General features: G+C 48.0%; 2 protein-coding genes across 2 annotated transcripts; one reads left to right on the top strand and one right to left on the bottom strand.

Moving 5' to 3' along the window:
* The first annotated feature begins 3102 nt into the window (after positions 1-3102).
* LOC142282746 (uncharacterized) lies at positions 3103-70430 on the top strand. The gene is given in 13 exon segments (XM_075333023.1): positions 3103-3301; positions 3431-3610; positions 3692-3815; positions 3899-4012; positions 8807-9803; positions 9805-9874; positions 9876-9896; positions 29792-31041; positions 31176-31371; positions 31532-31600; positions 32063-32819; positions 33955-34139; positions 68796-70430. Coding segments are annotated over 13 exon segments (5394 nt in total). The 5' UTR covers positions 3103-3223; the 3' UTR covers positions 70149-70430.
* Positions 70431-87241: 16811 nt separating this feature from the next.
* On the bottom strand, positions 87242-114635 carry LOC142282747 (uncharacterized). Its single transcript, XM_075333024.1, has 5 exons — positions 114618-114635; positions 111954-112238; positions 111311-111779; positions 89566-89572; positions 87242-87704 (listed from the first exon to the last, which is right to left on the bottom strand). Exons 1-5 carry the CDS (start codon positions 114633-114635, stop codon positions 87242-87244), a joined length of 1242 nt encoding a protein of 413 aa, XP_075189139.1.
* Between the last annotated feature and the right edge of the window lie 29544 nt (positions 114636-144179).

Genomic DNA, 144179 nt, shown 5'->3' on the forward strand with positions numbered 1-144179 from the left:
ACATGACAATGTGTGCCTGGTGAGAGATGTGATTGAGGACTGTAAGAATAGGAAGAAAAGTATAATTGTGTGTGCATTGGATTTTGAGAAAGCATTCGATCGAGTGGCCCATTTGTTTTTGTTTAGTGTGTTGATTACAATGGGTTTTCCTGAGCGTTTGGTTGGATTGATTGCGTGTTTGTATGAAGGTGCTCAGAGTGTGGTGCAGGTGAATGGTTTTTTCACGGAACCTTTTAGGATTTTGTCTGGTGTTAGACAAGGTTGTCCACTTTCTCCTATTTTATTTATTTGTGTGTTAGAACCTCTGTTACAATTGATTAGGCAAGATAAGGTTGTGAAAGGGTTTTTAGTTCCAGGTAGTGATGGTAAGGTCGTGAAGGCTGTGGGCTACATGGATGATGTGTGTGTGTTGTGTGACTCTGAGTGTGATTTGCAAAGGGTGAAATTGTTGGTGAAATTATTTTGTATTGCGTCTGGTTTCAAAATTAATTGGGGGAAAAGTAAAATTAAGGTTTTTTTTTAGTCCTCAGGAGGTGAGGGATGTGGATATGGAATGTGTGACTGAGGGTATTGAGGTGCTGGGTGTCAGTTTGGATGAGGAGTTGAAAGGTGAGAAGAGTTGGGATGTAATGAGTGGTAAGATAGCGAGGAAATTGGATTTTTGGAGGCTGCGTGAATTATCCTTCACAGGGAAAATATTGGTCATTAAAAGTGTAATATTGCCTATGATTATGTATTTGGCGTTGGTGTTTCCTCCGCCGTGTGTCTTTTTTAGGCGTATAAATAGATTATTGTTTATATTTCTATGGGGTAGTAACATAGAGAAAGCTAACAGAGAGATTCTTTTGAAAAATAGAAGGAATGGGGGTTTGGGTTTCCCTAACCTGGAGGTTTATATTGGGTTAAATTGCATTAGGTTTTTAATAACTTTATTTGCTAAGGAAACTAAAGCTGCTAGTATGGCCAGATATTTGGCCGGCACTATGGCCAACTGACTACAATGGTCTTTTCAGGACAATAGTAGGCCAATTGCTTTTCTGTGTCCGCTGTGGTATTTGAGGGTGGAAGCCTTTATCAAAAAATTTCATCTGGAGAAAATGTCTATGTTGAGCTTTCTTAACAAGAAGGTTTTGACTAAGAGAATGTGTATGAATGATATGATGTGCGTGATTGCAGGGTTGAAGTCTGCAGAAGCGGAAGATGTCTGGCAAAAATTGGAGCGTTGTGACTTGTCTAATAAACAGAAGGATTTTGTGTGGATGTCTTTGCATGGGGTGCTGCCGGTGAGGAGCGTGCAGAAAAGAAAGGGGTTGGCTGTGTCTGAACGGTGTCCAAGAGAGCGGTGTGGAAGTGATGAGGAGGTGAGTCATGTGTTGTGGTCATGTAACTTTGCTAAGGATGTCTGGAATAAGATGAGTTGGCTATGTATGGAATTGACTGGGATACAGTGTCTGACTTATAAGATTATTATGTTTGGGTTATGTAAATTAAATAGGACGGAGGATAGATTGTTGTGGATATTTTTGGCTTGTGTGAAGGAAGTGCTCTGGAATTGTAGAAATCTGTATGTGTATAAGGAGGAGGTGATTGAGGTGACTGATTGCGTCAGTATGATCTTAGAGAAATTGCATTTCTATTATAAGTATGATTTGGAGAGAGGACTGGATGCAGAGGGGATGTGGAAGTTTTTGAAGTGGAAACAGATATTTGTGTGATTTGTATATTTGGATTTCATGGTTATAAGTTTGTAACAGTTATGGTTTTTCTTTTGTGATGACACTGAATTAAAGGAAAACCTTATATGATGATTAAGACATGACCATATGCTGTCTTCCTATGGGAGCACAGGGCTATGGTGGACACTCTATCTTAACCTGAAAGGTTTTATAAAAAAAAAAAAAAATTAACCCCTTCAGCTCTGAGACTTTCTTGGTGTTTTTCGCTCGCTGATTTCTATGAATCGTGAGGTTTTTGTTCCTTTTCCTCTGATAGATACAGACGCCCCAACTATGAGAGGCAGGAAGTGAGGAAACCCGTCTGCCCTCGGTTCTCGGCCCCTTTCTGCCCTCAGTCCTAGGCCCCTTTCTGCCCTCGGTCCCCGGCCCCTTTCTGCCCTCAGTCCTAGGCCCCTTTCTGCCCTCGGTCCCCGGCCGCTTTCTGCCCTCAGTCCTAGGCCCCTTTCTGCCCTCGGTCCCCGGCCCCTTTCTGCCCTCGGTCCCCGGCCCCTTTCTGCCCTCAGTCCTAGGCCCCTTTCTGCCCTCGGTTCCCGGCACCTTTCTGCCCTCGGCCCCTTTCTGCCCTCGGTCCTCGGCCCCTTTCTACCCTCAGTCCTCGGCCCCTTTCTACCCTCAGTCCTCGGCCCCTTTCTACCCTCAGTCTTCGGCCCCTTTCTACCCTCAGTCTTCGGCCCCTTTCTCCCCTCAGTCCTCGGCCCCTTTCTGCCCTCAGTCCTCAGCCGCTTTCTGCCCTTGGTCCTCGGCCCCTTTCTGCCCTCGGTCCTCGGCCCCTTTCTGCCCTCGGTCCTCGGCCCCTTTCTGCCCTCGGTCCTCGGCCCCTTTCTGCCCTCGGTCCTCGGCCCCTTTCTGCTCTCGGTCCTTGGCCCCTTTCTGCTCTCAGTCCTTGGCCTCTTCCTGCTGTCAATCCGCGGCCCCTTTCTGCCCTCATTTCTCGGCCCTGTTTCTGCCCTCAGTTTTCGGCCCCTTTCTGCCCTCAGTCCTCGGCCCCTTTCTGCCCTCAGTCCTTGGCCCCTTTCTGCCCTCAGTCCTTGGCCCCTTTCTGCCCTCAGTCCTTGGCCCCTTTCTGCCCTCAGTCCTCGACCCCTTTCTGCCCTCGGTCCCCGGCCCCTTTCTGCTCTCGGTCCCCGGCCCCTTTCTGCCCTCGGTCCCCGGCCCCTTTCTGCCCTCGGTCCCCGGCCCCTTTCTGCCCTCGGTCCCCGGCCCCTTTCTGCTCTCGATCCGCGGCCCCTTTCTGCTCTCGATCCGCGGCCCCTTTCTGCCCTCAGTCCTTGGCCCCTTTCTGCCCTCAGTCCTCGGCCCCTTATTGCCCTCGGTCCTCGGCCCCTTACTGCCCTTGGTCCTCGGCCCTTTTCTCCCCACACAGTATTATGTTCCCCCAGAATGTTCTCATTCTATGTTTCCCCTTATTATCTCAGGTCCCTACAATATCGGATCCTCTCAGTGGAGATCTTCTATAGAAGAGAAATCTCCTGATTGCCCCGTGAAGGATGGATATGGACAGGGACAAGATGGCGGAGAGGATATTACACCTCACCCTAGAGATCCTCTTCCGGCTTACTGGAGAGGTGAGAGATTCTGATGACGTCACATTACATCATTCTTATCTATGGGAATAACAGATGGACAGAACTGGAGAGGTGAGGACTCTGGAAATGTCTGGAGTGAGATTTATTACTGTGTCTCTCCATAACCAGGATTACACAGTAGTGAAGAAGACCTCTAGTGAGCGCTGTCAGGCCCCTGTGTCTGAGGGATGGGGAAGACCCCTGAGCCCAATCACGGGGCCTCCACCTCACCCCCCGATACATGAGGACATCAATGACCAGAAGATCCTAGAACTCACCTACAAGATGATTGAGCTGCTGACTGGAGAGGTGACACTGCTGGGAATGCTGGGACATTATACAGTAACGCTATGGAGGGATCGGGGGTGACGGTATCATTCTATGTGCCAGGTTCCTATAAGGTGTCAGGACGTCACCGTCTATTTCTCCATGGAGGAGTGGGAGTATTTAGAAGGACACAAAGATCTGTACAAGGACGTCATGATGGCGGATCCCCAGCCCCTCACATCACCAGGTAATAGACAGGACTAAATACACACGGCCTATAATTATCTGTATGTAAGGAATGAATTCAGTCCCTGTATGTGTCTCCTCTAGTTCTATCCAGTAAGAGGACAACACCAGAGAGATGTCCCCGTCCTCTTCTCCCACAGGACTGTAAACAAGAAGATCCCGGTGTTCCTCAGGATGTGTTTCCTCCAGCTCTATCCAGTAAGAGATATCTACTCATGTACTTTCTGCACTAATTTTGTGTTTACATTTTTAGACTTTCTGCTCTGGTTTTTTTCAGCTGTATTTTCTTTGCTTCTGCTTCTTCTGCTGTTTGTTTCTAGTACTTTCTCTATGTCATTATGAAGGCAACTCAAAGACCTGCAGAGGGTTCATGAATACCCTGTTTCCTCAAAAAGACAACCTACACCAAAAATAAGATCTAGCATGATTTTATGGGATTTTTGGCGAATGCTTGAAATATAAGCCCTAGTCCAAAAATAGTTATTGTCAGGGCCAAGGTTGGGAAGAGTCAAACTGCGCAATTTCTCAGAAACCTCACTCTCTTTGGGTCCCCATCAGTTGTATTCTGAAGTTGATTGTTTAAGGACCTTTGATGACTTCAGAGTCATGTGACATGAGGTAACCAAAGGTCTCTTAATTGCAGGAGTCTAAATTAATTGAATAGAACACAGGCTGGCATGCAGGACTGGCATTAGGGGAAATGGAGAGCAAACTGGGCAATTTCACAGGCCCCCATTCTCTTTCCAGCCCCAGTGTTTATATATCGATTATAGGACTGCTTAAGGACCTTTTTGACATCACGTCATGTAAGCAAAGGTCTCTTAATTAATAAAGTCTAAAGCTGAAGAGGAGACAGGCCTGTGTGTGTGTGTGTTCATGTGTGTTCATGTTCATGCCAATTTTAACCAGCTTTGCCAAAATGGGCAGAGTTACAGCCGCACACTGAAATGCAAACGTTTTCAACTACTAAAGAAGATGTAATAAAATTATTGCTTTAGGCTCTGTGCGCACTGGGAAATTAAATTTCCTTGCGTAAATTCCGCATGCTCTCAAAGATTACCGCACCTGCGGTAAAAAACCGCGGGAAACCGCACCCGAAAACTGCATGCGGTTTGCCGCGGTTTTACCGCGGTATTATTCGCGGTATTGCCGCGGTTTTGCCGCGTGCGGGTTGGGATGTGCTTTATTGCATTCAATACAATAAAGCACATTGAAGAAAAAAAAAAGAAAAAAAAAAATACATTTAATTCTGATAGTAGATAGACAGAAGAATAGATAGAGGGATAGATAGATAGACAGAGGGATAGATAGATGACAGATCGCTGCATTTCCCACGGTCGGCAGTGAGTTCACATTACCGGCCGTGGGAAATGACCGGTAATTACCTCTGCTGTCTGCTGCTTTCATTCAGCGCTGTGTCTGTGATAGTCGCGGCTGGATGGAAGCAGCGTAGGACGTCGGACCTGTGGATTACGCCGGAGCTTTGTTTGGGGGGGGTTAATAAAATGGTGAACGAGGCTTATTGGTTTTATTTAAAATAAAGGATTTTTTGGTGTCTGTGTTTTTTTCACTTTACTTACGGGTTGATCATGTCAGCTGTCACATAGACGCTGCCATGATCAAGCCTGGGGTTAATGGCGGTGGTCCCCCACCACCATTAACCCCTTGTATTACCTTGCCACCACTGCTACACGGTGGCAAGAAGAGCCGAGGACACTCCGGTAGTGCCGCATAATGTATGCGACAGTGCCAGGGCAGCTGCGGCTGATATTCTCGGCTGCCGGAGGGGGAGTGAGGCGGGGGACATTACCCCTGCCCCTCTCCCTCCCCAGCCTGAGAATACCGGGCCGCCGCTGTGTGCTTACCTCGGCTGGAAGGTAAATATGCAGCGGAGCCCACGTTCTTTTTTTTCTATATTTCCGTTTTCTTTCTATGTGTGTTCTATGTGTCTGTGTCTATGTGTTCTATGTCTGTGATGTGTGTGTGTTTACTCTCTGCACGGCTTCCTCTTCCTGTAATGACATCACTTCCCTGCAAAACCGCAGTCAAGCGATGCACATTACCGGAGGTAAACCGCGAAATACCGCAGGGAATAACGCAGGAAAACGCAGTGAACCGCACAGAATTTGCTGCCTGCGTTATTCCCTGCGGGATTTCATGATTAACATTGAGTCAATGGAGTGAAATCCCGCAGCGATGTGCGGAAAAGAAGTGACATGCACTTGTTTTTGCTGCGGGATTCCCGCAGCAAAACATGCAGCTGTCAAATTCCGCCCAGTGCGCACAGGATTTTTTTTCTCCATAGGATTTGCTGGTGATTCACTGTAGAGATGTTATGAACATTTTCTGCAGCGAAACATGCAGCAAATCCGCGGAAAATCCGCGGCAAAATCCGGTAAGTGCGCACATAGCCTTAGAGAATGTGAACTTCTGGCAAACTACCCTGGAAGGAATAGAGACACCTACAGAAGGAGATTTGACACCCAGACCCTGATTCATCAAAGCAATTATGTCAGAATTCTGGCATAAATCACTTCAAAAGTTCTCAAAAATGTTTGTGCAACACAGAGTTGTGAAAAAAATTGTGCGACTTTTGGAGGTTTCACGCCAATTTTAACCAGATTTGTCATAATGGGCAGAGCTTGGCCAGAAGAAGGGTGTGATGCCACCGCTTCTCTGATTCATAACAAACTGCGGCGTTCCCTATGCCAGAAATCTCACTCCTGTCCCTGACGTCATTTTTCAGTGTACATCGTCGGTCTTGATGAATTGGAGCCCTAATGTTTTTCTGCACAGACTGCAAGACCCTGCTACCTGCTTTGTTTACAAAGCCTTAAGGTGACTTTACACGCTACGAGATCGCTAAAGCTAAAGCGATCTCGTTTGGGTCACAATATTTGTGACGCACATCCGGCAGCTTTAGCGATGTCGTTGCGTATGACACCTATTAGCGATTTTGAATCGTTGCAAAAACGTTCAAAATCCCTTATCGGTGACATGCCCCCCTCTTCCTAATTATCGTTGCTGCTGCAGTAACGATGTTGTTCCTCGTTTCTGCGGCAGCACACATTGCTACGTGTGACACCGCAGGAACGAGGAACCTCTCCTTACCTGCATCCTGCCAGCAATGAGGAAGGAAGGAGGTGGGCGGGATGTTCGTCCCACTCATCTCCGCCCCTCTGCTTTGATTGGGTGGCCACTTAGTGACGTCGCTGTGACGCTGAACGAACCGCCCCCTTAGAAAGGAGGCAGTTCACCGATCACAGCGACGTCGCAGAGCAGGAATGTGCGTGTGCCGCTGCCGTAGCGATAATGTTCGCTACAGCAGCGATCACCACATATCGACCGTACGATGGGGGCGGGTGCTATCACGCTCAACGTCGCTAGCATCAGATAGCGATGTTGCAGCGTGTAAAGCGGCCTTTAGGATGGGCCATCAATGTTACAGCCCCATTAAATATCCGGCATCTGTCTGTAACTATTTTATGTTCGTCTTCGAACGAAAATCTCTTTTTAAAGGTCTATGTTGTGCATCAATGTTACAAGGAGATTTTTGCAAGGTTTTGCCAACTGTCATGGCGGCGTCAGGATCTGTGGAAATTATAGATTATGGTACTCTGCATGTTAACTTCTCTGATGTGTGTGAGCAGTGCAGGAAGATGCAGGCATCGAACCACAGGCTTGGGCAGGCTAGCAAGAGTTATTCTCTCCTGGGCTGCTTGTTAATGTCTTTGATCACATGCTGTAGAGGAGAAAGTATCGTTCGCTCCCCTTCTGCATATGCTGGCTGGACTATTTCATTAATGCCAGCTATAGTTTACCTATACAGGTCTGGTGAGGTGTTGTAATCCAGACTTAACGGTGGTTGTTGTGCATTATTACTGTGAGCTGTTGTGGTGCTAACCCTTGTTGTCTTTTTGTTGCTGCATTTCTGCTCTTGCTTTTCTCCTTAGTCTCTCACTGTTTATTTCTGTGAGTTTGCAATGTGTCCCATTTGTCTTAGTCTGTGTTTCCATCAATCATACTCCTGCCCCTTCCTTTCCCGGGGGGGGGGGGGGGGGGGAATAAGAGATTAAATCTGGTAAGGAGAATAGTAAGGTACAGGACTCTGGCATCTCCACCTTCAGGGGCAATCCAGAGGATAGGAATAGCTTAGGGTCCCCTAGCGTGAGGGACAGTATAGGATCCCCTGTCCCTCATTATCCTGCAGTCACATTGTGAAAATCTATCAGATTATTTGTAATAGCACATTCGAGAGAACTGTTGCTAGTAATGCGAGATCCGAATTAATGAAGATGTAACTCTAAAGGGGGCTTTAAATGCAGCGACATCACTAGCGATGTTGCTCGTGAAAGCACCCGCCCCCGTCGTTTGTGCATCACGGGCAAATCGCTGGTTGCCACGATATCACTAGGCCACGTCACACGGACTTACCTGCCTAACGACGTCGCTGTGGCCGGCGAACTGCCTCTTTTCTAAGGGGGCGGTTCGTTCGGTGTCACAGCGACGTCACACGGCAGCCGTCCAATTGAAGCGGAGGGGCAGAGACTAGCCGCAGGAAAGTGACGCCCACCTCGTTGCCGGAGGACGCAGGTAAGCTGTTGTTCGTCGTTCCTGGGGTGTCAAACGGAGCGATGTGTGCTGCCTCAGGAACGACAAACAATCTACGTCCACAACGACCAACGAGATTTTGAAAATTAACGACATGTCAACGATCAACGATAAGGTGAGTATTTTTGATCGTTAACACTCGCTCGGAGCTGTTACACGCAACGACGTCACTAACGACGCTGGATGTGCATCACGAATTCCGTGACCCCGACGACATATCGTTAGATATGTCATTGCGTGTAACGGGGCCTTTAGATGTTAAAATTGGAAAACAGATTCAGAACAGATTTTATCCTGATTTAATTTCTGATGTTATGATTTAAAAAATAAATGTACTTTCATGATATCATTAAAAAATAATAACATGCTGTTTATTTTTAGCAGATGACTGTATCGGGAGTTCAGATGGAAATAAAATATGTTCAGAATTTGTAACAGATGATGAAAGTATCACACATGATACATATGAAGAGCATGCTGCTGTCCCAGATATACCTCCAGTCCTTCCTCGGAAAGATCTATCATCTGATCTTTTCAAACAAGTCCAAAATTCTGATTTATCACAGAATTGTGAGCAAAATAAAAGTTACAGAAAGGATGTGGAACATGAAACGGCTCCTACAAGGGAGAAACTATTTTCGTGTTCAAAATGTGGGAAATGTTTTACCAGGAAATCACATCTTAATATCCATCAAATAATTCACACAGGGGAGAAGCCATTTTCATGTTCAGAGTGTGGGAAATGTTTTATTCAGAAATCACACCTTGTTAGACATCAGAAAAATCACACAGGGGAGAAGCCATTTTCATGTTCAGAGTGTGGGAAATGTTTTATTCAGAAAGCAGACCTTGTTAGACATCAGAAAAATCACACAGGGGAGAAGCCATTTTCATGTTCAGAGTGTGGGAAATGTTTTATTCAGAAATCACACCTTGTTAGACATCAGAAAAATCACACAGGGGAGAAGCCATTTTCATGTTCAGAGTGTGGGAAATGTTTTATTCAGAAAGCAGACCTTGTTAGACATCAGAAAAATCACACAGGGGAGAAGCCATTTTCATGTTCAGAGTGTGGGAAATGTTTTATTCAGAAATCAGACATTGTTAGACATTAGAAAAATCACACAGGGGAGAAGCCATTTTCATGTTCAGAGTGTGGGAAATGTTTTATTCAGAAAGCAGACCTTGTTGTTCATCAAAGATCTCACACAGGTGAGAAACCATTTTCATGTTCAGAGTGTGGGAAATGTTTTATTCAGAAAGCAGACCTTGTTGTTCATCAAAGATCTCACACAATGGAGAAGCCATTTTCATGCCCAGAATGTGGTAAATGTTTTACTAGTAAATCAGGTCTTGTTTACCATCAAAAACATCACACAAAATAAACCATTTTTATGTTCTGAATGTGGAAAATGTATTTCTTAGAAATCAGATCTTGTTAAACATGTGAAGAAGCCGCACAGGGAAGGAACCTTTTTCATGCTGTGAATAATTGAAATGTTTAACTGGTAAATCAAGTCTTGCCGACCATCAAAAAACCAACAGAGCGGAGCAGCCATTCTTGTTTTCAGAATTTGGCAAAATTTTTTTTATCATTAATCAGGTTCTGTTGTCAGATGATTCAAAGGGTTTTATTTAAAAATTGGCTACAATTCCTCAAGTAAGAATTGGTGAGAGAGAGAACTATTTTCTCTCTTTTTAAACTTATCGTATTTTTCAAACCATAAGAATGTGGTCATGACGCACTGTTAGGCCGGCTTCACACTTGCGATTAACTCGCATGAGTGCAACGCGAGAAATTCTCGCACTGCACTCGGACCAATGTTAATCAATGAGGCAGCTCCCATCTGCTATTTTTTTCTCAGTCCAAATCGGACTGAGAAAGAAATCGCAGCATGCTGCGTTTTGGTGAGTTTCTCGTGCGAGTCTCTCCAATGCAACTCTATGGGAGCGGGTAAATAAGCGGATGTCACAGGGACGGCACACACACCATCCTAGTGACATCCGTTTTTCTAAATACATTTATCGCATGTTTCAGAAAACACTGGTAAATGAGTGAGGTCTGACAATGTCGGTCAATCTATCTCTGTCAGTCGGTGTCTCCTTCTCGGTCTCTATTATACTCTCTGTCCATGTCGGTCTCTCCCTCCCACCCCCTCTCTCATACTCACCGATCCACGATCACCAGCGTGGCGCTGCACGGCGTTCACACTGGCGGCTTCTCTTTTGAAAAAGCCGGCCGCTCATTATTCAATCTCGTATTCCCTGCTTTCCCTGCCCACCTGCGCCTATGATTGGTTGCAGTCAGACACGCCCCCACGATGAGTGACAGCTGTCTCACTGCAACCAATCACAGCTGCCAGTGGGCGGGTCTATGTCATGAAGTAAAATAAATAAATAATTAAAAAAAATGGCGTGCGGTCCCCCCAATTTTGATACCAGCCAGGGTAAAGCCACACGGCTGAAGGCTGGTATTCTCAGGATGGGGAGCTCCACGTTATGGGGAGCCCAGCACCCTAAAAATATCAGCCTGCAGCCGCCCGGAATTGCCGCATCCATTAGATGCGACAGTCCCGGGACTATACCCGGCTCATCCCGAATTGCCCTGGTGCAGTGGCAATCGAGGTAATAAGGAGTTAATGGCAGCAGCCCATAGCTGCCACTTAGGCGGGCTTTGCACACTACGACATCGCAGGTGCGATGTCGGTGGGGTCAAATTGAAAGTGACGCACATCCGGCATCGCATGCGACATCGTAGTGTGTAAAGCCTAGATGATACGATTAACGAGCGCAAAATCGTCGTAATCGTATCATCGGTGCAGCGTCTGCGTAATCCATAATTACGCTGACGCGACGGTCCGATGTTGTTCCTCGCTCCTGCGGCAGCACACATCGCTGTGTGTGAAGCCGCAGGAGCGAGGAACATCTCCTACCGGCTTCCGTAGGATATGCGGAAGGAAGGAGGTGGGCAGGATGTTTACATCCCGCTCATCTCCGCCCCTCCGCACCTATTGGCCGCCTGCCGTGTGACGTCGCTATGACGCCACACGACCCGCCCCCTTAGGAAGGAGGCGGGTCGCCGGCCAGAGCGACGGTCGCAGGGCAGGCGAGTGCATGTGAAGCTGGCGTAGCGATAATTTTCGCTACGCCAGCTATCACACGATATCGTACCTGCGATGGGGGTGGGGACTATCGCGTGCGACATCGCAGCATCGGCTTGCGAAGTCGCAACGTGCAAATCCTAAGACACAAAATTATTGAACAAGGGCACATCTCGCATCCAAATCTACGCCACTCCATAAAGCACAAAGAAAAACAAAAACTGGAGCATTCAAAGGGCTGATTATAAAACATCAGATTCTTTATTGAATATAAATATTAAAAATAGGTTTCAAATTATTGCAAATATATAATGGTGCTAATAAGAGGCAAAGGTGAAAGACCACATAATGATGGGGAGCAGAGGTAAAAACCACCATAATAGAGAGAAATAATCTGGACGGGGACCAAGTAAAATGAAGGAATAATCATAAGCGGCTAGCAGGTGAGGCGCCTCTATCCTGGTGTGGTATATAGAGAAACGTACAAGTCAAATCAGCATCCCACAATCAGAACAGGGCAGAGGCACTAAAAACCGCTAGTCACATGATACAGAGTAAATACAAGTCCCAGAACTTACACATAATAATGAAGGTGGTCACCAGAGCATCCCACACCAGTAAAAAACGCCCTCCTACGCGCGTTTCGCAACACAGGTTGTTTATAGCTTCATCAGGGAAGGTGTGGAATAATGCCGTTCAAGGACCTTAAATAGGGAGTCACATGACCCCATTGGACCTGCAAGGACCTAGGAAATGCGTTCCAGCCAATCGGATCCCTGCTCGGACGCATGCGCACCGCACGATAAGCATCACACGCCCCCCGGCCGCCCAATGAGAAGGGAAGCCCAGAGCCCAGAATGATCTGGACGCCAGGCCACCCCCACCCATCAGAAGGACGGCCAGGGGGCGGCGCGCACGGGTCACAGGGATCAGAGGGCGGAACACAGCTCCACAGCTCCAGGCTGCAAAGCCTGCCTAAGTCCTAGGTTAATCATGGCAGATGTCTCCCCAAGATAACTTCCATGATTAACCTGTTCGTTAAAGAAAATAAACACACACATCCAAAAATCCTTTATTTGTAATAAATGACAAAAAACAACAACCTCTTTCACCATTTTATTAAAGTCCCCAAATAACCCTCCATGTCCAACGTAATCCACAGAAGTCCCACGACGCTTTCAGTTCTGCTACATCGGAAGCTGACAGCGGTCACAGACCACGACCGCTCTCTGTGAGCTCCCCGCAGCGACTGAAGTGAGTCGCGCTATCAGCGATGACGTCACTCAGGTTACCCGCGGCCACAGATCTCAGCGGGAGGACTTCTGCTGTGGCCGCGGGTAACCTCAGTGATGGCACCGCTGATAGCGGAGATCACTGCAGCCACTCACCGGTGACCGAAAATCTGGCCATGACACACAGACAGAGCCGTGGGATGACAGTGAAGTCGGGTGAAGTTCATCCGACTTCATTCTGATTGCTCGGCTCTGTCTGTGTCTGCTGTCAGCGGCCATTCAGCTCTGCTACATGGCTCTGTCTGTGTCTGCTGTCAGTGGCCATGTAGCAGAGCTGAATGGCAGATGACAGCTGCTGAGAATACAAAAAGGAACACATACGCATCAAACACGGATTGCACACGGACTACAATCAAATTAAAAATCACAATCGCATTGCAGTTGCATTGCACACTGATCATAATGTGAACAGAGCTCATGCTACTTTCTAGCATGAGACTCGGACCGATTTTACACACATAAGTGTGATTCCAGCCTTATAGGGGGATCTGCTGCTGACTCTGTTACAAGGGTAATATCCCCCAGTTTCTAGTGCAATGTGTTAGATGACTTTCCCTCTAAATAGTGCTTATAATAAATCTGTGGCTGCCTTTATTATTTACTAAAACAGTGAAAAGTCGCAGATTAGTGAATTTTTTAAATATAATCCAGTACCAAAACTTTTTGAAGTGTCCCTAATGTCCCCCAAAAGGAACTTCTAGGTTGTGAGATCCCACAACCCTCAGTGATCACCCTCACAGTGGAATAGTGAGCTCTACGACCCCAGCTCTGCGGCATCCTTCTTAAGTACTTCAGTAAAACCTTAAAAAAAAGTTTGTGACAGCCCTGGATTAGTTGACAGAGCTACTTCTTGTGCTTAGAGCAGCCGCAGAGATTTGTGGGATCCCGCTCTACATACTAAGATCCCACAAAGTGGAAATTCAAGCTCCACTTTGCTAGTAAGTTGGGTATTTTGAGAGCCTTTATTAACATTTGTGAAAGGTTTTGATACTGGATTATATTTAGATAATTCACTAATCTCAGGTTGCCCACTGATTCATTTACTACAAAACGCAGCCCCAGATTGGAGATAGGAACTCTGAAGTATATCATATTGTATCTAATTGCATTTCAAAACTTGACTTTGTTAATAAATGCTTGTAAATGTATATTCTTCATGCCTGTCTTTCTCTATTGTTTAGATGTGATGATTTTGCCTGTGAACCTCTGGAGTTGAGTCAGAGCTGTAGGCATTTAGCACAAAAATAGTGACGGGATGTCACAGAGTTGTCACGGCCGGCAGAGAATCCAATGGCAGAAGTGTTGGAAAATCCCAAAAATTTGCAGAACGTGTTGTTAACTGACAGTTCTCTGTTTCTGCAGCAGCGGACTCTATGACTCTGGAAAACTGTCATTTTTTTTCTCTCTCAGTTGTGAGCCTCTGACTTCCTTTATAAACCTCACCCTTGGGTGCTTTGGGTGAGGTTTATAGTTGATCCTGTCTGTGATTTGCAGCAGTTGTCTCCTCTTTTTGTTCTACAGACTTCTGTGGTAACTACTCCTAAGATAAGTGTTTGAATTTTGCTATGTACCTGGGCTCAGGTGGTAGCATTTGTGTCTCCCCTGTATTGTTTCCTTTTGTCTCCCTTAGCGTCAGTTTGATGAAGAGCTCATACCTGCCATTCTTACTTAGGCCCAGATCAGGGTTTGCCTAGGGTGAGGTATTCCTGCTCGGCGATAGGTGCAGAACCTGTATAGGGTTGGTGAGGGCAGTGAGGGTGAGCTGTATTGTCAGGGGTCACCACTTCACTCTTTCCCTAGTGATAGGGCATTATTTTCCCCTTCCCTTTGTATTGTAATATACAGCTGGTATAGCTTCTGTCCCCAGCCGTGACAGCGCAGAAGTGAATCGCACTATGCATCCTAGATATGTGAAAGTTGTTAAGACACTCTGGTCCCAGTTTATCAAAGCTTGTATGCCAAAAAAAGTTACAGAAGCTGAGAAAAGTCCCAAAAATTTGGATCAATTCATAGTTCTCAAATTTTGGCAGATTTTGCCATTTCACTCCAAAATTGGCAGAGTTTGGGTGGGACGGGGGCGTGACACCACAGCTCCTTAAAGAAGTTGTCCAGTTACCAAAACTGCTTTTTTTTTTTTCTGATAAATCTTGCTAATATGTGCCCCTCAACACATCTATTATGTTTTTTCAGCAAAATTACCTTTTATTGTGCACCAGCAGCACATGCTCATTGCTGGCTCCAGCTCTGATGGGGTTAATCTCTCCTCTGACTTCCTGTGTTCAGTTCCTACAAGTCCCAGAATTCTTTGTGGCTCTAGGGCGGTGTCTAGCTTATCTAACACACCCATTGTGTCTAATACACCCACTCTGCTCCCACCCAAACCCTCCTCCCTGCCTCTTCCCAGTGGATGTGCACTGAGAGCAATCACACAGAGACAGCAGCAGCTCTACACAGCCAGGGGAAGAAAGTGTGTGTGCGCGTATATACAGTGTATGTGTATGTGAGTGTGCGCGTATATACAGTGTGTGTGTATATACAGTGTGTGAGTGTGTATGTGTGTGTGTGTATGTCATACTCACCTGTCTGCAGGGTCCCGGTGCCATGCCTGCTTCCAGCCCCTGTCTCGGTCCCGCCGCTTCGGCTGTGTGCAGTCTCCCCGGGGCACGTACGAAGCTTGCAGGACCTGGCGGTGGATCACCTGATGCAGTCACCTGACGCATCAGCTGATCGTAGTCTCGCCGGCTTTTTCGCGCCCGGCCGGCTATCAGCTGATCCTGCCGTCAGGGGACTTCATCAGCTGATTACCGGCAGCTCCTGCAGTGATGGGCAAGGATCAGACTCCGCTGCAGGAGCTGCCGGTAATCAGCACATAAGTGAGTATATATTTATTATTTTTTTTTCTACTGATGCATCAGCTGATTGTATAATCGGCTTTTATACAATCAGCTGATGTGTGATGTGATTCACGTAGTTTAACCTGACACATCATCTGATCGCTTTGCCTTCCAGCAAACCGATCAGATGATATTGGATCCGGATTGGACGGCGCGGGACCCTAACCCAGGATTACTGCGGAGGGGGGTTTATTTCAATAAAGATGGAGTCACTAATTGTGTTGTGTTTTATTTCTAATAAAAATATTTTTCTGGGTGTTGTGTTTTTTTTTTATCATTACTAGAAATTCATGGTGGCCATGTCTAATATTGGCGTGACACCATGAATTTCGGGCTTAGGGCTAGCTGATAATATACAGCTAGCCCTAACTCCATTATTACCCAGCTAGCCACCCGGCATCAGGGCAGCTGGAAGAGTTGGATACAGCGCCAGAAGATGGCGCTTCTATGAAAGCACCATTTTCTGGGGTGGCTGCGGACTGCAATTCGCAGTGGGGGTGCCAAGAAAGCTTGGGCACCCTTCACTGTGAATTCCAATCCCCAGCTGCCTAGTTGTACCCGGCTGGACACCAAAATTAGGCGAAGCTTACGTCATTTTTTTTTTTTAATTATTTCATGAAATTCATGAAATAATTAAAAAAAAAAAGGGTTTCTCTATATTTTTGGTTCCCAGCCGGGTACAAATAGGCAGCTGGGGGTTGGGGGCAGCCCGTACCTGCCTGCTGTACCCGGCTAGCATACAAAAATATGACAAAGCCCATGTCATTTTTTTTTCTTTTTGGGTAAAAAACTGCATACAGTCCTGGATGGAGGATGCTGAGCCTTGTAGTTCTGCAGCTTCTGTCTGCTCTCCTGCATACACTAGTGAATGGAGGATGCTGAGCCTTGTAGTCCTGCAGCTGCTGTCTGCTCTCCTGCATACACTAGTGAATGGAGGATGCTGAGCCTTGTAGTTCTGCAGCTGCTGTCTGCTCTCCTGCATACACTCCTGAGGAAGTCATCACGAAATACGTATTGGGACTGCTCCCCCTGTGCGTCTGCATGTGAGTTTTACATTTGGTGGATTCCTTGCCGGGCTATGTGTTTGGGTAAATGTGCCTATGATTCTTTACTTAGTACTGCTCTGTCTTTCACATTGAATCTGTTTGCTGTGAAGGCACTTACACTGGCCCTGCTGGGAATATACCCTTGTGTTTACCCTGCTAGATCCATGCAGCCTCACATGGGGATTTCTTGTTCGCTCTCATGTGTCTTTTTACCTCCTTACCTGTTATAATGTTTTATATCCCATGTAAAATTATATGCTTGACCCAATCAATTAAAAATTTTTCTATGTGCAATTTGCATTGTTGTTGGTGGTTTTTGGGCCATGGGATATAATGGTATATGAGGCAAATCCAAAGACTTCTCTTTTTTGTCGTTTTTATACACTAGTGAATGGAGGATGCTGAGCCTTGTAGTCCTGCAGCTGCTGTCTGCTCTCCTGCATACACTAGTGAATGGAGGATGCTGAGCCTTGTAGTTCTGCAGCTGCTGTCTGCTCTCCTGCATACACTAGTGAATGGAGGATGCTGAGCCTTGTAGTTCTGCAGCTGCTGTCTGCTCTCCTGCATACACTAGTGAATGGAGGATGCTGAGCCTTGTAGTTTTGCAGCTGCTGTCTGCTCTCCTGCATACACTAGTGAATGGAGGATGCTGGGCCTTGTAGTTCTGCAGCTTCTGTCTGCTCTCCTGCATACACTAGTGAATGGAGGATGCTGAGCCTTGTAGTCCTGCAGCTGCTGTCTGCTCTCCTGCATACACTAGTGAATGGAGGATGCTGAGCCTTGTAGTTCTGCAGCTGCTGTCTGCTCTCCTGCATACACTAGTGAATGGAGGATGCTGAGCCTTGTAGTTTTGCAGCTGCTGTCTGCTCTCCTGCATACACTAGTGAATGGAGGATGCTGAGCCTTGTAGTCCTGCAGCTGCTGTCTGTTCTCCTGCATACACTAGTGAATGGAGGATGCTGAGCCTTGTAGTTCTGCAGCTGCTGTCTGCTCTCCTGCATACACTAGTGAATGGAGGATGCTGAGCCTTGTAGTTCTGCAGCTGCTGTCTGCTCTCCTGCATACACTAGTGAATGGAGGATGCTGAGCCTTGTAGTTCTGCAGCTGCTGTCTGCTCTCCTGCATACACTAGTGAATGGAGGATGCTGAGCCTTGTAGTTCTGCAGCTGCTGTCTGCTCTCCTGCATACACTAGTGAATGGAGGATGCTGAGCCTTGTAGTTCTGCAGCTGCTGTCTGCTCTCCTGCATGCAATGAACATTTTGAATAAGGAAATGACATCAGACCTTTTTTTTTTTTTCATCAACAATCTTTAATGGCATTGTGCACTGATTAAAAACGCAGTGAGCAAAAACGCAGCAAAAAACGCACCAAATCGCGGCAAAAACGTGACATGCAGCACCGCAGATGACAGAGCAGAGCAAGTTGGTGACATGCTCTGCTCTAACTTATAGTGTGCTGCATATCACTGTATCCACTCTGGGACTTGTTGTGCAGGTGACCGGATGATACATGTCACTAACTTGCTCCACTGTGACTTCTGCTGCATTGTTCCAACTGTATACACTCTCACATGAACAAGTCTCAGAGTGGGGCAGTTAGTGACATGTATCATCCGGTCACCTGCACAACAAGTCCCAGAGTGGAGACAGTTAGTGAAATGCAGCATCCGGTCACCTGCACAACAAGTACCAGAGTGGTGAAAGATAGTGACATGCAGCACACTATGTGTCAGAGCAGAGCATGTCACTGTCTCCACTCTGGGACTTGTTGTGCAGGTGACCGGATGATACATGTCACTAACTGCCCCACTCTGTGATTTCTGCTGCATAGTACCAACTGTATACACTCTCACCTGAACAACAAGTCCCATAGTGGAGACAGTTAGTGACATGTAGCATCCGGTCACCTGCACAACAAGTACCAGAGTGGAGAAAGATAGTGACATGCAGCACACTATGTGTCAGAGCAGAGCATGTCACTGTCTCCACTCCGCTGACCTCACAGCCCGTACACGCTGCGATGGATGCAGGGGGACACAGAACAAGTAATCGGCCGACACTGGAGTCATCTGATTACTTGGGATGAATGAGAAGTAAAATGCTCTGGTGCTCGATGGGCGAAGCCCATGCCGATTTTTTTTAAAAAAAATTCATTAAAAATAAAAAAACAAAAAAATCACATTGTTTGTGGGCTCCCGCTGCATTTTCTATTGCTAAGGGTAACCAAAGCAGCTACTGGCTGCTAGCCCCCGCTGCTTGGTGTTACTTTCACTGGCAATAGAAATGCAGGGAAGCATTTTTTTTTTATAAAGGTTTTTCCCTGAAAACTTTTTTAAGAAAATAACGTGGGCTTCGCCATATTTTTGTATGCTAGCCAGGTACAGCAGGCAGCTACGGGCTGCCCCCAACCCCCAGCTGCCTAGTTGTACCCGGCTGAGAACCAAAAATATAGAGAAGCCCTTTTTTTCATGAATTTCATGAAATAATTAAAAAAAAATAAAATGATGTGGGCTTCGCCAAATTTTTGAGTCCAGCCAGGTACAACTAGACAGCTGGGGATTGGAATCCACAGTGCAGGGTGCCCAAACTTTCTGGGCCCCCCGCTGCGAATTGCAGTCCACAGCTGCCCCAGAAAATGGCGCTTTCATAGAAGCGCCATCTTCAGGCGCTGTATCCAACTCTTCCAGTGGCCCTGGTGGCAGGTGGCACGCTGGGTAATAAGGGGTTAATACCAGCTATGTTTTACCAGCTGGTATAAAGCCCGAGATTCTTAATGTCAGGCCAAGTTTAACCTGGCCATTAAGAATCTCCAACAAAGGGTTTAAAAAAAAAAAAAAAAAAAAAGACATCACACAGAGAAAAATACTTTATTAGAAATAAATACACAGACAGAGTAGGGACTCCATGTTTATTACTCCCTCTCACCCCTCCACGATGGAGAGATTTCTGTACTGACCATGCCAGGAGAGGGGGAGGAAAAGAGAGCGAGCTGGGGGGAGGAAAAGAGAGAGGGGGGGGAAGAAGAGAGAGGGGGGGAGAAGAGAGAGGGGGGGGAGAAGAGAGAGGGAGGGGGAGAAGAGAGAGGGGGGGGAGAAGAGAGAGGGGGGGAGAAGAGAGGGGGGGGAGAAGAGAGAGAGGGGGAGAAGAGAGAGAGGGGGGAGAAGAGAGAGGGGGGGAGAAGATTGAGGGGGGGGGAAAGAGAGAGGGGGGGGAGAAGAGAGAGGGGGGGAGAAGAGAGAGGGGGGAGAAGAGAGAGGGGGGGGGGAGAGAGAGGGGGGGGAAGAGAGAGGGGGGGGAGAAGAGAGGGGGGGGGAGAAGAGAGAGAGGGGGGGAGAAGAGAGAGAGGGGGGGAGAAGAGAGAGAGGGGGGGGAGAAGAGAGAGAGGGGGGGAGAAGAGAGAGGGGGGAGAAGAGAGAGGGGGGGAGAAGAGAGAGGGGGGGAGAAGAGAGAGGGGGGGAGAAGAGAGAGAGGGGGGGAGAAGAGAGAGAGGGGGGGAAGAGAGAGAGGGGGGGAGAAGAGAGAGGGGGGGAGAAGAGAGAGGGTGAGGGAGAAGAGAGAGGGTGGGGGAGAAGAGAGAGAAGGGGGGAGAAGAGAGAGGGGGGGGAGAAGAGAGAGGGGGAGAAGAGAGAGGGGGGGGAGAAGAGAGAGGGGGGGAGAAGAGAGGGGGGGGGAGAAGAGAGGGGGGGGGAGAAGAGAGAGGGGGGGAGAAGAGAGAGGGGGGAGAAGAGAGAGGGGGGGGAAGAGAGAGAAGGGGGGAGAGGAGAGAGAAGGGGGGAGAAGAGAGAGGGGGGGAGAAGAGAGAGGGGGGGAGAAGAGAGAGGGGGGGAGAAGAGAGAGGGGGGGAGAAGAGAGAGAGGGGGGGAGAAGAGAGAGAGGGGGGGAGAAGAGAGAGAGAGGGGGGGAGAGAAGAGAGAGAGGGGGGGGGAGGAGAGAGAGGGGAGAGGAGAGAGAGAGGGGAGGGGGGGGGAGAGAGAGGGGAGTGGGGGGAGAGAGAGGGGGGGAGAAGAGAGGGTGGAGAGAGAGGGGGAGAAGAGAGAGAGGGGGGAGAAGAGAGGGGGGACAGAAGAGAGAGAGGGGGGGAGAAGAGAGAGGGGGGGAGAAGAGAGAGAGGGGGGGAGAAGAGAGAGAGGGGGGGAGAAGAGAGGGGGGGGGAGAAGAGAGAGGGGGGGAGAAGAGAGAGGGGGGGAGAAGAGAGAGAGGGGGGAAAAGAGAGAGAGGGGGGAAAAGAGAGAGAGGGGGGGGAAAGAGAGAGAGGGGGGGAAAGAGAGAGAGGGGGGGGAAAGAGAGAGAGGGGGGGGAAAGAGAGAGAGGGGGGGGAAAGAGAGAGAGGGCGGGGGAAGAGAGAGAGGGGGGGAGAAGAGAGAGAGGGGGGGAGAAGAGAGAGAGAGGGGGAGAAGAGAGAGAGGGGGGGAGGGAGAGGGGGGGAGAGAGAGGGGGGGAGAGGAGAGAGAGAGGGGAGGGGGGGAGAGAGGGGAGGGGGGGAGAGAGAGGGGAGGGGGGGAGAGAGAGGGGAGGGGGGGAGAGAGAGGGGGGGAGAAGAGTGGGGGGAGAGAGGGGGGGAGAAGAGAGAGAGGGGGGGAGAAGAGAGGGGGGGGAGAAGAGAGAGAGGGGGAGAGAAGAGAGAGAGGGGGGAGAAGAGAGAGAGGGGGGGAGAAGAGAGTGGGGAAAGAAGAGGGGGGGGCAGAGGTGCTCTGTCACCAACTGTCTCCACTCTGTGACTTGTGGTGCAGACAGTTGGTCCCATGCAGTAGGACAGATGGCAGAGCACAGCGGTGACATGCCTGTCAGTGTCTTGCTGCTGGGAGGAGCAGATGGTCACACTGCCCGACACCGGCCGCTCTCCTGACATCGCAGCAGAGCGGGCGGGTGGAGAGTGTGAGCACATACTTACGTGCAGGGGGGGATTCAGCTGAAGAACCCCCCCCCCTGTACTGCATACTGGCGCCCTGTGCCTCACCATCTGCAGGACGCCGGCTCCACACTGACGTCCTCCGGATCTTCCCCTCGATGCTGGGCTGTGACGTGCGGTAGTCACCGCCCACAGCCCTGTCACTCAATCTGAGTGGTGCCAGCCTCCTCTGACGTACCAGTCTTGTTTGAGAGCCCGGAAATGCCGGTACGTCAGAGGATGCTGGCGGCCACAGCTCCAGGGGGTCATGTGACAGGCACTGAGCATGCAGCATAGCGCCGCTCAGTGCCAGAAATGGAAACACAAGCCAATGGAGAAAATACCTAGAATTGTAAGTAGAACTCCTACAGAAAATAAAAAAAATGGGTGAACCACCCCTTTAAATTCATGATGAGCTGTGGTGTTCCCTATGCCAGAAATCTCACTCCAGTGTCTGATGGGAGTAATATTTCTAGTATAGCACAAGAAGGCACATGCTACTCGTCAAACGCTCCAGATTCATGAAAAGGCACTTCATCCATCAAGAGTGGTCCCCGCATAAACTGGGCTCTTTATGTTATAAAAACAATCCCTTTTGCAAAAGATAATTGTTGTAATAAAAAAAAATGGAAGGATTGTATATGTCTAATATCCAAAGGGATTGTTTTTTTTGTGGGTCTACCCACAAATAGAGATGAGCGGACCCGTTGAAGTTCGGGTTCGGCTTTTTCAGTCGGACTTTAAATAAAGTTTAGTTCGGAAACCGGAATTGACCTGAACCCCGTTGGAAGCCACTGATTGGACAGTTCGGGTCTCCGCCCACATGTAACCGGCCATTAACAGAGTATTTATTACAGGGGGAGGGATGACGGAGTTTTTTCCTTGTGCACAATACACCTATAACAATGTTTTTACCTCCCCGTGAAAGCCATTCACACACTGCAAGCGGCTCGCACTGGGCCGAGCACTGAGTGTACCCGAGCACACCGATGCTAGATCGAGTGGTTAGGATACATAAAGCACCCGAACTCCGAACTCTAACACTGATTTTTTTTACAAAGTCTGTGTTTGGTACAAACACCGAACTTTACTATTCAGGTTCACTCATCTCTGCCCACAAACCTTTATTACAGTTTAGATTATGGGTGTAGAAGAGACCAGAGCTAAAAGGGGCCTAGCTCTGTGTGAAAAGCAAGTAACATTTATGATACCTATGCTGGGGTTTTGTGAATTTAATGGGATTCGGTCACTAACTGTTTACTACTTAATTAAAAATCAGAATACTGTAAAAATAGTGTCACGCTAGGTACGGGGAAGTACCAAATGAACAGCGAAAGGGAAGCCTAGGGAAGGGGGAGATTGTGACCCCTGACTTAATCCCGCTTTACACGCTGCAATCTCGCTTGCGAGATCGATAGCGTGCATGCTTGCCCCCATCGTTTGTGCGATACGGGCATATCGCTGCCCGTCGCGCACAAAATCGCGTACCCCGTCACACATACCTGCGTAGCGACGTCGCTGTGACCGGCGTAACGCCTCCTTTCTAAGGGGGGCGGTTCGTTCGGCGTCACAGCGTCGTCACTAAGCGTCCGCCCAATCAAAGCGGAGGGGCGGAGATGAGCGGGACGTAACATCCCGCCCACCTCCTTCCTTCCTCATTGCTGCCATGACGCAGGTGAGGTGAGGTTCCTCGTTCCTGCGGTGTCACACATAGCGATGTGTACTGCCGAAGGAATGAGGAACTACATCGTCCAAGCAGCAGCAACAATAATTGGGAATAGGGGGGCATGTCACCGATGGGCGATTTTGAATGTTTTTGCGATGATTCAAAATCGCACACAACGAGATTGCTACAGCGGCCGGATGTGCGCCACAAATTCCTTGACCCCAACGAGATTGCTGTAGCGAAATCGTAGCGTGTAAAGCCACCTTTAGTCTACCCTGGGATCTGAGTTCCCTCACCACCCTAGATAGATTCCACACCTATGCGCCGAGCCGGATACCTGACTCTAGCCTGACCCTGATCTGAGCCCTAAATAGGGAACGGATGGGATGAGCTCTTCGTCAACCCCACTAAGCACTAAAGGACACACAGAGATAACAAACAAGGGAGAACAACAAACAACTTATCTCTAGACAACTCAGTAAAAAGTTCAGTAAAGTGCAACAATGAACCTTCTGATGCGTGCAAGCCACCTGCTTGCATCCAGAACTTGTGAATGAACTGAATATCACCAGCACAAGTCCAGGGAACATGAGAGTATTTAAACCCAAGGGAAAATACAGATTATTAGCAACTGAAGGGAAGAAGAGTTCCCTTAGGTCCTAACGGGGAAAAGGATGAAAACCCAACAGAGGAGATACCTAGTACAATGAATTCAGACAGCAGTAAAAATAGAAAGTCAGGGAGCATTTTACGCAGCCAAACGCTGTGACAGAGAGGGACTCTGAAGTGTCATTTACTGGGCTGCTTTCTGTAGTTTTAATAAATCACTGTATTATCACTAGAGAAATAGTAAGCTTCTACCATGTATCGTCGATCTCCATTAGCTCTGTATACCCCTGCCCCACCCATGATTGGCAGCTTTCTGTCTATGCTCATTGTACACAGCTGCCAATCAGTGGTGTGGGTGGGTTATACACAGAGGAGCATTTAGAGAACTGGTAGATCTTAAGCAGATAAAACTGATGAAACGTCAGCAAGCAGCCAAGGAAGTGACACATCGCTAGAATCAGGGTCTCTGCCCCTACATCATGCTGTTCTGAGATGGGATAGCAAAACCCAGTGACAAATTCCATTTAATGACTGCCAGATAAACATCTATTTAGCTAATCTAAGGAAAAAATGTATGTCAACTAAATGACAATAATAAGCATGCTAATTTTCTATTTAATTTTCCGATTACGTTTCGGAAATGTAGTCTATTGTGCTGTCTAAAATACTCTTGATTTGTCCCACAAATACCATAGATAAATACTCCTTATTCATGGACCTTCACACAATCATATGTAAATTAGCCCTTAAATTTTACAATGGATAAGGATAGTCCCCCAAACACAAAAGCGTTTGATACAAGATGTCACAAAACAGCACGCTGCTGCCCCCAATTGTCAGGATAATTATGCAATTGACTGACGCTTAATGGAAGAGGCCATGACTGTTTCCATTACTAGGCCGATTATTGGGGAGCTCACAGTGAGGGTATAGGATATATACAACCTTTTCTATCTCTGGAATATATCTACATCTTGATACAGTCACTGCCAACTCCACAATAACAAAAGGAACTACTGCTAGCTGCCACCACCAATCGCTTATACAGGCCAATTGGACACACGTTACAGGTAGTGTATGGCTTCGGGATGCAATATATAGAGTAAGAGGAATGAAGCTATTACATTTTAGATAATTAATCGGAAAAGTAAGCAGTGTTCATAAAATATACAAAAGATATTACAAAGGGGAACAAAACAATACAGTATATACAATTACATAAAATAAAAGTGAATAACGAAAGAAAATTATTGAACCTGGGTCACAAAAATTGGCTTCAGATTTCTGGAGGGAAAGACTCCAATGGAACGTGGAGCAATCCCACATGGCAATATTCCTTTCATTGAACGAGGATCATAATTGGCATTAGCTTTTTATTAACACAAGTTACACTCACATACTGGTGACTCATAACAGGGCTGGACTTCAGATAATTAGAGGATGTATCTAAGTCTTAAAAAATTATGAGGGTCCCAACATTCTGATATCTTTGCCCCTGGAGGTCCCAGGCGGGAGATATTACTATCATCTTTCCTATCACGATTCTATCTGTTCATAGATAGATAAAAATATCTATGCAATGTCTCCTATCTGGCCGATATCCAATTGGCGGGACCCCGGCCATCACCCATAGATGCAGAACGATGCTTTGTGTTCTCCACTATATCACAAATGTCAAAATATCACTTTCCTATCTATTATATTGCTGCAGTTCATAAAGCTTCAATTCTTATTTTCTATAGGGAGAAACAAAGGATTTGAATTTCTCTGCTATTTTTCTGTTCAACTGCTGCTCTTATCTCTACCGGTCATACATCCGTCCTTTTCTACATTCTTGTGCATTCAAGATGAGATTGGCCTTACATCTGCTAGAGGATTCTTTTTAGTTACCTGTTTCCAAAGGAGGGGGTCAGCTGCATATGGGTCTTGTTGAGTCTTTATTGATTTTAAAATTTATATATGACACTTTACTACATATTGATGTTTTTCCAAAATCAAGCTTTTACCCCTTGAAAGCCAAGGTCATTTTTTGGACACTTTCCTCGACTTGGTGCTTGAAGAGTTCAATAAAATCAGAAAAATTACTATCATGATTCACATATGACTCTGCTTGTGGAAAGCAATTATGTGTGTTTGTTTTCCTGCTGTCTTTATTCTCCGGGGTTTGGTCTGATGGGAGGAGCCTATTCTGTTGTGCCTCATTACGGGGGTCATTCTTCCTTATCTTGGAACTGTTTTCCTTGGTACGCTTACAGTGATAGTTCCTGCTCTGCAGTGTGCGCTTTTGGTTCCTGTGAGTCTGTTCTGATCCTGCCCACTACCTAGTACTCCTTTCCCTGACATTTGTCCTTCCCGTCTTGTCTTACCTACATGTCTCCCTAACCCGCTCTCTGCTTTGTTATCCCATCTCTACTCCCTCTATACTAACTTGTCCTCTCGGTTTACGACTTCCACTTGTTACACGCCTGTCCCGTGTCTGGGATCTGCTCCCTTCCCCCGCTCTGCTAAACTTTCTTGTGCTCCACGTTGGGCTTTGCAAGTAGCCGGACACGCTCCATGTGCTGAGCTTAACTGGCCTATATAAGGCTACCAAGATACACCCCTGTGTCCTGGGATTAGGACTATTAGTCTGTGTGTGCACAGCGACCTGTCTGCAGTCTCCAGAACATCTCCAGACTATCTGTGGCCTCCAGCACCTCAGCTACCAATCTGCCTGTGGCTTCCAGTATGTCTGCACCTGTCTGAGGTCTCCAGGACGTCTGCGGCTTCCAATACCTCAGCTACCAATCTGCCTGTGGCTTCCAGTATGTCTGCACCTGTCTGAGGTCTCCAGGGCGTCTGCAGCTTCCAATACCTCAGTTACCTGTCTGCCTGTGGCTTCCAGTATGTCTGCCCCTGTCTGAGGTCTCCAGGACGTCTGCGGCTTCCAATAGCTCAGTTACCTGTCTGCCTGTGGGTGTCAGTACCTCTGCAGCCTGTCTGCAGTCTTCAGGACTTCTGCTGTGTGTACACACACGGCTCTGCTCCGTACACCTCGTACACACACGGCTCTGCTCCGTACACCTCGTACACACGCGGCTCCGCTCCGTACACCTCGTACACACGGCTCCGCTCCGTACACCTCGTACACACGTGGCTCCGCTCCGTACACCTCGTACACACGCGGCTCCCCTCCGTACACCTCGTACACACGCGGCTCCCCTCCGTACACCTCGTACACACGCGGCTCCGCACCGTACACCTCGTACACACACGGCTCCGCTCCGTACACCTCGTACACACACGGCTCCGCTCCGTACACCTCGTACACACACGGCTCCGCTCCGTACACCTCGTACACACACGGCTCCGCTCCGTACACCTCGTACACACACGGCTCCGCTCCGTACACCTCGTACACACACGGCTCCGCTCCGTACACCTCGTACACACTCGGCTCCGCTCCGTACACCTCGTACACACACGGCTCCGCTCCGTACACCTCGTACACACTCGGCTCGCTCCGTACACCTCGTACACACACGGCTCCGCTCCGTACACCTCGTACACACTCGGCTCGCTCCGTACACCTCGTACACACACGGCTCCGCTCCGTACACCTCGTACACACACGGCTCCGCTCCGTACACCTCGTACACACTCGGCTCGCTCCGTACACCTCGTACACACACGGCTCCGCTCCGTACACCTCGTACACACTCGGCTCGCTCCGTACACCTCGTACACACTCGGCTCGCTCCGTACACCTCGTACACACTCGGCTCGCTCCGTACACCTCGTACACACTCGGCTCGCTCCGTACACCTCGTACACACTCGGCTCGCTCCGTACACCTCGTACACACTCGGCTCGCTCCGTACACCTCGTACACACTCGGCTCGCTCCGTACACCTCGTACACACTCGGCTCGCTCCGTACACCTCGTACACACTCGGCTCGCTCCGTACACCTCGTACACACTCGGCTCGCTCCGTACACCTCGTACACACTCGGCTCGCTCCGTACACCTCGTACACACGCGGCTCCGCTCCGTACACCTCGTACACACGCGGCTCCGCTCCGTACACCTCGTACACACGCGGCTCCGCTCCGTACACCTCGTACACACGCGGCTCCGCTCCGTACACCTCGTACACACACGGCTCCGCTCCGCACACCTCGTACACACACGGCTCCGCTCCGTACACCTCGTACACACACGGCTCCGCTCCGTACACCTCGTACACACACGGCTCCGCTCCGTACACCTCGTACACACACGGCTCCGCTCCGTACACCTCGTACACACACGCCTCAGCTCCGCTCCGTACACTTCGTACACACACGGCTCTGCTCCGTACACCTCGTACACACGTGGCTCTGCTCCGTACACCTCGTACACACGTGGCTCTGCTCCGTACACCTCGTACACACGTGGCTCTGCTCCGTACACCTCGTACACACGCGGCTCTGCTCCGTACACCTCGTACACACGCGGCTCCGCTCCATACACCTCGTACACACACGGCTCTGCTCCGTACACCTCGTACACACGCGGCTCTGCTCCGTACACCTCGTACACACGCGGCTCCGCTCCGTACACCTCGTACACACTCGGCTCCGCTCCGTACACCTCATACACACACGGCTCTGCTCCGTACACCTCGTACACACACACGGCTCCGCTCTGTACACCTCGTACACACACGGCTCCGCTCCGTACACCTCTTACACACACGGCTCTGCTACATCCACACTGTAAACCCCTCCTGACCCCACACATAAACTTCCCCTCATCCAGCACCATGACACCCAGCACAGCAGAGCCCTGCATACACTGAGGAGCTGACCATGTGACCCCTGACTCCTCCCCTCCATGTGACATCATCACAGGTCCTGGAAGCACAGAGCAGCCATATATCTAGTGTGCGGCTCTGCAGGTGGAGGTAGGTGCAGGGTATTATATATCTAGTGTGCGGCTCTGCAGGTGGAGGTAGGCGCAGGGTATTATATATCTAGTGTGCGGCTCTGCAGGTGGAGGTAGGTGCAGGGTATTATATATCTGTGTGCGGCTCTGCAGGTGGAGGTAGGTGCAGGGTATTATATATCTAGTGTGCGGCTCTGCAGGTGGAGGTAGGCGCAGGGTATTATATATCTAGTGTGCGGCTCTGCAGGTGGAGGTAGATGCAGGGTATTATATATCTAGTGTGCGGCTCTGCAGGTGGAGGTAGGTGCAGGGTATTATATATCTAGTGTGCGGCTCTGCAGGTGGAGGTAGGTGCAGGGTATTATATATCTAGTGTGCGGCTCTGCAGGAGGAGGTAGGTGCAGGGTATTATATATCTAGTGTGCGGCTCTGCAGGTGGAGGTAGGTGCAGGGTATTATATATCTAGTGTGCGGCTCTGCAGGTGGAGGTAGGTGCAGGGTATTATATATCTGTGTGCGGCTCTGCAGGTGGAGGTAGGTGCAGGGTATTATATATCTAGTGTGCGGCTCTGCAGGTGGAGGTGTGTGGAGATTCCCCATTACTGGGCTCAGGCTCTCTGGGGGAATTAGCTCCATTGTCCTGGTGTGTGTGGCGTCTGCTGCACATGCTGGGACCTGGGCTGGGCCAGGGGGTTCTTGCCCAGTAGGGTTCCGGGTTGAGGAGGAGTGATCCCGTGCCTTGGGCACTTTAGAAATGGCAGCTATTAAGAATACTGTGCGGTTGGAGGTGGTGGAGGATGACAGGACGGATATTGGGCTGGAGTGCATTGTCAGGAATGTGGTGATGGGGCTGGCCGGAGTACATTGTCAGGAATGTGGTGATGGGGCTGGCCGGAGTACATTGTCAGGAATGTGGTGATGGGGCTGGCCGGAGTGGACCTAGACAAGGTGTTTTGCATCCAGGAATTTGCGAAGGCCGGTAAATTTGACATCTCCTTTTACACGGAGGAGGACTGCCTGAACTTTTACCAGCTGCTGAGAGAGAACCAGGCGCACGAGTTTCTGCAGTTTATCCTGGTTAAACCGCTTTTTTCTAATGTGGAGAGGCCCATCACCGTCCATATGTACAACCCTTTTGTAGAAATAGCCATGATTAGAGCGTTTTTGGCTAGATATTGCTCATCTGTTAAAGGAGGCATTAAGCAGAAGAATATGTTTAAGGTGTTTAATGGGAACATAAAATTCTGGGTGCGTTTTAAACAAGATCCAGAGAACATTGGTGGAATAATGCACCCTCCCGGGAATTTTTCCATTGGGGGAGATAGGGGCTATCTTTTCTACCCTGGGCAGCCTTCTTTTTGCAGGAAATGCTTCAAATATGGACATGTGGCTGATAACTGCGAGGCAGGTGTAGCCTGCAGGAATTGCAAACAAGTGGGGCATGAAGCCTCGGAGTGTCCCTTTTCCACTATGTGTGATATCTGTGGTGCAGGAGATCACACTTGTAGGTCTTGCCCTGGCTTGCATCGCCAGTCATTTTTGGAGAGATCTCAGTTTGGGAGGCGCAGAGACAGGGATAAGGCTGTGAAGCAAACACCAGCTCTGGAGAAGGTGGATGTTAACCCCCAAGTGTCTGAGGTGCCAGCTGTGTCTGTAATGGGCGCTGTGGTAGTTGATCTTCCCAAGATTGAGAAGCAAGCCATGTTGGTGGACATTGACCTTCCCAAGGTGGACGCCCTATTGGGGGTGGCAGAGCCCTCTGTGTGTGCAGAGCCATTGGGTGTGGTGCCAGAAACTCCTAGTGTGCCACTGCCTGCTTCTTCTGTGGATCTCACGCCTGCAGAGCTGATTGAGGAGTTTCTGAGCCCTGAGCCGGTTTCTCCCTTGAGCCCTAGTATGTATACATTTTCTGTGTCTCCAGAGGAGAAGGAGGAAGCTAGGATACCCAGGGCAGAGAGCAGTGCTATTTTCAAGAAGGTGCTGGACAAAAATAAAATGTCTCATAAATCTGTGAAGAGGTTAAGGATTAATCCATTGGCAAGGGTTCATGCGCCTCCAATAGAAACACATAATCCTTATGCTATATTGTCTCCTGACTTGGGGGACGAGTTACAATCTGAGGCGCTTTCTGCAGTTAATCCTATATCTCCCAGTGTGGGTTTTTTGGAGGACGGCAAGGTGGCTCTCCTGGAGGATGTGCTTGAAGATCCGTCGTAATGTGAATGCTCTGCACCTGCTTGAATGCGGTTTCTATTTCCCCTCTTTGGTTCCCATAAACCTATACCTCTATGGTGTTACAACTAAGGATCCTATCACAAAATGTGCGTATGTTTACCTCTTTGCCTAGGCGCGCAGTGGTATTGGATTTTTTGGCCTCAAAGGGCAGTGATATTGTCTGTGTACAAGAGTGTGGATTAAAGAAACTTCCCAAGAAAAGTGAGTGGAAATATGGAGACTCTATCTGGTCTTTTTCTGCTTTGAATAGGAATGATGGCATTGGGGTGTTGATACAAAATAAGGACATTTCTGTCAAGGAATACACCGTGATTGAAGAAGGAAGATGTGTGCTGGTTTCTTTGTGTTACCATGGATGGGACTTCAGGCTCATATGCATTTACGCAAATGTGGACAAACGTGACCGTCTTTTGTTATTTCAGAAGTTAATTTCATTTTTACACGGTAAAGTTCCTGTTTTTGTGGTAGGAGATTTTAATTGTGTATTTTCCAAATCAGCAAGAGCAAGTGCCTGTGAAAACAAGGTGGATGCAACAGGTATTTTGTGGAATAAGATAATGAAAGATTTTTCCTTGAATGATGCAGTGGCTACTAAACCGGGACCATTTACTTATCATGCCGCGGATGGTCGCACGGACTCCCGGCTGGATTATTTTTTCCTTTCAGATGAAATTTACTGTACTAATTATGTCCAAGAGAGAGTGTGTTTTTCTGATCATGAATGTTTGATGGGAGTGTTTGAGGTGGATGAATTTTCTTATGGAAGGGGTAGGTGGAGAATAAATGTGAGTGTGCTAGGGGATGAAAGGGTTACAAGAATGTTTGCTATGAGGTTTGCTGGATGGGTGAGGCAGAAAAATGATTTTGGTGATATTTTGCAATGGTGGGAATGGGTTAAATGTAGGATACGCAGTTTCTTTCGGAAAGTTGGTTGCACCAGGGCTAAACAGAGAAGATTGGCCTTTACCCGCTAATAGACGGATTGCTTTTCTGCGTAAGTGTAAATCGTTTGGTATGTGTGTGGAGAAAGAGTTGCAGGGAGCGCAGAAAGAGGTGAATGACTGGATAACTGAGAAAGGTCGAGAGATTGTGTTCCGCTCTCGAGTGAAAATCAAAGAGCAGAATGAAAAATGTACTCGATTTTTCTTTAAGAAAATGTGTGGAGGGAAGAAAGATATGAGAATTTTGCTGAATGAGGAAGGTGAAGAAGTGCGTGGAGAAGGTGTGATAAAAGAAGTGGCAAGATTTTATGGAGAATTGTATGATGTGAAGGAATGTGAGATGGGCAGGGAGAATGAGTTTCTGCAGGTGGTGAAGAACTTTGTGGATGAGGATGAAGGGCTTAGGTTGCTGGATGATATTACTATGGGGGAACTCCATGATGTGATAAGCAAATCACCTAAGAACAAGTCCCCAGGGCATGACGGGATACCATGTGACTTTTATGTCAAGTTCTGGGACATTGTGGGTAAAGACTTCTTGGAGGTGGTGAAATTCTTATTCACAGGGAAGGAGATGCCGGACTCTATGAAGAGAGGATTGGTGGTTTTACTTTATAAAAAGGGGGATAAGAGGAGTTTGGTGAATTGGAGACCTATAACTTTATTGAATGCAGATTATAAAATCTATGCAAAAATTCTGGCAAGTAGAATGAAGGAGGTGATTGCTTCCGTGATAGGTGAGGAACAGGTCTGTGCGGTGCCTAAGCGTAGGATACATGACAATGTGTGCCTGGTGAGAGATGTGATTGAGGACTGTAAGAATAGGAAGAAAAGTATAATTGTGTGTGCATTGGATTTTGAGAAAGCGTTCGATCGAGTGGCCCATTTGTTTTTGTTTGGTGTGTTGATTAGAATGGGTTTTCCTGAGCGTTTGGTTGGATTGATTGCATGTTTGTATGAAGGTGCTCAGAGTGTGGTGCAGGTGAATGGTTTTTTCACGGAACCTTTTAGGATTTTGTCTGGTGTTAGACAAGGTTGTCCACTTTCTCCTATTTTATTTATTTGTGTGTTAGAACCTCTGTTACAATTGATTAGGCAAGATAAGGTTGTGAAAGGGTTTTTAGTTCCAGGTAGTGATGGTAAGGTCGTGAAGGCTGTGGGCTACATGGATGATGTGTGTGTGTTGTGTGACTCTGAGTGTGATTTGCAAAGGGTGAAATTGTTGGTGAAATTATTTTGTATTGCGTCTGGTTTCAAAATTAATTGGGGGAAAAGTAAAATTAAGGTTTTTTTTTAGTCCTCAGGAGGTGAGGGATGTGGATATGGAATGTGTGACTGAGGGTATTGAGGTGCTGGGTGTCAGTTTGGATGAGGAGTTGAAAGGTGAGAAGAGTTGGGATGTAATGAGTGGTAAGATAGCGAGGAAATTGGATTTTTGGAGGCTGCGTGAATTATCCTTCACAGGGAAAATATTGGTCATTAAAAGTGTAATATTGCCTATGATTATGTATTTGGCGTTGGTGTTTCCTCCGCCGTGTGTCTTTTTTAGGCGTATAAATAGATTATTGTTTATATTTCTATGGGGTAGTAACATAGAGAAAGCTAAAAGAGAGATTCTCTTGAAAAGTAGAAGGAATGGGGGTTTGGGTTTCCCTAACCTGGAGGTTTATATTGGGTTAAATTGCATTAGGTTTTTAATAACCTTATTTGCTAAGGAAACTAAAGCTGCTAGTATGGCCAGATATTTGGCCGGCACTATGGCCAATCGACTACAATGGTCTTTTCAGGACAATAGTAAGCCAATTGCTTTTCTGTGTCCGCTGTGGTATTTGAGGGTGGAAGCCTTTATCAAAAAATTTCATCTGGAGAAAATGTCTATGTTGAGCTTTCTTAACAAGAAGGTTTTGACTAAGAGAATGTGTATGAATGATATGCTGTGCATGATTGTAGGGTTGAAGTCCGCAGAAGCGGAAGATGTCTGGCAAAAATTGGAGCGTTGTGACTTGTCTAATAAACAGAAGGATTTTGTGTGGATGTCTTTGCATGGGGTGCTGCCGGTGAGGAGCGTGCAGAAAAGAAAGGGGTTGGCTGTGTCTGAACGGTGTCCAAGAGAGCGGTGTGGAAGTGATGAGGAGGTGAGTCATGTGCTGTGGTCATGTAACTTTGCTAAGGATGTCTGGAATAAGATGAGTGGGTTATGTATGGAATTGACTGGGATACAGTGTCTGACTTATAAGATTATTATGTTTGGGTTATGTAAATTAAATAGGACGGAGGATAGATTGTTGTGGATATTTTTGGCTTGTGTCAAGGAAGTGCTCTGGAATTGTAGAAATCTGTATGTGTATAAGGAGGAGGTGATTGAGGTGACTGATTGCGTCAGTATGATCTTAGAGAAATTGCATTTCTATTATAAGTATGATTTGGAGAGAGGACTGGATGCAGAGGGGATGTGGAAGTTTTTGAAGTGGAAACAGATATTTGTGTGATTTGTATATTTGGATTTCATGGTTATAAGTTTGTAACAGTTATGGTTTTTCTTTTGTGATGACACTGAATTACAGGAAAACCTTATATGATGATTAAGACATGACCATATGCTGTCTTCCTATGGGAGCACAGGGCTATGGTGGACACTCTATCTTAACCTGAAAGGTTTTATAAAAAAAAAAAAAAATTAACCCCTTCAGCTCTGAGACTTTCTTGGAGTTTTTCTCTCTCTGATTTCTATGAATCGTGAGGTTTTTATTCTTTTTCCTCTGATAGATACAAACGCCCCAACTATGAGAGGCCGGAAGTGAGGAAACCCGTCTGCCCTCGGTTCTCGGCCCCTTTCTGCCCTCAGTCCTCGGCCCCTTTCTGCCCTCAGTCCTCGGCCCCTTTCTCCCCTCGGTCCTCGGCCCCTTTCTGCCCTCAGTCCTCGGCCCCTTTCTCCCCTCGGTCCTCGGCCCCTTTCTGCCCTCAGTCCTCGGCTCCTTTCTGCCCTCGGCCCCTTCCCGTCCTCAGTCCTCGGCCCCTTTCTGTCCCCGGTCCTCGGCCCCTTTCTGCCCTCAGTCCTCGGCCCCTTTCTGCCCTCGGCCCCTTTCCGCCCTCAGTCCTCGGCCCCTTTCTGTCCCCGGTCCTCGGCCCCTTTCTGCCCTCACACAGTATAATGTTCCCCAGAATGTTCTCATTATATGTTTCCCCTTATTCTCTCCAGTAATTGTATTATTACAGCGGATTCTCTATGATGTTACATCGTCATCTTCTCCCCATTCAGGTCCCTACAATATCGGATCCTCTCAGTGGAGATCTTCTATAGAAGAGAATTCTCCTGATTGCCCCGTGAAGGATGGATATGGACAGGGACAAGATGGCGGAGAGGATATTACACCTCACCCTAGAGATCCTCTTCCGGCTTACTGGAGAGGTGAGAGATTCTGATGACGTCACATTACATCATTCTTATCTATGGGAATAACAGATGGACAGAACTGGAGAGGTGAGGACTCTGGAAATGTCTGGAGTGAGATTTATTACTGTGTCTCTCCATAACCAGGATTACACAGTAGTGAAGAAGACCTCTAGTGAGCGCTGTCAGGCCCCTGTGTCTGAGGGATGGGGAAGACCCCTGAGCCCAATCACGGGGCCTCCACCTCACCCCCTGATACATGAGGACATCAATGACCAGAAGATCCTAGAACTCACCTACAAGATGATTGAGCTGCTGACTGGAGAGGTGACACTGCTGGGAATGCTGGGACATTATACAGTAACGCTATGAAGGGATCGGGGGTGACGGTATCATTGTATGTGTCAGGTTCCTATAAGGTGTCAGGACGTCACCGTCTATTTCTCCATGGAGGAGTGGGAGTATTTAGAAGAACACAAAGATCTGTACAAGGACGTCATGATGGAGGTTCCCCAGCCCCTCACATCACCAGGTAATAGACAGGACTAAATACACACGGCCTATAATTATCTGTATGTAAGGAATGAATTCAGTCCCTGTATGTGTCTCCTCCAGCTCTATCCAGTAAGAGGACAACACCAGAGAGATGTCCCCGTCCTCTTCTCCCACAGGACTGTAAACAAGAAGACCCCAATGTTCCTCAGGATCATCAGGTAGATGGGGAGAAGGTGCCATGAAATCCCCCTATGATGTGTAGACGGCTGTGAAGGTCTTGTGCTCAGTCTTGTTTTATCCTCCAGTATTATATGTGTTATACTTGTGTAATGAGAGCCAGGGTGGGTCTGGCCCACCAGGGTAGCGGGGAATCGCTGTACAGGGCCGCGGGGCCGCCTGTGTCTCAGAGCCGGCGTTTATTGGTGGGCAGACTCAGCAGCTCATCCAGGGCCCCCACGCTCTAAGGGGCCCCCAGCCTTTCAATCATTAACTTCAGTGATCGTACACATTCTGTACGATCACTAACGTTACTGCAGTTGCATGACTTTTAGTGACATCACATGTGTCATGTGACTCACCAAAGGTCCTAGCGGTGCACTGCGGGAGTCCCCAGGCCTGCACCGATGAGGTGTGCAGGCCTGGAGACTGCGCCGGTATTTAAATGTATGCGCGTCTTTCAGGCGCGCGTACATTTGTACAGTGCGGCCAGTGACAGGAGGCAGAGCAGCGCTGCACAGCCCGCACCGCAACGGGACGTCATCACCAGAGGAGGAGGATGCGACAGGACTGAGGCAGAGGAGCGCGCTTCAGTCCTGCACCGACATCATCATCACCGGGCCGCAGCTGCAGGGATGAAGAGGAGGACGTGCAGGCACAGGTAAGCGCTCCAGAGGAGCCGAAGATGTACAATAATTTTACATGAGGCGCTGCAGGTGGGGGAGGGACAGTGTTATTTTACAAGGGGCATAAAGAAGCGGTTGGGGACTTTATGGATCATATTATGGGGCAGTGGGGGACATTATAGGGCAGTGGGGGACATTATAGGGCAGTGGGATACAGTATAAGGCAGTGTGGAACATTATAGGGCAGTGAGGGACATTATAGGGTAATGGAGGACATTATGAAGCAAATTGGCGCATTATAGGTCAGTGGGGGATTGTGAGGTAAATCCGGAGATATGACGATAAATCATGATATTCAAGTTATGTCAGGAAGCCCTCTCCTGGTGTCACCCCCCCTTTCCTTCACACAACTTGTTTAGCAACCCATCCCATGGCCATCTCCTGTGATATGGAAATTAGGTGATGTGGGAACAAAGGACACAGGATGACTCCCTGCCGTCACCCTGTAACAAGAGTTGTATCTCATTATAAGGCTCTGGAACTAGCCAGACAGAACGACTCCAGTAAAAAATGGTTCATATCTCGCAAGCCATATTTCCGATAAATACGGCAACCATAAAAATGGTGTTTTCGCATGCGGACGATGCTGGCACACCTTTTTTATGGGAGCGGGAGCTTGGGAAATACCCCAGGCGTGATATCAGCCAATGTGGAACTAGTAGACAAGTCATGAAACCTCTCATTCTGTAGCTAAATTCATAACTGTCACAATGAGAGCATTGGCGTCCGCCTACGACGCTCCCAGGCCAAGTTATGGCCATATTCCATGTTGTGGATTTTGTCCATAACTCCAGCCAGGGGTGGAGCAGTGCTCCCTCTGAGGTCACGAAGGTAGGAGGGGACCTGGATTTGCCCAGGTTGATAACCCTACTTCGGCCATTTTCCAGTGTTCTTTCGCTGGGGGTCACGTGCAGGAAACATCTGTGGGAGTTCCTAGAAACCTGGTCTACAGCGCCCCCCTGTGGCCAGACGCACAAGGTAACTGATTGAATTGCATACCTGTTTGTAAACCATGCTTTATCTGTAACTGTACTCTGACATAACTGTATATTCTGTAGATTCCCTATTGTATATATTGTAGTTCTAGTGTGCTTTAGGCTGATTAAATTATATAATTAATCTTGGGCTGCTCTGTTATCTCGATCTTGAATCCCACGTCTGTGTGTTCGGCTAATAGTTACCGTAAATCGGTTGGTGGCAGCGAGTTTGTGCCAAGGATTATTGTGGGGAGGCCAGTGAGATTCGGGGAGGTTTTATATATTCCGCCCGCGGAGGTCGGGGGAATATATACCCTACTCTCACCGGGGACCCTTCAATAATCGGCATAAGTAGTATAGCGGCCTCCTTGCTTATCGTCGGGCAATTCCATAATTGGCCTGACTATAAGAGGGGCGCTAGAGAGCGCATCACGTGCTCTGTCTGTCGGTCGGGAGGTATAAAGGAGGGGTGACCCCCCACTTGTTACACCCCGATTGTGACGTACTGGTAGCCAGCGCGGGGGATTTCTGAGTGACCCCCCCGGTGGTTCGTGACAGGGATGTTATGAAAGAAATTGGGACATTATAGGGCAATGGGGGACATAATAGGGCAGTGGGGGACATAATAGGGCAGTGGGGGACATTATAGGGCAGTGTGGGACATTATAGGGCAGTGTGGGACATTATAGGGCAGTGTGGGACATTATAGGGCAGTGTGGGACATTATAGGGCAGTGTGGGACATTATAGGGCAGTGTGGGACATTATAGGGTAATGGAGGACATTATGAAGCAAATTGGGACATTATAGGGCAATGGGGGACATTATAGGGCAGTGGGGGACATTATAGGGCAGTGGGGGACATAATAGGGCAGTTTGGAACATTATAGGGCAGTGGGGGACATTATAGGGTAATGGAGGACATTATGAAGCAAATTGGGACATTATAGGGCAATGGGGGACATTATAGGGCAGTGGGGGACATTATAGGGCAGTGGGGGACATAATAGGGCAGTTTGGAACATTATAGGGCAGTGGGGGACATTATAGGGTAATGGAGGACATTATGAAGCAAATTGGGACATTATAGGGCAATGGGGGACATTATGAGGCATCAAGGATTGTGGAAGGCAGCGTAGTATAATGAGGAGTGAGGGGGGGGATTTATACAGGGATTTAGTATGGGGGAGATATTATAGAAAGAGCTAATTTTTGGGGGACATTTTGGAAAGGGGCTCTTTGTGAAGCTATTTTGGAGAGGAGCAGTGTGTGGGGGATATCTTGTGCAGGAAGCAATTAACATCCCCTTCTGATTCCACTTGTTTCCCCAGACATTAAATAAAAGGGGCCAGAATGAGAAACATACATTATTAGTTTATGGTGGCACGTGGGGCATAATTACTGTAGGGGCAAATAAGGGGACATTATTACTGGTGAAATATAGGTTAATTTTGAGGATATTGTCTTCCATGGGGGGAACAAGAGTCTGATGTAGTGTAGAAATTGGGGAAATAGTGTAGAATGTGCTCTGGGAGTGATCGGCTATAGGTGACTGTTATTTTCTGCAGAGTCGCGTCATGGCAGGAAGAAGTGATGGCGGTCAGCTCCGGATGAAGAGAAAATGTGAAGATGAATAAAGTCAGCTAGTGACGTCAGTGGTAAGTCAGTGTGTTACATGAACACACACACACACACACACACACACACACACAGTATACTTAACACTATTTACAGAGCTCCTGTGTATAATGTCACTGGTGAGCACTGTATTACCTATACACTATATACAGAGCTCCTGTGCATTATGGCACTGATGATAATATTAGTGTTATTAGTGTTGTAGTTTTTATTCCTGATCATTATTGTAGTATTATATGTCTTTGTGTGGTAGTAATATGTTCTGTGGTCATGTTGTACTGATATTTGTCTCATGTGCGGTATTATTTGGTCAGTATGTGGTGTGGTTAAAGTGTTCCGGTATTTCTCCCTTGTATGTGGTAATATTCGGTTACTATGTAGTCTAATTATGGTGTAGTAGTATTACTCTCTGGTATGTGGTTGCTTTTGATCACTATGTGTTGGTAGTATGTTATCTGGTCATAGTGTCGCGGTATTTCTCCCTTGTATGTGGTATTAGTCAGTCACTTTGCGGTCTGGTCACAGTGTGGTGGTATTTCTCCCTTGTATGTGGCTGTATTTGGTCACTGTTTGGTGGTAATATACGGTCTGGTCACGGTGTGGCGGTATTTCTCCCTGTATGTGGAATTATTGGTTGTGTTGTGTATGGAGGTCACTTTTTCTCTCTATAAGGGGGAGATTATTTCCAATAGAAATTAAATACGTAAACATTTAACCCCTCCCTGTCCTCTGACTATTACACTGCAGCACATATGCAGAGGTACTCAGTGAAAGCAAGTAATCACCTTTACTAAGGCTACATGCACACACTGAGTATTCAGTGAGTTTTTTACCCCAATATTTTAAGCCAAAACCAGGAGCGGTAAAATCAGAGGAAAAGTGTAATAGAAATACGGGCACCACTTCTGTATTTATTACCCACTGCTGATTTTGGCTACAAATAGTGATGTAAGATACTGACCAAACACTGAACATGGCCTAAGGATAAGTGATGACTTATTTCTCAGTGGGGTCTGATTGCTGGGACCTGCTCCGATCGTGCAACTTTTATCCCCCATTACACTGGAGCTTGTGTCCGACTCGACCCCTGACCCATTCATTCCCTCAGTGGCTGCGAGCGCTGGGCTTGTTATTATCTGGCTGCTCCACAGAGGATGAATGGAGCTGCGGTCACACACCCCACCTGCCGCTGCAAAAAGTTCCCCAATCTTCCGATCGGTGCGGTTTCCACTGGTCTGGTTCCACCGGTCAATAAGTTATCACCAACCGAACCTGTAGATCAGTGATAACTTATTTTCACCAAAGACCCCATTACTGCAATCTACTGTAATTGTACAGCCCAGTTATGGATTTACAATATAGATGTACAGGAGCTGCCTGTGTATGTGCCGCCCCCACGCCTGTAGCAGCCTGGCTGCTCGGGTCTGGACCCGCTACGTGGCTCAAGGGATCCTCCGGACCCGTGGGTCACGTGGACATGCCAAATAAAAGAGGGACGTAGTTGTACGGGCTTGGCCGTACTCGGTTCGTGACGCCACCCACGGTGTGTGGTGAGGTGGGACACCACCGCTGCTGTTGTGGGGCACATGGAGGAGATGTAGTGACAGCGGGATGTTAACCCCTCCGTGGGTAGGGATGGTTGCCGGGGCCCAGTGTCTCTGTGCAGGGTATGGCGATGACAGGGGGCTGCGCACCCGGACGTAGCAGAGGACAGTTTGTTACTCAGTCACTGAACCACACGAGTCTTTTGGTAAACCAAGGGTGCTGATGGCCGGCCGCCGTGGCCGGTTGTACTCTGGTCCCCCACCCGGGCTGGTGGTCGCCGTCTTTACCCTCTGCACTGTGTTTCTGTAGATTTGGACTTCCCGGTCTGGAACACGGGAGTTCGCTCCCGGTTGGCTGTGTACCTGAGGAGCCGTGCCCGCTGACGCTGACCCGTGGGATTCTATGGCCCTGGCGGTGGCCCTTTCCCTTTCTGTGGGTGGTTGTCTGCTTTTGGGACTTTGGTTGGGACAGTAATAAAGTGATAAAGACCATGCATCACCTCTTGTAGGTGCTCAGGAGAAAATAAGACTAATATTGGAGGTTAACTCCGGCACACTACCACTTCCCATATGCCCAAAAAAAGAAGAGGAATACAGTTGTTGGATGTCAAAAAATCCTTTTTCTCTTATTTTATTTAGTGCCAAAAAGTGATATAGTGCTGTACAATTGTCCGCCAGGAGTCGACGTTTCGGCTAGCAAGCCTTCATCAGGTCGGACAGGCTGAATATATTATTTACAAGTGAGAAAACAAAACAAAAGAACAAAGATAAAAATTAATGACATTGAATCGATATGCTCATCTGGGTACAATAGGCAAAATTTAGGAACAAGGAGAGAATCAGGAGTGATACCAAGAACATAGGAACAAGGGTACATCATACAGATATTGTAGCATTAAAACACTGCGTACCATGAATATATAGGACCTAATAGTCATGGTGGTAGTGCCACATGGTAGCAGAGTGGAGGTGAGATACGAGAATTTGTGAAGTGTCCGCACAAAGTGCATGGTAAGGATGCTCACCTTGATTTGTAATAAGATGGTAATGTCATATAAATGCAGAGTAGTTGCAAGAATGTGGGGCCCTCCGTTTGGAGATAGCTGAAGGAGAAAGACAAGTAGAATAAGGGAGATTGTATTGGTAGAATAGAAAGAGCACAATAGAGAGGAGCTGAGAATAGTGATCACTATGACATACCCAGTGCCAGAAGCCGTGGAAAGTCCCGGGAGATCTATGGTATGTTGGATCCTAAGAGGTTTTTGGATTAGGACCAGGGAGATTTGAGACAGAAAGTATCAAGTGTATCTAGAAGAAAAAGTGTGAAATGATCAACTGGGCTAGGTAGTATGTCTGCCTCGGTAGGTGCTCCTATTCAGGAGGTAAAATAATGGTTACCTTGTTGGTAGGTTATATCCCTTTTGGTATATAAGGTCGCAATCGTGACCATGTGTGTCCCAGGTGAATGGCAGTTCTTGCGGTGGGATGTTGGTATCTATGGTTCCAATAGGACATCATGTTAACAGAGTTACCGTCGTCATGAAAAAGATATAGTGAATGTGGTAAAATGCATTATTACCTATTAGCTCTGTAAGTATAGCCTAGGGGGATCGCTGCGGCTAGAGGTGTATCTGGCAATGACTCTAATGGAGTAAACATAGACGTCCCAGATTCACATGTAGAATCAGGATGGTATGCCTGATAGGGAATCTGTGGTCCCAGAAGGATGACATGAGAACAGTGTTACCAACAATAGGAGGTGAAGATACAGTAACAAAAAGGGGGATTATACGCAATTACCTAATGATTTGTTAGGTGAAGTACTTTGATAGTGGTTACATGGAAAGGGACGTTCCTGTAATGAGGAGTCAAGGTCCAGGATTCATCCTGGTGATCAAGATATAGAGACTAAATGCCGCTTATAGCTGTATTGAAAGAAAGTGGAGAAGGGTTAAGTGAGAATAGAGAGGGAAAGAGATATGAGGAAGAAAGAGAAGAGAAGGTTACCTAGTGACTATGAGGAATATGGCATGGAGGGAGGTCCGTTGGCCCAGGATAGAGTCACATCTGGTTATCCAGGAAGAGAGGAGAATTAGTAAAATGACGGATGATGGATGTACAATACGTTGGTGGTATAGGTATGGTAATGTCTGAGTGAGCCACCTTACCAAGCGCCAGTGGTGCCGCAGGGCTGGATCGCACGTCCTGTGGGGTGAAAGGAGTGCAGTAAAAGCATCTATTTAACCACGAGCGTGCTGTGACGTGACTTCCGGTTTTCGTGTAGAATGGTGTCTGCTGGGAACCGGCGTCCTGCGCATGCGCAGGAGAATTCCAATGGTGGAGGTGGTGCTCCGTGAAACGCGGAAGTAGAACCTTGGAACGCACATGTGACAGGCATGTGATGATGGGGGCGTAACAGTGAGTCACATGGCCGTGTGTCCGGACCCGGTTTACATGTTGCGGTGCCGGAGTGAGTGACATGCTGATATATCACTGTCACGCAGTGGTATTAGTTCTGTGAAGCAGAAAAAAGGAATTAGAATACAATGTAATACAATAATCACATATTCACATATTTAATCACATATTAATCACATATTTGATATCATATTTATACTATGGTAAATAAGATAGGATAATGATGAGGACATAATCAATACATGGGATTTCACATCATTGGAAGAGTAGTGGATCGACGGTTTGATTTGGTATAACCATATGCATCACTAAATGAGAGGTGAATGCCTAAGATGGATTATGCATGTGTATGGCCTACGTGTGCATGTGATAAGGATATGTTAATAGTGGTATCAATGCAATGGGTTCTTTGTCTCTTAATGTAAAGAGGGTGGGGAGGAAAGAGGGGGAAAGGGGAGGAGAAGGGAAGTCCTACCACTTCCATATAAATGGGATTATGTGATGTGGAGGGACCGTACTTCGGTGCAACACTCTGGTCATCGGTGGATATTATTATGCGGGCACTACCGCAATAGGGGTCAAAAAGCTTGTTCATATCTTCGGTTCAGGCCATGGGGCTCAAGAGTGCCAAGGGTATGGATCCATCTAGCTTCCTTCTCCCGAAGGAGTTTGACCCTATCGCCACCTCTGCGACTAGTGCCAACTAGATCTATGACTTGAAACCTCAACTGTGAGATCCTATGACCTGCTGTGATGAAGTGGAGGGGGATGGGAAGTAGGGTATGACCGCACCTGATGTCCGACTTATGTTTGTTAATACGGTCTCGGATATGTTGGGTGGTCTCTCCAACATATCCGAGACCGCAGGGACACTTAATTAGATAAACTACAAAAGAACTGTCACAAGTAAAGAAATCCCTGATTGGGAAGGCTCTACCAGTTCTGGGGTGTGTGAAAGAGCTCCCTTTAGTGATGTTTGAGCATTGGGCACATCTTAGACATGGAAAGGTGCCGAATTGTGGGTTATTAAGAAACCTCTGTCTGGGAACGTGATGACTGGGGCCTATATCCGCTCGAACCAATTTGTCCCTGATGTTTGGGGATTTTCTGTAACAAAAAAGTGGTGGTGTCTTAAATTCACTGATTTGAGGGTAAGCAAGGCCAAGAAGTGGCCAGTGCTTCAAAATGATTGTCTTGACCATTGGAGAGAAGGGGTGAAATGTGTTGATGAGGGGCATGCGGTCTGATTGTGTTTGTGGCCTATGGGATACGGGTCTTGTATTAGTCGCTATGTTATCAGGGTAGCCCCTCTGTCTAAACTTGTTGGTCATCTCAACATGTCTTGTCCTACGTGTGTTATTGTCACTTACGATACGGTCCACCCTTGTATGCTGGCTGATTGGCAGGGAATTTTTTGTGTGTTTTGGGTGGTTGCTGGTATAATGGAGAAGACTGTTTTTGTCCGTGGGCTTGGTATAGATATCGGTCGTGATGGAACCATCCCTGTTTTTGATGACCCAACAATCTAGGAAGTTGATCTTCTCAGTGCTATGATTAATTGAAAATGTTAAGCCTGGTTGGAAGGTGTTGATCTCTCCATAAAATGTAAGTAGGGAGTCTAGATCGCCGTCCCAGATCAGGAAGACATCATCTATGTATCTCCGCCAGATCAACGCGTGGCGTATGATCAGAGGGTGAGAATGTATGTACTTGTCTTCGAATGCGGTCATGAAGATGTTAGCGTAGGGGGGCGCGACGTTAGAGCCCATCGCGGTCCCCCTACGCTGTACATAAAATTGATCCTGAAATAGGAAGAAATTCCTTTCCAGGATAATCCTAAGTAAGTCGATACAGAATTCCCTGTTTACCATTGGTAAGGTGGTGAATTGTTCGAAGAACCAATTCACCGATGCCAGGCCCTCCTCATGGTCAATGCTCGTATATAGTGAGTTAACGTCAAGTGTCACCAATATAGATGTGTCTGGGATGTGGTGGAGATCCATTAATATCTCCAAAAAGTGGGACGTGTCCTTGAGATACGACGGGGTCAGGGGAATGAAAGGTGAGAGGATCTTCTCGACTGTGCGGGCCAATGGAGAAAGGACAGAGTCCGTTGAGGCCACTATGGGCCTACCTGGGGGTCGGGTGAGATGTTTGTGGACTTTTGGCAATGTGTAGAAGACAGGGGTGATGGGATGTGGGTTGCTGAGAAAGTCCCTCAATTTCTGGTCAATAACCCCTCGTTCAAAGTGTAGTTGAGCCGTAGTTTTAATAAGAGAAGAAATGTCTGATGTCGGATTGTGGGAGACTGGTTCATAGGTAGATGTGTCAGACAATTGGCCAAGAATTTCCGCAATGTAGTACTGACGGTCAAGGACCACAATGGCTCCCCCCTTATCTGCCGGCTTAATGATAACCGTCTTGTTGTCCCTCAAGTTGTTAAGAGCCCTAGATTCATCAGCTGACAAGTTGTTCCTAACGTGGAATGTGCCGGAATGTATCTGTTTGTTCAGGTTATCAATATCATTGGAAACAAGTGAAACAAAGGTTTCGACCGGATGATATGATCTGGGGGGCATGAATGAACTAAGTGATTTAAGTTGTAGGGACTTCAGAGAGAAGCAAGGGGGAGAGGCTGTGGAAGCCACATCAGTATTTGTAACATGGTCAACAGCATTTACATTGTCAAAATGCACCTTCAGCCGTACAGTTCGGAAGAAATGCTCCAACTCCTTTTGTACAGCAAAAGTATCGTATGCAGGAGTAGGGCTAAACGAGAGCCCCTTCTGTAGGACAAGATGCTCAGCAGGTGATAGATTGTACGAAGAAATATTATAGACTAAGTTCGTGTTACCTGTGACCTTGTCCATACTCGGTCCTCCCGGTAATTGCGGTTGCCGCCTGTACCCCCTCCTCGTCTTCTTACGGGGGGCCGACGTTGGCCTAAAAAACCGGGCTGTGGACGCTGGGGGCGGGTGTCGAAGTCCGAACTCCCTGAAGATGAATAGCCTGTGTAACGAGAAGGACGTCGTGAGACAAAGGAGGAGGACTCCCCTGAGCGCCATCGGTAGACGGTCCCCTGGGAGTAGTCCTCCTGATCTCTGAGAAATTTATTGCGCTTCTTAGCCTCTAGAGTCTTCCTGAAGTTGGAAATGTAATCATCAGTCTCTTTTTTGAGTTGTTCGAGCTCGGTGGCTGGTAGAATCTGTTTCAGCTGTGTTTCCGTTGCTGAGATACTGGTGGATAATAGATCAACTTCTTTCTGCAGGAAGTCAATAGTAAGGGTAATGATGTCCATAGAACATTTATTTAATATTGCTTCGAACTTATCACAGTATTCACTGTTATCAGAAAAAATTGTTGGTCTTAATGTGACCCGCAGGCCCCTTGGGATACGCTTCGTCCGATGGTACTCAGCCAGAGTGGTCAGGTGGAGATCCAGGGAAGCATGTTTCTGTAGCACCTTCTCCAGGTCTCGTTTCTTAGTTTCCTCTGCTGGTATGTTCAAAAACGAGCAGGGCTTAGTGACCCTTGATACTATGTTGTTGGATTCGTCTTCATTGTACGAAAAAGTAGTAAAATTGGATTGCGACATGGGCAGATCCACAAATAGCCTTGCTTAGGAAGTGAGGGAGCTAGGTCAAAAAGAGTTGAGTAATAAAGTGATAAAGACCATGCATCACCTCTTGTAGGTGCTCAGGAGAAAATAAGACTAATATTGGAGGTTAACTCCGGCACACTACCACTTCCCATATGCCCAAAAAAAGAAGAGGAATACAGTTGTTGGATGTCAAAAAATCCTTTTTCTCTTATTTTATTTAGTGCCAAAAAGTGATATAGTGCTGTACAATTGTCCGCCAGGAGTCGACGTTTCGGCTAGCAAGCCTTCATCAGGTCGGACAGGCTGAATATATTATTTACAAGTGAGAAAACAAAACAAAAGAACAAAGATAAAAATTAATGACATTGAATCGATATGCTCATCTGGGTACAATAGGCAAAATTTAGGAACAAGGAGAGAATCAGGAGTGATACCAAGAACATAGGAACAAGGGTACATCATACAGATATTGTAGCATTAAAACACTGCGTACCATGAATATATAGGACCTAATAGTCATGGTGGTAGTGCCACATGGTAGCAGAGTGGAGGTGAGATACGAGAATTTGTGAAGTGTCCGCACAAAGTGCATGGTAAGGATGCTCACCTTGATTTGTAATAAGATGGTAATGTCATATAAATGCAGAGTAGTTGCAAGAATGTGGGGCCCTCCGTTTGGAGATAGCTGAAGGAGAAAGACAAGTAGAATAAGGGAGATTGTATTGGTAGAATAGAAAGAGCACAATAGAGAGGAGCTGAGAATAGTGATCACTATGACATACCCAGTGCCAGAAGCCGTGGAAAGTCCCGGGAGATCTATGGTATGTTGGATCCTAAGAGGTTTTTGGATTAGGACCAGGGAGATTTGAGACAGAAAGTATCAAGTGTATCTAGAAGAAAAAGTGTGAAATGATCAACTGGGCTAGGTAGTATGTCTGCCTCGGTAGGTGCTCCTATTCAGGAGGTAAAATAATGGTTACCTTGTTGGTAGGTTATATCCCTTTTGGTATATAAGGTCGCAATCGTGACCATGTGTGTCCCAGGTGAATGGCAGTTCTTGCGGTGGGATGTTGGTATCTATGGTTCCAATAGGACATCATGTTAACAGAGTTACCGTCGTCATGAAAAAGATATAGTGAATGTGGTAAAATGCATTATTACCTATTAGCTCTGTAAGTATAGCCTAGGGGGATCGCTGCGGCTAGAGGTGTATCTGGCAATGACTCTAATGGAGTAAACATAGACGTCCCAGATTCACATGTAGAATCAGGATGGTATGCCTGATAGGGAATCTGTGGTCCCAGAAGGATGACATGAGAACAGTGTTACCAACAATAGGAGGTGAAGATACAGTAACAAAAAGGGGGATTATACGCAATTACCTAATGATTTGTTAGGTGAAGTACTTTGATAGTGGTTACATGGAAAGGGACGTTCCTGTAATGAGGAGTCAAGGTCCAGGATTCATCCTGGTGATCAAGATATAGAGACTAAATGCCGCTTATAGCTGTATTGAAAGAAAGTGGAGAAGGGTTAAGTGAGAATAGAGAGGGAAAGAGATATGAGGAAGAAAGAGAAGAGAAGGTTACCTAGTGACTATGAGGAATATGGCATGGAGGGAGGTCCGTTGGCCCAGGATAGAGTCACATCTGGTTATCCAGGAAGAGAGGAGAATTAGTAAAATGACGGATGATGGATGTACAATACGTTGGTGGTATAGGTATGGTAATGTCTGAGTGAGCCACCTTACCAAGCGCCAGTGGTGCCGCAGGGCTGGATCGCACGTCCTGTGGGGTGAAAGGAGTGCAGTAAAAGCATCTATTTAACCACGAGCGTGCTGTGACGTGACTTCCGGTTTTCGTGTAGAATGGTGTCTGCTGGGAACCGGCGTCCTGCGCATGCGCAGGAGAATTCCAATGGTGGAGGTGGTGCTCCGTGAAACGCGGAAGTAGAACCTTGGAACGCACATGTGACAGGCATGTGATGATGGGGGCGTAACAGTGAGTCACATGGCCGTGTGTCCGGACCCGGTTTACATGTTGCGGTGCCGGAGTGAGTGACATGCTGATATATCACTGTCACGCAGTGGTATTAGTTCTGTGAAGCAGAAAAAAGGAATTAGAATACAATGTAATACAATAATCACATATTCACATATTTAATCACATATTAATCACATATTTGATATCATATTTATACTATGGTAAATAAGATAGGATAATGATGAGGACATAATCAATACATGGGATTTCACATCATTGGAAGAGTAGTGGATCGACGGTTTGATTTGGTATAACCATATGCATCACTAAATGAGAGGTGAATGCCTAAGATGGATTATGCATGTGTATGGCCTACGTGTGCATGTGATAAGGATATGTTAATAGTGGTATCAATGCAATGGGTTCTTTGTCTCTTAATGTAAAGAGGGTGGGGAGGAAAGAGGGGGGAAAGGGGAGGAGAAGGGAAGTCCTACCACTTCCATATAAATGGGATTATGTGATGTGGAGGGACCGTACTTCGGTGCAACACTCTGGTCATCGGTGGATATTATTATGCGGGCACTACCGCAATAGGGGTCAAAAAGCTTGTTCATATCTTCGGTTCAGGCCATGGGGCTCAAGAGTGCCAAGGGTATGGATCCATCTAGCTTCCTTCTCCCGAAGGAGTTTGACCCTATCGCCACCTCTGCGACTAGTGCCAACTAGATCTATGACTTGAAACCTCAACTGTGAGATCCTATGACCTGCTGTGATGAAGTGGAGGGGGATGGGAAGTAGGGTATGACCGCACCTGATGTCCGACTTATGTTTGTTAATACGGTCTCGGATATGTTGGGTGGTCTCTCCAACATATCCGAGACCGCAGGGACACTTAATTAGATAAACTACAAAAGAACTGTCACAAGTAAAGAAATCCCTGATTGGGAAGGCTCTACCAGTTCTGGGGTGTGTGAAAGAGCTCCCTTTAGTGATGTTTGAGCATTGGGCACATCTTAGACATGGAAAGGTGCCGAATTGTGGGTTATTAAGAAACCTCTGTCTGGGAACGTGATGACTGGGGCCTATATCCGCTCGAACCAATTTGTCCCTGATGTTTGGGGATTTTCTGTAACAAAAAAGTGGTGGTGTCTTAAATTCACTGATTTGAGGGTAAGCAAGGCCAAGAAGTGGCCAGTGCTTCAAAATGATTGTCTTGACCATTGGAGAGAAGGGGTGAAATGTGTTGATGAGGGGCATGCGGTCTGATTGTGTTTGTGGCCTATGGGATACGGGTCTTGTATTAGTCGCTATGTTATCAGGGTAGCCCCTCTGTCTAAACTTGTTGGTCATCTCAACATGTCTTGTCCTACGTGTGTTATTGTCACTTACGATACGGTCCACCCTTGTATGCTGGCTGATTGGCAGGGAATTTTTTGTGTGTTTTGGGTGGTTGCTGGTATAATGGAGAAGACTGTTTTTGTCCGTGGGCTTGGTATAGATATCGGTCGTGATGGAACCATCCCTGTTTTTGATGACCCAACAATCTAGGAAGTTGATCTTCTCAGTGCTATGATTAATTGAAAATGTTAAGCCTGGTTGGAAGGTGTTGATCTCTCCATAAAATGTAAGTAGGGAGTCTAGATCGCCGTCCCAGATCAGGAAGACATCATCTATGTATCTCCGCCAGATCAACGCGTGGCGTATGATCAGAGGGTGAGAATGTATGTACTTGTCTTCGAATGCGGTCATGAAGATGTTAGCGTAGGGGGGCGCGACGTTAGAGCCCATCGCGGTCCCCCTACGCTGTACATAAAATTGATCCTGAAATAGGAAGAAATTCCTTTCCAGGATAATCCTAAGTAAGTCGATACAGAATTCCCTGTTTACCATTGGTAAGGTGGTGAATTGTTCGAAGAACCAATTCACCGATGCCAGGCCCTCCTCATGGTCAATGCTCGTATATAGTGAGTTAACGTCAAGTGTCACCAATATAGATGTGTCTGGGATGTGGTGGAGATCCATTAATATCTCCAAAAAGTGGGACGTGTCCTTGAGATACGACGGGGTCAGGGGAATGAAAGGTGAGAGGATCTTCTCGACTGTGCGGGCCAATGGAGAAAGGACAGAGTCCGTTGAGGCCACTATGGGCCTACCTGGGGGTCGGGTGAGATGTTTGTGGACTTTTGGCAATGTGTAGAAGACAGGGGTGATGGGATGTGGGTTGCTGAGAAAGTCCCTCAATTTCTGGTCAATAACCCCTCGTTCAAAGTGTAGTTGAGCCGTAGTTTTAATAAGAGAAGAAATGTCTGATGTCGGATTGTGGGAGACTGGTTCATAGGTAGATGTGTCAGACAATTGGCCAAGAATTTCCGCAATGTAGTACTGACGGTCAAGGACCACAATGGCTCCCCCCTTATCTGCCGGCTTAATGATAACCGTCTTGTTGTCCCTCAAGTTGTTAAGAGCCCTAGATTCATCAGCTGACAAGTTGTTCCTAACGTGGAATGTGCCGGAATGTATCTGTTTGTTCAGGTTATCAATATCATTGGAAACAAGTGAAACAAAGGTTTCGACCGGATGATATGATCTGGGGGGCATGAATGAACTAAGTGATTTAAGTTGTAGGGACTTCAGAGAGAAGCAAGGGGGAGAGGCTGTGGAAGCCACATCAGTATTTGTAACATGGTCAACAGCATTTACATTGTCAAAATGCACCTTCAGCCGTACAGTTCGGAAGAAATGCTCCAACTCCTTTTGTACAGCAAAAGTATCGTATGCAGGAGTAGGGCTAAACGAGAGCCCCTTCTGTAGGACAAGATGCTCAGCAGGTGATAGATTGTACGAAGAAATATTATAGACTAAGTTCGTGTTACCTGTGACCTTGTCCATACTCGGTCCTCCCGGTAATTGCGGTTGCCGCCTGTACCCCCTCCTCGTCTTCTTACGGGGGGCCGACGTTGGCCTAAAAAACCGGGCTGTGGACGCTGGGGGCGGGTGTCGAAGTCCGAACTCCCTGAAGATGAATAGCCTGTGTAACGAGAAGGACGTCGTGAGACAAAGGAGGAGGACTCCCCTGAGCGCCATCGGTAGACGGTCCCCTGGGAGTAGTCCTCCTGATCTCTGAGAAATTTATTGCGCTTCTTAGCCTCTAGAGTCTTCCTGAAGTTGGAAATGTAATCATCAGTCTCTTTTTTGAGTTGTTCGAGCTCGGTGGCTGGTAGAATCTGTTTCAGCTGTGTTTCCGTTGCTGAGATACTGGTGGATAATAGATCAACTTCTTTCTGCAGGAAGTCAATAGTAAGGGTAATGATGTCCATAGAACATTTATTTAATATTGCTTCGAACTTATCACAGTATTCACTGTTATCAGAAAAAATTGTTGGTCTTAATGTGACCCGCAGGCCCCTTGGGATACGCTTCGTCCGATGGTACTCAGCCAGAGTGGTCAGGTGGAGATCCAGGGAAGCATGTTTCTGTAGCACCTTCTCCAGGTCTCGTTTCTTAGTTTCCTCTGCTGGTATGTTCAAAAACGAGCAGGGCTTAGTGACCCTTGATACTATGTTGTTGGATTCGTCTTCATTGTACGAAAAAGTAGTAAAATTGGATTGCGACATGGGCAGATCCACAAATAGCCTTGCTTAGGAAGTGAGGGAGCTAGGTCAAAAAGAGTTGAGTAATAAAGTGATAAAGACCATGCATCACCTCTTGTAGGTGCTCAGGAGAAAATAAGACTAATATTGGAGGTTAACTCCGGCACACTACCACTTCCCATATGCCCAAAAAAAGAAGAGGAATACAGTTGTTGGATGTCAAAAAATCCTTTTTCTCTTATTTTATTTAGTGCCAAAAAGTGATATAGTGCTGTACAATTGTCCGCCAGGAGTCGACGTTTCGGCTAGCAAGCCTTCATCAGGTCGGACAGGCTGAATATATTATTTACAAGTGAGAAAACAAAACAAAAGAACAAAGATAAAAATTAATGACATTGAATCGATATGCTCATCTGGGTACAATAGGCAAAATTTAGGAACAAGGAGAGAATCAGGAGTGATACCAAGAACATAGGAACAAGGGTACATCATACAGATATTGTAGCATTAAAACACTGCGTACCATGAATATATAGGACCTAATAGTCATGGTGGTAGTGCCACATGGTAGCAGAGTGGAGGTGAGATACGAGAATTTGTGAAGTGTCCGCACAAAGTGCATGGTAAGGATGCTCACCTTGATTTGTAATAAGATGGTAATGTCATATAAATGCAGAGTAGTTGCAAGAATGTGGGGCCCTCCGTTTGGAGATAGCTGAAGGAGAAAGACAAGTAGAATAAGGGAGATTGTATTGGTAGAATAGAAAGAGCACAATAGAGAGGAGCTGAGAATAGTGATCACTATGACATACCCAGTGCCAGAAGCCGTGGAAAGTCCCGGGAGATCTATGGTATGTTGGATCCTAAGAGGTTTTTGGATTAGGACCAGGGAGATTTGAGACAGAAAGTATCAAGTGTATCTAGAAGAAAAAGTGTGAAATGATCAACTGGGCTAGGTAGTATGTCTGCCTCGGTAGGTGCTCCTATTCAGGAGGTAAAATAATGGTTACCTTGTTGGTAGGTTATATCCCTTTTGGTATATAAGGTCGCAATCGTGACCATGTGTGTCCCAGGTGAATGGCAGTTCTTGCGGTGGGATGTTGGTATCTATGGTTCCAATAGGACATCATGTTAACAGAGTTACCGTCGTCATGAAAAAGATATAGTGAATGTGGTAAAATGCATTATTACCTATTAGCTCTGTAAGTATAGCCTAGGGGGATCGCTGCGGCTAGAGGTGTATCTGGCAATGACTCTAATGGAGTAAACATAGACGTCCCAGATTCACATGTAGAATCAGGATGGTATGCCTGATAGGGAATCTGTGGTCCCAGAAGGATGACATGAGAACAGTGTTACCAACAATAGGAGGTGAAGATACAGTAACAAAAAGGGGGATTATACGCAATTACCTAATGATTTGTTAGGTGAAGTACTTTGATAGTGGTTACATGGAAAGGGACGTTCCTGTAATGAGGAGTCAAGGTCCAGGATTCATCCTGGTGATCAAGATATAGAGACTAAATGCCGCTTATAGCTGTATTGAAAGAAAGTGGAGAAGGGTTAAGTGAGAATAGAGAGGGAAAGAGATATGAGGAAGAAAGAGAAGAGAAGGTTACCTAGTGACTATGAGGAATATGGCATGGAGGGAGGTCCGTTGGCCCAGGATAGAGTCACATCTGGTTATCCAGGAAGAGAGGAGAATTAGTAAAATGACGGATGATGGATGTACAATACGTTGGTGGTATAGGTATGGTAATGTCTGAGTGAGCCACCTTACCAAGCGCCAGTGGTGCCGCAGGGCTGGATCGCACGTCCTGTGGGGTGAAAGGAGTGCAGTAAAAGCATCTATTTAACCACGAGCGTGCTGTGACGTGACTTCCGGTTTTCGTGTAGAATGGTGTCTGCTGGGAACCGGCGTCCTGCGCATGCGCAGGAGAATTCCAATGGTGGAGGTGGTGCTCCGTGAAACGCGGAAGTAGAACCTTGGAACGCACATGTGACAGGCATGTGATGATGGGGGCGTAACAGTGAGTCACATGGCCGTGTGTCCGGACCCGGTTTACATGTTGCGGTGCCGGAGTGAGTGACATGCTGATATATCACTGTCACGCAGTGGTATTAGTTCTGTGAAGCAGAAAAAAGGAATTAGAATACAATGTAATACAATAATCACATATTCACATATTTAATCACATATTAATCACATATTTGATATCATATTTATACTATGGTAAATAAGATAGGATAATGATGAGGACATAATCAATACATGGGATTTCACATCATTGGAAGAGTAGTGGATCGACGGTTTGATTTGGTATAACCATATGCATCACTAAATGAGAGGTGAATGCCTAAGATGGATTATGCATGTGTATGGCCTACGTGTGCATGTGATAAGGATATGTTAATAGTGGTATCAATGCAATGGGTTCTTTGTCTCTTAATGTAAAGAGGGTGGGGAGGAAAGAGGGGGAAAGGGGAGGAGAAGGGAAGTCCTACCACTTCCATATAAATGGGATTATGTGATGTGGAGGGACCGTACTTCGGTGCAACACTCTGGTCATCGGTGGATATTATTATGCGGGCACTACCGCAATAGGGGTCAAAAAGCTTGTTCATATCTTCGGTTCAGGCCATGGGGCTCAAGAGTGCCAAGGGTATGGATCCATCTAGCTTCCTTCTCCCGAAGGAGTTTGACCCTATCGCCACCTCTGCGACTAGTGCCAACTAGATCTATGACTTGAAACCTCAACTGTGAGATCCTATGACCTGCTGTGATGAAGTGGAGGGGGATGGGAAGTAGGGTATGACCGCACCTGATGTCCGACTTATGTTTGTTAATACGGTCTCGGATATGTTGGGTGGTCTCTCCAACATATCCGAGACCGCAGGGACACTTAATTAGATAAACTACAAAAGAACTGTCACAAGTAAAGAAATCCCTGATTGGGAAGGCTCTACCAGTTCTGGGGTGTGTGAAAGAGCTCCCTTTAGTGATGTTTGAGCATTGGGCACATCTTAGACATGGAAAGGTGCCGAATTGTGGGTTATTAAGAAACCTCTGTCTGGGAACGTGATGACTGGGGCCTATATCCGCTCGAACCAATTTGTCCCTGATGTTTGGGGATTTTCTGTAACAAAAAAGTGGTGGTGTCTTAAATTCACTGATTTGAGGGTAAGCAAGGCCAAGAAGTGGCCAGTGCTTCAAAATGATTGTCTTGACCATTGGAGAGAAGGGGTGAAATGTGTTGATGAGGGGCATGCGGTCTGATTGTGTTTGTGGCCTATGGGATACGGGTCTTGTATTAGTCGCTATGTTATCAGGGTAGCCCCTCTGTCTAAACTTGTTGGTCATCTCAACATGTCTTGTCCTACGTGTGTTATTGTCACTTACGATACGGTCCACCCTTGTATGCTGGCTGATTGGCAGGGAATTTTTTGTGTGTTTTGGGTGGTTGCTGGTATAATGGAGAAGACTGTTTTTGTCCGTGGGCTTGGTATAGATATCGGTCGTGATGGAACCATCCCTGTTTTTGATGACCCAACAATCTAGGAAGTTGATCTTCTCAGTGCTATGATTAATTGAAAATGTTAAGCCTGGTTGGAAGGTGTTGATCTCTCCATAAAATGTAAGTAGGGAGTCTAGATCGCCGTCCCAGATCAGGAAGACATCATCTATGTATCTCCGCCAGATCAACGCGTGGCGTATGATCAGAGGGTGAGAATGTATGTACTTGTCTTCGAATGCGGTCATGAAGATGTTAGCGTAGGGGGGCGCGACGTTAGAGCCCATCGCGGTCCCCCTACGCTGTACATAAAATTGATCCTGAAATAGGAAGAAATTCCTTTCCAGGATAATCCTATTTCAGGATCAATTTTATGTACAGCGTAGGGGGACCGCGATGGGCTCTAACGTCGCGCCCCCCTACGCTAACATCTTCATGACCGCATTCGAAGACAAGTACATACATTCTCACCCTCTGATCATACGCCACGTGTTGATCTGGCGGAGATACATAGATGATGTCTTCCTGATCTGGGACGGCGATCTAGACTCCCTACTTACATTTTATGGAGAGATCAACACCTTCCAACCAGGCTTAACATTTTCAATTAATCATAGCACTGAGAAGATCAACTTCCTAGATTGTTGGGTCATCAAAAACAGGGATGGTTCCATCACGACCGATATCTATACCAAGCCCACGGACAAAAACAGTCTTCTCCATTATACCAGCAACCACCCAAAACACACAAAAAATTCCCTGCCAATCAGCCAGCATACAAGGGTGGACCGTATCGTAAGTGACAATAACACACGTAGGACAAGACATGTTGAGATGACCAACAAGTTTAGACAGAGGGGCTACCCTGATAACATAGCGACTAATACAAGACCCGTATCCCATAGGCCACAAACACAATCAGACCGCATGCCCCTCATCAACACATTTCACCCCTTCTCTCCAATGGTCAAGACAATCATTTTGAAGCACTGGCCACTTCTTGGCCTTGCTTACCCTCAAATCAGTGAATTTAAGACACCACCACTTTTTTGTTACAGAAAATCCCCAAACATCAGGGACAAATTGGTTCGAGCGGATATAGGCCCCAGTCATCACGTTCCCAGACAGAGGTTTCTTAATAACCCACAATTCGGCACCTTTCCATGTCTAAGATGTGCCCAATGCTCAAACATCACTAAAGGGAGCTCTTTCACACACCCCAGAACTGGTAGAGCCTTCCCAATCAGGGATTTCTTTACTTGTGACAGTTCTTTTGTAGTTTATCTAATTAAGTGTCCCTGCGGTCTCGGATATGTTGGAGAGACCACCCAACATATCCGAGACCGTATTAACAAACATAAGTCGGACATCAGGTGCGGTCATACCCTACTTCCCATCCCCCTCCACTTCATCACAGCAGGTCATAGGATCTCACAGTTGAGGTTTCAAGTCATAGATCTAGTTGGCACTAGTCGCAGAGGTGGCGATAGGGTCAAACTCCTTCGGGAGAAGGAAGCTAGATGGATCCATACCCTTGGCACTCTTGAGCCCCATGGCCTGAACCGAAGATATGAACAAGCTTTTTGACCCCTATTGCGGTAGTGCCCGCATAATAATATCCACCGATGACCAGAGTGTTGCACCGAAGTACGGTCCCTCCACATCACATAATCCCATTTATATGGAAGTGGTAGGACTTCCCTTCTCCTCCCCTTTCCCCCTCTTTCCTCCCCACCCTCTTTACATTAAGAGACAAAGAACCCATTGCATTGATACCACTATTAACATATCCTTATCACATGCACACGTAGGCCATACACATGCATAATCCATCTTAGGCATTCACCTCTCATTTAGTGATGCATATGGTTATACCAAATCAAACCGTCGATCCACTACTCTTCCAATGATGTGAAATCCCATGTATTGATTATGTCCTCATCATTATCCTATCTTATTTACCATAGTATAAATATGATATCAAATATGTGATTAATATGTGATTAAATATGTGAATATGTGATTATTGTATTACATTGTATTCTAATTCCTTTTTTCTGCTTCACAGAACTAATACCACTGCGTGACAGTGATATATCAGCATGTCACTCACTCCGGCACCGCAACATGTAAACCGGGTCCGGACACACGGCCATGTGACTCACTGTTACGCCCCCATCATCACATGCCTGTCACATGTGCGTTCCAAGGTTCTACTTCCGCGTTTCACGGAGCACCACCTCCACCATTGGAATTCTCCTGCGCATGCGCAGGACGCCGGTTCCCAGCAGACACCATTCTACACGAAAACCGGAAGTCACGTCACAGCACGCTCGTGGTTAAATAGATGCTTTTACTGCACTCCTTTCACCCCACAGGACGTGCGATCCAGCCCTGCGGCACCACTGGCGCTTGGTAAGGTGGCTCACTCAGACATTACCATACCTATACCACCAACGTATTGTACATCCATCATCCGTCATTTTACTAATTCTCCTCTCTTCCTGGATAACCAGATGTGACTCTATCCTGGGCCAACGGACCTCCCTCCATGCCATATTCCTCATAGTCACTAGGTAACCTTCTCTTCTCTTTCTTCCTCATATCTCTTTCCCTCTCTATTCTCACTTAACCCTTCTCCACTTTCTTTCAATACAGCTATAAGCGGCATTTAGTCTCTATATCTTGATCACCAGGATGAATCCTGGACCTTGACTCCTCATTACAGGAACGTCCCTTTCCATGTAACCACTATCAAAGTACTTCACCTAACAAATCATTAGGTAATTGCGTATAATCCCCCTTTTTGTTACTGTATCTTCACCTCCTATTGTTGGTAACACTGTTCTCATGTCATCCTTCTGGGACCACAGATTCCCTATCAGGCATACCATCCTGATTCTACATGTGAATCTGGGACGTCTATGTTTACTCCATTAGAGTCATTGCCAGATACACCTCTAGCCGCAGCGATCCCCCTAGGCTATACTTACAGAGCTAATAGGTAATAATGCATTTTACCACATTCACTATATCTTTTTCATGACGACGGTAACTCTGTTAACATGATGTCCTATTGGAACCATAGATACCAACATCCCACCGCAAGAACTGCCATTCACCTGGGACACACATGGTCACGATTGCGACCTTATATACCAAAAGGGATATAACCTACCAACAAGGTAACCATTATTTTACCTCCTGAATAGGAGCACCTACCGAGGCAGACATACTACCTAGCCCAGTTGATCATTTCACACTTTTTCTTCTAGATACACTTGATACTTTCTGTCTCAAATCTCCCTGGTCCTAATCCAAAAACCTCTTAGGATCCAACATACCATAGATCTCCCGGGACTTTCCACGGCTTCTGGCACTGGGTATGTCATAGTGATCACTATTCTCAGCTCCTCTCTATTGTGCTCTTTCTATTCTACCAATACAATCTCCCTTATTCTACTTGTCTTTCTCCTTCAGCTATCTCCAAACGGAGGGCCCCACATTCTTGCAACTACTCTGCATTTATATGACATTACCATCTTATTACAAATCAAGGTGAGCATCCTTACCATGCACTTTGTGCGGACACTTCACAAATTCTCGTATCTCACCTCCACTCTGCTACCATGTGGCACTACCACCATGACTATTAGGTCCTATATATTCATGGTACGCAGTGTTTTAATGCTACAATATCTGTATGATGTACCCTTGTTCCTATGTTCTTGGTATCACTCCTGATTCTCTCCTTGTTCCTAAATTTTGCCTATTGTACCCAGATGAGCATATCTATTCAATGTCATTAATTTTTATCTTTGTTCTTTTGTTTTGTTTTCTCACTTGTAAATAATATATTCAGCCTGTCCGACCTGATGAAGGCTTGCTAGCCGAAACGTCGACTCCTGGTGGACAATTGTACAGCACTATATCACTTTTTGGCACTAAATAAAATAAGAGAAAAAGGATTTTTTGACATCCAACAACTGTATTCCTCTTCTTTTTTTGGGCATATGGGAAGTGGTAGTGTGCCGGAGTTAACCTCCAATTTTGGTTGGGACAGGACCTGTAATCCTGCCCTCAATTGGTTCATTATTTATGCCATCAGTTCTGGTCCTGGCTTCAGGGTACGAGTACCCCCTCTGTGCACGGTTTCGGGGTCGGGTCTCTCTGGTGTCTACACCGGCGGGCTCCAACCCTTCTCCGGTCCACCTCGGATCTCCGGCTGCCGTCTTCACGTCTCCTGCGGACGGAGACCGTCTGCCACCTAGCCAACGTACCAGGGCTCCAACCCTGGCACCTGTCAACTTAAACTGCTCACTTGACTCCTCACTGACTGACACCTTCTGTGTCCCGGCTTAAAACTAACTGTTTTTCCCGCCCCGAGCTGTCTAGACCCCTAGGTGGGCGTTCCCTAACCGCCTGGTCCCGCCCACTGGTGTGTCTGTCTGGCCCTAAGGGGGGGTGACTAGGAGTTTAATTGACTTCGCTGTAACCCTGTGAGGGATGGTGTTATGCGGGGGCCTAATCTGTGACTCCTGGTTTTGCCAGGGCATCACATGTATACAGTCAGCGCTCCACTATAACAGGGATAACACTAATGGGTGTTTATATTTAGCTGTAGGGTGAGCCCCTAGAGTCAATTCCCCTGTTGGGCCCCAGACACCGCAATCCGACCCTGATGAGAGCGGTGGAGATGGCAGGATTAGGAGAGATAAGAGCTTTGGTTCCTTTTAGTCCTCGTTCACACTACTGTATTTTCAGTTCTGTCCATAAAATAACACAACGTCTCATCCTCAGACCATTGTTATTGGATGTGGCGGTGCAGATGGGGATTCTTCTTTCTCACTGACAGAATCTGCGTGTGAGAATAATCCCAGCATCCTCTAGTGCCTTCCGTAAATCGGATGAGACTCGTCCATTCAGGTCTGTGTCTGCACAAACCATCAGATTCCCACCAGCTCCGCCATACAGCAGACATTGTGTTACGGGTACATTGCAGTTCTGTAATGGAGGAAGCTGTAAATGGTCTTGTAAATTATTAAAAGCGGCTGTAAATACCGGATTGTATATGGATGACAAATAAAGGCTACTTTACACACTGCGATATCGGTCCCGATATCGCTAGTGTGGGTACCCGCCCCCATCTGTTGGGCGACACAGGCAAATCGCTGCTCGTGCCGCAAAACATCACCCAGAGCCGTCACACATACTTACCTGTCCGGCGACGTCGCTGTGACCGGCGAACCGCCTCCTTTCTAAGGGGGCGGTCCGTGCGGCGTCACAGCGACGTCACTGAAGCGTCACTGAACCGCCGCCCAATAGCAGCGGAGGGGTGGAGATGAGCGGGACGTAACATCCCACCCACCTCTTTCCTTCCGTATAGCAGCTGGGAGGCAGGTAAGGGGAGCTTCCTCGTTCCTGCGGCGTCACACGCAGCGATGTGTGCTGCCGCAGGAACGAGGAACAACTTCGTTACTGCTGCAGTAACGATTTTTAAGAATGGACCCCCATGTCGCCGATTAGCGATTTTGCACGTTTTTGCAACGATGCAAAATCGCTTATCGGTGTCACACGCAACGGCATCGCTAATGCAGCCGGATGTGCGTCACAAATTCCATGACCCCAACGACTCCGCATTAGCGATGTTGCAGCGTGTAAAGCCCCCTTTAGAAAAGACTTGTCCTAGTTTTCTGGATGAAGCTGTGATGATTCTTTATCCGGCCGTGTGATCCCGGCATTAGAGGCCGTTACCTCCCGGGAAGAGAGGATTTATCTACAAAGTGTAAAATCTTTCCCTTCCCTGAATATTTCTGCCTCCGGTCACATCCCGTCTGCCGGTATAACGGGCTCCGCACCACAAAACTTACATCCAACTCCTCAATTGTTGTGTTTTGGGTTTTTTTTGTTTTTTTTCTATGCTGCTTTTTTTGTCTTCTCGTATCATTTTATGTTTTGTTTTTTTTCCAAATTCTTCAGAATGTTGCAAGTGGATCATGAATTTTGCACACAATAGAAACGCTTTGTATTTTTTTCCTATGACCTTTGCTTGTGACTTTTTAGTCTAAAAAGTCTTGTCTTCCTAAATGGCAGCAAGTTTGCACCAAAATATTTCTGGCAAAATGTCATCATTTTTTAGGTTGAAGGTAAACATACCTTTCCTTGAAAAACTATTCACACCCGGTGAACTTTTCCATGTTTTTTTTACATTACAGCCACAAACAAGTGGATTTTATTGGGGTTTTATGTGATAACAACACAAAGTAGCAAACATTTGTTAAGTATAAAGGAAATTATAAACGGATTTTTAAACATTTTAAAAAATATAGCTCTGAAGATTGTGATGTGCATTAGTATTCAGCCCCCTGAGGGAATACTTTGCAGGACAAACCTTTCACTGCAAGTACTGCTGCCAGTCTCTTGGGGGATGTGCAAAGCTGGTAAACACATCTACAGGTCACATTTTTGCCCCTGCTACTTTATAAAACAGCTCTATCTCAGGTAAATTGGATGAAGGCGTCTGTGAAGAAATTTTCAATTCTTATTCTTTTGCTTTTAAAAATATCCATTATTCTATAAAGACCAAATTTGTAAAGTTTATGACTTATAGTTGTCCTGTGGACAGATTCTCCCCCTGAGCTCTGGATCGCTCCTGCTTTTCCTCTGACCATAGGCCTCTTGGCTGCTTCTCTATAATTAGTGCTCAGGACCAGACCAGGACTTGTCTTCTCCTTCATGTCATACATGTTAGTGTTATTTCAGCGGCCAGTGATCGGATATAAAGTCTCCAGTAATTATGTTACTATACAGGATTCTTTCTGATGTCACATCGTCATCTTCTCCCCATTCAGGTCCCTACAATATCGGATCCTCTCAGTGGAGATCTTCTATATAAGAAAATTCTCCTGATTGACCTATCAAGGATGGATATGGATAGGGACAAGATGGCGGAGAGGATATTACACCTCACCCTAGAGATCCTCTTCCGGCTTACTGGAGAGGTGAGAGATTCTGATGACGTCACATTACATCATTCTTATCTATGGGAATAACAGATGGACAGAACTGGAGAGGTGAGGACTCTGGAAATGTCTGGAGTGAGATTTATTACTGTGTCTCTCCATAACCAGGATTACACAGTAGTGAAGAAGACCTCTAGTGAGCGCTGTCAGGCCCCTGTGTCTGAGGGATGGGGAAGACCCCTGAGCCCAATCACGGGGCCTCCACCTCACCCCCCGATACATGAGGACATCAATGACCAGAAGATCCTAGAAGCCACCTACAAGATGATTGAGCTGCTGACTGGAGAGGTGACACTGCTGGGAATGCTGGGACATTATACAGTAACGCTATGAAGGGATCGGGGGTGACGGTATCATTGTATGTGTCAGGTTCCTATAAGGTGTCAGGACGTCACCGTCTATTTCTCCATGGAGGAGTGGGAGTATATAGAAGGACACAAAGATCTGTACAAGGACGTCATGATGGAGGTTCCCCAGCCCCTCACATCACCAGGTAATAGACAGGACTAAATACACACGGCCTATAATTATCTGTATGTAAGGAATGAATTCAGTCCCTGTATGTGTCTCCTCCAGTTCTATACAGTAAGAGGACAACACCAGAGAGATGTCCCCGTCCTCTTCTCCCACAGGACTGTAAACAAGAAGACCCCGATGTTCCTCAGGATGTGTCTCCTCCAGCTCTATCCAGTAAGAGATATCTACTCATGTACTTTTTGCACTAATTTTGTGTTTACATTTTTAGACTTTCTGCTCTGGGTTTTTCAGCTGTATTTTCTTTGCTTCTGCTTCTTCTGCTGTTTGTTTCTAGTGCCTTCTCTATGTTGTTATGATGGCAACTCAAAGACCTGCAGAGGGTTCATGAATACCCTGTTTCCCTGAAAATAAGACCTAGTTACAGTCAGGGCCAGCGTCAAGAGGAGTCAAACTGCGCTATTTCTTAGAAACCCCAGTCTCTTAGGGACCCCATCAGTTGTAATCTAAGGTTGATTGCTTAAGGACCTTTGATGCTGTTGCGGGCGGGGAATTGACCTTCAGCAGGAGGGGGGCGCTCGAGACGCTTGGATCCGGGTGGTTGATGTGGCTCTAGTGGCAGCCGGACCCGGGCGCAGCCGTCCGTCACCCGCAAATCAAAAGGGGGTAGTTATTATACAGGGGAGGTTTGTCAGTGACGCCACCCGTGGGTTGCAGTGATTGTTGGTGACACCGCCGCTGCCTTGGTATGGGGGTGCTCGGTGCTGATGGAGCGGGGCAGCAGGATATTATCCCCTCCACGGGTAGGGGAGGTGTTGTCCCGGGGCCCAGGTGTTGGTGGGATGGAGTAATGGGGCACAGTCTGCGGGGTTGGACCGGATGATACCAGTGTACTCACTGTTTGAATAAAGTCACATAGAGTCCAGATACTAAACCAACTGACGATAACCGGTAGCCTCCGGAGGGGTGTGCTTGGGTCCTGCACACCGGTTGACAGAACAGGGGCCCTTCCTCCTGCACTTTTGGTTTGTGTCTTGTGTGTTGACTAGTCCGCATGAAACGGGGAAGTCCACTCCCGGTGTCTTTTCTGTGGGAGCTGTGGCCCGCGAGAACTGACCCGTGGGATCTTAACAGGAACTTGCAGATGCCCTATCCCCCTTGTTGGGCTTCCGTCTCGCTCTATCTGGCCTGTCGGTGGGACAAGACTTGGAATCTTGTCCCCTGCTTGTTAATTAGAAAGGTGCTTGAAGCTGTCCTCGCTCCAGGGTCCAGGGACCCCGACTGTGCACAGCCTCCGGACCGGATTCCCGCTGTCGGCACCGGCGGGCTACAACCCTGCCCCGGTCCACTTAAGGTCTCCCTCGACCGGATCTCCATCGCTTGTGGCCCAACTCTGCCGTCTGCCACCTAACCTAGTCAGGTTAAGTAGTCCGCGGCTCCAACCCCTGAGCACCACTTCACAATCCTCTCACTTCAACTGTCTAGCACTGTTCTGTGTGTTTCCCTCCCTTGACACCTCAGAACCCCTAGGTGGGCGTCACCATCTGTCTGGCCCCACCCACTGGTGTGTCCCTATTGTCTTGGGGGGGTGACTAGGGTTTGATGGCTGGTGTTGGATACCTGTGTGTGGGGTTTTGTGTTGGAAGGCCAAGGAGGAGTGAGTCCTGCACCTGGAAGATGGATGCAGTCCTCTGTGACAACCTGATTTTGTCAGGGCGTCAGAATGACTTCAAAGTCATGTGACATGATGTAACCAAAGGTCTTTTAATTGCAGGAGTCTAAATGAACTGAACAGGACACAGGCTGGCATGCAGGACTGGCATTAGGGGAAAGGGAGAGTAAACTGGGCAATTTCAGAAGGCTCCCATTTTCCTAGTGGCCTTAGTGTTTATATGCCAATTATAGGACTGTTTAAGGACCTTATTCACATCACGTCATGTGACCAAATGTCTCAATTGCAGGAGTTTCAAGCAGAAGAGGAGACAGGCTGGTGTGTGTGTGTGTGTGTGTGTGTGTGTGTGTGTGTGTGTGTGTGTGTGTGTGTGTCAAATGTCAAAATGGGCAGAGCTTGGCCAGAACAAGGGTGTGATGCCACCGGTTCTCTAATTCGTAAAATTTGCGGCGCTCCCTATGCCAGAAATCGTACTCCAGTCCCTAATGTCATTTTCAGTGTACATAGCCGGTCTTGATGAATTGGAGCCCAAATGTCTATCTGCACAGACAGCAAGACCCTGCTACATGCTTTCGTTACAAAGCCTAAGAATAGGCCATCAATGTTACAGTCCTGGACATCCCCGTTAAATTTTCACCATTTGTCTTTATTTTATATTCGTCTAGGAAAAAAAATCTCTTTAAAGGGAATGTATCGTCAGAAAAAAAAAAAATTAAATACCTGAAAAAATGTAAAGTAATATTATTTTAATGTTTTGTTTAAATATTATTTTCTTTTTTTAATTGAGCAAAATGTAAAAAAAAAAATAAAAAGTTTAATATTTTCCACTGTTTCCACTGTTAAACACTAGGGGGAGCAGCTTCTGAAATCCTACAGAAATCCCACTGTAGGAAAAAGCTCACGTTACAGCTTGTAGTAAAGTGGGCGGAGTCTGCTCTCCTGTGTGTGGTGGCGCCTCCACCTCCCAATCTGAGTGTTTACAAAGGATACCAGAGAATGACATGCAGGGACACAGTGCAGAGCCATTTTGTTGGTGACCAGAAATGTCTAAAGTGTCACCAAGGACAGCAGGAGTATCACACAGGACAGGATTAGATACACGGCTCTGCAGACAGTATCACACAGGAGAGGATTAGACACACAACTCAGCAGACAGTATCACCCAGGCTAGGATTAGATACACAGCTCAGCAGACAGTATCACCCAGGCTAGGATTAGATACACAGCTCAGCAGACAGTATCACCCAGGATAGGATTAGATACACAGCTCAGCAGACGGTATCACCCAGGAGAGGATTAGATACACAGCTCAGCAGACAGTATCACACAGGCTAGGATTAGATACATAGCTCAGCAGACGGTATCACCCAGGCTAGGATTAGATACAGAGCTCAGCAGACGGTATCACCCAGGCTAGGATTAGATACACAGCTCAGCAGACAGTATAACCCAGGCTAGGATTAGATACACAGCTCAGCAGACGGTATCACCCAGGCTAGGATTAGATACACAGCTCAGCAGACAGTATCACCCAGGCTAGGATTAGATACACAACTCAGAAGACAATATCACCCAGGCTAGGATTAGATACACAGCTCAGCAGACGGTATCACCCAGGAGAGGATTAGATACACAGCTCAGCAGACAGTATCACACAGGCTAGGATTAGATACACGGCTCAACAGACAGTATCACACAGGCTAGGATTAGATACATAGCTCATCAGACAGCATCACCCAGGACAGGATTAGATACTGTCTGATGAGCTGTGTATCTAATCCTGTCCTGGGTGATAGTGTCTGCTGAGCTGTGTATCTAATCCTGTCCTGGGTGATGCTGTCTGCTGAGCTGTGCATCTAATCCTGTCCTGGGTGATGCTGTGTGCACAGCCGTGTATCTAATCCTGTCCTGAGTGATGCTGTCTGCTGAGCTGTGTATCACCCAAGAGAGGATTAGATACACGGCTCAGCAGATAGTATCAAACAGGAGAGGATAATACACAGCCGTGCAGACAGCATCAGCGGTACTCGCATGCAGTGGGGCACGGGCACACACATACACAGCAGCGGCGAGCAGAGCGGTGGCTGGGGAGAGCGGAGGGATGGGGTGTCAGCGTAGACGGTAACAGCGAGGGGGAGGGGCGGCACTAGCCGGGGCTGAGGAGAGCGAAGGGATGGGGTGTCAGCGGAGACGGGAACGGCGAGGGGCGGCACTAGCGGTAGCAGTAGCGGGGGCTGGGGAGAGCGGAGGGAGGCGGTGTCATCGGTAACTGGGGCAGGGGAGGGGAGGCGGCCTGTACTCACACATCCCGGCGGTTGACAGGGGTGAAGTGGAGCAAACAGCATACGCTGTGAGCTCCACGATGATGGCGCTGAACTCCTCCCTCTGCTGTGATCTGGACAGCCCAGGGGGCGCGTCTAGGTCACAGCATACGCCCACTGTAACGTTAAACATAGGGTCGGATAGCGACCACTATTCTCTATGCACAGGGGCTGCCATAAAGGAGTGTGTAACTATCGTTACACACACAGCAAATCCAACATGGCCCCCAGTGCATACAGTAAAATTAGAATAACAGAAAAAGTAAATAAGCTGCGATTTTCATTTTGTATTAGAAATACTTGATTTCAGAATCACTATTTTTAATACAAAAATAAAAAAACGCGATACTGTCCCTTTAAAATTTTTTGTTGTGGATCAATGTCACAGATTTTGCAGGTTATTCAACTGTCAAGGCGGTGTCAGGATCTGTGGAAACTACACTCTGCCTGCTAACGTCTCTCATGTCTGTGAGCAGCGCAGGGAGACACAGGCATCAAACCACAGATTTAGGCAGGCTAGCAAGAGTTAACCTCTGCTGGGTTGCTAGTTAGTGTATTTGACCAAATGCTACGGGAAGCCAGTATCATTCTCTCCCCTCCTGTATAAGCTGGCTGGGCTATTCCATTAATTCCAGCTATAGGTTACCTATACTGGTCTGGTGAGGTGTTGTGATCCAGACTTACGATTGGTTGTTGTGCATTATTACTGTGAACTGTTGTGGTGTTAACCCTTGTTGTCTTTTTGTTGCTGCCTATTTATTTCTGTGAGTTTGCTTTTTGTCTCGTCTGTCTTAATCTGTGTTTCCTGTATGTTTTAATCTGTGTTTCCATCATACTCCTGCCAATCACACGCCAGGGTGTATGCTATGGACAATTATACGCTTCTGTCGTTGCCGGAATCGTTGGGAGGAATGCTGTGTGACGGTGTCCACACGACCTCCTGGTCAAACAATATATTGCTGAACAATGTTGCGTCGTTTGTGAGATGGGTACGTGTGACCGCTACAAAACGACCTATGAGCGATCTCGGCGAATCGTAGCAGCGATCTGGGCGTGTCACATCGCTAACGAGATCGCTAGCAATATCGTTGTGTGTAAAGCGGCCTTTAGATGTCGAAATTGGACAACAGATTCAGAATACATTTTTTCCTAATTTAATTTCTGATGTTTATGGTTTAAAAAAATAAATATACTTTCAAGATAATATTAAAAAAATAATAACATTGTGTTTTTTATTTTTAGCAGATGACTGTATTGGGAGTTCAGATGGAAATCTAATATCTTCAGAATTTATAACACATGATGAAAATATCACACGTGATACATATGACGAGCAAGTCCAACAGAATTGTAAGCAAAATAAAAGTTACGGAAGGGATGTGGAACATGAAACGGCTTCCACAGGAGAGAAGCCATTTTCATGTTCAGAGTGTGGGAAATGTTTTATTCAGAAATCAAGCTTTGTTAGACATCAGAAAATTCACACAGGAGAGAAGCCATTTTCATGTTCAGAGTGTGGGAAATGTTTTATTCAGAAAACAGCTCTTGTTAGGCATCAAAGATCTCATACAGGGGAGAAGCCATTTTCATGCTTGGAATGTGGGAAATGTTTTATTCAGAAAACTGCTCTTGTTTTGCATCAAAGATCTCATACAGGGGACAAGCCGTTTTCATGCTTGGAATGTGGGAAATGTTTTATTCAGAAAACTGCTCTTGTTTTGCATCAAAGATCTCATACAGGGGACAAGCCATTTTCGTGCTTGGAATGTGGGAAATGTTTTATTCAGAAAATAGCTCTTGTTAGGCATCAAAGATCTCATACAGGGGAGAAGCCATTTTCATGCTTGGAATGTGGGAAATGTTTTATTCAAAAAACTGCTCTTGTTTCGCATCAAAGATCTCATACAGGGGAGAAGCCATTTTCATGCTTGGAATGTGGGAAATGTTTTATTCGGAAATCACTACTTGTTAGGCATCAAAGATCTCACACAGGGGAGAAGCCATTTTCATGCTTGGAATGTGGGAAATGTTTTATTCGGAAATCACAACTTGTTTCGCATCAAAGATCTCACACAGGGGAGAGGCCATTTTCATGTTTGGAATGTGGGAAATGTTTTATTCAGGAAACAGCTCTTGTTAGCCATCAAAGATCTCATACAGGGGAGAAGCCATTTTCATGCTTGGAATGTGGGAAATGTTTTATTCGGAAATCAAATCTTGTTTTGCATCAAAGATCTCACACAGGGGAGAGGCCATTTTCATGCTTGGAATGTGGGAAATGTTTTATTCAGAAAACAGTTCTTGTTAGGCATCAAAGATCTCACACAGGGGAGAAGCCATTTTCATGTTCAGAGTGTGGGAAATGTTTTATACAGAAATCAGATCTTGTTAGTCATCAAAGATATCATACAGGGGAAAAGCCATTTTCATGTTCAGAATGTGGGAATTGTTTTACTCGGAAATCAAATCTTGTTAGTCATCAAAGATATCATACAGAGGAGAAGCCATTTTTATGTTCAGAGTGTGGAAAATGTTATTTTACGAAATCGGAGCTCGTTAAACATCTGAAGAAGCTGCACAGGGAAGGAACCTTTTTCATGTTGTGAACATTTGAAATGTTTAATTGGTAAAACAATTCTTGTTGACCATGAGAAAACCCACACAGTAAAGGAGACATTCTTGCATTCAGAATTTGGCAAATGTTTTTATCATTAATCAGGTCCGGTTGTCAGATGAGTCACATGGGAGAAGGATTCATGTTATACCGTGAGTCAAAGGGTTTTATCCTAAAATCAATTGCTCAAGTAAGAATTGGTCAGGGAAAACACCATTTTCTTTTTAAACTTACTGTATTATTATGACCATAAGACGCACCTATGTTTTAGAGGAGGAAGAAAAAAAAATTGAAACAAAATTTGTAGTCATGGCGCACTGTTTGAGGGGGAACCTGCTGCTGACATGGTAAGGCTGCTTTCACACATCCGGTTTTAGCAGAGCCGGCCAATCCGGCTCTAAAACCTATGCAACGGATGCGGCGAAAAAAACGCATCCTTTGCATAAGTTTTTACATGCGGCCCGTCCGATTTTTGCCGGTTGCGGCTGGCTACTGAGCATGCGCAGTGCAAAAAAAACGGATGCGATTTTTGCCGCAGGACGCTTTATCCGGCGTCCATAGGCATGCATTGGAAATCGCGACGTATCGGCCGGATGCGGCGCGATGCGGTTTTTTTTGCTGGACAAAAAAACGTGCCAGGCAACGTTCCATCCAGCCACCGCATCGGCTAAATATGCCGCATCCGTCAAAAACTGGACGGAACGCAAGGCCATGCGGCACAATACGACGCTAATGTAAGTCTATGCGGAAAAACCGCAACCGGCGGCAAAAAAAAAACGGTTGCGTTTTTTCTGCAAAGCGCCGGATTGTGCCGCACAGGAAAAACCGGATATGTGAAAGCAGCCTTATAGGGGTAATATCCCCCCCCCGATTCTGTACTAATGTCCCCCATTTTGGCCCCTTCCAGTAATGTTTCTCTCTTCCTGGTGTATATGTCCCTCATCCGGGCATATATGTTCCCCATCTTTGTCCCATAATAGTATACATGATCCCCATCCTGGTATATATGGCTCCCATCTTGGTATGTTGGTGTTGGGGTGGTTTTCGTGACGCTACCCACGGGTTGTGGTGATGCTGGGCACCACTGCTGCGGTGAAGGTGGCGGGCTTCCGGGAGCGGTGTCGGGGCGCAGCTTTGGTGTTAACCCCTCCGTGGGTAGGGGCGGTGTGTCCCGGGGCCCGGTTGCGGGGAGATATGGTGCGGGGCACAGTGCTGTGGTGTGATGCGGTGCTGCAGTACTCACGATTTAGTCACTCAGGGTCTCTGGTAAACCAAACAAGATGTAGAACGGGCGGCCCACAGCCGGCTGCAGCACTGGACGGTGTGACAGGGTCCCCTTTCTCCTGCACCTAACGTAAGTGGACCACGGTGCCTAAGCATGGGTGGTCCTCTCCCCGGCGGATATGTCGTGGGAGCTCCTTTGCCCGCAGGCGCTGGCCCTTGGATTTATGGCCTCTGGCGGTGGCTGCTATCCAGTCGGGTTGGGCTGTTGCCTTCAATCGGGTATTTGGTTGGGAAAGGACCATATGGTGGCCTACGGACTAGTCAGGGTCTGAGTACTCTTCCTGGTGCTCCGGTAGACTGCTGGCTCCCGTGTTCGGGTCCGGCGGGCTCCAATCCGGTTCCAGTCCCTACGGTCCCACCAGTCGTGTTCCCGGTCTCCTGCAGGCGGCTCCTGCCGTCTGCCTGCCTGACTGTGTGAGGGTCCTAGGCTCCGACCCAGGCCCCTTGCAGCGCTGTGTGTCACACTCTGCTCTCCACTCAACTGTGCCAACTGTACTCCTCACTGTCCACAACTGGACTCTACTCCTTACTGTCCAACTCTGAACTTCACACTGCACTACTCAGACTACTGTCCATGACTGGACTGAGCTGCTTCCCTGCCTCAGGCCAGCAGACTTCTCGGTGGGCGTGTCTTTCCGCCTGACTCCGCCCACCCGGTGTGCCTGTCTAACACTGAGGGAGGCAATCAGGTCTTGATTGACGGATGTTAACTTCCTAGTGTGGGGGGGGGGTGTGTGTGGTGTCTAATAACCTGTGACCCCTGGTTGTCCAGGGCGTCCCATATATGTTTCTCATCACGCTGCAGACATAAAAAAACAACTGATTATACTCACCATCCCTCTGCTCCCCCAGTGTGCGGTGTTGTCTTTGATGCTGGCAAGTGACTTCAGTGTATAAGCGGCACATCGCATGACGTCACTGCCATGCACCTACAGGTACACGCGGATGTCGGCTGCCGGAATATTCACTGGTCCCCACACCTAGGATTATGGGCGTGTGGAGCAGTGAATATTCATTCTCTAATAAAAAAACACGTGATCACCGAGCTGCAGCAGTTAGCTGGTGACCGGGTGATCATGTGTGCCTGCTATTAATGAATGAATATTCACTACTCCCCATGCTCATAATCCCGCTCATCTCTCGATGCCGGCTTCAGTGCGTTGAGGTAGACTGGATTATAAGTGAGGGGAGCAGTGAATATTCACTTTTGTTATTATCGGGTACACTGTTAGCCCTGGTTTCTGCCTCCTGTGACCCACTCCTCCACCGCCGCCCCTCCAGTCACCGTCACATCAGGACTATGACTCACCCCCCCTTTCCCTAAGACCCCCCCCCTTTTCTACACAATTTATTTTGGGGGGGAGGGTGTATCTTAAAGTCCGAAAAATATGGTAATTGGTTAACAAATAGTAAGGCGGGCTTTGCACACTACGACATCGCAGGTGCGATGTCGGTGGGGTCAAATCGAAAGTGACGCACATCCGGCGTCACTTGCGATGTCGTAGTGTGTAAATCCTAGATGATACGATGAACGAGCGCAAAATCGTCGTCATCGTATCATCGCTGCAGCCTCCGACATTTCCATAATGCCGGGGGAGCGACAGGTACGATGTAGTTCCTCGTTCCTGCGGCCGCACACATCGCTGTGTGTGAAGCCGCAGGAGCGAGGAACTTCACCTTACCTGCCTCCCGGCTGCATTGAGAAGGACGGAGGTGGGCGGGATGTTTACATCCTGCTCATCTCCGCCCCTCCACTTTAATTGGCCGCCTGCCGTGTGACGTCACTGTGACGCCGCACGACCCGCCCCCTAAGGAAGGAGGCGGGTCGCCGGCCAGAGGGACGTCGCACGGCAGGTATGTGCGTGTAAAGCTGCCGTAGCGATAATAATCGCTACGGCAGCTTTCACTATATATCGAACGTGCGACGGGGGCGGGACTATCGCTGCAGCATCGGTAACACATTGTTACCGATGTTGCAACGTGCAAAGCCCGCCTTAGAGTAAAAAATTACAATACAATCAAAATCGTATAACATAAAAGGGCACAATCATTGTGAATGTGTCTGACCGTTTCAGGCACCACCCTCTTTCATTAAACTTCTCTTACATTTCAGACTAAAAATGTCAAAACTCACTAAATGTTTGAACAGTTAAGGTGTGTGATGCACAAAATGTGTGACTTTTACACAATAGTTCTTGCGCAATGAGTTAGATGAATTTCCCCTTAAATAGTGCTTATCACAAATCTGTGGCTGCCTTTATTATTTACTAAAGCAGTGGAGAGCCGCGGATTAGTGAATCTTCTAAATATAATCCAGCACAAAAACTTTTGGAAGTGTCCCTAATGTCCCCAAAAGAAACTTTTAGGTTGTGAGATCCCACAACCCTCAGCGATCACTGATCGTGTAAGAGTGATCTCTACGACCCCAGCTCTGCGGCATCCTTCTTAAGCAGTTCAGTAAAATCTTAACGGGAAGGTGTCGTCCAAAAAAAAAAATTAAATAATAACTTAAAAATGTAAAGTATTAATGTTTTGCTCAAATATTATTTGTTTTTAATTGAGCAAAATAAAAAAATAAAAAGTTTGATATTTTCCACTCTTAAACACTAGAGGAAGCAGCTGCTGAAATCTGAAACTGTAGAAATAGCCTGGATTACAGCTGCAGTAAAGTGGGCGGAGTCTGCTCTCCTGTGTGTGATGTCACCTCCCCTCCCAATCTGAGGGTTTCCAAAGGATAACACAGAATGAAGTTTAGATCACAGTGCACAGCCATTTTGTTGGTGACCAGAAATGTCTAAGGCTAAGTTCACATTTCCGCTAAAATCTATCAGTCACAATCCGCTGCTCTTGTAAACAACGGAATCCGTTTAGCGGATTCCGCTGCTCCCATAGACTTGTATGAGCAGTGGATTGTGACTGATGATGCTGCGTTGCACCCTCTGCCCGACTGATCAGTCGTGGAACGACTGACCGCCGGGCGGGGGGAACGCAGCATGTAACGTTTTTTGAGCAGCGAGATCCGTCGGATTTCGCTGCGCATGCTCTCTGGCTCCCTGCACACGTCACCAGCTTTGGTTGGTTACCCGATATTTACCCTGGTTACGGTGCAAGGAGCCAGCGCTAAGCGGTGTAGGCCCGTAACCAAGGTAAATATCGGGTAACCAAGGTAAACATCGGGTGCTTTGCTGTTACCCGATATTTAGGCTGGTTACGTGTGCAGGGAGGCCGACACTCCCCCGCTCGGCCCCGCCCCCTCCCGCACTCCGCACATGTATGTACACACACACACACACACACACCTGTCCCCAGCCATGCAGACAAGCACTGCCACTGACACCCTCGTCTGGCCCCGCCCCCCGCTCGGCTCCGCCCCCTCCCGCACTTTGCATGTGCACACACACACATACATACATACATGCACATACACACACTCACTCACACATACTCACCAGTCCCCAGCCATGCAGACCGCAGCACTTCTACTCACATCCTCAGCGCCTGGCCCCGCCCCCCACTCGGCTCCGCCCCCTTCCGCACTTTGCATGTGCACACACATACATACATACATATATACATACATGCACATACACACACTCACACATACACTCACCTGTCCCCAGCCATGCAGACCACAGCACTTCCACTGACATCCTCAGCGCCTGGCTCCGCCCCCTCCCGCATTCAGCATGTGTGTATACACACTCTCTCTCTCTCTCTGTCCCGTCCCGTCCCGTCCCGTCCCGTCCCGTCCCGTCCCGTCCCGTCCCGTCCCGTCCCGTCTCTGCGGCACTGACGTCCTCAGTGCCACGGCCCCGCTCGGCTCCCCTCCCCACCGAACTCCGCCCCCCGCACACAACGGAATCCGACAAAGAATTCTGTTCTTTGTCATCCGTTGTACAGCGTTGAACAGCGCATCAGTCACATGCGTCAAGCGACGCATGTGACTGATACAAAACAACGGAAATGTAAACTTAGCCTAAAGTGTCACCAAGGACAGCAGGAGTATCACACAGGATAGGATTAGATACACGGCTCAGCAGACAGTTCCAAACAGGACAGGATTAGATACACGTCTCACCGAACACATATCACTCAGGATAGGATTAGATACACAGCTCAGGAGACAGTATTACACAGGAGAGGATTAGATACACACCTCAGCAGACAGTATCACACAGGAGAGGATTAGATACACAGTTCATCAGACAGTATTACACAGGAGAGGATTAGATACACAGCTCAGCAGACAGTATCACACAGGAGAGGATTAGATACACAGCTCAGCAGACAGTTCCAAACAGGACAGGATTAGATACACGTCTCACCGAACACGTATCACACAGGATAGGATTAGATACACAGCTCAGGAGACAGTATACACAGGAGAGGATTAGATACACAGCTCAGCAGACAGTATAACACAGGAGAGGATTAGATACTCAGCTCAGGAGGCAGTATCACACAGGATAGGATTAGATACTCAGCTCAGGAGGCAGTATCACACAGGAGAGGATTAGATACACACCTCAGCAGACAGTATCACACAGGAGAGGATTAAATACACAGCTCATCAGACGGTTCCACACAGGACAGGATTAGATACACGGCTCACCGAACACGTATCACACAGGATAGGATTAGATACACAGCTCAGCAGACAGTTCCACGCAGGACAGGATTAGATACACAGCTCAGCAGACAGTATTACACAGGAGAGGATTAGATACTCAGCTCAGGAGGCAGTATCATACAGGAGAGGATTAGATACACACCTCAGCAGACAGTATCACACAGGATAAGATTAGATACACAGCACAGCAGACAGTTCCACACGGGACAGGATTAGATACACGTCTCACCGAACACGTATCACACAGGATAGGATTAGATACACAACTCAGCAGACAGTATTATACGGGAGAGGATTAGATACTCAGCTCAGGAGGCAGTATCACACAGGAGAGGATTAGATACACAGCTTAGCAGACAGTATCACACAGGATAGGATTAGATACACAGCTCAGCAGACAGTATCACACAGGAGAGGATTAGATACACAACTCAGCAGACATTATTACACAGGAGAGGATTAGATACACGACGCACCAAACACGTATCACACAGGAGAGGATTAGATACACAGCTCAGCAGACATTATCACACAGGAGAGGATTAGATACACAGCTCAGCAAACACTATCACACAGGATAGGATTAGATACACAGCTCAGGAGACAGTATTACACAGGAGAGGATTAGATACACGGCTCAGCAGGCAGTAACACACAGGATATGATTAGATACACAGCTCAGCAGACTGTACCACACAGGATAGGATTAGATATCCAGCTCACCAGACAGTATCACACAGGACAGGATTAGATACATAGCTCAGCAGATGGTACCACACAGGACAGGGTTAGATTCACAGCTCACCAGACAGTATCACACTGGAGAGGATTAGATACACAGCTCAGCAGACAGTATCACACAGGAGCGGATTAGATACTCAGCTCAGGAGGCAGTATCACACAGGAGAGGATTAGATACAGAGCTCAGCAGACAGTATCACACAGGATAGGATTAAATACACAGCTCAGCAGACAGTTCCACACCGGACAGGATTAGATACACGTCTCACCGAACACGTATCACACAGGATAGGATTAGATACACACCTCAGCAAACAGTATCACACAGGATAAGATTAGATACACAGCTCAGCAGACAGTATCACACAGGAGCGGATTACATACTCAGCTCAGGAGGCAGTATCACACAGGATAGGATTAGATACACAGCTTAGCAGACAGTACCACACAGGATAGGGTTAGATACACAGCTCAGCAGACTGTATCACACAGGATAGGATTAGATACACAGCTCAGCAGACAGTATTACACAGGAGAGGATAAGATACACGACGCACCAAACACGTATCACACAGGAGAGGATTAGATACACAGCTCAGCATACAGTATTACATAGGAGAGGATTAGCTACTCAGCTCAGGAGGCAGTATGACACAGGAAAGGATTAGATACACAGCTCAGCAGACAGTATCACACAGGATAGGATTAAATACACAGCTCAGCAGACGGTTCCACACAGGACAGGATTAGATACACGGCTCACCGAACACGTATCACACAGGATAGGATTAGATACACAGCTCAGGAGACAGTATTACACAGGAGAGGATTAGATACACGGCTCAGCAGACAGTATCACACAGGAGAGGATTAAATACACAGCTCATCAGACGGTTCCACACAGGACAGGATTAGATACACGGCTCACCGAACACGTATCACACAGGATAGGATTAGATACACAGCTCAGCAGACAGTTCCACGCAGGACAGGATTAGATACACAGCTCAGCAGACAGTATCACATAGGAGAGGATTAGATACACAGCTCAGCAGACTGGTCCACACAGGATAGGATTAGATACATGGCTCAGCAGACAGTATCACACAGGATAGGATTAGATACCCAGCTCACCAGACAGTATCACACAGGACAGGATCAGATACATAGCTCAGCAGATGGTACCACACAGGACAGGGTTAGGTTCACAGCTCACCAGACAGTATCACACTGGAGAGGATTAGATACACAGCTCAGCAGACAGTATCACACAGGAGTGGATTAGATACTCAGCTCAGGAGGCAGTATCACACAGGAGAGGATTAGATACACAGCTCAGCAGACAGTATCACACAGGATAGGATTAAATACACAGCTCAGCAGACAGTTCCACACAGGACCGGATTAGATACACGTCTCACCGAACACGTATCACACAGGATAGAATTAGATACACACCTCAGCAGACAGTATCACACAGGAGCGGATTACATACTCAGCTCAGGAGGCAGTATCACACAGAGAATTAGATACACATCTCAGCAGACAGTATCACACAGGATAGGATTAGATACACAGCTCAGCAGACAGTATCACACAGGATAGGATTAGATACACACTCAGCAGACAGTATCACACAGGATAGGGTTAGATACTCAGCTCAGGAGACAGTATCACACAGGAAAGGATTAGATACACAGCTCAGCAGACAGTATCACACAGGATAAGATTAGATACACAGCACAGCAGACAGTTCCACACAGGACAGGATTAGATACACGTCTCACCGAACACGTATCACACAGGATAGGATTAGATACACACCTCAGCAGACAGTATCTTACAGGATAAGATTAGATACACAGCTCAGCAGACAGTATCACACAGGAGCGGATTACATACTCAGCTCAGGAGGCAGTATCACACAGGAGAGGATTAGATACACAGCTCAGCAGACAGTATCACACAGGATAGGATTAGATACACAGCTCAGCAGACAGTATCACACAGGATAGGGTTAGATACTCAGCTCAGGAGACAGTATCACACAGGAAAGGATTAGATACACAGCTCAGCAGACAGTATCACACAGGATAGGATTAAATACACAGCTCAGCAGACGGTTCCACACAGGACAGGATTAGATACATGGCTCACCGAACACTTATCACACAGGATAGGATTAGATACACAGCTCAGGTGACAGTATTACACAGGAGAGGATTAGATACACTGCTCAGCAGACGGTACCACACAGGACAAGATTAGATACACGGCTCAGCAAACAGTATCACACAGGAGAGGATTAGATACACAGCTCAGCAGACAGTATCACATAGGAGAGGATTAGATACACGGCTCAGCAGACAGTATCACACAGAATAGGATTAGATACACAGCTCAGCAGACTGGTCCACACAGGATAGGATTAGATACACGGCTCAGCAGATAGTATCACACAGGAGATACCCATTTTACCCATTAGATACCCATTTTACCAGACAGTATCACACAAGACAGGATTAGATACATAGCTCAGCAGATGGTACCACACAGGACAGGGTTAGATACACGGCTCACCAGACAGTATCACACGGGAGAGGATTAGATACACAGCTCAGCAGACAGTATCACACAGGATATGATTAGGTACACAGCTCAGCAGACAGTATCACATAGGAGAGGATTAGATACACGGCTCAGCAGACAGTATCACACAGAATAGGATTAGATACCCAGCTTACCAGACAGTATCACACAGGATAGGATTAGATACACAGCTCAGCAGACGGTACCACACAGGATAGGATTAGATACACAGCTCAGCAGACAGTATCACACAGGAGAGGATTAGATACACGGCTCACCAAACACGTATCATACAGGATAGCATTAGATACACAGCTCAGCAGACAGTATCACACAGGAGAGGATTAGATGCACAGCAGGCAGTATCACACAAGAGAGGATTAGATACAAGGCATGGGGGGGTAGCGAGGGGTGTCAATGAAGACGGTAGCAGCAGCTGCGGGGGAGGAGCAAGGAGAGTGGGGGGGTATCATTGGAACATTGGAGACAGTAGCATCTGCGGTGGTGGGGGGAGGGGCGTAGGTACTCACATGCTCTACACGCACACAAACACACACAGCTCTGCTGCATGCTTGCCGGCAGCGGCGGAGGGGGAGAAGAGCGGGGCTGGGTAGAGCGGGAGGAGGGGGTGTCATTGGAATCTGTAACAGCGGGGGGAGGGGAGGCGGCCCGGCGCCCCGTACTCATACATCCCGGTGGTTGACGGGTAAAGTGGAGCAAACATCATACGCTGTGTGCGCCACAATGATGGTGCTGATCTACTCCCTCTGCTGTGATCTGGATAGCCCAGGGAGCGCGTGCATTTCACAGCAGATGCCTTCTCTAATGTTACTAAATGGGGTCGGAGCCCGACTATCAGAGTCTATGCACAGAGGGCTGCCATAAAGGAGGTGAGTATCTGTCCTTACAAACACCAAATCCAAGATGGCAGCGCCCAGTGCCTCCAGTAAAATTAGAATCAAATAAAAAATAAATAAGCAGTGATTTTAATTTTGTATTAAAAATACTTGTTTTCATAATCACTATTATTAATACAAAAATAAAAAACTGCGACACCCTTCCTTTAAACAAGTATATGACCGCGCTGGACTAGTAGAGAGAGCAATGTATCGTGCTTAGAGCAGCTGCAGAGATTTGTGGGAGCCCGCTCTGCACACTGAGATCCCACAAAATGGAAATTCAGGTTCCACTTTGCTAGTAAGTTGGGTATTTTGAGAGCCTTTAGGAACATTTGTGAAAGCTTTTGATACTGGATTATATTTAGATAATTCACTAATCTCAGGTTTCCCACTGCTTTATTTACTAAAAAGCGCAGCCCCAGATTGGAGATAGGAACTCTGAAGTATATCACATTGTATATAATTGCATTTCAAAGCTTTTGTTTTGTTAATAAATGCTTGAAAATATATATTCTTCATGCCTGTCTTTCTCTATTGTCTAGATGTGATGATTTTGCCTCAGAACATCTGTAGACATTTCACACTAAAATAATGAGGGTAGAATTGAATCACACTGCATCCTAGATATGTGGAAGTTGTTAAGATGCTCTGATCCCAATTTATCAAAGCTTTTATGCCAAAAAATTGTCACAAAATCTCTGAAAAGTCTCTCAAAAATTTGGATCAATTCAAAGTGGTGCCAAATTTTGGCGGCTTTTGGCATTTTCACTTTAAAATTGGCAAAGTTTGGGTGGGACGGTGGCGTGACAGCACAGCTCCTTTGTTATTTTACCTGTTTACCAAAACATTTTCAATATACAGTTATGTAATCGATATGCGTTTTTAAGTGCTGATTCTCAGCTTTAATTTGAGGGTATTAACATACTAATTGGAGCCAGGGTTTAGGAATTACAGCCCATAAACATGTAGCGGTCTCTTTAAAAAGAGACCAGAAGTAACTGGACAATTATCTTAAAAGCTCTTTAATGGGCTGCGTAGGATATTCCCTCATGAATTCATTATAAATTAAGCAGATAAAAGGTCTGGAGCTGATTCCAGATGTGACATTTGCATTTGGAAGCTGTTGTTGTAAACCCACAACATGCGGTCAAAGAAGGAGAACATCATTAGGATAAAAAATGAGAGCTAATAGTAATGTTAGGGGTGGCCAAATCAGAAATTTGGTATAACAAATGAACGCACTCGAGAGCATGGGAACTCAAAGAGGTCTGGATGTCCAAGGAAGACAATAGTGATGGGTGATCACAGAATCCTTTCCTTAGTGAAGGAAAAGTCCTACACAACATCCACCCAAGTGAAAAAACATTCTCAAGAAAGTAGACGTTTCAGTATCTAAGTGTGGCACCTGCTTTGGGAGCGATGTATAGAATTCCACCCACATTCACCTCTACAGATGTTGCTTCTTTGGTTGAACTGCAGAATACTACAACTCCCAAGGTGCCATGCAAATCTGGAGAAGGAGGAAACAGGACGGGGGGGGGGGGGGGGGGAGGGGGTGGAAGGAAGTTGAGCCATCTTGGAGGGGTGAAGCTGCCACTCTGTGTGATGAGAGACTGAGTTCTGAAGCTAGAGGATGCACTATTAGTAGGAGCTGCTGTCCTCCAGGTTTACCATGCCGAAGAAGGATTTTGCCTGCTGTACCCACTACTCTCTGCAAGCCATTGAATCCAGAAGCTCCAGTGTGGAATAATCTGAGAAAACAGACCTGCTGCAGATAGAAGTGAGTAGGACATTGCTGTGACTTGTAGTTCTACAGTTTGAGAAGTGTGAACAAAAGAGAAATGAGTATAAATGCAAATACAAGAATTTTATTAATGGAGATAACACGCAAGACAGCACAAAATCACACTTAAAATTGCTACAGAAAATCAAAACATCACAAGGGGTACAAGGTTTATATTCAGTTGGTTAATGTAAAAGTTTCCTGTCTGTCTGAAGTAGCCGTGGAAGAGGTGGGAAAGTCTAAATGACGGGACTAAATATAATGTAAGCAAGACACTTCATGACATGGACCAGACTCCATTGCATGATTTAATAGAATTACTAACAACTATGAGGTTGGGAGTAGAAGGTCCTACAATGAGGTGACAGTAACAGGGGAAACCACAATGTCACCAGGTATGAATAAAACATAACCCATTCACTCATGCATAAGATTTGGTTAGAGGATTCTGACCCTCGAGTTCGAGAATCAGAATCATGGGAGGATAATCATCATGCAAGGAGAGTTTAGCCCCAGTATCAATAGACACCAATTAAATACAAGGATGCATGGAACAAATCAGGGGCCCAAGTACAGAGTACTAGTGTAGATGTTAACCTAGATTAACCTGAAGTATACCACGTGATAACAGGGTAAACCTGGATGAGATCATGACATTAAAATAGTAAAGTGCGTGTGCACATAGCCATCCATGAATAGTGGTAAGTATGTATACAAATACAGGTTAAAATAATTACCTAGAAAAACTGTGGTTCAGGTAATAAAACAGGGGACCCTGAGGCATAGTAACACCTATGTACACATACCCAGAAGAGTTAGGATCACCACCGACGCGTGTTTCACGGAGGTATTGTTGCTTTCTCAAGGAGGAAGACCCTAATGGCAGTATAAACCCAGTAGGTATAAATAGCCTCTGTTAATTATCATTGCTGTCAGGTGTAACAATCCCTCAGCCGAGGGATATGTGATGGAGAGAACAATAACGCCCATCAAGCAGGTGATAGGGCATCACCTAGATAGTGGGCGGAAACCTAAGACAGGTCACATGATGATCACTGAAAAAGGCGGATTATACGAAGATCACAAAGATTGTTAATAGTAATCGCAATCTGACGTGGCAGCACTGGTAGCAGGGTACGCTACTGATAATGAAAAACAAATGTACAAGAGACGTGAAACATCTAGTGTAAGGTGAACCGGGGACTATCTCACATTACCCAGATGTCCCGCCCTCCAGCCAAGTCAGGAAGGAACACGTGGTGCCGAAGACGTGTAACCCCGGCAATCACGTGATCCAACCCGGCATTAGACATAACAGGGCGTAACACAACACATGGTGGATATACTTCCAGGAGTCACGCCTCCAACCAGTCACAAAGCAGACATGTAAAACGTAAGAGGTACGTCTGCACAGTGACCACCCAGCCAATCCCAGATTGAGGACAAGTTTATAGAAAACATATATTAGTTAGTATAGATCAGCATGTTCTTCTGCCAACATATCATAACAAAACATAAATCTATCACATCCGATTCACGTCCCCACCGGGGCAGGTACATAAGACCATAAGTCACTTAGTGATCGCTTATAGGACACAGATTATAAAAAAAGCACACACCTTGCTAACCGCAATCACAGCAAGGCATAATAATACTAGTAGCACAGTGCACCGCTAAGGTAAGGGGACAGTTATATAAAACGGGAATCATTTAGCGCTAATGGTCTGGAAGTGTCCCACACTGCTGGAGTATCCAGCCCTCAGGCTGAGTCAGGAAGGCACACGTGCCGAGGACGCGTAACCCCGGCAACCACGTGAGCCAACCCAACATCAAGCATGTCAGGGCGTGAAACCACGCATAGTGGACGTAGTTCCAGAAATCCCGCCCCCAACCAATCACAGAGCAGGCGACTATAGCACCGGAGACGCATCAACACAGCAACTTCTGGGCCTATCTCCGATTGAGACGGGCATGAAAAGGGGTGTGTAGTAAGTGATGTAAATTAATACATCCTATTATCAGCAAAACACATTGCAAGACACAAATGCACCGCCCCAGGTGCACATTACGAGCGGGGCAAAACAATAGCCCCTGTGACAAACTGCCAGCAGACTAAGAACATTTGTATAAACATAGAGGTACAAAAATACCAAACATAGTAAACATTAATGCTGCTTCAGCAGACTAAACTTGTAAAGTAGGGGGAATGAGATATATATTAAGGATAGAAAGAAGGCTTATAAAGAACATGCTGATCATTAGATCATATGTCACGTTAAAAGTATACCATTGGTCATAGAGTATAAATACTTCAAATATAAATATAGTAAAAGGCCAATAGAAAAATAGATCAATATATATATATATATATATATATATATATATATATATATATATATATCTATATATATATATAGATATATGTTTCCAAGATAATCGTTTGTTTTACCAAACACAATAATAATATGACAACAAATACACACATATGTCAGGAGTATATCAATGTGTGGTATTAAGATCGTAGAATAGCAGGAACGTCCATTCAGAAGATATCATTGATGTTCAGTGATGCCGGCACAAACTTGTAGGGTGATAGGAAAACAGGATCTTATATGATACGTCCAAAGATCAGAAAACGAATTTAGTATTGCATCAAAGACGGTTCTAATAAAAAGAAATAAACAAGAGAGGAATAAGTATACATAAAAGAAGACCACTGGGAAATACATTCACCACAGACGAATTAATTGATAAGCGGTAGAGTAATAAAAACAAAATTAAAACAATTATGGTATGTTAAAAACGACCAAGTGATATAAGAAGAACATTATGCTTGGAAAAGCTCAGATAAACCCTATAAAAAGACACAAAACTGATGTTTTCGTTCAGGCCTCCAGGTGTTAAAGTCCCAAGGATGGTGATCCATCGAGCCTCGACTTGGGCTAAACGTTTCTTGAGGTCACCACCCCTGGAGCCTCCATGAACAACATCAATACCCCGTACCTTGAGGCCGGATTGATCACATCCATGAAATCTCCTGAAATGTCGAGGAAGTGTCTTCAGGAGAGTGACATCGATCACATCGGAGGCAGCATGGATATCCGGTACATGCTTTCTGGTACGCACCCGCAATTCGCGTGATGTGAGACCAACATATACCAGAGAATATGGACAGGTAGCATAGTAAATCACATGCGTGGTAGCACATGTGATATGATGTTGTATATTCATTGTCCGTGTGTCGTCCGATGATGAGAAAGTCATGGAGCGGAGGATATTAGGACATGCGACACACCGCCCACAGGGAAAACATCCCTGTGTCGGGCCGCGAGTGCCAAACAAATTGGAAAGCGGAGGAATATAATGACTCCTTACCAGGATGTCACGGAGATTCTTAGCACGGCGAGCTGTCATAAGGGAACCTGAAGGGAGTATATCTGCCAAAATTGGATCTGTGCGTAGAACAGGCCAGTGTTTATCAAGGATGCCCCGCATCGTCTGCCATTGGTTGTTAAAGGTTCCTATAAAGCGAATAGGAGGGTTAATATGTGGTTGTTGTTGTTTACAATTATATTGAAGGAATTGTGTGCGTGGAGTTCTTTTGGCACGTAAATACCCCTTCTTAATGCAGTGATTGCTGTATCCACGATCCTGGAAACGGCGTTTGAGTTCTGCGGCCTGTTTTTCAAATGACTGGTCAGAGGAGCAGATCCGCCTAATCCTTAAGAATTGGCCGGTCGGGATGGCGCGTATGGTGGCAAAGGTATGGGCTGAGGATGCATGCAGCAGGGCATTGACTGAGGTGGATTTCCGATACATACTAGTTTGTATGAATGACAAAGGATCCACCTCGATGTTGATGTCCAAAAAGTCAATGCACCTGCTGCTATTTTTATGTCAGTTTTATATTAAGATTATTAGCATTCAATTGACCCAAAATGCATCAAGCTGCTCCACCGTGCCCTGCCAAAAAAATAATACATCATCAATATATCTGAGCCAGCACTGCACATGGGAGCTGGCACTGATGCCCCCATCGCCAAAAACCAACCTCTCCCACATGCCAAGGAAGAGGTTGGCATACGAAGGGGCACAGGCCGCCCCCATGGCAGTGCCATGCATGCAGATAAAATAGATCTTTAAAAATAAAAAAATTGTGCGTAAGTGCAAAGTGGAGAAGCTCAAGGATGAAGAGGTTCAATTTGCCATCACGACTGCCCATCTCAAGAAAAAGGCGGACCGCCTTCAGACCATCAGAATGTGATATGCATGTGTAAAGGCTCTCCACATCAGCTGTTACAATCAACATATCCTGATCCATAAAGATGCCGTCAATCCTCCTGAGGATGTCTGTCGTGTCACGGACATTAGAGGGCAAGGTTTTTACTAGAGATTTTAGATGATAATCAATAAATTTACAAATTGGATCACACAAGCCGTCTATGCTGGACATAATAGGATGCCCCGGGGGATTAAGGGCATCTTTATGGATCTTAGGTAATAGGTAGAATGTAGGCACCTTTGGATATTTAGTGGAGAGCCCCTCCATCATTTTTTATCAATAATGCCGCTTTCACACGCCACCTCCAGGATCCCCAGAAGGTCAATAGAAAACCGCTGCAAGGGGTTAGATGGCATGACGCCTCTCTGGACTATGGCAGCATTATCTTTCCAGCATTGTCTGTCTGGCTATGGATCCTGTTTGACTGGCGCCATGGATCTGCATATCTAATATCATACCTCTTTGGCCTCCTGATGAACCACATGTTTATTATGTGGGGAAACGCGTCGAGGTGGAGACTGTTGTAATTCTACCATGAATTTGATGGCTCACTCCTGCTATTATTAAAAAATAAGGGGACACTTGGAGAGCATCAGCATATACTTACCTGGACTTTCATGGACAGCAAACCTCCTACATTCCCTTACTATGTGGCGCTGCCTGAATAAACCGAAATATGGTTTCAAAGTTAAGTCCTGAGCTCCGACTTGATCCCTTATATGTGAACCTTATCCCTGTTGAATATCTATGCCTATCCTTCAAATGATATTGTACTATGTATATATGTGACCTGATGGTGAAATTTCTTGTATTATACACTACTGGTGTGATTTTTATATCTTAATAAAGATTGTTATTTGGGAATAACGTATATATTTTACAAGGGGTTAGATGGCAGCCTCATGTTGGTGTCCTTATCACGAAACTTCTGTAAATCTTCTTTCTCGTAATTCTCCACTGCCCAGATCACTATATTGCCCCCCTTGTCAGCTGGTTTAATAACAATGTCATTATAATTGCTCAGTTCAGAAAGAGCAGATCTTTGTTTATGAGTTAGGTTATCATCTTGTCTCTTAACCGTGATTTGTTTAAACTTATCCACCACTAATCTAGTGAAGACCTCAACGGCAGGACAAAGGGACAAGGGGGGAAATCTAGTAGATCTGGGCAGTAGCGATTTTGGGAACACACCTGTAGAGACACTGGACTGTTCAAGCAGAAGATCCTCAAGGGTCTGTAACGCCTCCCTCTCGGCCGGGCTATCCAAACCACTATTGTCTCGTTTATGATGAAGTTTTTTCAAAACTATCTTGCGTGCGAATAAATGTACACCTTTAATGCTGAAAAAAAGTCGAAATGATTAGTTGGTGAAAATGTTAGGCCCCTGGACAGCATGTCCAACTGGGCATCAGAGAGGGTGCGTGGAAAGGTTAATCACCTGTAGTTTGTTTTTGCCGTGTTTGTCATTCGATTTAGCTGCGATTTAGTTTGCTTATTCCGGATAGACTTAACACGGGCCCCCACGCTTTTTTCAGACTCACATACTCCACTTGACATCCCGGAGGGAAAACCAATGAAGACATAGAAGCTGATTGGCCATGAGACAAAGTCTTGGCTCGATAGCCCAGACGTGATCTAGAGTGCCACCTGTAGACCGTCGTATTGGTGTAATCTGACAGGTCCCTATTATATTTCTTTAATTTTAGGCCACTAATTTCCTTTTCTAACTTAGAAAGGCCTTCCTCAATCTCCGTTTCCATCCTGCAATTTGTCATTTTCATTTACTATACATGTATGTATTTATTTATGTGTTCACCATGGCAAAAAATACCTTTTGCTATAACTGACATCCTCTCTCTTTCTTTGCATCTGGCTGTTATATGGCTATCTTTTTCCCTCTTTTTTTGTGTGCGTCTCTTTTTTGAGATGATGAATTTGTTTTAAAAGAGGATTGTCTTATATGTTCTGATCGCTAGTATTTGCATCTATAGTACTGATTTGGACGTTATTAGCCTGCTTTTTTGATGTATGCAGTAAAGGGTTAATACCTTGTTTATCCAGGATAGGGGAGCCGTCCGTTCCTGACATGCGGCCGTGTGTGTCTGTTTGCAAGCATGGTTACAACAGCGTCCTTAGCAGCGGAGACCTGGACTTACTGACGTCACAGGAAGTTTTCTTCCCTCCTATCTCCACTGTGGACGCCGGGTGGCTGAATGCCTCTGCACTCAGAACACCGGCCGTGCGCAGTAACAGCTGGGCGTGATGTGGTGTGATGGGGCTTACACGGGAGGCTTATAAGGCTGCACATCTCCACACTTTTTTATCTGTCCCCCGAAGAAGCGTTGAGACGTGAAACACGTGTCGGGACGCTGGTCCCCACTTGCACCCCTGGTCCTATAATTACTAAATATGGGTGAGTTTTTACATTGTAATTTGACTGTTTTGACATAGCTATTTAACTAGGGCAATTTTCTGCATCTGCCTTTTTACTCTGCCTTGTATACAGCATGACTTACCCATCCTATTATTAAAACATCTATCCAGGGGCACGTGGGGTCTTTTCCATTTCCCCTCTACACTTTATATACCCGTTGATCTTTGTTTGTTTGTCCGATTTATACTATCTTGAAGCATGATGTTCCTTGAAGTTGTTGCTTGAGACGTGATATGAGATTCATGTCAGGTCCCTGTTTTCTTGTTCTCTATACAAAGCGCATTGCGTGGACTTCATTGTGCCTGTACTACACGACCCTGATCAGCCTCTCACTAACACGGCAATTAATCCGCAGAAACTATATCACGCACCCTGATAATACGCTGCTTGTTAGTTTTCTCTTTAGTTCTTTTTGTTGCTCTTTTGGTGTTACGCATGCAATATCTTACATACCTCTTGTGTGAGCGCTGTTTATAATCACTATCTTTGCTCTGCTTTAAGTGCAAGTGCTTTTTTCTGCCCCTTTTGCAAAAAGTGTACTGCACCTTTAAGACATTGAACTTTGAATTTATGGGCTAAAAGTTGTGATACAGGTCTATTGGGACACCCTGATAACATTCCCAAGGTATGATCAGCAGTTCATAGGGTTTTGGTTGTTCTGGTCCTCTCTTTAACTCCCTTTTGCTGCCGTCTTTGATGTTTTCAGTACCTAACATCCCTCCTGATTGGGCATTGGTTATAGTCATTATCTGCCTTACAATATTTACCTGCTTTCTGTGCCATAGAAAAAAAACGTTGAGTGATTTAAGGGTTTTCCAGTGTAGCGTGCTGTACAGACGCTCATGTGGAAAACCAAGGGGGGAGAAGGGCCCCATATTATTATATTACCTACTCTGTGATACTGGCATCCCAATTATAGATATTAAGTTACTGCAGTAAAGTAGAGTGGCTGCTGGTGTGCCACAGACGTGAGGTACCGGCAGTGTAGTCACTCTTGAGTGGCTGCTGGTGTGCCACAGACGTGAGGTACCAGCAGTGCAGTCACTCAAGTGGCAACTCGTGTGTCCCAGACGTGGGGTATCACATAGTAGTCACTATTTACCTTTCGCAGTGTCGAGTGGTGTCGTGTGAGGTAAGGTCCTACCATTGGAAGCAACATAGATGCAGAGACATAGTTCTCTGTAATTGTTATCATTGTGGTGTGGTTATTGTCATTCCGAGTTGTTGCAAGGATAAGAACTACACAGAGTAGATTCTCAGCCAATGATGAGGATGTGGAGACATGCAATTGATGTTGTACAACACATTAAAGGCACGGAAGCAATCAAAGGCTGTAGACCAGGGGTGGGGAGCCATTTTAGTGCCGGGGGCCATTTGAAAATTTCTATCAACCTCGGGGGCCGCACCAAATTATCAATTTGAAAATTACCCGGCTACATTTGGTCAAACAATTAATTAACTTACCCCTACTGTGGTGGCCAGAGCTTCTTCTCTTTGGTGCAGTGGTTAATTTTCGGCGACATTGATCATGCTGCTTCTCACAACTGCTTTTCCAGGATTGCCTCGGTCTGGAGCGCAGTCAACTCTTTGTGATAATAAGATTGGTATACATCACATAACAGACTGGGGCTGCTGTACATACATCACAGGAGGGGCTGGGGGCATATACATCACATAGCAGATGCTGAGACTGCTGTATATACATCACATAAAAGATGCTGGGACTACTGTGTATACATTACAGGAGGTTCCCCAGCCCCTCCTTTGATTTGTATGACCCAGCCCCTCCTGTGATGTATATGCCTCAGCCTCTCCTCTGATATGTATGTCCCCAGCATCTCCAATGTGATATATTTACCTCCATCCTCTTGTGATGTATATGGCCCCAGCATCTCAAACATGATGTATATATTCTAGCCCCTGCAGTGATGTGTCTGCCCTAGCCCCTGCAGTGATGTGTATGCCCCAGCCCCTGCAGTGATGTGTATGCCCCAGCCCCTGCAGTGGTGTGTATGCCCCAGCCCCTGCAGTGATGTGTATGCCCCTGCAGTGATGTGTATGCCCCTGCAGTGATGTGTATGCCCCTGCAGTGATGTGTATGCTCCTGCAGTGATGTGTATGCCCCTGCAGTGATGTGTATGCCCCAGCCCCTGCAGTGATGTGTATGCCCCTGCAGTGATGTGTATGCCCCTGCAGTGATGTGTATGCCCCTGCAGTGATGTGTATGCTCCTGCAGTGATGTGTATGCCCCAGCCCCTGCAGTGATGTGTATGCCCCAGCCCCTGCAGTGATGTGTATACCCCAGCCCCTGCAGTGATGTGTATGCCCCAGCCCCTGCAGTGATGTGTATGCCCCAGCCCCTGCAGTGATGTGTATGCCCCAGCCCCTGCAGTGATGTGTATGCCCCAGCCCCTGCAGTGATGTGTATGCCCCAGCCCCTGCAGTGATGTGTATGCCCCAGCCCCTGCAGTGATGTGTATGCCCCAGCCCCTGCAGTGATGTGTATGCCCCAGCCCCTGCAGTGATGTGTATGCCCCAGCCCCTGCAGTGATGTGTATGCCCCAGCCCCTGCAGTGATGTGTATGCCCCAGCCCCTGCAGTGATGTGTATGCCCCAGCCCCTCATGTGATGTATATGCCCCAACCCCTCATGTGATGTATATGCCCCAACCCCTCATGTGATATATACATCACAGGAGACGCTGGGATCATGTACATCACAGGAGGGGCTGAGAGCATATACATCACAAGAGAGGCTGAGGGCATATACATCACTAAGACGCAAATATATGACTTTGGGGCACAGACAGCACTGGGGGGGCACAGACAGCACTGGGGGGGGCACAGACAGCACTGGGGGCACGCACATCATTAGGGGGGTACGGAGAGCACAAGGGGCCACTGAGGGAAACGGACAACACTTGTGGAGCACAGATAGCATGGGGGAGCATGGACATGGGGGTTACAGCACTGGGGGGGTGGTACACAGCACTGGTGGGTGGTATACATCAATGGGGGGAGTCTCACAGCCCTAGGGGAGGGGGGGCACACAGCACTTGGGGGCACACAACCCTGGAGGGGCGGGCACAGGGGGAGTGGGCACACAGCACCTGGGAGAGGGCACATAGCACAGTGAAAACGCGCACAGGGGGAGCGGGCACACGGCACAGTGGGAGCAGGCACATTGGGAGCAGGCACACAGTACAGTGGGAGCACACACAGAGGGAGTGGGCACACAGCACAGTGGGAGCGGGCACGAAACACAGTGGGAGCGCGCACAGGTGTAATGGGCACACAGCACAGTAAAAGTTCGCACAGTGGGAGCAGGCACACACCACAGGCAGAGCGGGCACACAGAACAGTGGGAGCGCGCACACAGCACAGCCAAAGCAGGCACAAGGGGAGCGGGCACACAGCACAGTGGGAGCGCGCACACAGCACAGCCGGAGCGGGCATACATCACTGGAAGCCGAGAAACTGCTGCTGGACTTCTATGGGACAGGGCGCAGAGCGCTAACCGCACCCACAAAGCAAGTCCTACACACACAAGCACTGACCAGCGTTCAGTAGTGAACGCTGAATGCGCGTCCTCACAGTGCACATGGGGATTTAAAGGGCTGGCAGCGGGCAAAATGCTGCTGCTGGCAGATTCCAGGGGCCCACAGAAAAAGTCATCCCTGCTGTAGACCAATGTTGGGAAAAGGTAAATGCAGGTTTGAATGGAACACTGGATGAACAAACATGGCAGGATTTCCTGACTAACTGTAAGGGTTTGCTAGAGGACCATAATAAGTTTGACCAGGCCATAATGTGGTATGAAGTAGCCCAAGAAATGACTAGGACTGAACATAAGCAGAGGCGTATCTAGGGGGGCTGGCGGGGCATTTACCCGGGCGCAACTGTCAGAGGAGTGCTGTCAGGCTGCCTGATGCATCGGTGTGAAAGTCTGCCAAAGGGCTGCATTTTCGGACCCGTAGTGAGAGCCGGCCATTCTCTGAGCGCAGCTGTTACGCTGACAGCCGCACTCATAGAAAGTGCAGCACGCTGCTCCCACTACTCAATTGTCCTTGTATCTTTCAGACGCGAGGACAATTGAAGCGGTGATTTCTGGCTCTGACTTCCGGGTCAGAGCGACAGCTGTTATGTGATCAGGTCAGCTGATCACACTGCTGACCCGAAAGTCAGGGCCGCAGTGTGGAGGCGGCAGAGAGTGCTGATAAGTGCTCCAGTGGAGCTGAAGACACGGAAGAGAAACAGTATGGGGTGAGAAGGGGGTATCTATGGAAACAGTATGGGGGAGAGAGGGTAGGGGAGGGAACTATCTGTGGACAGAGTATGGTGGGAAGAGAGAATGAGGGGGAACATCTTCAGACACAGTATGGTTAGAGAGAGGATGAGGTTTGATGCATGTGGAGTGAGCGAATGAGGTTTGATGCATGCGGGGTGAGAGGATGAGGTTTGATGTATGGGGGAGAGATGAGGGGTGATGCATGGGGGAAAAGAGGATGAGGGGTGATGCATGGGGAGAGGATGAGGGGTGATGTATGGGGAGAGAGAGGATGAGGAGTGATGTATGGGGAGAGAGAGAATAGGGAGCGAACTGGAAAAAAATTTTGAAGCCACAGAATAAAGAGTGACATGGTATGAAGAGCAAGTGGGCAGGATAGGGAGTGAGGGGGGAAAGTGTATGGACACAAAGGAGGTAGTGTGGAGAGAGTAAGGGATGAGAAGAATGTGAAGGGGCACAGAATAGAGACTGGGTAGTGGAGGGGAGCAGTATGGAGAGGGGGCAGAATGGGAGGACAGTGTGAGGCCATAGCAAGGAGGGGGAGTGTGATGAGGGCACAGCATAAAGACTGGGCAAAAGGGGACACAGTGTAAAGGACAGTGTGAAGAGTAGGCTCAGTATGGAAAGGAGAGGGTAGTGTGTGGGGCATGTACCATAAGAAGGACAGTGTGTGGGTCGTATTTCATGCAGAGAACACAGTGAGGGGCCATTGTTTATTCTGGGGCACAGCGTAGGGCAGATATTTTTAAGTAGAAGTATTATAATCATTCTGCTATTTTTAGGGGCATCGTGCCGGTATGTGCTGCAGAAGACTGGAGAAGATGGACATCTGCAGAGACGAGATGTGAATGTGGAAAGTAATCATGGCGCCAGGACAAGATGAAGAATAGAAAGAAACGACTGAGAGACAACATCATCTATAAGGTACCTGAATGTAAATGTTTATTTGTGATACTGACTAGGTCTCATCATTAGGCCTCAGTCCCACTTGTGCACCGCTTCTTATATGAACGCAACGGGACCACACTGATCAGCTGTTTTTGATGCAGGTAGCCGGAAATGCTTATAGTGCTGATAGTGTCCGCGGCCGGGTACTGCACATCTGCCTCATTGATTTTAATAGGAGGCTGCTGCCACTATCAGAAGACGGAGCAGATCCGAAACTGAGCACTTCTGGCCACCACCGGCACAGCACCTAGAACAGGCAATTGACGGGGGTGCCAGGTGCCAGACCCCGAACAATCAGACATTAGTGACCTATCCTAAGGAAAGGACATCAATGTTAAAGTAGTGGACAATTTCTTTAATATAGTCTTGTGCTGTCTGACAAGTTAAGGGTTACTATGTTTTTATTTATGTTGTTAGGAGCATTAAAGGGGTTGTCCAAATTTGTGATGAGTCTGCAGTCAATCCATGTGTCACTCTGTGACTGCAGCCTTCTGAGTTCTCACAGTGCGCACACTGCACACTGTCAGGATTCTCCGGTGCCGGCGGTGAAAGTGGGAGGTTATAAAGCTTCAAGTATGCGATTTCCATAGATGTGGTCACGTGCTGAACAGACATACTCAATGAAAATGAATTGACTGAGGCTGGACACATCAAATCAGAATGTAGCCAGAAGTGTACAAATCTCATACTTGTGCTCACATGATCGTCCACTCTCCCAACAAAAACGAAAGCCGCTAAATAAACAGGCATTCACAATAAGATGGAGCTTCCCACGCGACATGTCTAAAATAACCTGTTGGTTTTGTAAGCAGAAAGGACATTATGCAATTACATGTCCACAAAGAGACAGCCATAAGACGAAGGATTGGATCCAGCACGAATTCCAGGTTAAATAAAAAATTTCATTTCTTTATTAAGAATATTTATTATTATTATCTTATGATTAAAGATTCAGTTTGTTTTTATTATGAAGTCCAAAACGCGTAAAGGCTACCTATGACCTGATATTTTTCCACCTGCGATCTTCATTTATTTTTAAAGTGAACCAATAAAGAAAATGAAATTTTTTATTTAACCTGGAATTCGTGCTGGATCCAATCCTTCTTATGGCTGTCTATTGAATGAAGTATCAGCAATCCTGTAAGTTCCCTCTGCAATGACAAAAAAAACCCCTTTCCTTAGCACTCCCCCAGGCCCCCCGTTAATAATCACATTGGCATGGGGGATTCAATAGATTTTCTAATAGACACATGAGCAGCCCATACTAAAAATATGTACTGGAGAAGCTTATTTCCTCAGATTGTGTGTATATGTATGTATGCATACATGCATTATATGTTTATATATATATATATATATATATATATATATATATATATATATATATATATATATATATATATATATATATATATATATATATATATATATATATATATATATATATATATATACACAGTACAGACCAAAAGTTTGGACACACATTCTCATTCAAAGAGTTTTCTTTATTTTCATGACTGAAAATTGTAGATTCATATTGAAGGCATCAAAACTATGAATTAACACATGTGGAATGAAATACTTAACAAAAAAGTGTGAAACAGCTGAAAATATGTCTTAGGCTATGTGCGCACGTAGCGTTCTGTTCTGTCCCTGCAGAAATTTCTGCAGCGATTTGAACAGCAGACGTGCGCTTCAAATCGCTGCAGAAAGAGTCCATAATGAAAAGAAAAAAAGCCAATTTCATGCGCTCTGAGTGCAGCCCCTTCGGCAGCAGCCGAAGCGCTGCGCTCTAATACGCCACGTGCGTACATCTCCTGCATAATCTTCTTAGATTATGCTGGGGACGCAGAACGCATGCAGTTATGCTGCGGTGCAGATCGCAGCGTAACTGCATGCAAACACGCAACATGCGCACATAGCCTTATTCTAGGTTCTTCAAAGTAGCCACCTTTTGCTTTGATTATTGCTTTGCACACTCTTGGCATTCTCTTGATGAGCTTCAAGAGGTAGTCACCGGAAATGGTCTTCCAACAGTCTTGAAGGAGTTCCCAGAGATGCTTAGCATTTGTTGGCCCTTTTACCATCACTCTGCAGTCCAGCTCACACCAAACCATCTCGATTGGCTTCAGGTCTGGTGACTGTGGAGGCCAGGTCATCTGGCGTAGCACCCCATCACTCTCCTTCTTAATCAAATAGCCCTTACACAGCGTGGAGGTGTGTTTGAGGTCATTGTCCTGTTGAAAAATAAATGATGGTCTAACTAAACGCAAACTATATGGAATAGCATGCCGCTGCAAGATGCTGTAGTAGCCATGCTGGTTCAGTATACCATCAATTTTGAATAAATCCACAACAGTGTCACCAGCAAAGCACCCCCACACCATCACACCTCCTCTTCCATGCTTCACGGTGGGAACCAGGCACAAAGACACGGTGGTTGGATCCAAAGATCTCAAATTTGGACTCATCAGACCAAAGTACAGATTTTCACTGGTCTAATATCCATTCCTTGTGTTCTTTCGCCCAAACAAGTCTCTTCTGCTTGTTGCCTGTCCTTAGCAGAGGTTTCCTAGCAGCTATTTTACCATGAAGGCTGCTGCACAAAGTCTCCTCTTAACAGTTGTTCTAGAGATGTGTCTGCTGCTAGAACTCCGTGTGGCATTGACCTGGTCTCTAATCTGAGCTGCTGTTAACCTGCGACTCAGATAAATCTATCCTCCGCACCAGATGTGACTCTTGGGTCTTCCTTTCCTGGGGCGGTCCTCAAGTGAGCCAGTTTCTTTGTAGCGTTTGATGGTTTTTGCCACTGCACTCGGGGACACTTTCAAAGTTTTCCCAATTTTTCGTCACTGACTGACCTTCATTTCTTAAAGTAATGATGGCTCGTTTTTCTTTACTTAGCTGCTTTTTTCTTGCCATAATACAAATTCTAACAGTCTATTCAGTAAGACTATCAGCTGTGCTTCCACCGGACTTCTGCACAACTGATGGTCCCAACCCCATTTATAAGGCAAGAAATCCCACTTATTAAACCTGACAGGGCACACCTGTGAAGTGAAAAACATTTCCGGTGAGTACCTCTTGAATCTCATCAAAAGAATGCCAAGAGTGTGCAAAGCAGTAATCAAAGCAAAAGGTGGCTACTCTGAAGAACCTAGAATATAAGACAGATTTTCAGTTGTTTCACACTTTTTCGTTAAGTATTTCATTCCACATGTGTTAATTCATAGTTTTGATGCCTTCAATGTGAATCTACAATTTTCAGAGTCATGAAAATAAACAAAACTCTTTGGATGAGAAAAGGTGTGTCCAAACTACTTTTGGTCTGTACTGTATATGTATATATATATATATATATATATATATATATATATATATATATATATATATATATATATATATATATATATATATATATATATATATATATACACATACACACTGTATCTCCCACACGCAGTTCTACAGGCTCAGGAACAAAGCGTCTGCGTTCAGACAGGAGCGTTCCATCCACACACGATACCAGCAAGGGCTTCAAAAGGCGTCGGATGATAGTCTGGAATCATTCGACCACAGCTCACTGAACAAAATTCCCAATGAAACTCGAGTCTAGATGAGCTGTCTAAAGGAGCTGAACTTCTCCAAACAATGCGGACATACACTGGAACGAGGAAGAAGGCTTGCTTCTGCCGAGGGTAATCCCTCCTACGAAGCCCAGGCAAGAGTGTTTCGGTGGCAAAGGACAGGTTTGGATAAGGTGCTCTGCTCCTCCACCCAGGACCTTGACATGGAGATTTTCACATCATAGATCAGATGGTTTTACACTTATTACTTCTGTAGGCTCAGGAACAGGAGTGGAAATAGGAACCTAGGAAGCAAATGGCCTCTGGAAGGATGGAGCCAGGAGGATAGGGTTCTTCACACGGGAGACTTCCTTGGCACCTTCCCGGAATTTATGATCAACCTGTACGGCAAAGGAGATAAGATCATCCAGGGTGCCGGGTATATCAAGACTAGCCCGTACGTCCTTGGTTCTCTTGGATAAACCTTCCTAAAAAGTGGTCGCCAGTGCCTGATCATTCCATCTTAATTCAGAAGCGAAGGCACGGAGATGCACAAGAATGTAGAAAAGGACAGATTTATGACAGGTAGAGAGAAGAGTAGCAGTTGAACAGAAAAATAACAGAGAAATTCAGATCCTTTGTTTCCCCTTATAGAAAGTATAAATTGCATTGATATAATAGATACAGTAGTAAAATCACATTTTTGAATTTGTGCTAAAGTGGAGAATGCAAAGCATTGTTCCGCATTATTGGTAAACTGCTGGGCTCCCGCCAAATGGATATTGGCCAGTAAGATAAAAATATCTATGCAATGTCTCCTATCCATGTAAATATAAAATTGTGATAGGAAAGATAACTGTAATATCTTCCACCTAGGACCTCCAGGGGTGAAGTTATCCAAAAGTTTGGGAATCTCATAATTTTCTAAGACTTACACTCATTCTATCATTCACTGAAGTCCAGCCGTGTTTTGAGTCACCAGAGGGGAAGTATGTGGGTGTAACTTGTGTTAATAAAAAACTAATTCCAATTATGATCTTCATTCAATGAAAGGAACATTGCTGTGTAGGATTTTTCTATGTTCCATTGGAATCCTTCTCTCCAGAAATCTGAAGCCCTTACTGTAACTCAAGTTCAGTAATTTTCCTTTTGTTATTCCCATTTATTTTATGTAATTGCATATGCTGTATTGTTTTGTTCCCCTCTGTAATATCTTGTGTGTATTATTATAAACACAACCTACTTTTCAGATTAAATATATAAAATGTAATAGCGTATGGGTTTGGGATGTGGTTTATAGTTTAAGAGGAACAAAGCTACTTGTAACGTGTGTCCAATCAACCTGTATAAGCAGAGACCCTGATTCCAGCGATGTGTCAGTTACTTGGCTGCTTGCTGAAGTTTTGAAATTCAGTTTTCTCTGTTTAAAATGTACCAGTTCTCGAAATACTGCTGTCTGTATAACCTCACCCACATCACTGATTGGCAGCTGTGTACAATGAGCATAGACAGAAAGCTGCTAATAAGGGGTGGAGTTATACATAGCTTATGGAGATAGAGGATACATAGCAGCAGGTTTACTAGTTCTCTAGTGATAATCCCTTAATGATAATACAGTGATTTTATCAAAACTACAGCAAGCAGCCCAGTAAAGGACACATCATTGGAATCAGAGTCCCTCTCTGTCACAGGAGTGTCATGGGTGACAGACAGTCATGTGATGTCTGGCAATAGAAGGTCACAGCGTTTGGCTGTGCAAAATGTTCCCTGACTTTCTATTTTTCCTGCTGTTAGTATTCTGTGTACTAGGTATCTCCTCTCTGCTGGGTTTTCATCCTTTTACTTTAGGACACTGGGGAGCTCCTCTTCCCTTTAGCTGCTAATTATCTGTATTTCCTCTTGGGTTAAAATATTCTCATTTTTCCTGGACTTGTGGTGGAGATATTCAGTTCCGTCACAAGGTCTGGATGCAAGCAGGTGGTTGGAAAACACCAGTAGGATCGTTGTTGCTCTTTACTGAACTTTTTACTGAGTCGTCTAGAGATAAGTTGTTTGTTGTTTGCCCTTGTTTGTTATCCGTGTGTGTCCTTTAGTGCCTAGTGAGGTTGATGAAGAGCTCATCCTATTTAGGGCTCAGTTCAGGGTCAGCCTAGAGTCAGGTATCCGGCTCGGCGCATAGGTGTGAAGTCTATATATGGTGGTGAGGGAACCCAGGGGCCCAGCGGTAAACTTGGTCAGGGCTCTCATCTCCCCTTACCCTAGGTACAGGGTTTCCCTTCCCTTTCGCTGTTCGCTTAGTATTTCACCACACCTAGCGTGACACTGTCTTTACATTATTCTGATTTTTAATTAAGGGGTAAACACTTAGTGACCGAATCCCAATTCACAAAATCCCAGCATAGGTATCATAAATGTTACTTGCTCTCCACCAAGAGATAGACCCCTTTTAGTTCTGGTCTCTTCTACGTAATAAAGGTTTGTGGGCAGAGATGAGTGAACCTAAATAGTAAAGTTCAGTGTTTGTACCAAATACAGACTTTATAGAAAAAATCAGTGTTAGAGTTCGGAGTTCGGGTGCTTTATGTATCCTAACCACTCGATCTAGCATCAGTGTGCTCGGGTACACTCAGTGCTCGGCTCAGTGCGAGCCGCTTGCAGTGTGTGAATGGCTTTCACGGGGAGGTAATAACATTGTTATAGGATGTATTGTGTACAAGGAAAAAACTCCGCCATCCCTCCCCCGGTAATAAATACTCTATTAATGGATGATGCATGTGGGCGGAGACCCAAACTGCCCAATCAGTGACTTCTAACAGTGTTCAGGACCAGTCTGGTTCCTGAACTGAACTTTATCTAAAGTCCGGCTAAAAAGCTGAACCCAAACTTCAACGGGTCCGCTTATCTGTATTTGTGGGTAGCCCCACAAAAAAATAATCCATTAGATATCAGACAGATAAAATCCTTTAGTTTTTTAATTACAATAATTATCCTTTGTAAAAGGATCATGTTTATAACATAAAGAGCCCAATTTATGTGGGGGCCACTCCTGATTGAAGAAGTGGTGCATGCCTCTTCATGAATCTGGAGCGTTTGACAAGGGGCATGTGCCTCCTTGTGCCATGCAACAAATATTACACCCATCAAGGATTGGAGTGAAATTTCTGGCATAGGGAACACCACAGCTCGTCATGAATTTAAGGAGTTGTGGTGTCACGCCCCCGTCCCACCCAAACACTGCCAATTCTGGAGTGAAAATGCCAAAAGCCGCCAAATGTTGGCACAACTTTCCAAATTTTTGAGACTTTTCAGGGCTTTAGTGACAATTTTTTTGCCACAAAAGTTTTGATAAATTGGGACCAGAGAGTCTTAACAACTTCCACATTTCTAGGATGCAGTGCGATTCAATTCTCCCCTCACTATTTTTGTGTGAAATGCGTACAGCTCTGCCTCAACTTCAGAGGTTCTGAGATAAAAACATCACATCTAGACAATAGAGAAAGCTAGGCATGAAGAATATATACAGTGTGTCCACCCATATCCTGTCCACCGCCATTAACTTGAGAACGGCGGCAGCTATAGGCATAGAGGTGGTGTCTAGGTAAAGTAAAGTAGCCATGTGTTACGCAATGAAACCACCTATAGCGCCATCTGGTGGAAAACAACGGAGTTAGCACTTTTATCTCGAAAACGGAACGAGATAGAGAAAAAAAGTGAATTACAAAGTTGTAGGGCATTATCAATTCAATACGAATCGACACCTTGCATACAGAAATGCTATGATTAGAACGTGTAAAACTCACAAGGCTGCGGACGTGAAGCGATGCCTCATGGAGACCTTCCTAGAAGTCATTGGGTATGATGGCTGTGTGGAGTGGCCTCCACGCTCACCTGACCTGACCGCATTGGACTTCTTTCTGTGAGGTTACATCAAACAGCAGGTATATGCGACCCCTCCATCAACACTGCAGGATCTACGACGACGTATCACAGATGCTTGTGCAAACGTGTTACCTACCATATTACACAACGTGCAGCAAGATACAGTATGCTGTCCAGAGTCCAGATGTGCATTGCAGCTGATGTGGCCACTTTGAGCATCAAAGTTAAATGAACGCCATATGCGTGACCAGCATTCAATGTATTGGGGGGGGGTCATGGGTTTGATATCATAGCTTTTCTGTATGCAAGGTGTCGATTCTTATTGAATTGATGATGCCCTACAACTTTGTAATTCACTTTTTTTCTCTATCTCATTCCGTTTGAGATAAAAATGCTAACTCCGTTGTTTTCCACCAGGTGGCACTATAGGTGGTTTCATTGCGTAGCGCATGGCTACTTTACTATACCTAAACACCACTTCTATGCCTATAGCTGCCGCCGTTCTCAAGTTAATGGCGGTGGACAGGATATGGGTGGACACACTGTATATTTACAAGCATTTATTAACAAAACAACAAGTTTTGAAATGCAATTATATAGAACATGATATACTTAAGAGTACCTATCTCCAATCTGGGGAAGCACTTTTTACTAAATAAATCAATGGGAAACCTGAGATTAGTGAATTATCTAAATATAATCCAGTATCAAAACAATTCACGAATGTTCCTTAAGGCTCTCAAAAAGGGCCAACAGTGTGCCAGCTAAAAAAGAAAATGAATCTTCACTGGTCCCGAAGCCATAATCCCACCCACCTCTAGGCAATGAAGCCAGCGCCAACCAAGAGGTGGGCAGTATTATTAGCATGGGGAGCAGTGAATATTCATTCTCTTTAATATTGGTTACACAATCACCCAACCGCCGACTTACTGCTGTGGCTGGGCGATCACTTGTGTATAATATTAGAGAATGAATATTCACTGCTCCCCAAGCCCAAAATCACAGCTGTGGAGAGCAGTGAATATTCCGGTACCTGACTAACTGGAGGCGTATGGCAGTAATGTCATGCGCTGCGCCGCTTACATGCTGAAGTCACTTGCCAGCATCAGAAGAGAACACCGTGCACTGGGAGAGCGGACGGATGGTGAGTATATTCATTTATTTTCTTATGTATCCAGTGTGATGGGAAAATATATACCAGAATGGGCCCAAGATGAGGGCTATATATACAAGGATGGTGACGTATATACTAGGACAAGGGACATATATACCAGGATGGGGATCGTATATACCAGGATGGGATAAAGATGGGCAACATATACAGTGCCTACAAGTAGTATTCAACCCCCTGCAGATTTAGCAGGTTTACACATTCGGAATTAACTTGGCATTGTGACATTTGGACTGTAGATCAGCCTGGAAGTGTGAAATGCACTGCAGCAAAAAAGAATGTTATTTCTTTTTTCATTTTTTTTTTAAATTGTGAAAAGTTTATTCAGAGGGTCATTTATTATTCAACCCCTCAAACCACAAGAATTCTGTTTGGTTCCCCTAAAGTATTAAGAAGTATTTCAGGCACAAAGAACAATGAGCTTCATGTTTGGATTAATTATCTCTTTTTCCAGCCTTTTCTGACTAATTATAACCCTCCCCAAACTTGTGAACAGCACTCATACATGGTTAACATGGGAAAGACAAAGGAGCATTCCAAGGCCATCAGAGACAAGATCGTGGAGGGTCACAAGGCTGGCAAGGGGTACAAAACCCTTTCCAAGGAGTTGGCCATACCTGTCTCCACTGTTGGGAGCATCATCCGGAAGTGGAAGGCTTATGGAACTACTGTTAGCCTTCCACGGCCTGGACAGCCTTTGAAAGTTTCCACCCGTGCCGAGTCCAGGCTTGTCCGAAGAGTCAAGGCTAACCCAAGGACAACAAGGAAGGAGCTCCGGGAAGATCTCATGGCAGTGGGGACATTGGTTTCAGTCAATAACATAAATAACGTACTCCACCGCAATGGTCTCCGTTCCAGACGAGCCCGTAAGGTACCTTTACTTTCAAAGCGTCATGTCAAGGCTCGTCTACAGTTTGCTCATGATCACTTGGAGGACTCTGAGACAGACTGGTTCAAGGTTCTCTGGTCTGATGAGACCAAGATCGAGATCTTTGGTGCCAACCACACACGTGACGTTTGGAGACTGGATGGCACTGCATACGACCCCAAGAATACCATCCCTACAGTCAAGCATGGTGGTGGCAGCATCATGCTGTGGGGCTGTTTCTCAGCCAAGGGGCCTGGCCATCTGGTCCACATCCATGGGAAGATGGATAGCACGGCCTACCTGGAGATTTTGGCCAAGAACCTCCGCTCCTCCATCAAGGATCTTAAGATGGGTCGTCATTTCATCTTCCAACAAGACAATGACCCAAAGCACACAGCCAAGAAAACCAAGGCCTGGATCAAGAAGGAAAAAATCAAGGTGTTGCAGTGGCCTAGTCAGTCTCCTGACCTTAACCCAATTGAAAACTTGTGGAAGGAGCTCAAGATTAAAGTCCACATGACACACCCAAAGAACCTAGATAACTTGGAGAAAATCTGCATGGAGGAGTGGGCCAAGATAACTCCAGAGACCTGTGCCGGCCTGATCAGGTCTTATAAAAGACGATTATTAGCTGTAATTGCAAACAAGGGTTATTCCACAAAATATTAAACCTAGGGGTTGAATAATAATTGACCCACACTTATGTTGAAAATTTATTAAAATTTAACTGAGCAACATAACTTGTTGGTTTGTAAGATTTATGCATCTGTTAATAAATCCTGCTCTTGTTTGAAGTTTGCAGGCTCTAACCTATTTGCATCTTATCAAACCTGCTAAATCTGTAGGGGGTTGAAGACTACTAGTAGGCACTGTATGCGAGGATGAAGGACATATACACAAGGATGGGAGACACATATACCTAGAAAGGGATTAGGATGGGGACATTAGTATAGAATTGGGTCATTTTATCCCCGTAACAGTGTCAGCAGCAGATCCCCCAATAACAGTGTTTCATGACCACATTGTTTGGTCAAAGGTGTTCCCTATATTCCTCCTTCAAAATCTAGGTATGTCTTATGGTCCGAAAAAATACAATAAGTTTAAAAAGAGAGAAAATGGCTCTTTCCCTGACCATTTCTTACTTGAACAATTGTAACCGATTTTTTGATAAAACTCTTTGAATTATAGTACATTATGATGCCTTCTCCTTTGTGACTCATCTGACAACAGGACCTGATTAGTCTTAAAAACATTTGGCAGGGGGGCGTGTCCTAGACATGGTGGCGTGAGGAAGCTTACCTCCAGAGCTCTTGCGCCTACGGCTTTATTTCACAGATTTCCGCGGCCCCTTCTCATCCAGGATGCCCCCCAAGAAAAGACCAGGCGGTGCTCCCGCCTCCGCATCCCCCGGGGTGGGCCAGAAGTCCCAGGGGAGCCTCTCCAGATTCCTGGCGGTGCCGGGCCGGGAGCTCCCGCCAGCGGCCCAGGACAAGATGGCACCGGCTTCTCAGCAGCGTTCCCCGGCTGGGGATTTCCCTGGTGCGACCCGACGCCCGCCCACAGCCTCTGCAGCAGCACGGGTGTCTGGTGAGGGGGAGAAACGGGCAAACGCCACAGCGGGGAGACCAGCGGCGGCAGACCCAGGTACAGAAGCATGGAGGAGGGGGGGACCCACAGGCCCGGCCACTCAGCATGATACTGGGAAGGCAGAGGAGGCTTCAGCAGCCGGGGGATCGCCCGAGCTGGGAGTTCCTGTGTTCCTCTGCACCCCAGGGACTCCTCCTCCTCTGGGGCAAGCAGAATGCCCCTTGATGGCAGGCGACCAGCCCCCCGGCCCCCCTCGGGATGACCTGCAGGCTCTGAGAGAGCTTATCTTGGCCCTCCCCAGCAAAAAAGATCTGGAGGATGTGGTGGCCAGAATAGAATCCTCCCAGCAGATGGCCCTGGCTACCCTGAGGGAGGAAATGGTAGTGCTGGAAGATAGAATAGAGGCAACAGAGCAAGCACAGGAGTCCCTGGAGGGTAGAATGGAGAGGATTGAACGGGACTGTGAGACTTCTAATGCCCGCATTAGGGAGCTTGCTCTGCTATTGGACGATCAAGAAAACAGGGGCAGGAGAAACAATATAAGACTGAAGGGTATCCCGGAGGACTGGCCCCAAGATCTGCTGCGCACCAAAGTCTTATCCATATTCAATCAAGTCACTGATCGCCCCCCTGAGGCCTCCTATCTCTTTGACAGAATTCATAGGGTCGCAAAGCCCGGCCCCAGATCTGCTTCCTTCCCCAGAGACGTATTATGTCGCTTGCATTATTATGGGGACAGAGAGAAGATTCTTCAGGGAGCCTGGTCGCATGGCTCTGTGGAAGTAGATGGGGCTGTGGTGAAGCTATTCCCGGATGTCTCCAGCCGCACACTATACATGAGACGGCTGCTTCACCCCCTACTGCTCAAAATCAAAGAGGCAAGTGCCTCGTACAGATGGGGCCACCTTTTTCATTTGATTGTTCGCAAGGGGGACTCCGTGTTCCCATTGAGGAGGCACTCGGAGCTTTCAAAATTGTATGACTTTCTTGGAATACCAGACTGCTCAATCCCGGACTGGATGGAGTGGGAACCTCAGGCCCCAACGGGACGGCGAAGGAGGAGGGATGGCGTCCAATCCTCCCACTGTGATGATCTTTGAGGGACATGAAATCTCTTGGGTGTTGATAGGTCAGGGAAGCGACCAAAGGGGTGGCTGAATGGTCGGGAGAGGAGTATGGTTGGGGGTTGCCCGGGGTTGTCCTCTGACCTCCTCGTTCCGATGGCAAGAGTCCTGGCCGTACGACTGGCCCAACAGACCACAGCGTACTGACTTACGTTCATGGCAACTTTAATCTGTTGACGTTGGGTCGTTTGGGGGGGCGGGCGGGGGAGGGGGGTCTTGCATTTCCGTCTTGGATGGGGGGGTCCGCGGGAGGTTAATTTGACAGACCCTCCCCGGTTGTTTGGGGTCTGGGTCATCAAGCATATATAAGTGAGGCGCGGGTTGGAGCTCTGGCCACATGTCAGTTCTTGTCCCTAACTATCCCTAAGCAGTTTCTGGGCTGGTCCCTGGTACTGCGAGCGGCAGAACAGCTGCTTTTCCACTCTCTGCCTTTCCACTTTCTGCTCTTTCTTCTACATCTTTCTCTTTCCCCTGCTAAAGGGTCTCTGCTCTCGTTTGCCTACACCCTCTCCACCCCCCCTCTTCCACTCATTCGTTCCCCCCCCCTTCCTCCCCCCCTCTTATTTCCCCTTTTTTTTTTTGTAATTTGTTGTTCGTCCCTCCAGAGGTCAGTGACGGAGTATGACGAAGCAGAGACAAGCCGAGCTTCGGGTGGGCTCACTGAATGTTAAGGGTCTTCACAGCCCGGAGAAATGGTCTATTCTCCTGAACCTACTATGGAAAAACTGAATTCAGGTCGCTTTCCTCCAAGAAACACACTACTGTGAGGCAAAACCATACAAACTAGCCGATAGAAGGTTTCCTGTAGTGCATCATTCACCCTCCCCTGACTCTAGATCCAGGGGCACGAGCATCTTAGTGTCCAGTACGCTCCCATGGGAACTGTTGGACTCTCGATCGGATGATCAGGGAAGGCTTCTGATGCTCAAGGGACGCATTGCTACTCAGACTTTCACTTTCGTGGCGGTCTACTTGCCAAATTCGGGTCAATGCCCCACATTGCTGCGTTACCTTGAGCAGATAGAAGAATTCTCTGAGGGTACTCTGGTCCTCGGGGGTGACTTTAATGTTGTGTTGGAGCCGCTGAGGGATAGCTCCAAAGGGGCGTCCAGTTTGCCACATATGGCACTACGTCGCTTGCTACGGGGATTACATGACCATCAACTAATAGACACATGGCGATTGATGCACCCATCAGACAAAGATTTCTCATTTTACTCGGCAGTGCATGACTGCTACTCCAGGTTAGACCTCTTTTTCCTTAAACATGGGGATCTACATTCTCTGGTGGCTTCCTCAATCGAGTGCATATCATTCTCTGATCACGCCCTGATCACAATAACTCTATCCCTCGGTTGCCCCATCGGGAGGCAGAGTCAGTGGACCCTGAACACTTCGCTACTCGACGAACCGGTGACAATGCAGGAAATAAGGGAGGCCTTGAGGGAATATTTCAGCAGTAGCGGGGGGGGGGGAGGTGTCCCCGGGCATAGTCTGGGAGGCGCACAAATGTGTGGTGAGGGGACTGTTCATCAAACATGGGGCTCGCCTGAAGAGAGAAAGAGAAGCTAAGGTTACATCCCTTCTGGCAGACAGAGAGCTGGAGGCAATCCACAAGGGGTCTCTGGGAGGGGACGTGGGGGCCACTTTGGTCAAGAAGAGGGAGGAGCTGCGGTCCCTGCTATATTGTAAAGCTAGGGGAACATTGGCTAGGTGTAGACGGCATTTCTATGAATTTGGCAATAAGAGTGGCAGGGCCCTGGCTAGAGCTCTGAGGACTCAGAGAGCGAGAGGATTTGTCTCTAAGGTGCACACCGCGGGAGACAGGTGGGCTACTTTGCCGAAAGACATTGCCTCCGCTTTTAAAGATTTCTATTCCACCCTCTATGCAATTGATGAGGGGCGGTCTGAGAGGGCCAGGACGGAATTGCGTAGCCGTATACGGATGTACATCGCGGACTCCGGCTTGAGACATCTCAAACCGGAGGCTGCGGCCGATCTGGAAAGGCCCATCTCGGAGGAGGAATACTGGTCCGCACTTAAAAAATCTCCCACAGGTAAGGCCCCTGGCCCGGATGGTTTCCCTCTGCTCTATTACAAAAAGCTGGATTCCATTTTGATTTCCCCATTTCTCTCAGCATTCAACCATGGCCCACATTCTGAAGCTGCCCCCTTGCCAAGGGATACCCTAGCTGCTAATATAGTAGTCATCCCTAAAGAGGGCAAAGACCCTACTTCGTGCTCTAGTTACCGACCCATTTCCCTCCTCAACACAGATCTGAAGCTCTTCACTAGGATTCTTTCGGATAGACTTTCTCCATTGCTTGGGGAGATTGTTCACCCAGACCAGGCTGGGTTCATGATGGGTAGGGAAGCAAGGGACAACACGACTAAGGCTCTGAACTTAATACACAGGGCTAAATCCGATGGGCTGCCTTTGATGCTTCTGTCGACCGACGCAGAAAAAGCGTTCGACAGAGTTAACTGGATTTTCATGGAGGAGGTCCTGCGGGCAGTGCAGTGGGGTTGGGGAGCATGATGCTTGCTTGGATTTGTTCCTTGTACAGCATCCCTTCGGCAGCAGTCAGAGTGAATGGTCTCCTTTCAGAGAGATTCCCCATTCGCAATGGGACAAGACAGGGCTGTCCTCTCTCGCCCTTGATTTTCATATTGACTCTGGAACCCCTGCTCAGTCGGATCAGAGGCAACATTAACATATCGGGCCCTAACGTCTCAGGTTCTACTTATAAAATCGCGGCTTATGCGGACAACTTGCTTTTTTTTATTACTGACCCTTGGGTTTCCCTCCCTAATCTTCTGAGAGAGTTGGAAACATACTCCTCTTTATCCAACTTTAGAATTAATATGTCAAAATCGGAGGCCCTAAATATATCTCTCCCCCTTGAGCAAGTCACATCGCTACAATCCGCGTTCGAGTTTAGGTGGGCTAGCCAGTCTTTGAAGTATTTGGGCATTCAGTTGACTGCGGACTCTAGCCAAATTTATAAGTTGAATTATCTCCCGCTCCTGCAATCTATTAGAAAAGATTGCGCTAACTGGGGGAAGGGCTACTTCACATGGTTCGGGAGATGTGCAATATTGAAGATGAATATCCTGCTACGTCTCTTATACCTGTTTCAATCCTTGCCGATTAGGATCCCTAGCTGTTTCTTCAAGGAACTGGCCTCTCTACATATCAAATTTATCTGGGCCAACAAACCTGCGAGACTTTCCCGGTCTCTCTTGTGCAGACCTAAGAGTAGGGGAGGCCTGGATATCCCAGACCTTAAAAAGTACTATTTGGCCACGCACATGGTTAGGGTATTGGACTGGTGCCGCCATTCCAGCACAAAGCCGTGGGTGGCCCTAGAACAGAGTTTCTCGGAAATACATCTCCCGGCCACCCCCTGGCTTTTGAACCTCTCCCTGCCTGCTCTGAGATCCCATCCTACCATTGGCGCCACTCTTGAATGCTGTTCGAGAGGGGAGGTCAGACGTCTCCTCTTGCCAGTGCCTTCCCCCATGTCACCCATACTAGGTGACCCGGAATTTCGTCCTGGTCTCTCGGACCCGGTCTTTAGAAATTGGGTTCAGGGGGGCAAATTCAGAGCTTGCCATCTGGGTAGAGAGGGGGAATGGCCTTCACTAGCGGATATCCGGGGTCTTTTGCCTTCAGGTCCCCTGGGGGAATGGAGGGCTATGCAGTTGAGGCACTTCATGTACTCCCTCCCTCGCTTCAGTCGATATGCCGGACCTCCTACGGGATTTGAAAAGTTGTGCCTGGGAGAGGGAGTCTTACGGCACTCACTATCCCTGGTATACAACATGCTATCAGATCCGGGGGATTTGCCCCCCCCCGGCCTTCCTGCTGCAGTGGGAGAGGGACCTGGGGATTAGTTTATCCGACTCACAAAGAAACAACATCCTCCAGCTGGCACATAGAACTTCGATCAGTTCCAGACTGTTGGAAGCTAATTACAAACTGTTGGCTAGGTGGTACAGGGTCCCGACCAGACTCCATAGAATGTTTCCCTCAGTTGACCCTGTTTGTTGGAGATGCGGTCTGGGGGAGGGTGATTTTGTGCACATTTTTTGGTCTTGCCCTTCTCTGCAGTGGTTTTGGTCAGAGGTGGGGGAGGTAATCAGACGGGTGACCGGTACCACTGAGACAATGGGTCCGGAGCTATTTATTCTACAGCTATCCGAACTCCCGGTCTCTAAATATAGGAAATCATTGCTTAGATTTCTGGTCATTGGCTGAAAGTCTACTACCCCCCCACGCTGACACAGTGGGTTTCGCGGATTAACGATCTGATGCATATGGAGGATTTGACATCCTCTATTAACGACCGCCAGGAAGACTTTTATAGGACATGGTTTCCATGGTTGGAGTTCACCTACTCGGCGGAGTACGCGGACTTGTTCTCTGAACCTCAGGAGTCGTGATCCACCTTTTTTTTTTTTTTTTTTCTTCCCCTCTCTCTCTCCCTCGCCCCCCTCTTCCTTCTTTCCTACACTACTCCCTGACCCTCCCCCCTGCTTTCTCCTCCCACCCCTTCCTTTTCATCTCTCTTTCTCTACAGGCCTTCAATCCTTTTCAGGCTTTGATTTCTTTTTCTTCGCTCTTCTCCCTACTTACATTAAGTTGGGTCGGCTTAAAAAAGGTGTAAACTGGGCCAGACTTGAGTAGTAGTGGGGATGGGAATTGTATATGTGTGCTGACTGTTTGTATATATATATTACCGTCATTTCTGTAATAATACCTGCGTCCCAGTGGGGAGCAGGGGATGTAATGTTTAGTTACGAGTTTGGCTTTAAAATAAAGAATTTGGCAAATTCTGAAAGCAAGAATGGCTGCTTCACTCTGTTGGTTTTCTGATGTCGGCAAGACTTGATTCATTAGTTAAACATTTCAATGATTCACAACATGAAAAAGGTTCCTTCCCTGTGCGGTTTCTTCACATGTTTAACAGGATATGATTTCTGAGAATTACATTTTCCACATTCAGAACATAAACATGGTTTATTTTGTGTGATATTTTTGATGGTCAACAAGACTTAATTTCATAGTAAAACATTTACCGCATTCTGGGCATGAAAATGGCTTCTCCCCTGTGTGAATTCTTTGATGCCCAACAAGATCTGATTTCCGAATAAAACATTTCCCACACTCTGAACATGAAAATGGCTTCTCCCCTGTGTGACTTTTCTGATGTATAACAAGATGTGATCTCTGAATAAAACATTTCCCACATTCTGAACATAAAAATGGCTTCTCTCCTGTGTGAATTCTTTGATGCCCAACAAGATCTGATTTCTGAATAAAACATTTCCCACACTCTGAACATGAAAATGGCTTCTCCCCTGTGTGACTTTTCTGATGTATAACAAGATGTGATCTCTGAATAAAACATTTCCCACATTCTGAACATGAAAATGGCTTCTCCCCTGTGTGAATTCTTTGATGCGCATCAAGATCCGATTTATGAATAAAACATTTCCCACATTCTGAACATGAAAATGGCTTCTCCCCTGTGTGAATTCTTTGATGCTCAACAAGATATGATTTCCAACTAAAACATTTCCCACATTCTGAACATGAAAATGGCTTCTCCCCTGTGTGACTTTTCTGATGTGTAACAAGATCTGATTTCCTAATAAAACATTTCCCACACTCTGAACATGAAAACGGCTTAATCCTTGTGTGAGATCTTTGATGCCCAACAAGTTCTGATTTCTGAATAAAACATTTCCCACACTCTGAACATGAAAATGGTTTCTCCCCTGTGTGAATTTTCTGATGTCTAATAAGGTTTGATTTCTGAATAAAACATTTCCCACATTCTGAACATGAAAATGGCTTATCCCCTGTGTGAATTCTTTGATGCTCAACAAGATGTGATTTCAATCTAAAACATTTCCCACATTCTGAACATGAAAATGGCTTCTCCCTTGTAGGAGCGGTTTCATGTTCCAGATCCCTTCTGTAACTTTTATTTTGCTTACAATTCTGTGATAAATCGGAATTTTGGACTTGTATGAAAAGATCAGATGATAGAGCTTTCCGAGAAAGGACTGGAGGTATATCTGGGACAGCAGCATGCTCTTCATATGTATCATGTGTGATACTTTGATCATCTGTTTTAAATTCTGAAGATATTAGATGTCCATTTGAACTCCCAATACAGTCATCTGCTAAAAATAAACACAATGTTATTAGTTTTTAATATTGTCTTGAAAGTACATTTATTTTTTTAAACCATAACAACAGAAATTAAATAAACAAAAAATGTATTTTGAATCTGTTTTCCAATTTCGACATCTACGAGTTACATCTTCGTTAATTCGGATCTCCAATTCCTAGCACCAGTTCTCTGAAATGTGCTATAGTAAAAAATCCGATTGATTGTCAACAAGTGACTGCAGGATAATGAGGGACAGGGGGCTCCTATACTGTCCCTCACGCTAGGGGACCCTAAGCTATTCCTAACCTATGGATTACCCCTGAAGATGGAGATGCAGAAGTCCCGTGCCTTACTAGTCTCCTGACTAGATTTAATCTGTGATCCCCAAGGGAAGGAAGGGGCAGGAGTATGATAGAAATACAGATTAAGACAGACGGGACACATTGCAAACTCAAAGAAATAAACAGTGAGACACTAAAAAGAAATGTGGCACCCTGGACAAGCCAGGGGCCACAGAGAACAACACCAACACACCCCACACTCCCTGCAGGCACACCGAAGTCAGACACAAAACCCCTGTTGCCTTCCTCCAGGGGCTGATGTCCACACCAGGGGGTGGAGCCAGGCGGTTGGTCTCCACCCACCGAGGAGTTCACAGTCCTGGAGGAGGGAAAAACAGTCAGTTTTAGTTGGAGAGGAGGAAGTGAGAGGAGTCAAGTGAGAGTAGTGAAGTGGCAAGTGAGCAGATTGAAGTGAGTCCGGGTGTGTGGCCCGGACGGAGCAGCAAGGTTGGCAGACGGTGGTGACCATCTGCAGGAGTGGCCTATCGGAGTCTACCGTAAGGACCGTGGACGGGCGGTGGCCCAGCGGTACCGGACCGGTACACGAGGAGAAGCCAGCACCATTGGCAGGGGCTTACGGACCCCGGCAAGGCTAGGAGTCGCCGTGAAGTTGCCGAATCCGTTAGCGAAGGGGACCTCCTGGGTTCCCCAGCAGCCAAGTCCCGACAGAAGGCAACCGTCCAACCGTGTGAGGGAGACACCGCCACCGCCAAGGCAACCGTTTCCCAGGGCCAGCGCTACGGGCAAAAGGGGCTCCTCCGGCCCATATCCAAGTCGGGGAGCGGGTTACCGGTGGGAACTCATCGGAACCAACACAGTACATAGGTGCAGGGAAAGGCAGTCACCACCAACCTGCAGGGAGCAACAACCGCAGCCGTCTGTGGGACCCATCCATCCAGCCGTGTGTTTTACCGAGAACTGTGTCCTCATCATTGGCTGAGTGAGTACCACCGTGCCGTGCGGCACAGCGCTGCCCCTGCGACCCTGCACCTCACCAGGCCCCGCAACCCGCCTGCCATCATCCCTACCTACCCCCTCACGGGCCCCGGGACAGCCAACCCCCTACCCACGGAGGGGAGAACCAACATCAAAGCTGCTCCCTGTCACCGCTCCCGGGATCCCCGTCCAGAGCAGCGGTGGTGTCACCAATATCACCACAACCGTGGGTGGCGTCACGGACAATATCCAATCCCCATAATCATTCCCCCTTTTCACTCACGGGCGAGGAACGCCGCTCGAGTCCCCGGGATCCGGCCCACCGCTCGAGCCACCACCGAGCAGCAGCCGCCGCAGCAGCAGCCGGACCAGAGCAGTGGGAGAGCGCAGCGTCACCTCCTCCGCCCGCGACAACTTGGCGTCACGAACAGGATCTTACCGCTCTGCCGTCTGGTAGAGGTGCGCCTTGTGACCGCCGGAGGTGTCCGGCCGAAAATTTTGAGAAGCCGCCATTTCGGGCGCGAAAAATTCCCGCTCGAGCGTCTCCTCGAGAAGTGGAGGCGTGAAGGCCAAAACCCCGCCCCTTTAGAGGAGGAGCCGAAAAGAGACTAAGGGGGACGAAATGGCGGCTGGTCGCATGTGAGCGTGGCTATAAAAGCGGGGACGCCAGGACCCTGCGGCCATTTTGCTGTTCCTGGAAGAGGCCGCCAGCAAGATGTACATGCCGTCCCATAGCACCGTAGCCCCCGCGCCTGGAACCGCGGCGTGGGTGGAGATCCGGACCGCGCAGCTCCAACAGAGGCTGCAGGTCAAAATGCAGCTCCTCTTCGAGGAGTGGGAGACTGACATGACGGAGGTCATAGCGACCGTGCGGAGACGCGAGGAGGAAGTAGCGGAAGGGAGGGTGAGTGACCCACGCCCCGGTACCCCAAGTGGGTCGGTCATAGCGGCTGCGGGACCCGGTCTGAACCCGCTCGCCCTGCTACCTCCCTCGCTACCCGTCTCGGCTGCCGTGACCCTGCCACTAGGCCCGCTGCCACCGCAACCGGTAGCGATACCCCGCATGTCCGCCCAGGCGGATCGACTTGTAGCCGGAGCCCGTAGCCGACCGGAGGTGCTGCCGTGGAAAGCCCCGAAGCCTGAACCGGAGGTATCTACAGAGACTTCCCCCGAGCCGGAGCCGACAGGCCGCTCCGTGCAGAAGGCCCAGCGGAAGAAAGCCCCTGTGTCCATCCCCCACACCTCGGCTGAGGTAGGGCCGGGTTGTCGATGCAAGGCGGCGTCCCAGGCCAAGTCACCGCGGGACCTTCCGCCCAGACCACCAGCAGTGGGCAGTGTCCAAAAGGTCTCGCAGGGCCCGACCCGTGCGCCGGAGCTCGCAGCAGCACAGGTATTGGGATAGGGAGCCGACACCGCTGGGCCCGGAGATCGCAGAACGGGAGAAAAAGAAGGCGGAGATGGTGGCCCGTACAATACGGGAAAAGGAGAACCTGAGGCAGGCGACCTTCCGTGTCCGGGGCCCCCTGTATGAAGGGCAGGTGAGGCGGTTTGATGTCCGCCGGGGCTATGGCTTCATATACGAACCGGGCCTGGAGGCCGAAGTATTCATCGCCCGGCGGGATGTTAATGCTCACCTGCCAGAGGAGCACCCAGGCCGTAACCTGATGCCAGGGGACCTGGTGCAATACACCCGGCACTGCGGGGAGAGGGGGTGGTTTGCTCTGGATGCGAAGCTGAGGGGCAGCCAGGAGGCCCGTGTGAGCACCGCGCCCCCTTCCCCAAGTGATGCCGAGGACTCAGAGTAAGGGCAGCGGAGCGCCGTTGTCACCGTCCCCGTTGGGACCAGTACCGTTGTAAGGTTTGAAAGTTTTGCAAAAATGATAAGAATAATCCACCGATGAAGTCACCTGATTGTTACCTGATTACTGTTGATTGAAACCGGTTGTTGCCGGCACCGTTGTCCCCGTGGGGACCGTCTACAGTTGCATAAGGAACTCCTTATGGACAAGCCCGTGAACTTGCAGGGCAACCACAAACTGGTGGCTTGTAAATAAATAAAGTTTTGTTGGCTAACCGTTACCGCCTCCGGAGAGGCAGATTGGAGGAAGGGCCCGCAGTGGAACAGGCTGAGGCCCAGCCACCACCGGAACCGGTGGCGATCCTCTGGAGGGGAAGGACAGAACCCGCTCGGGCAATCTGTGCAGGACTGGGGTCAAGGGGAGCTGCCCATTTGCTTAGGGGCAGCATCAGGGCCAGGTTGCTTGGGTGGGAGAGAGCGGAAGCCGTAACCGTTTAGTAACGTTTAAGAGTACCTCCCGATGTGGGAAGAAGTTATTATGCTTGTAAATATGTTTACCGTTTTCTATCTTCTTCAGTTCGTGAAAAATAAAACCGGTGATGGACGGCCAGCCCGCGGACGGTCTGCATTTAACTAAAGGGGAATGTGGCGCCCTGGACAAGCCAGGGGCCACAGAGAACAACACCAACACACCCCACACTCCCTGCAGGCACACCGAAGTCAGACACAAAACCCTTGTTGCCTTCCTCCAGGGGCTAATGTCCACACCAGGGGGTGGAGCCAGGCGGTTGGTCTCCACCCACCGAGGAGTTCACAGTCCTGGAGGAGGGAAAAACAGTCAGTTTTAGTTGGAGAGGAGGAAGTGAGAGGAGTCAAGTGAGAGTAGTGAAGTGGCAAGTGAGCAGATTGAAGTGAGTCTGGGTGTGTGGCCCGGACGGAGCAGCAAGGTTGGCAGACGGTGGTGACCGTCTGCAGGAGTGGCCTATCGGAGTTTACCGTAAGGACCGTGGACGGGCGGTGGCCCAGCGGTACCGGACCGGTACACGAGGAGAAGCCAGCACCATTGGCAGGGGCTTACGGACCCCGGCAAGGCTAGGAGTCGCCGTGAAGTTGCCGAATCCGTTAGCGAAGGGGACCTCCTGGGTTCCCCAGCAGCCAAGTCCCGACAGAAGGCAACCGTCCAACCGTGTGAGGGAGACACCGCCACCGCCAAGGCAACCGTTTCCCAGGGCCAGCGCCTGCGGGCAAAAGGGGCTCCTCCGGCCCATATCCAAGTCGGGGAGCGGGTTACCGGTGGGAAACCATCGGAACCAACACAGTACATAGGTGCAGGGAAAGGCAGTCACCGCCAACCTGCAGGGAGCAACAACCGCAGCCGTCTGTGGGACCCGTCCATCCAGCCGTGTGTTTTACCGAGAACTGTGTCCTCATCATTGGCTGAGTGAGTACCACCGTGCCGTGCGGCACAGTGCTGCCCCTGCGACCCTGCACCTCACCAGGCTCCGCAACCCGCCTGCCATCATCCCTACCTACCCCCTCATGGGCCCCGGGACAACCAACCCCCTACCCACGGAGGGGAGAACCAACATCAAAGCTGCTCCCTGTCACCGCTCCCGGGATCCCCGTCCAGAGCAGCGGTGGTGTCACCAATATCACCACAACCGTGGGTGGCGTCATGGACAATATCCAATCCCTATAATCATTCCCCCTTTTCACTCACGGGCGAGGAACGCCGCTCGAGTCCCCGGGATCCGGCCCACCGCTCAAGCCACCACCGAGCAGCAGCCGCAGCAGCAGCAGCCGGACCCGAGCAGTGGGAGAGCGCAGCGTCACCTCCTCCGCCCGGGACAGAAAAACAACAGCAGAAAGGCAGCAACAAAAAGACAAGGGTTAACACCACAACAGCTCACTGTAATAATGCACAACAACCACCAGTAAGTCTGGATCACAACACCTCACCACACCAGTATAGGTAAACTATAGCTGGCATTAATGAAATAGTCCAGCCAGCTTATACAGAACGGGAGAGAACAATACTTTCTCCTCTACAGCATGTGATCAAAGACATTAACAAGCAGCCCAGCAAAGTATAGCTCTTGCTAGCCTGCCCAAGCCTGTGGTTCGATGCCTGTGTCTCCCTGCACTGCTCACAGACATCAGAGACGTTACCATGCAAAGTACCAGAATCTATAATTTCCATAGATCCTGACGCTGCCATGATAGTTGGCAAAACTTGCAAACATCTCCTTGAAACATTGATCCACGACATAGACAATTTCAAAGAGGTTTTTTTTTAAGACAAAAATAAAATAAAGACAGATGCTGGAAATTTAACTGGGTTGTCTGGGACTGTAATGCTGATGACCCATCCTTAGGCTTTTTAACCAAAGCAGGTAGCAGGGTCTGTGCAGATAAACAGTAGGGCTCCAATTCATCAAGATCGGCGATGTACACTGAAAAATGATGTCGGGGACTGGAGTGAGATTTCTGGCATAGGGAACGCCGCAGTTTGTTATGAATTAGAGAAACGGCATCACACCCTTCTTCTGCAAAGCTCAGCCCATTTTGGCAAAACTGGTTAAAATTGGTGTAAACACACACAGACACACACACCAGCCTGTCTCTTCTTCAGCTTTAGACACCTGCAATTGAGACCTTTGGTTATATGCTGTGATGTCAAAAAGGTCCTTAAAAAGTCCTATAATTGGCATATAAACACTGGGGGCCCCTAGGAAAAAGGGGGACTGTGTAATTGCTCAGTTTGCTCTTAAGAGACCTTTGGTTACATCATGTCACATGTCTTTGAAGTCAAAGGTCCTTAAACAATCAACCTCAGAATACAACTGAAGTGGTCCCTAAGAAAGTGCAGTCTTGAGAATTTGTGCAGTTTGACTCCTCCAACACTGATCCTGACTGTAACTAGGGCTTATCTTTGGAGTAGGGCTTATATTTCAAGCATTCTTCAAAAATCCCATAAAATTGTGCTAGGTTCAATATTCAGGGAAACAGGGTATTCATGAACCCTCTGCAGGTCTTTTAGTTGCCTTCATAACAACATAAAGAAGGCACTAGAAGCAAACAGCAGAAGAAGCAGAAGCAAAGAAAATACAGCTGAAAAAAAACAGAGCAGAAAATCTAAAAATGTAAACACAAAATGAGTGTAGAAAGTACATGAATAGATATCTCTTACTGGATAGAGCTGGAGGAAACACATCCTGAGGAACATCAGGATCTTCTTGTTTATAGTCCTGTGGGAGAAGAGGACGGGGACATCTCTCTGGTGTTGTCCTCTTACTGGATAGAACTGGAGGAGACACATACAGGGACTGAATTCATTCCTTACATACAGATAATTATAGGCCGTGTGTATTTAGTCCTGTCTATTACCTGGTGATGTGAGGGGCTGGGGAACCGCCATCATGACGTCCTTGTACAGATCTTTGTGTCCTTCTAAATACTCCCACTCCTCCATGGAGAAATAGACGGTGACGTCCTGACACCTTATAGGAACCTGACACATACAATGATACCGTCACCTCCTGATCCCTTCATAGCGTTACTGTATAATGTCCCAGCATTCCCAGCAGTGTCACCTCTCCAGTCAGCAGCTCAATCATCTTGTAGGTGAGTTCTAGGATCTTCTGGTCACTGATGTCCTCATGTATCGGGGGGTGAGGTGGAGGCCCCGTGATTGGGCTCGGGGGTCTTCCCCATCCCTCAGACACAGGGGCCTGACAGCGCTCACTAGAGGTCTTCTTCACTACTGTGTAATCCTGGTTATGGAGAGACACAGTAAGAAATCTCACTCCAGACATTTCCAGAGTTCTCACCTCTCCAGTTCTGTCCATCTGTTATTCCCATAGATAAGAATGATGTAATGTGACGTCATCAGAATCTCTCACCTCTCCAGTAAGCCGGAAGAGGATCTCTAGGGTGAGGTGTAATATCCTCTCCGCCATCGTGTCCCTGTCCATATCCATCCTTCACGGGGCAATCAGGAGAATTCTCTTATATAGAAGATCTCCACTGAGAGGATCCGATATTGTAAGGACCTGAATGGGAAGGATATTGGCCTATCTGTAAAATTTTGCAGATAATAATGGAGGTGAGACAATGTGAATGGAAAAATAAAAGAGTAATTGTTCCCGGAATAAGAGGAGGAAAATATAAAAGCGCAAAAATAAAAAAAATCCCAGTTTTTCGGTTAAGAAAGGGGCAGAATTTAACACCCATTTCTTGTATGAATGCAGCAAAATAGTGAAAATTAACCCAATTACAAAATGTGCCCACATTATATTTCACTCCTAAACAAGAAAAATTATGTAAATAAAAAGTTTAGATATTCTAAACTGGTTTCGGAGCTCATAGACTTTACAGGTCCGGGCCATCTGACTCCTACTCTGCAGTGATATTTTACAATGTCATGACCCTGGAATTGTTGACTCCGGTCTTCTTCACATCTCTTCCCTCCATTCCCATTCTTATCTAAAACAACTACACAGACACCGAATATCTTTGGATAATTCTGGCCATAGCAGCCATTTATTAAACAAAATACATAACCAATAAAATTGCAATATGGTAAGGTCCTTGAAGCTACAAACCCTGGTGATTCCTATAAACCGAACCATAAAACCAGCCGTTACCCACACTGGCTCCGGCGCACCACACCGTAAGGGTTATTCCTTCGTTAACCCCAACACACCCACAGGGGCCCCGACATCTCCGTCGGGATTCCCCTCAAAATCACCAGGTGACCAGCCATTCTGTCAATGAGGGGATCCATACCCGTATGGATTCCCCGAAACAATTTTAAACCAACTTCAAGGACCCACCAATAAAACGCCACAACGAAGGCACCTTGATGACCTTCAAGTGCCTGAGACCCCCCTCAACTGCAGCGCCCTTTCAATACCTCCCTGCAGGCCAAGGGCCCACAAATCGATCCCCACCGCATTCAAGTGCACCCCGTCAGCCAACCAGAATTGCTCTTCCGTCCTTTCCAACTCACAATGCCGGATGAAAACACCCTCATTCCGACTAACAAAGTTCGAAATCGCCCTATTAACCTTTGCCCGAGCCTTGTTCAGCCTATCAACAGACCGCGCTTTCCGCCAACTCCTTCTCGCCACCATCTCCGACCAAACCAACGTTATCCCTGGGAAGGACACCCATAGCCGTAACAAATCATGCTTGATGTCTTATCAAGATTCTAAAAGGCCGTTCCCCTAGATCAGTGATGGCGAACCTATGGCACGCGTGCCACCAGGGGCACGCAGAGCCCATTCTGCTGGCACGCGTGCTGTCGCCTAATCCTGCCGCTTTGATCTGCTGGTGCAGTCGCGCCGGCTGATCAAAGCTGTGTTGGAGCGGAGGAGACATTTCTTCTCACTCTGACACTCCTCCTCCCCCAGGCTGCAGGTGTGTTGCCTAGGAGACGGAGGAGCGTCAGCGAGCGGCGCTGGCGTAATGACGTCTTCTGGCTGCGTGGGAACTGAGGACCCAGCGGCGCGCAGCAGTGGAGCGTGTGCAGGAAGGTAAGTTGTGTGCTTTTTTTTTTTTTCATAACTCGTGTGTGGCTGTGCCAAGGTGGGGATGGGGGGGCCAGCGCCAGCATGGGGTGGGGGAAACACACATGCCAGCATGGGGTGGGGGAGAACACACATGCCAGCATGGGGTGGGGGAGAACACACATGCCAGTGACTCGCCCACCCCAGGGCTATGGGACACCCGGTGCCGGGCCGGACTAGTCCGGTGGTAGTCAGTGGTGGCTGGGCCCGGCTCCGTGGCCCTGGTGGGTGTCAGTAGAATATGTGGCTGGTGACTTTAAGTTTGTATTCGTGACGCCACCTGTGGTCTGCGGCTATTAAGCCGCCGCTGCTGTGTAAGGCCTCCGGGGTGATGAAGTGGCAGCAATGGTGGTACTGCTCCCCACAGGTGGAGCGGTGCCCCGGGACACAGTGGGTGCTTGTGGAAGTCTATGGTGTTGTGTGACTAAGGGTATGTGCGCACGTTGCTTTTTACCTGCTTTTTTGCTGCTTTTTCTTCTGCGCTGTTTAATGCCAAAATGGATGTGTTCTTCTATTCAAGCAAAGTCTATGGGAATTTGGGTTTCTTGTTCACACTATGTTGTTCAAAATGCTGCCTTTTTGAGGCAGAACTTTGGTCAAAAACTCAGCTTTTCAAAGAAGCAACATGTCAATTGTTTTTGCCATTTGGGTTTTGCACTGCAAAGCTGAGTTTTTGACCGAAGTTCTGCCACAAAAAGGCAGCATTTTGAACAACATAGTGTGAACAAGAAACCCAAATTCCCATAGACTTTGCTTGAATAGAAGAACACATCCATTTTGGCATTAAACAGCGCAGAAGAAAAAGCAGCAAAAAAGCAGGTAAAAAGCAGGTAAAAAGCAACGTGCGCACATACCCTAACACGGTGCAGGGCCGACAAGCAATGAAAGAAACAGGCACAAACAGTAGTCTCTTTACCTTCTCCTCTTTTACTCGGCAGAAGTTTAGTCCAGGGAGACCGTCACAGATGGGAAAAATGGTCCGGCCGGCCTGGAAGTGCCTGGGGTGATCTTTGGCCAGTTGAGTATGAGGCCTACTCCTTAATCTTTCTTTGCTGTTTTAGGACACTGCACTTTGGGTTAGCAATTGCCCTCCTGCTGCTGGGACTGGTGGTTCGTCCCTTTTTCTGTGGGGTAGACTGCGCAGGCCCTCTCTGGTGCTTCTCTGCTGGAGTCCACACCGGGCCCTTGGGATGCAGCTGTACCCTCAGTTTGCTTCTGGGCCAGGGGGCTTGCAGCTCTCCTGCCCTCCGGATTCAGCTACCAGGGATGGATTTTATGCCCTGGCAACTACAGACTCCGATGTCCGAGTCTCTGCTGTGCCTCTCTGCTCCCCTTGCTTCACTGGGCCAAGCTATCCCAGCTCTAGGCCCCAGTTTCACAAGGCAGCACTACTCTCTGTCTGTCCTCTTTCACTCCTGTCTCCAGACTAACCACTACTTCCTCCCTCCAGCCAGACTTAAGGAATGCTCCCTGAAGCTCCAGGTTCAGAGCTCCCCCTGCTGGCCGGAGGGAGAACTGCGTTGGGTGTTACACTTACTGGCCAATAGATCTCCCAATTACCTCCAGGCTCAGCATTAACCCTTTGGAAGGGCAATGCTGTTGTGGCGACCAGGTCCTGGGGCGCCACACTCCCCCTTAGTTAAATTCAGTACTCCCGGACTGTAGAAACAAACATGACATGTTAGAACATTTCATCCCATTATGGGAGGCACAAATACTTTAACATTACAAACTTAAACATTACTATAAGAGTCCAGTGTGGCTCCCTGCCGGGTGTCCATTACACTGCTCCATGGGGGACCCGCCGCGATCAAACCCCCAACGTAGGCTCTGGGCGTGCGTCAGAGCATTGATGACCCCACTCTATGCACGCCGGACGGGTTTTTCTTCAGGGGTGTTGAGCACACTGGTGCTAACTATGAACAATTTAGGTGTTGGCCACCCATAGTCCAGTGGCCCAATTGTCCATTTTCGCAATCAAAGAAAAAGAAAAACATTTTGTACACAACATTACAGACATTTCGCATAACTATTTACATTCTAATAAGTACTCCTTCTTTTTCCCTTATACAGTTGACTCCCTATACCTTGGAGGGGGTTGTCCCCGAGTGCTGCGTTGAGACCTGCGTAGCTCTGGTGTTTGCCCCTGACTACTTGGTGTGTCTTCTACCTCAGCACTACAGGTAGGCCTAACCCCGATAGGTAAGCGTGATGATTGCCGATGTGGTATTTGAGTCGCCAAGGGTATGACAGGTTCACCACTGACAGGGGGATGATCCTCCTGTTCCACTGCTGGCGTGTCATCTCGTGTTGGAGCGGACGGTTCTTTAGGTGGATCCGGAACCTCTTCTGTTTCTGGCTCGACCAACTGCGGAAACGTCAAAACTGGTACCACTATGGCATTGTTTATTCGGGTCCAAGTTTTGGGGAATTTTCCAAGGATTGTTTGAATCATCTCCCCCTCTTTCTCTTGACTTTGGGGACTTCCTTGTACTTCTTCCATTTCTCTTTGGATTCTGCACCGTTCAGGGCACGCTTTCAGGCGGTCTCGAGAAATTGCTTGATAGGTCTTGCCTTCATCCTTGCTTATGAGGCATACCTTACTATTGTCAAAGTTGGAGGGGATAATGGTGTAGGGCTCGTTTTCCCACTGATCATCCAATTTATGCGTCCTCCGCTTCTTCTTGAGGACTTGTTCTCCAGGTGCTAAGGGAGTTGCTGGGGCTGTTTGATTGTAATGCTGCTCTTGTCTCGTTCTTGCTTGAGACAGGCTCCTCTCTACGCATTCCTGGACCTTACGGTACCGCTGCTGCCGTTCTGTATCCCAATCCTCTATTTCTTGAACCGCCTCAGGCGACACAGTCCCCATCTCAAAGTCTACAGGCAACTTGCCAGGTCTGGCTCGCATCAGGTAAGCGGGGCTGCAGTTGGTCGAATTTACTGGGATATGGTTGTACAGGTCTACCAGATCTGGCAACTTCTCTGGCCATTGGTTTCTTTCTTCCAGAGGTAGGGTCTTCAGCATATCAATAACCACATGGTTCATTTTCTCGCACAATCCATTAGTTTGGGGGTGGTACGGTGTGGTTCGGATTTTCTTACAGCCGTACATGTTACAGAACTCTTGGAACACTTCGGCCTCGAATGCAGGACCTTGATCAGTCAGTACCCTTTCCGGATAACCGTGAGGCCGACAAAAGGATGCCTGGAACGCTCTAGCTGCTGTTCTGGCTGTCTGGTCCTTCACAGGCACTACTACCAGGAAACGAGAGTAATGGTCCACAATGGTGAGGGCGTACACATAGCCTGACCGGCTTGGTGTTAACTTCACGTGGTCCAGGGCCACCAACTCCAGGGGCTGCTTCGTGACAATTGGCTGTAGGGGAGACCTTTGGTTGGCATCATCCTTCCGCCTCAGGTTACACGGGCCACAGTCTCGGCACCACTTCTCGATCATCTTTCTCATGTGCACCCAATAGAACCGATCGCGGAGTAGGGCCTCCAACTTCTTCCACCCGAAGTGTCCTGCGTTATCATGATAAGCTGCTAGGACCATTGGAGCATCCCTCTGCGGAACCACTATCTGCCAGACAAGTTCATTTGTTCGCCAGTTGACATATCTCTTGCAGAGCTTGCCTTGGTAGGTGAACAGTCGTCCCCTCTCTTTCCACAACTGCTGGGCTTCTTCTGGAGCATCTGGGCCAAGATGAGTCTCAGCTTGTGCTAGCTTTTCTTTGACCAATCGCACAGCCGGGTCACCGTTCTGTGTCTCTTCCCAATTATGGCGGAGTAATGGGTTAACCGAGACCTCGTGTTGGCTCGAGCGCTTCACTCCCACAGCATGCTCACACTGGGAAACACCCTGATGATGGAAAGCCGGTAACTCTATTTCTTCGAGTTCATCCAGGTCTTCTCCAGATTCGGGTAAGTGAGGCATTCTGGACAGCGCATCAGCATTGTTATTCTTCTTGCCAGCCCGATACTTGATGGTAAAGTCAAAGTTAGACAGCCGGGCCATCCATCGCTGTTCCAACGCACCTAACTTGGCTGTTGCCAGGTGTGTCAACGGATTGTTGTCCGTGAAGATGGTGAACTTGGCCGACGCCAGATAGTGCTTGAAGCGTTCAGTCACTGCCCAAACAATAGCGAGGAACTCCAGCTTGAAGGAACTGTAGTTTTCTGGATTCCTTTCTGTGGGCCGAAGCTTCCTACTGGCGTACGCTATCACCCTCTCTCTGCCTCCCTGCACCTGGGACAGAACTGCTCCCAGTCCCACGTTGCTGGCATCTGTGTACAGTACAAACGGCTGGCTGTAGTCAGGGTAGGCCAGAATCTCTTCTCCCGTGAGAGCCCCTTTCAGCCGGACAAAGGATGTTTCTAGTTGGCTGCTCCATTCAAATGGAGGGCTCTGCTTCTTAGCCTGCTTTGGCTGGCCCACCAGGAGATCTTGAAGGGGCGCTGCTATCTTGGTGAAACCATCAATGAACCTTCGGTAGTAGCCCACCAGCCCAAGGAACTGCCGCACCTCCTTTACCGTGGTGGGTCTTGGCCAGTCCTTGATTACGGTGACTTTCTCCGGATCAGGTGCCACACCTTCTGCGCTGACCACATGACCCAGGTACTGTACCTTTGGCTTCAAGAGGTGACATTTGGACGGCTTTATCTTCAGGCCATATTTCGACAAGGACTCAAACACTTCTGCTAAGTGCCTCAGGTGGTCTTCATAAGTCTTGGAGTAGACTATGACGTCATCCAGGTACAATAGCACGGTTTCAAAGTTGTGGTGGCCCAAGCAGCACTCCATCAACCTTTGGAATGTCCCTGGGGCGTTGCAGAGCCCGAATGGCATACAGTTGAACTCACAGAGGCCCATTGGTGTCGTGAATGCAGTCTTCTCCTTGTCCGCCTCTGCCACGGGAACCTGCCAATACCCACTGGTGAGATCCAAGGTGGAGAAATAGTTAGCTGACTTTAAGGCTGTTAGTGACTCCTCTATTCTGGGTAGTGGATAAGCATCTTTATGTGTAATGCGGTTAATTTGCCTGTAATCTACGCACATTCTCATTGTACCATCTTTTTTCTTTACGAGCACTAGGGGAGCTGCCCAGGGGCTACAACTATCTCTGATAACCCCAGCCTCCTTCATTTCCCGCAACATTTCTTTGGCACGCTGATACTGTGCGGGGGGCACAGGGCGGTATCTCTCTTTAATGGGATGATGATCACCCGTGGGGATTTGATGTTTAACCCCTTTCACTTGCCCAAAATCTAGGGGGTGTTTGCTGAAGACCCGCTCGTACTCCTGTACCACCCGGTAAACCCCATGCTTTTGGTGTGAGGGGGTGGAGTCGGTGCCCACATGTAATTTTTGGCACCAGTCTTCCAGCTGCCCCTTGGAGCCATTGTCTTCCGCCTGGTCGGACGGGATCAAGGGTTCCACTGCTTTGATGGTATTGTTGCTGACAGTGTACAGTTTTGCTACAGTGGCGTACCGGGGCAATTTGGCCTCCTCCTCCCCACAATTCAGGACACGGACGGGCACTCTCCCCTTGCGGACGTCTGCTACCCCTCTGGCTACCAGGACTCCCGGCCTACTGTCTGAATACACCGGTTCTACCAAGGCATGGTAATCCTGACCCTTGAGGCCTATTGCTGCCCGACACCATATCAACATTTCACTTCTTGGGGGTATTGCAATGGGGAGGGAGTCACTTACCCTCACACTGCCAATTTCTCCTCCGGCCAGCTCTACCTGCTGCCTCCTCATCAGGGCTCGGATCTCCCTCTGTAGGGCACGCTGCTGCCCGGAGCTGGCGGTTTCAGACGCCTGTTGCAACAAAATTATCACTTCGGCAATACAATTTTCTATCACATTTGTACCAATGGTTAGCAGTGGTTCAGATTCTTTGCGATCAATATCTACAATTATCATCCCCTGACATGGCAATTCTACCCGCCCCACTTTAATGGTTACTTCTTTGTACCCAATTTGGGGTAAGGGCTGACCATTACTGGCCACAATTGTTAAATCATCATCTGGGCCATGGTCAATGTCTGAATCAGCCCAATATCTTTTGTACAGTTTGTAGGGGATGGTTGTTACCTGGGACCCCGTATCCAGGTGGGGATTCAAAGGGATCCCATCCAGCACAATAGGAAGGACCGGGCGTCCTCCCACATACTTGCTACGGCTGGGGGTTGAGCGGGGCTTCCTCACACCTGGGGGTTGGCTCCTGGCCCCAGGCTCGGCCCATTTAAAGGACAGCGTCGTGCAATGTGGCCCGCCTGGCTGCAGCGGCGGCAGATCGGTTGTCCCGTTGACTCATACCGGTCTGTGTCTCTGCCTCGGGTCGGCGGAATCCTCCTCTGTCGCATCCAGGGGACGTCATCTGGGCTGGAGGCCAACTCGAGTCTTGCAGGCGATGGGGTCACTTGTAGAGACTGCACGGTCTTGGCCAGGGCAGCTACAGTCTTGGTCAGCTCCTGGACCTGCTGTCTGAGCTCTGCAGTGGGGTCCTTATCCAGGGATTGCGCCTCAGCCCCTGCAGCGGCTCGTGTTGCAGGCACCACCCCGGGGTACGTGATAGCAAGAGGCCGGAGGGTTACTGGGTCATTCGGTGTAGATTCCCTCAGTACCCGGATGGCCTGGTCCTTAAACTTTGCAAAGTCCAGAGCAGGGTTCTGCAGGGCCATGATACGCAGCTGTGTCCTGTGGGCATCTGACAGGACCCCCTCTATGAACTGCTCAGTTAGGAGTTTGTGTTCTTCACGTACACTCTCTGGGTCCACCTGTTTAACTGCTTTCAGGGCCTCCTGCAAGTTTAAGGCATAGTCCCTTATGCTGTCTGTGGCCCGTTGCTTGCACCCAAAGAATCTCATCTTTATCTCTGCTGCGGTGCGGGTGTCAAAAGTACTCTTTAGCTTGGCCAATATCTGGGTTACTGTCCCTTTATCTGTATCAGGCCAGGACTTCACTTCACGCTGGGCTGCGCCGGCTAGCTGTCCCATTAATATGCCCACCTTCTGGCTCTCAGTCAGAGGATACACCCGGAACAAGCTGTGCAGGCTTTCCCTGAAGTCGCTCAAGGTATGGGACTCCCCGGAGTACTGCGGTAGCCATTCTGCTCCCGGGATGTACGGCATTGTGATCGGCATTACCGGCGCTGCAGCGGGGGCTGGGGCGACGGCGACTGGGATTGCTTTGGCTGGTGCTGCGGCGTCTCGGGCTATGGCAGCCACCTGCTCTCCCTCTGAGTCGGACATCTTCTTCCCCCTTAGTGAACCTTACCAGGCTCCGTTCACTTTTCAAATTTCCTTCTGGGTCGCGCGGGGTTAACAGCGCTCTGCTCTGATGGCGCGCTCCCTTCGCGCTCTTTGTCAGGCACGCCCCCCTTCTTCCTGCGCTCGGCGAGGCTAATGGCGGCGGCGGTTTGCAGACAGTAACACAGTCTTTTAAGCACAACTCCTGCAGGCGCACAGTACCCGGTGTGACCGGGCACGAAATCCTGTTCGTGACGCCAAAGGTTGACTCGCCCACCCCAGGGCTATGGGACACACGGTGCCGGGCCGGACTAGTCCGGTGGTAGTCAGTGGTGGCTGGGCCCGGCTCCGTGGCCCTGGTGGGTGTCAGTAGAATATGTGGCTGGTGACTTTAAGTTTGTATTCGTGACGCCACCTGTGGTCTGCGGCTATTAAGCCGCCGCTGCTGTGTAAGGCCTCCGGGGTGATGAAGTGGCAGCAATGGTGGTACTGCTCCCCACAGGTGGAGCGGTGCCCCGGGACACAGTGGGTGCTTGTGGAAGTCTATGGTGTTGTGTGACTAACACGGTGCAGGGCCGACAAGCAATGAAAGAAACAGGCACAAACAGTAGTCTCTTTACCTTCTCCTCTTTTACTCGGCAGAAGTTTAGTCCAGGGAGACCGTCACAGATGGGAAAGATGGTCCGGCCGGCCTGGAAGTGCCTGGGGTGATCTTTGGCCAGTTGAGTATGAGGCCTACTCCTTAATCTTTCTTTGCTGTTTTAGGACACTGCACTTTGGGTTAGCAATTGCCCTCCTGCTGCTGGGACTGGTGGTTCGTCCCTTTTTCTGTGGGGTAGACTGCGCAGGCCCTCTCTGGTGCTTCTCTGCTGGAGTCCACACCGGGCCCTTGGGATGCAGCTGTACCCTCAGTTTGCTTCTGGGCCAGGGGGCTTGCAGCTCTCCTGCCCTCCGGATTCAGCTACCAGGGATGGATTTTATGCCCTGGCAACTACAGACTCCGATGTCCGAGTCTCTGCTGTGCCTCTCTGCTCCCCTTGCTTCACTGGGCCAAGCTATCCCAGCTCTAGGCCCCAGTTTCACAAGGCAGCACTACTCTCTGTCTGTCCTCTTTCACTCCTGTCTCCAGACTAACCACTACTTCCTCCCTCCAGCCAGACTTAAGGAATGCTCCCTGAAGCTCCAGGTTCAGAGCTCCCCCTGCTGGCCGGAGGGAGAACTGCGTTGGGTGTTACACTTACTGGCCAATAGATCTCCCAATTACCTCCAGGCTCAGCATTAACCCTTTGGAAGGGCAATGCTGTTGTGGCGACCAGGTCCTGGGGCGCCACACCAGCATGGGGTGGGGGAGAACACACATGCCAGCATGGGGTGGGGGAGGGAGAACACACATGCCAGCATGGGGTGGGGGAGGGGGAACACACATGCCAGCATGGGGTGGGGGAGGGGGAACACACATGCCAGCATGGGGTGGGGGAGGGGGAACACACATGCCAGCATGGGGTGGGGGAGGGGGAAAACACATGCCAGCATGGGGTGGGGGAGGGAGAAAACACATGCCAGCATAGGGGGGATGACATGCATGCCAGGATGGGGAAACATGCATGCCAGGATGGGGAAAAAATACATACCAAGATGGAGGAATCATATGCCAGGATGGAGGAAACATGCATGCCAGGATGGGGAAAACATGCATGCCAGGATGGGGAAAACATGCATGCCAGGATGGGGAAAACATGCATGCCAGGATGGGGAAAACATGCATGCCAGGATGGGGGAAACATGCATGCCAGGATGGGGGAAACATACATGCCAAGATGGAGGAAACCTATGCCAGGATGGAGGAAACATGCATGCCAGGATGGGGAAAACATACATACCAGGATAGGGAACAATGCATGCCAGGATGGAGGAAACATGCATGCCAGGATGGGGAAAACGTGCATGCCAGGATGGGGAAAACATGCATGCCAGGATGGGGAAAACATGCATGCCAGGATGGAGGAAACATGCATGCCAGGATGGGGAAAACATACATGCCAGGATGGGGGAAACATGCATGCCAGGATGGAGGAAACATGCCACGATAGGATACATTTATCAGGAAGGGGAACATTTACCAGGAAGGGGAACATTTACCAGGAAGGGGTACATGCTAGGAAGGGGGACATTTACCTGGATGGGGGTACATTTACCTGGATGGGGGTACATTAACCAGGATTGGGAACATTTACTAGGAATTGGGTACATGCCGGGATGGGGGAACATTTACAAGGATGGGCAATATGTCAGCATGAGGTACATTTACCAGCATGGGGGAACATGCCAGAATAAGGTACATTTACCAGGATGGAGGACATTTACCAGGATGAGGTATATTTACCAGGATGGGGCTATGATGGGGACAAATATACCAGAATGTAGGAAATATATATCAGGATGGGGGACATGTTTACCAAGAAGTGGCCAGGTAGGGGGACAGAACTAAACAATGAAAGGGGAGGGGAGCAACTCGTACGTCTTTATGGGATTTCAAAATATTCAGACTTTGAAATGTAGATTACACGGTGACATCCGATTGCATTCCAGGCTAAAATCTCTCTCTAATATGCTGCAATTTTTTCCAGAAAGATCAATCCAACTGCTGTGTATGGAAAGGGCTCAGTTTCAATGTGTGGTAAGCATGCATGAGCTTGATGCCTCCTGCTGAAGAGAAGACTGCAAAGGTAAAATTAAAATCAATTATTTACATAATAGGATTGGTTGGCACTTCGGAAAAAAAATTGGGTTTAGGGCTACAGTTTGGGCACTCGGCCTGTAAAACGTTCGCCATGACTGCCCTAGATCATTCCCCCCAACATGCAAGACCAAAACTTCAGTAGGCCTGTCTAATCGGGCGTGTCTATGCACCTCTTGTAACACCCTGTTCCACCCTAACCCCCGAACCCCAAGCCACCGTACGAGAGCCACGTCCCTGGCGAAACCTAACTGACTCCCGTTCCTTCTCGCATCCGCTCGCCGGGCTCCCCAATACACGTAAGAATGGCCAAGGATCCAGACCAGCGAGGGGGAGGGAAGGGCTGTTTCTGCAATACAAAATGCACAAACAAACAACACCATTTTAGTGCCTTATACCCCCAAATCGAAACACAAACACCCAGGCCGCCCCCCCTCCCATTCTATTGTAGGACTCCCTACTTAGTTCCCGACCATAGCCTGGGGGCGGACATACAACTTAAAACGCCCCGTTTCCACCTACCAATCTGCTTAACCGTGTCTTCAGACAAACCGCACATAGAGGCCTCTGTTGCCGCCCCGATACGAAAGGAATGTGATCCGAAAGGCTTCGAATCTAACCCCAACGACTTCAAACACGCCCTGAAAACACTCACAAATTGGTATCGCAATAAAAAAGACCCATCGTCATGACATAACAGGGGGCCGTCCACCTTTGGACGGATCTGTTCGAAATTCTCGAAACACTTAAACGGGCACATAACCGATCCCCCAACCACTCCCAAACGGACTCATCTGCCCGCCCCTCGTTGATCAGTTTTAGGTTTTCTTATCCAAAATTCGATTTCCCTGTCCACAGCCATAATGTCACCACGACTCAAACCCCCGGGGGGACGCCTTACTGCCAAGGAAAATGCTAACCTAAACAAACGTTCCTCAAACGGAGATGTACAAACCTCCCGCAACACCCCACCCAGCCGCTCCAAAAGGCCAAATGACACCGGTCGTCTACCATCCCGTAGCTTTCGTCCTCTGCGAAACCCCTTCAACGCCTGGACAACCAAAAAACTCTTAGTTAAATCCCGTAACCCTCGCAACCGGAAACCAAATGCTAACCCTGCCACAAAACGATTTACCTTCGCAAAAGACCACCCTGAAACCGCCATCTCCCCCAACCTTTCCAACAATATTCCCAACTGATCCTCCTCAGAAAACTCCCCACCCTGCAACCACTGCTCCCAAAGCACCCATGCTGCCTGATACGCTGTCCATGTGTTACCCGACAAGGAAGCCCGAATCAGTGGTCCCGCTGCCCGAAGACCATGTTCCAAAGCTGTGCTGGGCACTCCAAGCCGCTGGCCTCTGCCTCTGGTGCGCAAACCCGGAACCGATCCCATTGGAAACGAGAGAGGGAATCAGCTATTAGGTTCTGAACACCTGGCACATGAGCCGCCGTAACACACGCGTTGATTTGCAAACAAACCAACACCAACTCCCATAACACCCGAACAACCGGAGGAGAGGACGCCGAAAACTTATTAATCGCCAGCACCACACCCATATTGTCACAGTTAAAACGAATCTTCTTGTTCGCCAACTGGTCTCTCCAAAGATGAAGTGCCACCATTATTGGAAAAATTTCCAATAGCGCCACATTTTTTGTCAAGCCTTCAGTCGTCCACTTGTCCGGCCACCGACCCACACACCACTGACCCTGGAAGAAAGCTCCGAAACCCGAGCTGCCCGCCGCATCCGTAAACAACTCCAAGTCGAAATTGTCCACTACGTCCTCCATTAGCAGAGAACGACCGTTGTAGTGCTCCAAAAACTGTCCCCAAACTGCTAAGTCCACTTTGTGTTCTGCCGATAACCGAATTTAATGGTGTGGAGCAAGCACCCCCGCCGTGGCCCTGGCAAGTTGTCACGAAAAAAATCCGACCCATTGGCATCACCCGACAAGCAAAGTTAAGTTTTCCCAGTAGGGACTGAACCTCCCTTAATTGCAACTTCTTTACCCGCAGTGCCCTTGCCACCTCGTCCTTCATCGCAGCAACCTTGTCCTCGGAAATCCGGACTTCCCAGGCCACTGAATCGATCACAATACCCAGAAAACTTATGCTAGTAGTTGGCCCTACAGTTTTCTCAGGTGCCAAGGGCACCCCAAAGCGGTCCGCAACCCACTCCACAGTTGCCAAAATCCCGGCACACTGCGCCGAATCGGCAGGACCTACACACAAAAAGTCATCAAGGTAATGTACCAATGCTGACAAGCCTGAAACGTCCCGAACAACCCACTCCAAAAAAAGAACTGAACGTTTCGAAAAATGCGCATGAGATCGAGCACCCCATGGGCAGACAGCGATCTACAAAATAAGCCCCCTCCCAAAAACAACCCAACAACCGAACGCAATCTGGATGCACTGGCAAGAGCCGAAAAGCTGATTCAATATCTGTCTTAGCCATAAGTGCCCCCTTTCCACATTTTTTTACCCACCTTGTGGCCTCATCGAATGACGTATATACCACCGAACACAGTTTAGCCGGTATCCCGTCATTTACCGACCTACCTCTTGGGTAAGACAGATGGTGAATCAGCCGGAATTTCCCTGGCTCCTTTTTTGGCACCACCCCCAACGGCGAGACCACCAGATCGGGAAAAGGAGGGGCCCGGAACGGCCCCGCCATCCTCCCCAAAGACACTTCCTTGCCTAATTTCTCCGCCACGACCGCCAAATGCTGGTAAGCTGACAAAAGGTTCCTAGTTGCCCCCGGAACATCAAAATCAGGTGCCGGAATTCTGAAACCCTCCCCAAACCCCAACCACAACACTTCAGCTTTATCCTTATTAGGGTACCTATTTAGGTACGGAAGCATCGCGGCTAAGCTCACCGGCGTCAGGCCCTTGTGTATGAGTGGTGTCGGGCTTGGATTTGCCTTTCTTAAAGCACTTAGCCGCTCCATGTGATGTCCCGTTACAATGGGTACAGAGGTGCTTGAAACGGCAGGTGGCCCTGAACTTACATTGCCCCTCATTGAATTGCCAACACACACCGGGCTTTTCCGATCCCCCCTGACCCTGTTGACTACCGGCACCCTGTGTTCCAGACTGGCCGGCCGACCCGGCAACGCCATGAAAGGGCTGGCTATACCTAGACGGCGCCATAACCCGCAACCACAACCCGATATCTTTTTGGTCCCATCTTATAGAAGGCCGAACGGCCTTCCGCTGACGAAACTATTCATCATATCTAAGCCAAGTCTGTCCCCCATACACCCTGTAAGCCTCACCAATGGAGTCCATATAGCAAAACAAATGTGAACAGTTCTCCGGCGCCTTTTCGCCAATCACGCTCGCCAAAATTGCAAAGGCTTGTAACCAATTATTAAACGTCTGAGGGATCAAAAGCCATCGCCGCTTCTCCTCATCCTCTTTCTTGCTATCCTCCTTTTTTCCTTTGTCCAAATTAAATTTGGCCAACGGAAGGAGGGAAAAGATCTCAACATATTCATCTTTCCAGATCTTTTCCCTCACCTCTTTCTTAAGATGGGAACCCAAGGGGCCCTCAAAACAGACGTAAACCTCGCCACGCGCCCGATCATCTAAATGAATCCTATCCTCCTTATTCTTTTCCGTCTGAACCGACACCGACACCGGGGAAGAAATACCTGCAACTGGCATTTCACTAATGCCCAGGGCAGGTGGATTAATCCAAGCCCCCACTGGCCCCGAGTGTTCCCGTGCCCCCCCAAATCCGCTCCAGCAACGTACGCACACAACCTATAAGCTCTCCCAGCTCCCCCCTTCCCGACGCATACCCTCCACCACCCATAGGTACCCCCTGACTAAACCCTGGGTGACCTACATCCCCCCTTGCATTCTGGTCCTGACAATACTGAGCAGACAGACAAGACATAGAGGAATACTCACCGGGCTGCACGAGGGTAGAGGCCCCGCCAGCCGGACCACCGGACTCCAGACGTCCCTCCAGCTGCTCTGTAGACTCCCGGCTCCCCTCATCCGCTTCCCCGCCGTTGGCCCCTGCCGCCGCAGGGCCGGAAGATCCCTCCGGTGCACTACCGATCCCAGCCGTCTTGCTCCGCCACCTCCGCTGGGGCCCGCCCCCTCATCCATCCTTCGCTGCTGACAGGGCTCAGGGCGCTCGGCAGGCACATCACCAGAGCTCCCCGCCGCAGCGCTGACCTCCACCGCTGACACAGGGGTAGCAGGCCCCACCCCCAACTCCAGCGGAGGCCTGCTCACCGCCGCTGGGCCCAGCCACACATTAGAATTCCTCCCAGACCGGGGCCTGCTAGACTTTTTTGCACGTGGCGTCCGGCCTGGAGGATCCCCGGAGGGGCTTCTGGGGCGTCGCTGGGCCCGGGGAGTCAGTTCAGGGGATAACCGCTCCGGCGGTTTGGACCTACGGAGGCGCCGTTCATGTGGGGGTGGGGGGTGGGGGGGGAGTCCCCTCCGCCTCCAGACTCCCTCCGATGATTCCCTGCACTGTCGCCTGCAGCCAGCCTGGAGGACGGTCACCTGCCACAGCTCTCAGCGTCTCCAGGATTTGCTCAACAGTCTCCATAGCCGCAGGTAAAATGGATGCGACTCTTCCTTCAGTCAAAGGAGCGGGATAAGTACCGCTCCTCCCCTTTGGCTATCCAATCATTTCAAAACGGGCTCCCTCCCCCACCCATGACACCCTGACCTCCCCACCAATCAGGGGTCATGCCGGCCTCTGCAAATGCCCTGTGGAAGGGGGGGGGGAAATGCTCCGTCCTCTCTTTACATAGCAGTGCATCTATACACAAACATGTAGCAACGGAGAGGAAATCCATCCATGTCTACATAAGACACCAACCGTTAATTACTGTTTCTGCCTTCTCCGTGACTGTATACACAGCTCTGCGGTGCAATGCCAAGAGTGTGCAAAGCAGTAATCAAAGCAAAAGGTGGCTACTTTGAAGAACCTAGAATATAAGACATATTTTTAGTTGTTTCACACTTTTTTGTTAAGTATTTCATTCCACATGTGTTAATTCATAGTTTTGGTGCCTTCAATGTGCATCTACAATTTTCAGAGTCATGAAAATAAAGAAAACTCTTTGAATGAGAAGGTGTGTCCAAACTTTTGGTCAGTACTGTATATGTGGTAATAACAGACATTTCTCTTATTTTCCAACCAGTATCGCTCGACATCAACAATAACAATTTGATGCTGAAGTTGATTTCTTTGGATTCGGATTTTTTTCTCTGTTTTTCTTTTTACAGGTTTAACAACAAACGTAAAAAATCCCAATAATAAAGTACAATACAGCGAGGAGTTATTTAACCCTTTGCTGCCGCTTTAATGCTGATTTTTGTGCCAGTTTTATCATTGTTGTTGCTGGTTTTCAGGGTATTCACATCCGGGCTCCGCACTGCAGGGGATTTTATTGTTGAATTTTTTATTTTTGTTGATAAAAACTGTGAAAAAAGCCAGAAAAAAACCCAAATAAGAAATGGACTTCAGCCTCATCATAAAAGCAAAGAAACAATAAAGACGACGACAGGAACAGGAAAATGAAGAAGAGGAATGAAGCGACCGGTGGTAGGGCCGCGGGTGTGTGTGTATGCTCTATTCCAACAAAATCCCCATACTCAGATTTTACCGGTAGTAACATTTCTTTACTAGGAAACATGTTTATAATACAATCAACTGAACTATCTGCACACATGGGTATAAGGAAGCCCCTGGACTTTCACTCCTTCCGGGTATGCAGCAAGGAAAAAAAAAGAAAGGAAAAACAACAACAAAAAAATGGCGGCAACTTTCCCTAACTTTCCCTACAAACACGTACCAGTCTATCCCGGAAGAAGATGTCGCTCCCACGTCGCAGGCCTGGGGTCTCACGGTGATGGGTCCCGGTGCAGCGCTGAAGAGATGAAGCTCCTCGGTCTTTTCTTTTCTTTTATCTTCCCCAGCTGGTGACGGTTTATAAGTAGTCTTTTGGTCCCGGAGCACGCCGGGCAGAAGAAGGCAGGTCACAGTCCTTGCAATTACACTCAGATGGCGGTGCTCGGTAGTCCGGTTAACTCCCTGATGAAAACAAAGTTCTGCAGACTGGGAGTGACAGAAACTGCTTCCACCGGGTGATTTCTTCTTGACTTTTGCGGCAAAACGAGCCCTCTCTTCAGGGAGACCACACGCAGGTCTCTCCTCACTGAGCTCCGGAGCTGAACAACCACTTCCCGCGCCTTTTTTTCTGGTTTTTCACACACCAGCTCCTGTGGGGAATTTCCCAGCTCTGTGTTTGTCGTTGTACAGTCTGACGCTGCCCCCTTGTGGGCAATTGCTGGAACAGTATTCAAAGCCATTTCTACAGAAAGGATACAGTCGGACTTGTTGACCCCATTACATACCCCCCCACTTAAAGGTTGGCAGTCCCTGTCAACTACCGTCGGTTCCCAGGCAGCGATGACTGCAGACGTTACAGGGGTTGGTTGAGAAGTGGGCCATACATACTGGTCCCTGTAAGACCGCCCGGGCGGGATCCCAGCAGTGGTGCGGTCAGTGAGTCTCAAGGGTCGGTTGTTCCCCTCCCTGTCACTGTCTCTACGCCCCACTCCAGTCAGCACCCCGGGGAAAGAACTGGGTTGTGTAGGGGGGTCACTGATCTCAGAGTCAAGGTGATCACTATGCCGGGAAACGTCCGTGTCGTCAGTCGTGTTGGTAGTGTCATCCCCTCCGGGTACTGTGGTAGGGGAGTCAGGCTGGGATCGGCAGGGCCGCAACATATTTCGGTGCACAGTGCGGATGCTGTGATTGTCTTCACCCCGCACTCGGTATACATGCCCGTTGGGGTAGGGGCGTTCGATTACCCGGTAAACCTCAGTCTCCCACTTGGCTCGAAGTTTCCCTTGGGGCTTCTTGATACGGAGCAGGACTGGCTGTCCCAACTTCAAGGGTTGCTCTTGCACGGGGAGTGGATCAGCATGTATCTGGCCCCGGATTTGTTTGCTCACCAGTCGGTGCACCGTCTCCATCTTCTGTCGGTGAGCATTTAGCCAGGAGGGGTAGTTATGGCAGACGTCTACTCCAGGGCGAAATAGGTTCAGGTCATGGACCCCTTTTCCGGGGCGACCAAAGAGAAGGGTGTGTGGGGTGTAGCCAGTCACAGAGTGGACCTGGTTGTTGTAGGCCCATACTAAATCAGGAAGGAATTGAGGCCATTGGTCTTTCTTATCATCGGCCAAGGTGCGGATCAGCTGGAGTAGGGTCCGGTTGAAGCGTTCACATGCACCGTTCCCTTGTGGGTGGTAAGGAGTGGTCCTCGACTTCTGGATCCCATACATCTGGTGCAGCTCTTCGATGACTCGGCCCTCGAAACAAGCCCCCTGGTCGGAGTGCAACCTCTCCGGGCACCCGTAGACATGGATGAACTGTCGACAGATGGCCCGAGCAGCCGATTCAGCCGTCTGGTCTTTGGTAGCGACAGCGACAGCGAATTTTGTGAAGTGATCCACCATGACTAAACAATACTGATAGCCACTGCTCGCCGTCCCAACCAGCAGATAATCCACCATCAACAGCTCAAGGGGTCTGGATGTTTTAATTGTCTGAACAGGCGCACGCTGCTCAGAGGACTTGTGTAGTTCACAGGTGCGACAGGTCTGGCAGACGTCTTCAACCAACTTGCGGAGCCCCGGACAATAGATGGACTGTTGAACCCACCGAAAAGTCTTGTCCATTCCGAAGTGTCCATTCCTTTTGTGGGCCTGGACCACCATCTCACGGGCCAATTGTTCAGGCACTACAACTTGTGCGCATTCTTCCAGCATGTGTGACAAGAGAACCTTCCGGTATAGCACTCCTTCTCTCAGAATCAGCCGGTCCCACTGGCTGAGCAGGGTCAAGGTCCCGGTAGACAGTCGTGCCCGTATATCGGCGGGAGGCTTCTGCTGCCGTTTCACCCATTGTTTGAGTAGAGCCCAATCGGGGTTCTGGTCCTGAATCCTGCACCACTCCTGGGGTGGCAAGGCGACTCCCACCGGAGTTCCAGCTTCGCCCACAACGAACTGGCGGTGATCCACCATCTGTTGGGCGAGCTTTGCAAAGTCAGGTGTCTCGTCCCCTTCTAATTCTTCATCCCGGTCTCGGTTGAGTAAGGGGTATGACACTCTAGACAGGCTGTCCGCATTTTGGTTCTCAGCTCCAGCCCGATACTTGATCTTGTAATTGAACTTGGAGAGCCGAGCCATCCAACGCTGCTCCATGACTCCGAGCTTCGCATTTTCCAGATGGGCCAACGGGTTGTTATCGGTCAGGACTAGTACTTCGGTCCCCGTGAGGTACCCTGCAAATTTCTCCGCCATAGCCCACGTTAGGGCCAACAGCTCCAGCCGGAACGAGCTATAATTGGTGGGGTTCTTCTCGCCCTCATGTAGGGACCGACTGGCATAGGCTATGACCCGTTCCTTGCCGTCTTGGACCTGTGAAAGTACTGCCCCTAGACCCTGTAAACTGGCATCGGTGTGTAGTTGGAAGGGCAGGTTGTAGTCCGCATATGCCAGGATGGGGGGAGACGTTAAGGCACCCTTTAGGGCTTGGAAGGAGTCTTCCTGGCTGGGTCCCCAGCGGATGAGTCGTCCTCTGGGGCTGTTGGTGGTCCCTCGAAGCAGATCCTGCAAGGGTGCAGCAAGCCGGGCGAAGTTTTTGACGAACCGGCGGTAGTAGCCGGCCAACCCCAGGAAAGCCCTGACCTCTTTGACGTTTGTGGGCTGCGGCCAATCCCGTACGGCGGCTATCTTCTCTGAAGATGGCTGGACGCCTTCGGCTGAGATCCGGTGGCCCAGGTAATTGATCTCGGGCTGCAGAAGACGGCACTTGTTGGGTTTCAACTTCAGGCCATGTTCCCTCAACCTACTGAACACACGGCCCAGCTGCTGTAGATGTTCTTCAAATGTGGCCGAATAGACTACAATGTCGTCCAGGTAGATGAGGGTGAAGTCGAAGTTGAAGTCTCCCAAGCAGCGCTCCATCAGCCGCTGGAAAGTCCCCGGCGCGTTGTTCAGACCAAAGGGCATCCGGTCAAACTCGTACAGGCCCATGGGTAAGATGAAAGCAGTCTTCTCTCTATCTTTCTCATGCATAGGTACCTGCCAATATCCGCTGGCCAGATCCAACGAGGAGAAGTATTTGGCTTTCTTCAGGGCTGTCAGGGATTCTTCGATCCTTGGCAGAGGGTACGAGTCCCGGATGGTGCAAGCATTCAAACGGCGGTAGTCCACACAGAATCTCAGGGATCCGTCCTTCTTCTTGACTAACACTACCGGCGCCGCCCAGGGGCTCTGGCTTTCCCGTACCACTCCCGCGTGTAGCATGGAATTCAGGAGATTTTTCACTTCTTGGTATTGCTGGGGAGGAATTTGGCGGTACCTTTCACGGATAGGAGCAGTGTCACCGGTGGGGATCTCGTGCTTGATACTGGTGGTGCACCCAAAGTCGGTGTCGTGCCGGGCAAAGGACGCCTGATGCTCTTGGAGTAGCTCTTCCACCTGAGACACCTCCCGTTTGGAGTATTGGGATACGTCCAACTGACACTTCTCTCGGAGTTCTCGCCCCACGTTGGTGTCACCCGCGACAGCGGCCATGGTAGAGACCGTCACTGTCCAATCTCCCTCTGTAGACGGTACAAACTGGAGGGGGCTCATAGGGTTCACCTCTTCGGTTAGAGCGTAGACTCGGCCGAGCTGTGTCCCGGCTTCTAGGTCAACGCTCACATTAGCCGTGTTGCCCAGCCTGACAGGAATTCTTCCCTTTCTCACTACTGCTAGAGTTCGAGCGACTAGTGGGTTCAGCTTCCCCTCCCTCGGGGAGCGCGGCTCAATCAGCACCTCCACGCCTTCAAACTGTCTCATGGTGCCAAGGGGTAGTGAGATAACTGTCTCTTTTCCAGCTGGTAAGGTGATCCTAGTATGGCGGGGTACGGTGACCGTGGCCAGCGGCAGCTGTTCTTCGGTCATTCGCTGGAGGTTGCAGGTCCGGACCACTTGTTGAAAGGCACGGCGGGTGGCCTTATGTGCGGTCACTCCTTGCCAGTACTTGGGCCCCTTCTTGGTAAACAGCACCAGATTCAGGTCCTTCAAGATGTTCATCCCAATAATCATGGGCGTTTCTGGTTCAAAGCCTTCCCTGACCACAATTATCCCTCTCTTCCCGAGATCTTGGCCACAGATTTCGGTGTTCATCCAGGCAACTCCCGACACCGGAATGGGTAGATTATTGGCTGCTTTGATCTTGATGGCGGTATCAGGGTCATAGGCAACTCGCGGTTTTAGACATTCTTCGTAGAACTGCTCGGAGATAGTGGATACCTGAGACCCAGTATCCATTAACCCTTGTACGGCGATCCCTTCCAGTAATACTTCCAGGGTGGGGCTATTTGATGCAAGTTTGTTCCGTGGCTGGCTCTGTTTTCCTACACCCCTCTCTTTGGCATCCCCTGTCGAGTGAGCCTCTTTGACAGGGGCGTCTAGTTTAAAGGCGGCCTCTGTTGTGGGACCTGACTTGCTGGTTCTGGTAGATCGGACTGTGGAGGAGCTTGAAAGTTCTGGGGGCAACGGTTGGCTCTATGGCGGGGGTCGCCGCATGTCCAGCATCTTCCCATCGGCCGGCTGGGTTGTTGTCTCGCTTGCCGGCCCGCCTGTTGATCTAAGGTGAGCTGTAACACCTGTTTCTGCAACTCTGCCACCATCTGTTTCAGTTCCTCCGTGTTGCTGTTTGGCGTCCCGATATCAGATATGGACCTGCAAGCCGCGGTATATGTCTGTGTCTCCACGACAGGCCCCCTTGAACGTTCTATAGCTTCTTGTTTGGCCTCAGCGAACGTAAAGGCCGGATTTATCCGGAGTAGATCTTGCAATGAGCGGTTAAGGTACGGGTCTCTCAATCCGGTCACAAACTGATCTCTCAACACCAGGTCACGGGTACCCGTACTAGCTATCTGTTCTTCTTTTCTACAGGCTTGTTCTAGTAGCACTTGAAGGGCATTGGCATATTGAGGGATGTCCTCCGACTCGAGTTGCGTCCGCCGGAAAAACATATAGCGCAATGTTCCCGCATATGTGGTCGGTCCATAGGTGTTCTCCAGCACCCGCACTAAGTCATCCAACGTACGCTGGCCCCTAACCGTCTCCAGCCTGACTGTCGTCCACGCTTCCCCTTCTAGTGTTAGCATGGCCATTTCTGCTAAGGTCTTAGGGTCAGTGTTATACATTTTCCCCACTATCTTAAGTTGTTCAGTCCATTCAGTTACAGGATAGTTCCGTCCGTCAAACTTCCTCACCTGATTGACAATAGACGGCGGGGGAGCCGTCCGGTTATAAGTTACTACCGGGGGATGATTTTGTTGGTCACACATCCTGCCGACTACGCCACATGAAGCGACCGGTGGTAGGGCCGCGGGTGTGTGTGTATGCTCTATTCCAACAAAATCCCCATACTCAGATTTTACCGGTAGTAACATTTCTTTACTAGGAAACATGTTTATAATACAATCAACTGAACTATCTGCACACATGGGTATAAGGAAGCCCCTGGACTTTCACTCCTTCCGGGTATGCAGCAAGGAAAAAAAAAGAAAGGAAAAACAACAACAAAAAAATGGCGGCAACTTTCCCTAACTTTCCCTACAAACACGTACCAGTCTATCCCGGAAGAAGATGTCGCTCCCACGTCGCAGGCCTGGGGTCTCACGGTGATGGGTCCCGGTGCAGCGCTGAAGAGATGAAGCTCCTCGGTCTTTTCTTTTCTTTTATCTTCCCCAGCTGGTGACGGTTTATAAGTAGTCTTTTGGTCCCGGAGCACGCCGGGCAGAAGAAGGCAGGTCACAGTCCTTGCAATTACACTCAGATGGCGGTGCTCGGTAGTCCGGTTAACTCCCTGATGAAAACAAAGTTCTGCAGACTGGGAGTGACAGAAACTGCTTCCACCGGGTGATTTCTTCTTGACTTTTGCGGCAAAACGAGCCCTCTCTTCAGGGAGACCACACGCAGGTCTCTCCTCACTGAGCTCCGGAGCTGAACAACCACTTCCCGCGCCTTTTTTTCTGGTTTTTCACACACCAGCTCCTGTGGGGAATTTCCCAGCTCTGTGTTTGTCGTTGTACAGTCTGACGCTGCCCCCTTGTGGGCAATTGCTGGAACAGTATTCAAAGCCATTTCTACAGAAAGGATACAGTCGGACTTGTTGACCCCATTACAGGAAAATAATAGAGACCCTGCACCTACCTCCACCTGCAGAGCCGCACACTAGATATATGGCTGCTCTGTGCTTCCAGGACCTGTGATGATGTCACATGGAGGGGAGGAGTCAGGGGTCACATGATCAGCTCCTCAGTGTATGCAGGACTCTGCTGTGCTGGTTGTCATGGTGCTGGATGAGGGGAAGTGTATGTGTGGATGTAGCAGAGCCGTGTGTGTACGAGGTGTACGGAGCGGAGCCGTGTGTGTACGAGGTGTACGGAGCAGAGCCGTGTGTGTACGAGGTGTACGGAGCAGAGCCGTGTGTGTACGAGGTGTACGGAGCGGAGCCGTGTGTGTACGAGGTGTACGGAGCAGAGCCGTGTGTGTACGAGGTGTACGGAGCGGAGCCGTGTGTGTACGAGGTGTACGGAGCGGAGCCGTGTGTGTACGAGGTGTACGGAGCGGAGCCGCGTGTGTACGAGGTGTACGGAGCGGAGCCGCGTGTGTACGAGGTGTACGGAGCGGAGCCGTGTGTGTACGAGGTGTACGGAGCGGAGCCGTGTGTGTACGAGGTGTACGGAGCGGAGCCGTGTGTGTACGAGGTGTACGGAGCAGAGCCGCGTGTGTACGAGGTGTACGGAGCAGAGCCGCGTGTGTACGAGGTGTACGGAGCAGAGCCGCGTGTGTACGAGGTGTACGGAGCAGAGCCGCGTGTGTACGAGGTGTACGGAGCAGAGCCGCGTGTGTACGAGGTGTACGGAGCAGAGCCGCGTGTGTACGAGGTGTACAGAGCAGAGCCGTGTGTGTACGAGGTGTACAGAGCAGAGCCGTGTGTGTATGAGGTGTACGGAGCAGAGCCGTGTGTGTACGAGGTGTACGGAGCAGAGCCGAGTGTGTACGAG

This window comes from Anomaloglossus baeobatrachus, unplaced genomic scaffold (assembly GCF_048569485.1).
Source record: "Anomaloglossus baeobatrachus isolate aAnoBae1 unplaced genomic scaffold, aAnoBae1.hap1 Scaffold_52, whole genome shotgun sequence".
Lineage (NCBI taxonomy): Eukaryota > Metazoa > Chordata > Amphibia > Anura > Aromobatidae > Anomaloglossus > Anomaloglossus baeobatrachus.

Coding starts and splice junctions, on each gene's coding strand:
- LOC142282747 (XM_075333024.1), bottom strand. Junction 111,780..111,953: donor TTATTCAGAAATCAGAACTT/GTTGGGCATCAA, acceptor TATCTTGTTGAG/CATCAAAGAATTCACACAGG.